General features: G+C 48.5%; 2 protein-coding genes and 2 long non-coding RNA genes across 9 annotated transcripts; 2 read left to right on the forward strand and 2 right to left on the reverse strand.

Moving 5' to 3' along the window:
• Positions 1-34,475: 34,475 nt before the first annotated feature.
• Positions 34,476-63,029, reverse strand: LOC123332688. The gene is made up of 3 exons (XR_006549648.2): positions 62,494-63,029; positions 38,269-38,397; positions 34,476-34,633 (listed from the first exon to the last, which is right to left on the reverse strand). It is a non-coding gene; the product is annotated as an uncharacterized LOC123332688 (long non-coding RNA).
• Positions 53,231-95,988, forward strand: NOS2 (nitric oxide synthase 2). Of its 3 annotated transcripts, XM_006046821.4 has the most exons (27): positions 53,233-53,412; positions 54,940-55,112; positions 64,216-64,300; positions 65,082-65,204; positions 66,692-66,840; positions 70,542-70,704; positions 71,660-71,751; positions 72,697-72,838; positions 72,930-73,069; positions 74,801-74,975; positions 75,068-75,169; positions 79,597-79,791; positions 80,820-80,902; positions 81,663-81,807; positions 82,648-82,752; positions 83,896-83,945; positions 84,301-84,475; positions 85,264-85,396; positions 86,546-86,624; positions 87,637-87,818; positions 89,594-89,757; positions 91,062-91,269; positions 92,113-92,200; positions 92,672-92,793; positions 93,109-93,257; positions 94,407-94,601; positions 95,398-95,988. In XM_006046821.4, the coding sequence occupies exons 2-27, from the start codon at positions 55,003-55,005 to the stop codon at positions 95,512-95,514; spliced, it is 3,471 nt and encodes a 1,156-aa protein (XP_006046883.2). In that variant the 5' UTR covers positions 53,233-53,412; positions 54,940-55,002; the 3' UTR covers positions 95,515-95,988. The 3 variants fall into 3 exon arrangements, with proteins under 3 accessions (XP_025136799.2, XP_006046883.2, XP_006046884.2); XM_006046822.4 differs by lacking the exons at positions 53,233-53,412; positions 54,940-55,112 and adding an exon at positions 60,358-60,568; XM_025281014.3 differs by lacking the exons at positions 92,113-92,200; positions 94,407-94,601; positions 95,398-95,988 and having other exon boundaries at positions 53,231-53,412; positions 93,109-93,256.
• Positions 95,989-98,032: 2,044 nt separating this feature from the next.
• On the reverse strand, positions 98,033-116,689 carry LGALS9 (galectin 9). Of its 4 annotated transcripts, none has more exons than XM_006046819.4 (11): positions 116,537-116,689; positions 110,659-110,750; positions 108,026-108,227; positions 107,047-107,157; positions 105,176-105,271; positions 103,272-103,307; positions 102,561-102,611; positions 101,735-101,776; positions 101,181-101,266; positions 100,920-101,082; positions 98,033-98,720 (listed from the first exon to the last, which is right to left on the reverse strand). In XM_006046819.4, the coding sequence occupies exons 1-11, from the start codon at positions 116,573-116,575 to the stop codon at positions 98,574-98,576; spliced, it is 1,065 nt and encodes a 354-aa protein (XP_006046881.1). In that variant the 5' UTR covers positions 116,576-116,689; the 3' UTR covers positions 98,033-98,573. The 4 variants fall into 4 exon arrangements, with proteins under 4 accessions (XP_006046881.1, XP_006046880.1, XP_006046882.1 ...); XM_006046818.4 differs by having other exon boundaries at positions 101,181-101,269; XM_006046820.4 differs by lacking the exon at positions 105,176-105,271 and having other exon boundaries at positions 101,181-101,269.
• Positions 115,986-120,089, forward strand: LOC123332689. Its single transcript, XR_006549649.2, has 2 exons — positions 115,986-116,119; positions 119,445-120,089. It is a non-coding gene; the product is annotated as an uncharacterized LOC123332689 (long non-coding RNA).
• Positions 120,090-125,788: the final 5,699 nt, after the last annotated feature.

Below are 125,788 nucleotides of genomic sequence, written 5' to 3' on the forward strand. Positions count from 1 at the left end.
GGAACAACAGACTGGTTCCAAATAGGAAAAGGAGTACATCAAGGCTGTATATTATCACCCTGCTTATTTAACTTATATGCAGAGTACATCATGAGAAACGCTGGACTGGAAGAAGCACAAGCTGGAATCAAGATTGCCGGGAGAAATATCAATAACCTCAGATATGCAGATGACACCACCCTTATGGCAGAAAGTGAAGAAGAACTAAAGAGCCTCTTGATGAAAGTGAAAGAGGAGAGTGAAAAAGTTGGCTTAAAGCTCAACATTCAGAAAACTAAGATCATGGCATCCGGTCCCATCACTTCATGGGAAATAGATGGGGAAACAGTGGAAACAGCGTCAGACTTTATTTTCTGGGGCTCCAAAGTCACTTCAGATGATGATTGCAGCCATGAAATTAAAAGACGCTTACTCCTTGAAAGGAAAGTTATGACCAACCTAAACAGCATATTAAAAAGCAGAGACATTACTTTGCCAACAAAGGTCTACTCAAGGCTATGGTTTTTCCAGCAGTCATGTATGGATGTGAGAGTTGGACTGTGAAGAAAGCTGAGCGCCAAAGAATTGATGCTTTTGAACTGTGGTGTTGGAAAAGACTCTTGAGAGTCCCTTGGACTGCAAGGAGATCAGTCCTGGGTGTTCATTGAAAGGACTGATGCTGAAGCTGAAACTCCAGTACTTTGGCCACCTCATGCGAAGAGCTGACTCATTGGAAAAGACCCTGATGCTAGGAAAGATTGAGGGCAGGAGGAGAAGGGATGACAGAGGATGAGATGGTTGGATGGCATCACCGACTCAATGGACATGGGTTTGGATGGACTCTGGGAGTTGGTGATGGATAGGAAGGCCTGGTGTGCTGCGGTTCATGGGGTTGTAGACAGTCGGACATGACTGAGCGACTGAACTGAACTGACCCTCCTTGATGAGTTTCTGTTGAAGGAAACAATTGTCTTCTCTTTCCAGTGGTGTCCAAAGTTGAAGTTTTCTACTGGGAACGAGGGCCAGTCCTCGTGCCTTCTGCACTCAACTGTGCTCAGTTTATAATCCTGTGAGATGGTTCTCCCCTTTCTTCAGAGAGAAACAAGCTTACAGAGGCTAACATTTGTCGAGGGTCACATCTCAAGAATTCACATTTCCCAGGTTGAGCCCTTTTAGAGACTGAAGGCTGCTCTTCCAGAGGCTCTGAGGTGATAACCTATCTACATTGTTATGTTAAAAAACTTTATAAAAAATTCTCATCCCCTCTTAGAAGTCTAAGAGATACAAAAAGACTTGAGGAAATGAAGTGACTTTGAATTACAAAAAGTTTAACTGAGTTTCCCAGCTGGAGTGCCCTAGGCTTGTCACCTCCACTTGAAGCAACCTCAACCCATTATCCCAGCGTGCCATACTTACAGTGTCCCTTTTTACATGTGCCAGGGAATGGAAAGGACCGGGGAGTGCTGAGGTCTTGTCCTTGGCACTTTCCGTGCCTGAAAGCACTGAACTGAGGTGTCTCTGTGATGTGTACATGGCTACTGCAGCCCAGAAGAAGACGTCTGATCTTGTTAAAAGATGGACTAATAGCTATGTGACTTTGGGAAAGTTACTCAGTGTTACTAAGCCACACTTTTCTCATTTGTATAATGGAGACAAAAATAATAGCTGTCTCCCAGTGTGTTCTGAGGATTCAGTGAGATACTGCGTGTAACATACTTAACCTGGAGCCTGGTACACGGCTAACACTAAATAAATGTAGCTGCTATGACTGTTAGTTGCATGGGGTCTCCTTGCTCTGGAGGTTGTCTGCAGCCAATTTGATTTCTCTCTGTACATTATTTCCTGGGCTTCCCAGGTGGCAATAGTGGTAAAGAACCTGCCCACCAATGCAGAAGATGTAAGAGACACGGGTTCGATTCCTGGGTGGAGAAGATCCCCTGGAGAAGGGCATGGCAACCCACTCCAGTATTCTTGCCTGGAGAATCCCATGGACAGAGGAGCCTGGTGAGCTCTAGTCCACAGGGTCGCACAGAGTCAGACCCGACTGAAGCAACTTAGCACACACATACATTATTTCACTGATTAGGGAAAGCAAACTCATTTTAACTTCCTAAAAACTTCTATCATAACAGAAAAGGAATGTGAGGAGAGAGAAGGAGTGATCTTTTCATGTCACATGTGGGGGCTGGCATGTCAGGGCACATTTCAGAAGTGACCAGGGCTTCTGTTTGCACAAAGATCTTCAAGCCCTTCTGGGAAGCATGAAGACAAGTTGAAACACCAGTCTGGCTGTGGGCTGAGATGCTGAAGCAAGGAAAAGGGCGAAAGCCACCTCTTGAAAACCTGAAGGATTATCTTTCCATGTTTTTCTTATCTATTGCTGGGTAACAAGTTACCTCAAAATTCAGTGGCTCAGAATGGCAGTGACTTCTTATTTCTCATTACTCTGTCTTTCAGGAATCCAGGCAGGGCTTGGTTGGGTGGTGGCAAGTAATGACAGCTGGGCCACTCTGTGCTGTGTTCAGATGGTGGCTGGGCTGAGCTGAGAGGTTTGGGAAGATTTCACTTACATGTGTGGCACCCTGGTCTTCCTCCGTGTGGCTTCTCTCCACATGGTCTGTCATTCAGAAGACCATGCATTTCTTTACTGTGTGGTGGCTGCCTTCCTCAAAGAACATGAGAGTTTCACCTTTTGCATGTCCTCAAAGTCTGGACTGGAGTGACACTTCTGCCTCATTCTGATGGTTAGAGCAAGTCACAGGGCTAGCCCTGATTCAAGGAAAGAGGAACTAGACGCTGTCTTTTTTTTTTTTTTTTGGCGGCACCATGTGCAGCATGTGGGATCTTATTCCCCAGCCAGGGATCTGCTGCAATGTCTGCTGCAATGGAGGTACTGAGACAGTGGAATCTTAAGCACTGGGCCACCAGTGTAGTTCTTAGACTTTACGTCTTGATGGGAGGAGTAGCATGCGCATACAAGAGAGAGAGACGTTGATGGTGGCCACCTTCGGAGACCATCCACCACACCCAGTGAGCTGAAAATTTACATTTTGGGAAGATATAGAAACAAAATGCTTTAGGGCAGACCCTGGTTGAAGGAAGGACAATTTTGGAAGCAACACTGAGGTGTAACACTATAAATGTTCCCCTGACTCAACTCAAGCTATTCTCATCAGTCTTAGAGACTGAGAGAGAGTAAAAATCAAAGACTTGATAATTAGAGTGCACTATGACATTGCAAGAGCCAGGCCATCTTGTTCAGGATTCTGATACAAGAATTACAACTCTGGTCAGAGGAGCTAAGTGTTAGCAAGGATTGATAGGAATGTAAACTGGTACAGCCACCATGGAGAACAGCGTGGAGATTCCTTTTAAAAAATTAAAAATAGAGCTAGCACGTGGCCCCGCAACCCCGCTTCTGGGTATGTATCCAAAGGAATTGAAATCAGGATATGGCAGAGGTACCTGTAGTCCCTTGTTCACTGCAGCACTATTCGCAATAGGCAAGATGTGGAATTGACTTAAGTGTCTTATCAATGGATGAATAGATAAAGAACATGTGACATATATAAATATACAATGGAATATTATTCAGCCATGGGAAAGAAAGAAATCCTGCCATTTGCAACAGCATGTGTGGACCCTGAGGGCATTATGCTAAGTGAAATAAGTCAGACAGAGAAGGACAAATAACTATATATGATATCAGAGTCCCTTGGACTGCAAGGAGATCCAACCAGTCCATTCTGAAGGAGATCGGCCCTGGGATTTCTTTGGAAGGAATGATGCTAAAGCTGAAACTCCAGTACTTTGGCCACCTCATGCGAAGAGTTGACTCATTGGAAAAGACTCTGATGCTGGGAGGGATTGGGGGCAGGAGGAGAAGGGGACGACAGAGGATGAGATGGCTGGATGACATCACTGACTCAATGGACGTGAGTCTGGGTGAACTCCGGGAGATGGTGATGCACAGGGAGGCCTGGCGTGCTGTGATTCATGGTGTCGCAACGAGTCGGACACGACTGAGTGAACTGAACTGAACTGAACTGAACTGAGAAATCTAAAAAAGCTGAATTCATAGAGATAGTAGAGTGGTGGTTACCAGGGGCTGGGGTGTGGGATGAAAGGGGGAATAAAGGGTACAAAGTTTCAATTATAAGATAAATATGTCCTGTGGGGTCTAGTGTACAGCATGGTGATTACAGCTAGTAATATTTTATTATAAACTTGATAGTTTCAAGGAGAATATATCTTAAATGTTCTCAAAATTTTAAAAATGGTAATTTTATGAGGTGATGGAGTTTTTAATCATTAATGGCGGTAATCATTTTGCAACATATAAGTGCATCAAGTCCACACATTGTACACCTATTACACACGGTCGTCACATGTCAGTTATATCTCAATAAAGCTGGGGAAAAAAACCCTCTGGTCAGGAGAGGGCCTTTGATGGGAGGAAGAAATGAGTGGCTGCAGATGTGAATGGGCTCACAGGAGTGAAGTGAAGGAGAGTGATGTGAGCATGGCAGCAAAAAACCCCAGAGACATGGCTGGTCCTCTTGTTGGGGAGCAGTGGTGGGGCATCAGACAGCTGAAACCGAGGCCACTTGAGGTAGGCATGGAGTGGCTTTGGAAGCTGTCACAGAAGATCCATGTTACGGTTGCCTGTGAGACCATGTGGGCAGCCTGGAACCTGGCTGGAGGCAGGAGGACCATGTGAGGTGGGATGCCAGTGATGCCTACGTATAGCCCTCTCTCAGTGATTATCTCCCAACAAGGGAAGCACATACATTAGGTTATATGGTGGTATTTTTCTGGAGGGCATCGCTTTCTCATAGGGAAAAATTAGTTAAGAACTGAGTGCATGGCTGAAGACATTAAAAATACATCATTTGTTACTTGGAATCAATTGCTTTGAATTTCACTAAGGCAACCTTCACAAAAGAAATAGCACCAAGGATGCTTGTGTATTCTCTTCAAAGGGTCCAAACATGGAATCGGATCAGATCAGATCAGATCAGATCAGTCGCTCAGTCGTGTCCGACTCTTTGCGACCCCATGAATCACAGCATGCCAGGCCTCCCTGTCCATCACGAACTCCCGGAGTTCACCCAGACTCACGTCCATTGAGTCAGTGATGCCATCCAGCCATCTCATCCTCTGTCATCCCCTTCTGCTTCTGCCCCCAATCCCTCCCAGCATCAGAGTCTTTTCCAATGAGTCAACTCTTCGCATGAGGTGGCCAAAGTACTGGAGTTTCAGCTTTAGCATCATTCCTTCCAAAGAAATCCCAGGGCCGATCTCCTTCAGAATGGACTGGTTGGATCTCCTTGCAGTCCAAGGGACTCTCAAGAGTCTTCTACAACACCACAGTTCAAAAGCATCAATTCTTCGGCGCTCAGCCTTCTTCACAGTCCAACTCTCACATCCATACATGACCACAGGAAAAACCATAGCCTTGACTAGACGAATCTTTGTTGGCAAAGTAATGTCTCTGCTTTTGAATATGCTATCTAGGTTGGTCATAACTTTCCTTCCAAGGAGTAAGCGTCTTTTAATTTCATGGCTGCAGTCACCATCTGCAGTGATTTTGGAGCCCAGAAAAATAAAGTCTGACACTGTTTCCACTGTTTCCCCATCTATTTCCCATGAAGTGGTGGGACCGGATGCCAACTCAGCAATCAAAAGGAACTAACTAGAGATACATAAACCAACTTGAATAAATCTCAATGGCATTATGACGATAAGAGAAGCATAGTTTACATGTAGCCAAGCTTACATAGCTTATGATTCCACTTATATGACAGTCTCAGACAAAACCACGATAACTGATGACCGATCAGTGGTTATCAGAGGTTGGGGTGGTGGGAGCATGTATCTATCAAGAGGTAGTGTGAGGAAGATGTGGGGGTGAAAAGGCGGTTCTGCATCCTATTGTAGTAGTGGTCACATGAATGTGTACATGTGTTGAAATTCATAGACCTGTACTTGCCCCCAGAAGTCAATTTCACTGCATGTTTTTTCTTTAAATGGCCCAACCATCATTAATAGGATTTGGAGTCCTTTATGTCATAGCTTCCTCCATGATCAAGGGAGGGTGACCTCCCAACTTATTCTCTGGCCTCAGGAACAAAACGAAGAAAGGCAAAACATTGCTGAAGACAGGGATTCTTGAAAATACCATCCTTTTAGGTTTTTCAAGGAAAACAAAAGAAGACAGCGGGCAAGATGGTAGAGGGGGAGAAAACAGAGGGAAAGAGGGTATTCTGGAATCACTTTTATGGATTATTATATCTTTAATACTTATTACCTGCTAGGCAGTCAAGTTATAAGTGCCTTGCTTCAATTTTCTCTGAGAGGTACGTACTATTATTAGCCTCACTTTGCAGATGAAAGAATAAGGCCCAGAGAAGTAAAACAATTTGCCCAGGGTCACACAGCCGGTGGACGGTAGGGCTGGGATTGAATTCAAAGCCAGTGCTCTCAATTCACATGTCTTTCATCCTACCTCCCAGGTCACATCATTTCAGCCCTGTATCTTTGAGTTCCTTGATCCCTGGGCTTAAAATTTATATTTTGTTTCCTCTTCTCTTGACCCTCAAGGATTTGGTCTTGGATGTTCTCTCCTTGTTCTCTTCCATCTCCCGCTTTTGCCGAGATATGCCTCCTGCACCAGCCTCTCAGTAGACCCTGGTGTGACTTGGAAGGGTTACAAAGGTTTCCATCAGCTCAGAGACCCTTATATTTTGGAGGGTTATAATATATGACATTCAATTCTCATTATCCAGTTGCTAGTGTAATTAATGTATTCTGACATGGCCATTGCTGCAAAAATCTTACTATATTGTGGGCCAAACCATGTGCCCTACAACTTAACAATGACCCTAAAAGGCCCTTCTGATCTAGCTTCTTCCTGGCTCTGGCCGCCTCTCCCAAGCCTCCCTCCCCACTCCTACTCTGCTGCAGCTGCATCCTGTTACCTGCCCTATTGGGCCCAGGGGTTTGGGCTCCAGTCCCAGCTTTGTTTCTGTTCCCCTGCCTGGTGTGCCCTCCCCTCAGTCCATCTGCCAGGCTCCTTACCCTTCTTGCAAAGCTCCTCTACAAAGTCTTGACCTCTGTCCACAGGCAACTCCTATCTCTCCCTAAGAATTCTACCATCTCTAGAACATTTCTCATAGTTACTCAATATCTACCCTTTCTGCATGTTTCGTGGGTACTTGATACGGAGGTAGGTGCTTGGTGTATGTTATCTTGAATTCTGGCAGGCACCACGAGAGGAAGCATCCGTGTTTCCATTGACAGACGAGGACACAAGCTCAGGGGAGAGAAGGACTGGCCCAGGCTCTCACAGACATTAATGGTAGAACCAGGATTGATGCTGGGTTTGTATGACTCCAACACTCAGTCAAGTTTTGCCGATTGAATGGGATTACTCAGCCAGGTGGTGGCTGCTACAGGGGGTGGTGGCTGTGTGTTCTCAACATTCGTCTGATGGAAGGAGCTTGGCATAGCAGTCTGATTGGAAGGGGAGCAGCTAAAAGATAGTCTGATGTTGCCCAAGGGCAGCAATCATACTGCTTTTTATGGGTTGTGTGTTTATGGAAGGTATCTTTAGAATGACTTAATAGAAATTAAGGGGGGACTGAAACCCCTTCATAAGCACGGTGGATGGAATCAAGGAAAAGTTGAGGGTAGAGGACTGGGTCAGAGAAACAGAAGGCAGAAATGCAGCTGTGGGGAGGCATGTGTTTGTATCAGGATGATCAACCCTCCTACTTCATCATTTACACTGAGTCAGACCCAAGGGGCATTTCACAGAAAGTGGATGGTGCCATCCATTCCCTGGAGGACTCTCCATTCCAAAAGAGATGTGTAAAAGAAGAAATTCGGTGGGTGTTAATAATAAACAGCCATTTAGAAAGCTCTCATTGAACAGCATTCCCATGCTCCTGAGAAGGCTGTAGCAATTATTACTTTCTTTTTTTTTTCTAAGAACAGGAAAAAAAAAAAATTCGCTGGGAAAAGCAAGAAACAATTGCTGTTGTTAACAATAAAATCATGGCATTTGAATATCAAATTTTCAACTTTTTCAAAGAGCTATATCATTATCTCATTTAGTTCTCACTTCCATTAAGTGAGATGACAGGAGAGCCTCTTACTCCTAATCCATAGGAAAAAACAAAAGCTCTCAATGCTGGATCAGAACCTGATGGGGCCCTCCATTGCTCATCATCGAATTAGAACTTACTCGGTGAGCTGTTGTGGGCACAGAGAGAGAGAAATTAGCCAGGTCCTTGCTATTTGGAAGTGAACTGAACCTTGGGTCCTGGTAGACAGAAACCATCACGGTGAAAAGGCAGGTAAGGTGTTGTGCCCTTTACTTTCCTTGTTGGTCATTTTGGATTTGTTCAGGTTGACGAAGACATACATTTTCAATGATCTTCAAATTACATCACCAATAGTACTAGGCAACGTCCTTGGGGCAAGGCAAGGCTCAGCATCTTCTGGACTGACCACTCGGAGACGAATAATTTGCTCGTTGATCTTTGATCCCTGATACCTGCCAATCCAGGAGACACAGGAGACTCTTGTTCGATCCCTACGTCGGGAAGATTCCCTGGAGGAAGAAATAGTAACCCACTCCAGTATTCTTGCCAGGATAATCCCATAGACAGAGGAGCCTGGCAGTCTACAGTCCCTGGGATCGCAGAGTCAGACACAACTGAGCGACTGAGCACACACACTCATGCACACCTGTCGCCTTCATCTCTCCCTTTCAGCTTGAATTAGTGTTCCTTTCAGGGTAGCAATAGTTATGGACGCACAAGAAGCATTGATTTTATTAATATTATGTTTCTTGCCTTCTTTTATCATACATTAAGAAGTTTTTCTTAGGTCTAACACAAGTCCACACTGCTAACATAAGATTGTATCTCCCAGTTTTGTCTTCAGAAAAGTCAAAAGACACAGTTTATGGAAAGTGAACACCCAAGTAACCGGAGCAGCCAGATCCTACCTCCAGTCAGGGGCTCTGGCTGTCCTGGGACCCCTGGGAATTTTCTCTTTGTCTTCTTACTGATAAAACAATTTGAGGATCCCTCATTCAGCTCATATGCATGAACCCAAGGTGAGAAGGAAAGAAAAAGGAAGAATTCATCTTCCTTGTGTTAGAAATAATGTACAGATGTCAAATAGCACATTGAGATGGAATATTAGAAAAATGGCACAAGTTCTTAGAAGCTAAATGATTGTTTCTGACTTAAAAAGTGAACAGGGACTTCCCTGGCAGTCCAGTGGTTAAGACGCCATGCTTCCACTGCAGGAGGCACAGATTCCATCCCTGGTTGGGGAGTTAAGATCCCTCACAGCACACACACACACACACACACACACAAGTAGCAAAAAATCTTGGCAAGGAACGCTGTCTGACTTAATCAGATAGAAGGTTAAAAAAAATTCTAGTCTTCCTTCCTAAAACAAATTCTGATAAAAATCCTAAAGTGAATGAACTCTGGCAGTCGAGAGCCCTGGGCTCTTTTCCTGAGCTGGACACGTGTTAGTTGTAAAGATTTTAGACAAGTTACTGCACTTTTCTGAGCCTGTTTCCTCATCTGTAGAGTGGGGTGGGCAGGGGGCAGTAATACTTTCTCCATAAGGTTGCTATAGAAATGATCACATTATAGTACAAAAGGAGATGGGGGGAGAGGGTGTTAAGGCCCCCACTCCTCCCTTTCTTTTCCCCTCCGTTTGTTATTGGCCTGCAGGCCTGTAGGATGGGACTCTCCTTCATTGGCACCTGGAGCACCTGGAGCCTCCTCCCAGGAAGTTGTCAGTCTCCTTTTCATTCTCCTTATCAAGCCCAAGTGATGACACCCGAGCTGCCCAAAACACATACCAGTGCGGTTCACTACCCTTTCCCCTGGAATTTAATCAGCACTCACAGACCAGCTCTTTGGGTTGTTGCAATTCTGGAAGCTTTGGTATTATTCACTTTGCTTTTCTCAACATTATAAATAATTTTTAGATGCTGGTTTGTATGCAGGAAGGCATTAACTATCAGACTTTTTTAAGAAGAGTTCCCTGTGGAGAAGTGATTGCATCTTTTGGGGCAGTTGCTACCTCAGAGACCAATGGCTCAATTTTTCAGCAAGGAGTCTAATTAAACAGGCTTGGCAAAGTCCTCCAACTGACTTCTCTGTGGGGCCACATGGAAGCATGGTTTCAGGATGAAAAAGGGAGGCCTTTCCAGGAAATTATGCCAGCTGACCGGAATAAATATTTTCTTCCCACATGCCTTTCTGAAGGCCCAGAGAGCACCTCTGTTGGTCATTCCCTGTGGGGACTCTGCCAGGAATTAGGGAAGGGGCAGAGGCTAGGAGTCTCTAAAACCTTTTCCTCTAAAGAGCAGAGAGGAGTACTGACTGGAAGCCCTTTATTTAATAAATCCGTTTTATAGTTCATTAGTTCCTTTAGCCAATGAGTACTTGCCACGTGAATTTTTTTAGTTTTAGAATTGGTAAGATGTTCGCATAGTTCAAAATTCAGAAGGGACACTGTAAAAGTCTCCCTTCAACCCACTCCCCAGCCTTCCCTGGTGGCTCAGAGGTAAAAGAATCCACCTGCAATCCAGGAGACGCAGGTTCGATCCCTAGGTGGGGAAGATCCCCTGGAGAAGGAAATGGCAACCCACTCTGGTATTCTTGCCTGGGAAATCCCATGGACAGAAGAGCCTGGAGGGTTGAAAAAGAGTCGGTCATCACTTAGTGACTAAACGACAACAACAATCCACCCCCCCAGCAGTCCGGTTTCCCTTTCCAGAGGCAGCAAAGTTACCAGTTTCTTGGGTCTCCTTTTCTAAGTACAGAAAAGCTGTACATATTTTTTTTTTTTAAAGCTGTACATATTTTCCCCTTTGCCTGTTTTTTTTTTGTTGTTGTTGTTATTTTTGATTTGGGTTTTTCTAACCCACACAAATGGTAGTCATTTACAAACTGCTCTGACCTTGATTTTCTTTAAGACTTAATAATATATCTTGGGATTCTTTTTTTTTTTTTTAATGCACAAGAGGCTTCATTTATCCTTTTTTATGGTTCATTTTTGGAGAAGGCAATGGCACCCCACTCCAGTACTCTTGCCTGGAAAATCCCATGGATGGAGGAGTCTGGTAGGTTGCGGTCCATGGGGTCCCTAAGAGTTGGACACGACTGAGCGACTACACTTTCACTTTTCACTTTCATGCATTGGAGAAGGAAATGGCAGCCCACTCCAGTGTTCTTGCCTGGAGAATCCCAGGGATGGGGGAGCCTGGTAGGCTGCCGTCTATGGGGTCGCACAGAGTTGGACACGACTGAAGTGACTTAGCATGGTTCATTTTAGTCCACTGTGATGCATGGAGGCATCACAACATTTTCAGTCATCTCCTATTGAGAGACACATTCTGCTGCTATTATAAACAACACTGCAGTGAATAATGCTGAGCAAATGTCATTTCATACAAGGCAAGTATACTGGTAGAGTAAGTTCCTAGAATGGAATTGCTGGGTGAAAAGGTACATATCGATATACTTGTAAGTTTGAATGAGGTGGTGAAGTTGGCATGCATAGAAGTTGAATCAATTTTCACTTCCACCAGTAACTGTTTTCAAGGGACTTCCCTGGTGGTCTAGTGGCTAAGACTGTGTTGCCAATGCAGGTGGCCTGGATTGGATTCCTGGTCAGGGAACTGGGTCCCACATGCTGCAACTAAAGACCCTGCAAGCCACAACAACTAAGACTTGGTGTAGCTAAATAAATACCTAAAAATAAATATTAAAAATTCCACCCTCTTAAAAAACAAAATACTCTGCTAGATATAAATTAAAAATAAATTTTATGAATAAATAGGTTTATATTTTTAAGATTAGAATTTACAAAATGTTGAAATGCACTTGATTTAGTCTACTGTCTTATGAGGTTACAAGAATCTTGGAATAATTTAAGAATGACTAGAAAAAAGAATTTGATAGTGAATTTAATCCTGAGACTACAGGCAAAAAATAAAACCATGATCTTCTTTCTAAAAATTTCCTATCCTTTGTGTAATTGAGGTCAACTACCTCACTTCAGAATACTATAATTCACTTCATTCTTCTCAGCAATACATAGAAATATTGGAACAAATAAAATTTCCTGAAAATCTAACCATGTAAAATTATGCCAAAGATTGTTTATTTAATACTTATAAAACTCTTCTATTAATATATAATATAAACATACACTTATGTATTATAATAATTTTTTCTGAAGAGAATTTTCAAGGAAGGAGCTTATCTCTACCTTCTAATCTATTTCATATTATTGTCAACATTCTATTTAGTTGAAAATAATAATTTTGGTCATCCTGCTTTCACAAGTGCCAGTCAAAATAGGTGTAAAGTCAAAATAATTGTTTCTACTGAAAGAATCCAACATATAAATTCGGTTTCCTGAGAATCAGGCAGGGTTCATCAAGTCACGTTCAGTGTGATTACTTCCTCAGAAGGCATACTGCAAAGCATTCTGAAGGTGCTTGCCAGTACAATAAGTAAAACACCGTGCCACCTGCCATGTCAAAATGGGGCCCACCGATAGGACATGTCACAGCGGTGTGCTGGGGCCAGCTCCACTGCCCACTGCTGATGGTTGAATATTCAGCAACTTTGTTAGCAGGATGTTCAACCGTGGTAGCTTGAAATCATCCGTAGTGAGAGTGTTTCACCATGAAAATCAGGACACCCCTAAGAGCCAGTTTACCAGCACGTGCTGTCCAGGACTACCGTACTTTGAAAATCTGTTCCCCTCCCACCCCCAGTGCTTTGGCTGGATACACGCCCAGCTATGATGCTGTGGCCATGACACTGAGCCTACTGCAGGGCCACAGGACAGAGAGGGCCAAACGTCCCTCTTCTTCTTAGAGCTGTGTTGTGCCAACTCCCCCTCCTAGAAGGACACCCTGAATTAATGTGCATGCCTGTTTACTTCGAGCCTGGTTATTTAACATGTATTTATACATGTTAGCATATTTTTCCTCACCATGAGTAACAGAAGATAGAGTACTTACCACCAGACATAGTTTTGAGTAGGGAAAAGAAACAGGAACAGAGAAACTGCCTTATAAGAAAGTTTAGTAAGGCTCACAAAGGCAGAGAGTCCCATATTTTCAATTGTAAAGTGAGAAAAGTCTATGTTCCATTGGTAATTATTGTTGGGAATAAGAGCACTCTTTTGCCTGAGATCCTTATTTGAATGGTGTCTTCAGTGAACAGCTTTGTGATCTTGCCAGGTTACTCAGCTACTCAAGTTTCCTCCATGGCTGTGTTGCAGACTGGGTCCATAATGAAACAGAGCTGTGATTCTCAAACCAGAGAGCACATGCAATCACAGATTACTGGGCCCCATCCGCAGAGGTTCTGAGACAGTAGGTGTTGGTGGGGCCCGAGAATTAGCATCTTAAAAGTTCCCAAGTGATGCTACGGGTTACAGTAGCACTCTGAGAACCATTGAAACAAAGCAGAGAAATAATAACAGTTACATAGTTCTGTCTCCCTGCTCCCTTGACTGTTAGGTTGAGGAAAGGAGGAATAGCATTTATTGTACATCTACAATTATGCAAGTTGTCTCATGTAATACAACATCCTCAAAGTAATTATTATTACCTCATTTTATGGATAAGGAAATCGAAGCTCAAAAAAGTTAAATGACTTGCCCAGAGCTTTATAATGAGCACCTGGGGACTCTGGGATTCAAATATAAGTTTGTCCAACTCCAAAACCTATATTCAGTTTGTTGCATGTTGCTGCTGTCCATTACCAACTCCTGGAGCTTGCTCAGACTCATGTTCATCGAGTCGGTGATGCCATCCAACTATCTCATCCTCTGTTATCCCGTTCTCCTCCTGCCTTCAATCTTTCCCAGCATCAGGGTCTTTTTCAAGGAGTCAGTTCTTTGCATCGGGTGGCCAAAGTGTTGGAGTTTCAGTTTCAGCATTAGTCCTTCCAATGAATATTCAGAACTGATTTCCTTTAGGATTGACTGGTTAGATCTCCTTGCTGTCCAAGGGACTCTCAAGAGTCTTCTCCAACACCACAGTTCAAAAGCATCAATTCTTTTTTTTTTTTTTTTACATAAATAGGTATTTTTATTGAGATCATCAAAACCCTCAGTGCCTAAATGATTCTGCTAATTAACTGGAAAACACATGAAGGCATGTCAACCTGTCAAGCAAAAGAAAATGCTCTCTGTCCCTAATGTAAATGGATTACATAAAGGCCTGATCTCCCATTGCAGCAAGTTCTGATGTTTCATGCCCTAAAGGTCAGATAGGTTTTATTCTCAAAAGCATCAATTCTTGAAGAGTATTGTGACTATATTGAAGAGTATTGTGAATATTAAATGAGATAACATGTAAGAGACATAGCAATCAGCCAATCAACAAGCAACCCTTGTTAAGTATCTACCCTGTTCCAGGCACGGTGTGTGACTGTGAAGCAGAGTCCCTGCCCTAAAGGAACTGAATGACTATTCTAATCACTTCTGTTTGGAGGTAGAAGGGTTTAGATCTCAGATAGTTTTATAATGCTACTGCTGCTGCCTTTTCAATACTGCTTTGCTTCTGAGTTGGTTAGTTGGTTGGTTTATCAGTATGTTACAGGAGCCAGTGGATTGGCTGGGAACTTGGAATCCTACTTTCGAACTCCCAGCAGCTCCCTGTCTGATTTCACACAAATGGACTTGCTTGTATCAATAATGCGGCTCTCTCTGGGCTTAGGGTCTGTGGTGTTGCAGGTCTAGGTGTGACTTGCTGCTATGACTGCCAAGACAGCTGCAGAATTTGGAGTTAAGAGCGCGTTTTTCTTCCAGCATCTTCCACATCACAGAACCTGAATTTCCATGCTTGGTGCGGTGCCTGAAAACTTCAGTGATTAGTGGTGCACTTGTCGAAGTCCCCTGGGCTTCCCTGTGGCTCAGCTGGTAAAGAATCTGCCTGCAATGCGGGAGACCTGAGTTCAATCTCTGGGTTGGGAAGATGCCCTGGAGAAGAGAAAAGCTATCCACTCCAGTATTCCGGCCTGGATAATTCCATGGACTATACAGTTCATGTCGCAAAGAGTCAGACACGACTGAGCGACTTTCTCTTACATGTAAAGGTCCCCAGTGGCTGTCAGCTTGCTAAATCCATCGCTCAGCTCTCAGTCCCCATCTCAGCGATCTCATCAGCAGCATTTGCAGAGTTATCCCTCCTCCCTTCTCCCTCAGGCACATTCTTCACTTGTCTTCAAGGACACCACACATTCCTGGTTTGTAGTTTCCTTCTCATCTCTAGGGAGGTGTCCAAATACGACTTCCATTCCTGCCTGCCATCTGCTTCTTCTCAGATAAAGTGCTTTTGCCCTTCCACTTGCTCAAGGAAAACCCTTGCAGTCACCATTTACTCTCCTTTTCTCCCACCACACTATCTAATCCATTAGCAAATCTTGTTAGCTCTATACCTATAATCTGACCGCTTCACCCCACCTCTCCTGCCACCATCCTTGTCCAAGTGACCATCATTTCTTGCCTGGCTTATTTTAATAGCCTCTGAACTAGTCTCCCCACTTTGATCCCTGTCCCCCTTAGTAAATTGTTCTTGACCATGATGGTCAGGTTCATTCTTCTTCTCTCTGTCTCTTTTTTTTATTTGGCTGCGAGGGATCTTCATTGCAACGCAAGGGGCTAGTTCACAGGCTTCTGCAGTTGTGGCAGATGGGCTCAGTAGTTGTGGCCCAGGGGCTTACTTAATTGCTCCCCTTGAAGAGGAAAAGTTAAAATTTTACATAACCTCCTTCTCCTTCTGCCTCTGTAACTCAGCTTGCCCCTTGCAAAATCTAGATCACGTAGGTCACGTAGTCTCAGAAAGTGGGGACTTGCAATACTAGGAACTGGAGTTTATCTCACTCACCCTTGTCCTGCTCTTTGCAATTGCCCAGCCCCTGCAAATCTGCTTAATCATGCCTGTCCAGGCCAGGCATCCTCCTCCCCATCCCCTTAGTTTAAACCAGCCTATTGACAGCTAGTGTTGCCCACTACAGTCTGTCTGTAAAAACTCTGTAATCCCTTTGTTCCGGGCTCAGAGCTTGGAGTGTTAACTCCTCTGGGCCCGCCAGCATAATAAACCTGTGTTCTCCAGCTCTCCGAGTGTGGTGCTTGGTTTCTCGAGTACTGGTTTCTGTAACACCCTTACTTCCTTAAGGAATTGACTCGAAGCTGTCAGGTCACACGGGGTGGGAGTGGGATTTTTTAATGTCTCAAGGAGAAGCATCTTGGCAAAACTTGCTTCTCTAGGGTGCTTATGGAAGAGACTGCTATGATATCTTGCTCTTCCTGATTTACTTGAACAGAAATTCACTCTATCTTGATTGATACACTTTTGTGTCCTTAATAAAAATTATAGGGATTTCCCTGGCGATCCAGTGGTTTAGACTTCACCTTCCAATGCAGCGAGTGTAGGTTCCATCCCTGGTTGGATAGCTAAGATCCCACATGCCTCAGGACCAAAAAACCAATACAACAGAATTAATATTATAACAAATTCAATAAAGACTCTGAAAAATGGTCCACATCAAAAAAATCTTAAAAAAATTATATTGAGAGACAATGCTTTTGCCTTCAGTAGCCAAGGATGATATAGTGTCTATGGGCTGAGTACAGCAAGGCTTCTTCCAATTTGGGTACATACAGCCAAAAACTTGAGCTAAATCAAGGTCATTTTTTGGATATTAGTACTTTTATTATCTCTCAGACATACACTTAACTTCTTATAACTTGGCCTTTTATGTTAAAAGCTGAGAATCTACATTTAGGAATGAGATGGATAGATAAAATTCCAGTTAACTGAGGGCTGTAATTAATGAATTGTGGTTGATTGATTTTGTAAATAAAGGAACCCTAAGGCAAATTTGAGTCCTGCGTTTACTCAACCTGTAAACCAGAAACAGTCACACCTCACTGTAGCCAACCTTGAGCTCAGTCCAAATGTAGCTGTTCTTGTAATATACTAGTTGACAATTGTTCTAACAAGTGGACCGCTTCTGTTTCCCAAGGCTTAGGAGTCTTTTGTTCTATTGAGAATGTTGCAGGGCGGCTCCTTGTTGTAGCAAGGTTTAGCTCAAAGATAAGAACATGGATGTGTGTAGTTGTGCAAAGCGTTTGGCGAGAGGAGAAAAAGCTGTTTTGCTTCACTGCACCTGTCTCCCTGGGCTGTGATGCAAAACACAATCCTTTCCAACAAAGGACTGTAGGAAGTGACAGTCCTTCAGCCTTACCAGTGAATTCAAATTGGCTCCAAGAAAACAGATTCAAATCAGTAACCCAAACCCCACCCAGAGCCAATTCTTTGTGAACAATAGCTGTAACTAATGCCTCACTGAACATTAGGTGATCAACTATTTTAAGGAGCGTGGGCACTTAACCCCAAAGTCAGATTTAATTGTGTGTGCTCAGTCGTGTCCCATTTATTGCGATGCTGTGGACTGTAGCCAGCCAGGCTCCTTTGTCCATGGGACTTTTCAGGCAAGAATACTGGAGCAGGTTGCCATTTCCTCCTTCAGGGGATCTTCCCAACTCAGGTTTAATTAGTTAATTAATTTTAGTCTGCCTCTTTATTTAAAAAAACAAAGGACAGAAAGGGTTTTTTTAAATTTTAAATACAGTGAAAATGGAAAATTTAAAAACGGACTGGAAGCTGGTTATGGAAAAATAGGAAGTACTTTCAGAAATGTGGATAAAATAGTTTGAGCATGAAATTTAACCCCAAGCTTCCTAACCCCAAGGCAAAAGTAGAAATGGTGGGCCATGTGAGTTTCATCGTCATTATCTGAAGGAGATGGAGAAAGGAGGGGAGGAGATGGAGAAGCAAAGCAGCTGGGCTGCATCTAGTTTTGTTTGAAGAATGCCAGCATTCACTGGCATTATATTATTGGAAAATTAAATTTTGTAGATCCTCATGTAAGGGACTTGAGATAACTTGCTCAGAGATGTCTTCAGCTGTAGTTTTGCAGGAGGAAAAGTGGCCCCCACCTTACCATGAAATCATGAAAGCATAAATCGGTGATGGTCCTTCCAAGGAAAGCCGTCTACTCATAATTATGCTCCGAATATAAGCCTAATTCCATGTCACATTTATTTTTAACTCTGGTTCAGGGATGTGAAGTGGTTGGTCATCATGAACTGACTTCGAGAAAGATGGATGCTAGAGACACAGCTGGTACAGGTACTACAAACAAATCAGCTTGAGCAAACCACCAGAAAAACCCCATTTCTTCTTTTTCCAATGGTTGCTCAATACAGTATTTACCCCTGTGTGATGCCGTCAAGAGAGAAAATGAAACAACCAGGACAGCCTTTGGCCAAAGGAGACGTGAAGAACGGCACTGACTTCATGGGCTGAGCAGGAGCCTCAACTGTAGGAAATTCCCAGTGGGCACATTTTGGCTTTTCCACCTGGAGCAGGGACTTCCTGGGATGGTAGAACAAAGCCCCGCCTGCTATCTATAGTAAGAGTGGGTCCCTGCCCAAGGGCAAATACTGGTTTTACCAAACTGGCCCAGTTCCAATGTTTGACTGTGTATATACAATAACAGCTTTTCTGATACACAGTTGCAGGAGATCAATTAACTTGTTTCCTTGGTCTCTCATCTGGTTCTTTGGAGCCATCTGCAAGCCTCCATGTTGCAAGTGCATTTGGGACCAAGGAGACCCTTATCATTCCTATGAGGCATTCTGGAGGGAAGCTCACAACTCTGGATCGAGAGAAATTGCCTCACGAGGAAGTAGATACAGAATTGAATGCGGCCATTCCGTCTCTTGATTAGAAGCCTCTAAATGAGACAGTTTCCACTTCGGGACAGCCTAGGGGTGGATTCTTTTTGGCTGTGCGCCCTTTGGAAGACACAAGATGCCAAGTGAATGGCAGGGGTGATGAGTAACAGTCTTCTTTCTGGAACACTGAGCTGTTTTATGGACAACAGAGGGGATGAGTTGGCATTGAGAAGCAAGGGGCTGTCCACTCATGGGAGGGACATTAAGCCAAAGTCAAATCAAAGGACAGGAAGAGAGCTCCCTAACTTCCCCATTTTATTAAGCTGGTGCATTCTGAGGCACCCAGTTTTTTTCTGAGCATAGCAACTGTGGGGTTTTCCCTGTCTGGGTGAGACATGTGATTCAGCTCTTTGGCTGATATCCCTTCTCGGCTCTTGGCTCTGTCTTGACTTTGCTTTGAAAAAAATACTTTAGAAACAGGCATCACTTAACTGAGCCACTTGCTAGGGAGACTGACATTCATGCAGAAATTCTGGCTTCCCAAGAGGAATAGAAAGTAAAAGTAGTAAAAAAATAATAATAGCCATTGCTTCTATTTGCTGTTGTTTAGTTGCTATGTTGTGTCTGACTCTTTTGCAACCCCATGGACTGTAGCCTGCCAGGCTGCTCTATCCATGGGATTTCCCAGGCAAGAATACTGGAGTGGGTTGCCATTTCTTCCTCCAGGGAATCTTCCCTAACCAGGAATCTAACTGGGGTCTCCTGCATTGCAGGCAGCTTCTTTACCACTGAACCACTGCGCTTTATATATATACACACATATATAAATATATAAGTGCAGCTTCCATTTTAAGCACTTCCCTTACATTTACTCATTTGATGCTCTTAACAGCCCTATGAAGTTGGTGGTGTTATTCTCATTTACAGGTGATGAACTTTGGGAACAGAGAGGGTTAGTAAATTGTCCATGGTCACACAGAGGTGAGACAATGTCTGCTGAACACAGTATACTAAGAAAGTGTCATCAGGTAATGGACTGGGTTGTCTGTAGGCCTGATGCTCTTGAATCTTCTTTGAATCCAGGAGCCCTTTGAGAATAGGTGAAAAGCATATACTGTCTTCCCAGAAAAATGTACCTATGCGTTATCATAGGAAAAAACCCCAATATAGCTGCTTTGCTTGAGGAATTGCACCTCACTGACTGTTTAACAAGGAATAATATCATTTTTCTGATATTGATCAATAGTATCATTTATCTGAGAGTGGTGCTCTCAGCCCTCGTTTCTGCAGGCAAGCTTCTGTTGATTAGCAACCAACAGGACTTCTCAGGCTGTCCCCATAACGCTAGTCATTTGCATTTATTAAAGTCTTTTGTATACTTCACACATGTATACAATTTTATTTGTCAGTTACAGCTCCATAAAGCTGGGGCAGTGGGAAGGGAACAGTCTCGTTTAAATTATTAAACCTTTATATTAACAATGTTATGTACATTCTTTCCATTTAAAAACTTCAATCCTGTTTCAATTCCAAACATGCCTCCTCTCCCAGGCCTCCCAGCACAGGAGGCTCCTTTCCTTCTGAGATGTGTGTGTGTGTGCTGGGCGAGGTATGTCTGCTGTCAGTCAACCCCTCTGTCCTCTGTGGTTACTTCCTGTTTCAGGTCAGACAAGGTACCTGCTAAGAGCCCACCTGCAAGAGACTCAGTGTCGACATCAATATCAAGTGGCATGTTGAGGGGCGTGTGTGTTGGGGGCACTGTCCATACAGAATTGAAAAGCGATCATAAAACTGACAAAACTCAGTCTGTGTTTGTCCCCATTATGCCCAGAAAATACCAAACAATGTCAGTGATGAAATACTCCTTCCCACTTACGCAGACCATACCCCCTTGGTACACTATGGTGTCAAGCAACTCTGCCAGGCCGTGGGAGTCCCTTGAGACTGGACATCTTCAGGCTGACTGCCAGCAGGAAGCCCCTGCCACTCCTTCCTCTGTGCCTGGTGGAGCTTGCTTCCTCATTTCCAGCAAACCAGCAGCCTCCCAGCTCATCTTGCTCTCCAGCACCCCAAGTCTGGCACCCGCAGGTCCTGGTTGCTGGCAGGGTTGAGGGGAGAGTTCTTGCCCTCTCTTGACACTGCCACTCCAGTAGCGTCAGGGCGGCTTGGTGGACATCAAATAGGCAATGAAGTGTCCATCTCCCCATCGTGCAGACACTGCCAGGTTTTTATTGAGTCTCATCCCCATTTGAACTAGTCGAAGGCCCACTCCTCCCTCTCCATCCCCAGGGGAGTAAGGATAGAAGAACTTCTTTTCACAAACACTGTCCTCCCCCAAGAAGCATCTCCCCACTCACCCAAAACCACCAGCTTTATATAGACCCAGGTGGTGGAGAGAAGGGGGTCTGTCTCTGACTCCTACGAGTGTTAATCTCTTGGCAGGCCTTTGCTTTTTTGTTTTTAGATTATTTATTTGGCTGTTCCAGGTCTTAGCTGCGGCATGTGGGATCTTTAGTTGTGGCATGTGAACTCTGAGTTGCAGCATATGAGTTCCTAGTTGTGGCATATGTGAGATCTAGTTCCCTGACCAGGGATCGAACCCAGGCCCCCAGCATTGGGAGCCAGAAGCCTTAGCCATTGGACCACCAGGGAAGTCCCTGGTGGCTCATGGACTTTGCTGCATGGTAGATCCCGTTCCTTTGGTTCTCAGTTCCTATCATAATTTTGGGAAGTCAGAAACAATTTTTCTTAGCATCTCAGGCCTCTAGACTGTAGTTGTATAACATTTCATGGGACTCTCAGACCAGTGCCAAGATGAAACAGATGCTAGACTTACCTGGCAAGGATTTTAAAGCAGGCATCATGAAAATATTTCAACAAGCAATGACAAACATCTTTGAAACAAATAAAAAATGGAAAAATCTCATCAGAGGAATAAAAGATACCAAAAAGAATCAAGCAGAAATTTTAGAACTGAAAAATGCAGTAACCAAACATCTAAAACTCAGTTGATGGGCTTAAGGGAATAACAGAGAGAGGACAGAAGAAAGAATTAATGAATTTGATGATAAAAAATAGAAATTCTCAAATCTGAACAGTAAAAAGAAATATATGGGAAAAAACAGAGCTGTAGGGACCTATGAGACTATAACAAAAGAATAGTTGTGTCATTGGAGCCCTAGGAAAAGAGAGTGAAGCTTAAAATGTATTTTAAGCAAAGATGGATGAAAACTTCCCAAACTTGGCAACAGACACAGATTAAAGAAGCTGGAAAAATCCTATATAGGATAATCCTAAAAAAAAAAAAAAAAATTCGTGCCAAGACACATAATCAAGCTTCTAAAAATTAAAGAAAAAATTCTTGAAAGTGGCAAGAGAAATGATCCATTATCTATCTAACTTCTTCCATTTAACATAGTATCTGTGAGATTCTTTTATCTCACTTTGTAAACTCAACTTTGTTCTTTTTTATGCTGAATAGTATTCCATTTTATGACTACCCCATAATTAATTAATTAATTTTTCTGTTGATGGGCATTTGACTTGTACCTAGTGTTTGACTATTATGGATAAAGTGCCCTATAAACATTCTCGTGTGTGTATTCTTGTTTGCACATGAACTCTCTTCTTTGGGTTAATATATAGAAATAGAATTGCTGGGTCGCAGTTTTGGCTTTTACATTCCCACCAGCTATGTATGGGAGTTTGTTGTTCCATGCTCTTGCTGACACTTGGTTCTTAGTCTTTTGTTTTAGCTATCCTGGTGGGTATGATCCTCCTTTTATGTATTCTCAACCATCACCCCAGTCCATCTACTGAACTTTTCATTTTTCCAAACTGAAGTTCTGTGCCCATTAAACAATTAATTAAACCGCTCTTCTCTCCCTCCCTTGAGACCCAGTGACCATTATTCCACTGTCTGATGGTGAATTTGACTACTTCTAGGTGCCTCGTATGGGCTTCCCAGCTGGCACTGTTGATAAAATCAAGACTCAGCCTGCCAGTGCAGGAGATGCAGTTTCTATCCCTGGGTCGGAAAGATCCCCTTGAGTATGAAATGGCAACCACTCTGGTATTCTGGAAAATTCCGTGGACAGAGGAGCCTGGCGGGCTACAGTCCATGGGGTCGCAGAGTTGGACACACAAAGAGTTGGAGTACACACACACATACAGGTGCCTCATACAAGTGAATCATATGATACTTGTCCTTTTGGACACGCTTATTTCACTTAGCATCATGTCTTCAAGATTCATCCATGTCAGAATTAATCTTAAAGGTTGAATAATATTCCATTGAAAGTATATACTACATTTGTTTATCCATTCAGCTGTCAGTGGATACTTGTGAATAATGATGCTATGAACATAAGGTACAATATCTGTTTAACAACTTGCTTTTAAAAAATATGTATTTATTTGGCTGCGTCAGATCCCCGTTGCGGCATGAAGCTTCCTCTGTCTTTGTTGCAGCACGTGGGATCTTTAGTTGCAGCATGAGAACTTCTTGGTTGCAGCATGTGGGCTCTAGTACCCTGACCAGGGATTGAATCCAGGCCCCCTGCATCAGGAGCACAGAGTCCTAGCCACTGGACCACCAGGGAAGTCCTGACACCCTGCTTTCAATTCTTTTAGGCATCTACTCAGAAGTAGAACTGCTATATCGTATGATAATTCTATGTTTAACTTTTTGAGGAACTGTCATACTTTTCCCCACAGTGACTGCACCATTTTACCTTTCCCCCAGCCATATACAAGTGTTCTGATTTTCTCACATCTTTACCAACCCTTGTTATTATCTGTTTATTATATTCTATTTTACTTTTTCAATAATAGCCATCATTTTAATGTGTGTGAAGTGGTGTTTCGTTGGGGTTTTGCTTTGCATTTCTCTGATAAGTATTGATATTGAGGATCCTTTCATGTATTTATTGGTACTGTAAATCATTTTTGGAGAAATGTATATAAAGTCCTTTGCCCATTTTTTAATTGGGCTGTGTGTTTTGGTTGTTAAGTTATTGGAGATTTATTAATCCTTATCATAAAAGATTAGAGTTGCAGGTAGAAATATATACACACACCGAGTCAGATGGTCTCCAAACTGTGTTGGTTTGACTTAACAATTTTTTGACCTGCGACAGTGTGAAATCGACAAACATTTAGTAGAAACTACACCTTGAATTTTGATTTTTCCCAGGCCAGCGATATGAGGGAAAATACTCTCTCCTGATGCTGGGCACCAGCAGCGAGCCACAGGTCCAGGTCAGCCAAGCAATCATGAAGGTAAACAGCTGATATGATTACAATCGTTCTGCACCCAGCCAACCATGCTGATCACTTTCCATACAGCATTCAATCAGTTATAAGAGATATTCAACATATTATTATAAAATAGGCTTAGTGTTAAATGATTTTGCTCAACTGTAGGCTAATGTAAGTGGCTTGGGCCCATTTAAGGAGGGCTAAGCTATGATGTTCAGTAGTTTGGGTGTATTAAATGCATTTTCAACTTGTGATATTTTCAACTTCCAGTGGGTGTATCAGGATATAAGTCGAGGACATAGATATCCCATAAGGGATCAGAAATAGGATTTGCTGCAATTATTTTCTCCCATTTGGGGGATTTCCTTTCACTCTGTTGATAGTGTCCTTTGACATAGAAACTTTTTTTTTTAATTTTTATCAGAGTATAGTTGCTTTACAATGCTGTTAGTTTCTACTGCACAGCAAAGTGAATCAGCTATATGTATGCATAGTGAAAGAGAAAGTGGTAGTCACTCAGTTGTATGTGACTCTTTGTGACTCCATGGACTGTAGCCTGCCAGGCTCCTCTGTCCAGAGCAGGTAGCCATTTCCTTCTCCAGGGGATCTTACCAACCCAGGGATCCAACCCAGTTCTCATGCATTGCGGGCAGATTCTTTACTATCTGACCCACCGGGGAAGCCCATATCTATATATACATATAGCCCCTCTTTTTTGGGTTTCCTTTCCATTTAAATTTTAATGAATTCCAATGTATTTACTTTTTCTTTCATTGCTTGTTCTTTAGCTATCTTATCTAAGAAATTATTGCTGATTGCAATGCCATGATGTTTTTGCCTAAGACTTTGGTAGATTTAGCTCTTACATTTAAGTCTTTGATCTATTTTGAGTTACTTTTAAAAATGAGGAGTAAGAGGAGGACCCAACTTTGTCCTTTGCATGGGGATATTCATCACACCAACACCATTTGATGAAGACTGTCCTTTAACCATTGAATGGTCTTGGCATCCTTGTAGAAAATTATTTGACCATGTATGCCTCCAGGCACTGTCTTGAAGCTTTATATGCCCCCGGTCCATTTGCCATATGATAGACCTTAAAATATTGTAGACAGCTATTGTGCCCCCAACTTATATGCATCAACCATCCTTTGATACAATTCTCCCATTTCACCTACAGTGCCTAAGAGGTACTTTTGAGGTTTGAATAGGTGAGTTCATTAATGAGTAAATATGACAGGGTATAAACTTTCCTAATGTCCTTTGTTTCCCTACTTTGGGCATGCCCCAGTGTCCCAATGTCCTTAAAAATGCGGTTTCCTGAACTGGACACAAAGTTTCATATGAGGATGAGCCATCTGTATGCCAAAGGTTGTCACCTCTTATTTTCAGAACACTCTGCTTCTCTTCACGGAGCTGAGAGTTGTTAGTATTTTTGGCAGATGTGTCTGTTCTCTGTTGACTCACGCTGGGCTTATGATCTGTAAAAATACCCAATGATATATTAAAAGAACATTTATTGCTATTTCCCCCACTTGGTTATGAAAGAGAAGGACTTTGGAAAAATATAGAAAGGTAAAAAAAAAAAAAGAAAGAAATCGATCATGCACATGTTTATCATTCATTCTACCTTCTTTTCCATTTCTGTGTGTTTAAACTTTTTTAAAACAAAATTCAGATGATATATTTCATGTCATTATGTGTTCTTCACAATCTTCCTTCATAATGAGGCTATGTGACATTATTTTGTTGTTTAGCTGCTAAGTCGTGTCCAACTCTTTTGCGACCCCATGGACTGTAGCTCACCGGGCTCCTCTGTCCATGGGATTTCCCAGGCAAGAATACTGGAGTGGGTTGCCCTTTCCTTCTCCAGGGGATCTTCCTGACCCAGGGATCGAACCTGTGTCTCCTGCATCGCAGACAGTTTCTTTACTGCTGAGCTGCCAGTGAATCCCAAGTAACATCATAATGACTATATAATAATCCCTTCATTTAGTCTGTGTTTTACCTTAATACTCTTTTGTATGATTTACGAACTGTTTTGCTATTGTTGGACTTTTCCGTTGTTTTCCCTATCTGCTATAAATAATGCTACAATGAGCATCTTGGTACACAACTCTTTTAATCTTCTGACTATAAGTTGGACTTCACAATTTATCCATCATAGAGCAGTATACATATAACCAATGCACATTTAATAAAAGATTTCAAGTTCTGCTTAAATAGAAAATTCAAGATTCTGTGTGTTTTGCACAAAACTATATAGTGTTTCCATCATTAGGAGCTGTTATTTTCTGCTGGCTCACATGCCCCCGGCGTATTTATCTATGAAGCCCTCGAGAGAGGTTTTATCAAATGCCCTTTCTGAGAACCAGTCATACTATGGCTGTGACAGTGTTTCTCAAACATTTTTTCGCCCATGCCCTGTGCAATGCTTATTTATTCCACTTTTAAAATAGATCTATCCGCCAAGGGAATTTGGTAGAAAAATCCCTCTGGAAATTCTGAGAGCTGTCTAGGGTGCCTGCCTACACAGCTTGAGAATCACTAGTCCCCTGATGGGATAATTTTTTTGAAAAAAATAAAAAGGACTATCTTCCAATGATTTGTTCTTAGTAAATTTGCATTGGTCCCTAGAGATCAAGGCACTAAAAGATCATCTATTCAATACTCAGTTTAGAATTTTTCCAGGGATGGGCATTAAGCTTCCTGACAGTGAGAATTATCACCTACTCTAATTACATCATAAGCCCTGGTAAAACCTTATCTGGACTTTTACTTACTTTGGTAAATTCCCTTTTTTGTTTAAGCCAATATAAGTTTTTCTGTCTGCTGTTTGCAACCGAAAACATTCCAACTGAAGAAAGGAAACTAACTCTGAGATATTACTCACTGAAATTTAAATCGTAAAACAGCCAAATGAAGTAGATATTATTCTGCCAACTTATAGATGAGGAAACTGAGGTTCTGAGATAGCAAATGACCTATCATTCCAGGGGATGATTCAGATTTGCCTTCAGGGGACTTCCTTGGTGGTGGTAAGGACTCCACCTTCCATTGCAGGGACCATGGGTTTGATCCCTGGTTGGGGAACTAAGATCCCATATGCTGAGGGGCAACTAAGTTTGTGTGCCACAACTAGAGAAGCCTGTGTGCTGTGATGAAGAGCCACACACTTCAGTGAAGACCTAGCACGCTCCCCCCACCAACAAAAGATCTTAATTTAGATCCCAGTCTTACCTCCGTGCTCATGTACTTTACGTGGCTCATCATCCCTGTCTTAACCACCATGCCCAAATGTGTTCTATACTTCGTGATTGGAAGACTTTCTCTTTGATGGAGACTGACATGAAAACAGATGTTAAATAGCCTTCTTCTAGTTGTGCTTGTTCTTTTCAAAATGTTTAGTTATTTATGGCTGCTCTGGGTCTTTGTTGTGGCACGTGGGCTCTTCGTTGCTGCCAGGGCTTTCTCAAGTTGTGGCGAGCAGAGGTTACTTTCTAGTTGCAGTGTGTGGGCTTCTCCTTGCGATGGCCTCTCTGATTGTGGAGCTGGGCTCTAGAGCTTGGGCTCAGTAGCTGTGGCTCACAGACTTAATTGGATCTGACGAGGTGTCTCCTGTGTCCCCTGCACTGGCAGGCAGATTCCTAACCACTGGACCACCAGGGAAGTGACGTGCTTGCCCTTTAATGTAGCAAAGCATGTCCAGAGCTATTTTTCATAGAACCCTAATGTTTCTCTCTGTGTTAATATGTATGCCACGGGAAACAAAGTGGTTCAGTGGTTGCATGACTTGGGAAATGCGACTCCATCGTGGAGTCGTGGGTGGATTAGCATTTTAAAGGCTCTGATGAATCTTACAGTAAATAACCTGGTTAATTTCACTTAATCAGTATTTCTCAAACTTATTGGTTACAAAACCTTGTGTTGGAGGAACATTCATTAAGATTTTGGTGATACATCAATTGTTCATTGGAACGGAGTTTGGGAAATGCTGATGTAATGGATGAAACCCTATGCTTGGTATCAGAGACTCCTTTGTCTAACCCTTAATGAAGTTTATTTATCTGAACTTTGATGTATCCGGGGAAAATAGACCAATAGTCACACCCTGTCTGACACAGTACTATGAGAATTCAGAGAAGAGGAGCCATAATAGCTAACATCTACTATGTGCTTGTTTTGTACTTAAACACTGCTGCTGCTGCTGCTAAGTCACTTCAGTTGTGTCTGACTCTGTGTGACCCCACAGACGGCAGCCCACCAGGCTCCCCCATCCCTGGGATTCTCCAGGCAAGAACACTGGAATGGGTTGCCATTTCCTTCTCCAACTTAAACACTAACACCTTAATTTATTTAATTCTCACTATTCCCGCATGGTAGATTTTGTCATTGTACATGGGGGAAATGATGTTCGGGAGGGTCTTGCAGTCTCTAAGTGGAAAAGCCAGAATTTGTCCCCAGATAACATGGGTCCAGACCTGTAACCACGGTCCTGTCCTGCCTCTCATCTCTTATGCTCTGACAATGACCAGGAGGCCGTTTGACAGCTCTTTGTGTGTTTTCTAACCCCTGTCCCTTCTGCACTTCTTGCTTCTGCCTTGGAGTTCATTCTCCAAACTCCTACCCTGGGCTGCAAGAGCTGCTGGAAATTCCACATTGGTACAGCATGGTGTTTCCACCCAGGGTGTGGGCACGACCTCAAGACAACACGTTCTTGCCTCAGGCTGTGGAACAAGTGATGGAGGACGGAGTGCCGGGCACGGCGACAGACCTGGCACGCAGCCTGTGGGCACCACGAACTGGCCAGCAGGAACACTCTGGAGTCTGTGCGTGCCTCTCATTCTGGAACAGCTCTGATCTGGCTTTTCAAGAACAAATGCCCACCAAATGCCCTGTTCCCTCCTCCCATCCCTCCCTCTCTTCCTTTCTTAATTTTTATTTTTTTTTAGTAGACAAAATTTATGCAGGGTAAAAAAGTCAAACTGTCTCAAAGAATGTAGGATAAGAAATTAAGTTTTCCTCCCAACCCTGCCTTGTGGCTCAACTGGTAAAGAATCTGCCTGCAATGCGGGAGACCTGGGTTTGATTCCTGGGTTGGGAAGATCCCCTGGAGAAGGGAAAGGCTACCCACCCCAGTATTCTGGCCTGGAAAATTCCATGGGCAGCATAGAGTCGGACACGACTGAGCGGCTTTCACTTTCACTTTCACCCAGCCCTGATTGTCTCCCACACCCGGTCTCCCCTCCCAGAGGCAACCACAGTGTCCATTCGTCTCCAAGACACCTAAAGTGGGAAAGCACTGGTGGAGGTATTGGTCCCCCACTGTTTTTTCACAAGTCGTGTGATGCTACCATGTCTTGTTTTGTTTGCTCTTTGTAACAGCCACTGAAGACTCCATCAGTTTACTTGCTGCTGCTGCTGCTAAGTCGCTTCAGTCGTGTCCGACTCTGTGTGACCCCACAGGCGGCAGCCCATCAAGCTCCACCATCCCTGGGATTCTCCAGGCAAGAACACTCAGTTTACTTAATGCAACCTATTTCCTGCAGACTCGTCTGGCCACATTGTCTGGCCTATTTGATCTTGCCCATGGTAGTCAGGCAGGGGTCCACACAGGTGTCTCTGTGCACACTTTTCCTATTCTCATTTTGTTTTTTAAAAACTCAAATCTAGTAAAAGTGTTTTGCTTTCCCATGATTCGCCACAGGCCCGAATACTGAGTGTCTGTTTTACTTTTTAACTGTCTGTTCCTTCCCTAGGTCCATAAAATTCCAGAGCTGTACACAGGCAACATGAAACGCATATGGTGGAAAATACCGTATTTTTTCTAATACACCTTGACCTAGTAGGACTGGGAAAGCTATACAATTCCAAATCATGTTCGGTAGGTGCAGGTAGTGTTAAATTTGTTAGTAAGGCTACCACTTACAACTTATTTTCTTTCAACTTTCCTTAAATAAAAGGTAAACCTCTCTCTCTTGCAGTGTCTTCATACCTTCCCTGAGGAGAAAATAACCCCATTAGTTGATTTTTGTTCATTCAGAAGCACAAACCACCAGTTCAAAAAGGGTATGGATTCTCTGTAAAACTTCAGTTTACCACAGAAAGAAAAAATCAAAGAACACCACTCAAGTGCTTTCTTCAAAAAAAAAAAAAAAAAAAATTCCTAAAAAAAAAAAACAAAAAAAAAACCACCTGCCTGAATATGATGGAAGGGGCAGCTTGAACCTGGACTTTATGAAGGGGAATGACTGGCCCCAGGTGCTGAAAAGAGGATGATATGCATTTTCCTGGGTGGTTATCAAATCTCTAAGGACAGGCTCTTTTCTCATCCTGAGCTCACCTCGGAGGTGGGCACGTCATAGTATAGTAATAAGAACTGGGATCTTTACGACACTTGGGTGGAGAGACAGAGAGTAGGTGCTCACCTAGACACCAGCTTAATAAAGACCCCCAACCCCATTTCTGATCAGTACTTATCTCCCTGCTCCCCTCAGTCTCAGCCACAGCCTCTTCCTCTCAGGTTCTTTCTTCCCTTTCTAGAGCAGTTTGTCTCTTTCCCTTGGCACCCTCACACCTCCTGCCTCAGCCTGCACAGCAACGCTTCTCAGAGTGTGGTCTCCAGATCTTCTGGGTCAGATTCACATGCCGGACTACTGACCATGCCACCCAGGACCTGGGGAGGAGGGGCCAGGAATAGGCGTCACTAGCAAACTCTCAGCTCATTTACAGTTGTCCTGAAGTCTGAAGGCTAGATGTGGAGAGTCGCCTTTGACACCATCAGTTGGATCTAGCTCTCTGGAGCCAGGTTGATGGACTCAAGTGGTACGAAGCATGGTGGCCTGTGGCTATAAATGCAAAGATCTTGGCATGCTCGAGTCAGCAAGGGTCCAGGGTCTGGCCACTCTAATACTGAGTTCAGTCTCTGGGATGAAAGAAGAAGCCACCTCCCCCCCCCCAAATGTGCTTTGCATATGGTAGACCTGAAGTGAGTGAAAGTTGCTCACTTGTGTCCGACTCTTTGCGACCCCATGGACAATATAGTCCACAGGATTCTCCAGGCAGAATACTGGAGTGGGTAGCCTTTCCCTTCACCAGGGGATCTTCCCAACCCAGTGATCAAACCCAGGTCTCTCACATTGTGGGAGGATTCTTTACCAGCTGAGCCACAAAGGAAGCCCAACAATACTGGAGTGGGTGGCCATTCCCTTCTCCAGCGGATCTTCTGGACTCAGGAATCGAACTGGGGCCTCCTGAATTGCAGACGAATTCTTTACCAACTGAGCTACCAGGGAAGCCCTGCCTGAAGACCAGCACTTTTTCCCTTTTAAAATTGAAGAGACGTTATATGCAGTAATGGAAAAGGCAATGGCACCCCACTCCAGTACTCTCGCTTGGAAAATCCCATGGATGGAGGAGCCTGTTAGGCTGCAGGCCATGGGGTCGCTAAGAGTCGGACACGACTGAGCGACTTCACTTTCACTTTTCACTTTCATGCATTGGAGAAGGAAATGGCAGCCCACTCCAGTGTTCTTGCCTGGAGAATCCCAGGGACGGGAAGCCTGGTGGGCTGCCGTCTATGGGGTCGCACAGAGTCGGACACGACTGAAGTGATTTAGCATAGCATATATGCAGTAAAATGCACTAAATTACACTAAGCAGCTTAATGACACACCAGTGGAACCTCCACACTGACCCCATCAAGAGACAGAGCACAGGCTCCCTCTTGCTTCCTTCCTCGCATCCACCCAGAGGTAATCACTGGCTTGACCTCCATCACCAGAGATTAATTTTGCGTGCTTCTGAACTGTATCTAAATAGAATCATACAGGGTGCACTTGGGTTTGGCATCTTTCACTCAACATTTTGTCTGTGAGACTCACTCAGGCTTTTGCATGTATTAGGGAGTCAGTCTTTGTGAAAAAGACGTGCTGTGTATCAGGGGTCAGCAAACTTTCTGTAAAGGATAAGATAATAAGCATTTTCAGCTACACAGACTATATAAGCCTCTGCTACAGGTACTCAACTCCACCATTTGGGTCAGTATGTTGTGGTATCTCCTTGTGGATTTTGTGTTTCCTCGCTGACTAAGGATATTGAGCACCTTTTAAAATGCTGTTTTGGGCCATGTGAATATTCTCTTTTGTGAAGTAAAAATTTTCTTCTTTTCCTAATAATTGAATCATTTGTCTTTTTCTTGTTGACTTTTAGAAGCTTGTTATATATTTGGGATGTGTGTGCGTGTGTGCTAAGTTGCTCAGTCACGTCCGACTCTTTGTGATCTTGTGGACTATGGCCCGCCAGGCACCTCTGTCCATGGGATGCTCCAGGCAAGAATACTGGAGTGGGTTGCCATGCCCTCCTCTAGGGGATCTTCCCGACTCAGGGATCGAACCTGCATCTCTTATGTCTCCTGCATAGGCAGGTGAATTCTTTATCCCTAGTGCCATCTGGGAAGCCCATATTCAGGATACAGAAATATATAAAATATGTTGTTACTTGTAAGTATGGCAAATATCTTTTAGTTTATGGCTAACTTTTTGCCTTCTTAATCATATCTTTTTGCAGAGAAGGCAATGGCACCCCACTCCAGTACTCTTGCCTGGAAAATCCCATAGGCTGCAGTCCATGGGGTCGCTAAGAGTCAGACATGACTGAGCAACTTCACTTTCACTTTTCACTTTCACGTATTGGAGAAGGAAATGGCAACCCATTCCAGTGTTCTTGCCTGGAGAATCCCAGGGACGGGGGAGCCTGGTGGGCTGCCGTCTATGGGGTCACACAGAATCGGACACGACTGAAGTGATTTAGCAGCAGCAATCATATCTTTTTGATGAACAGAAGTTTTTAATTTCAATGAGGTCTAATTTATTAACTTTCCTTTTACAGTTAGAGCTTTTTGCACTCTGCTTAAGAAATCTTTGCCTACCCCCAGTCAAGAAGATTTCATACTATGTTTTCTTCTAGAAGCTTTATTGTTGTACCTTTTCATTCCTAGGCCTGCAATTCATTTTGAATTAAATTTTGTGTTTAATGTGATGTAGGGCTCAAAATTCTTTATATTCATTCCCTATGGAAACCCAACTGTTCCAGTTCAAGTTAGTGAAAAGTCTATATTTTCCACCCAAGGTAGGAGGGGTGCACTTAATCTTAGGTCTAGTCTTGAAAAGGGATCTGGACCCGTAGAGTGTTAAAATCTGAGAGGGTCTCTGAACTAGGGAGAGGGTCTCTGAACTGTGCCTCAGAAGAAAGAGATGAAGGGACAGGGAGTCTAGATGCTCTGGGCTGGGATAGTATGGAGCCATCAGCTCTAAGATGGATGGGACATGTAAGGCAAAAAGTTTGGTTCTTTCCATTTCTAAAATTCTGTCTCCATAATGCTTAGAAGGATGTTGCACCAGGCCAGACTTTTTAGGTGTTGCTGGCAAAACAAGATTTCCAAGAAATTACCCTTGGAGAAAAGAACCTGGCTTTGCATTTTACAATGTTTTCATTACTCTTCACATTGCCCAGGCTAAATATTTGCTTCCGGAGAAGAACAGGCTCTAAACACTGAAAGACTAGACTAGTACTGGCAGCAGCAGTAACCAAGGAAAGTCCTGAGTATTTTGAGACCCAAAACTGTTTATTTCTGTAAGTGAAAGAGAAAGAGTGTCCGGGCTCAGGTTCTGCATACATCAGACTGAGGACTAATGTTTTCCAGACAGATGACTACTGTCCAGAGTGTTCCTGGCTTGCTCCCCAGGGCCTTCCCCCGGGCTACGTGAGCCCCAGCAGCCACCCTGCCATCTGCAAAAGGGACAAGAAAGCTGCTATTGTAGACTTCACTCTGACACTCCGAGGAAGGGGCCGGCAGGCCCTTGTTATTTCTCACCATTTCCGAAGTGCATGGGGTTTGGATTTGGCTGGTGGGCACAGAGCCGGGGAGCAGACCTGGGGGTGAGAGCTATGAGCCTTGAGTTGATGCTGGAAGAGTAGTTCTTCCCCGACTCGTGGTTTATACCTGAGAGTCTGCAGGTGCAGGCACAGCAGGGGATAAGTCACCTTTGGATCAGCGGGCTCCGCTAACCCAGGATTGTTCTTTTTTTTTTTAAACTTAAATTTTTCTTCTTTATTGACAAGAGGCCTTACCTGGCCCAGTTTTTCTGTAGTTTGGAGAAAGGGCTTATATTTTTCACCTCTTGGTTGGTATAGACTATGTACCCTTTAAAATCTGTGCAGTGTTTATGAAATATTCCTATTGCTCTAAGTCAGAGCTATACAAAAGGCATATGACTGGCAGGCCATCCTGGACTGGTTTCAGTGGAGACTGCAGGCTGGACCAGGAAGAACCAACATGAGATGGTCAGGAACTTACTGAGACACTGGGAAGAGTCAGGGTCATTCTTGAGACTCACTTTCCTTGGAAGGAGATAGTTAATAAATCATTAACAAATAATTTATTCTCTGCCAGATGAATCAATGCACTCATCCAACAAATATTTATCGAGGCAGGCATGATGCTAGGCACTGGGTATATATATATATATATATATCGATGAACAGAAGAGACAAAAATTCTTGCTCCCATGGGGCCTTCATTCTAGTGGGGAGAAACAGACAACGAACAAACAAATTAGTAAATTATATAGGATGTGAAGTTCAGTTCTGGGGAGATGGATAGAGCAGGGACAAGGGGATCAGGAAGGTCAGGGTTGGGGAAGGGATGTACTTTTAAACGGGTGGCAAAGTTGGCCTCAATGAAAAGGGACATATGAACAAAGAATTGAAGGTGGGGAGGAAGGGAGTCATGGGGTTATCTGGAGGAAAAGCTGTTATGCAAGGCTTTTACTCACCCTCAGATAATGTGACTTCTAAATCCAAAGCTCCCCCAACCCCTGCTCCCTTCCTTTCTCCTTCCCTCCTGCTGTATTCTAGAGTCTCTCACCCACTACAGCTCTCCTCTCACTGAGAAACAAAGGACAGATGAGCTCAGTTGCTAAAAGCTCCCCAGGCCTCTTCAAACAGAACTTGGACATCTGCAGAAATGCCCCCAGTATGGCAGGGTGGGGCTTCCCTGGTAGCTCAGACAGTACCTGAGTCTGAGTCTGCCTGCAATGCAGGGGATCTGGGTTCAATCCCTGGGTTGGGAAGATCCCCTGGAGAAGGGAATGGCAATCCACTCCAGTATTCTGGCCTGGAGAATTCCATGGACAGACCATGGGGTCACAGAGAGTCGGACACGACTGAGTGACGTTCACCCACCCACTCACTCACTCATGGCAGGACAGATGGGAATTTAGTGATGGATTCTCTCTTTAATATTGGAACCTCATAGATGCCCCCAGAATGAAATTAAATTGGTAATATGTTCACTCCAGCAATTTTTATTTCATTCCAACTAGCCCTTATCTTCTGAGGCCTTTGATGGGCATTTTAATTAAATCATGAAGAGCCCTTTGTCTTCTGAGAAGAGGGATGGAAGCGTTCCCCCATCCCACCACCTCCCTCCTGCCCTGACCGCTGAGGAATGTGCCTTGTTCCCAGCTGGGTGTCGGGATGGCAGGACCCAGCGGTGGACATGGTCTCCACCCGACCCCCAATCCCAGGTTCAGAGTAGAGATAGCAACTTGTAGATGGAGCGGTTGCCAGACCCTGGGTACTTGATAAACGCTGGTGAAAACAACTGCTCCCAAATCCTGTATGTCTGTGAGTCTCCCTGTTGTAAACAGCTGTGACCCTCTTCAACTAGACCCTGCAGCTTCCTGGCTTCCCTGCCCTGACTGATCAGAGGTTTTTGCTGCTCTGCTGTGAATGTCCTCACCTAGAGTGGGTCATTTCTCCATTCATCCACGCATTTCTTTTTTCCATTTTGCAGACATTCATTCATGTCTACCTTCCTGTTCCACAGGCATTTCAACCTCGAGTTCCTGACCTTCCCCTACCCCTAGATCAGCTCCTCCTCCATCTTCCTGGCTCAGTAAGTGGCATCTCTGCTCCTCAGTCACAGCAGCTTTCTAGGAGTCACCCCTGACCCCTGTGCCCCCTCATCCTCCATGGCCACCACCTGGTGTTTCCATAGCCAAAGGTTTCAGTCCTATCTCTGCCACTCACTATCTGTGTGGTCTTGGGGAAGCTGGTTTAACCTCTCTGTGCCTTTCCCCGTTGTCACACGGAGATAATGTCACTACCTCAGGGGGCTGTTTGGAGAGGACAGGAGTTCATACAGCATCTGGCGCATAGGAAGAACTAGACACGTGTTCACCACAGAGATGATGCATTGTTTGTGTTCTTATCCTTTAACCAGATGGTAATTCATAATATCATCATGTTTTTCATGTTGGGCATTTTAATTTAAATTCATGAAATCTTACATTAAAATATAGCAAAAGAAAAAAGGTTAATCTTCTAAAATTAATTTTATTTCTTTATGAGTGCAGTGGGTCTATGTTGCTGCTCGGGCTTTCTCTAGTTGCAATGAGTGGGAGATACTCTTGTTTGAGCTGTGCCGGTTTGCAGTAGCTCCTCTGGTTGTGGAGCCTGGGCTCCAGGGCACGCATCGTGGTGCGTGAGCTCAGCAGCTGTGGCTTATGGGCTCTAATAAAGGGGTTAACAGCTGTGGCCCACAGGCTTAGTCGCCCCATGGCATGTGGGATATTCCCAGATCAGAGTTCAAATCGGTGTCCTGCACTGATAGGCAGGTTCTCAACCGCTGAATCACCAGGGCTTCAGGGAAGCCCGAAAAAATAATAATCTTAACTGAAGACATGAGGAAGTAAAAGAATAATGATATGGAAAAGTGTTCACAGATATTATTGTTGAGCAAAAGCAAAAGACATGCTATAAAACAGTATGATGACATGGCCTCATTTTTGTAAAAAAAGAAAAAAATGTATGTGTATGTGTGTGTATGAAAAGAAGAACCAGCCCAAATGTTAATGAGTGTACCTCCCCTCTCGGTGGTAGGATCACGCAGGGTTTTAACTGTCTTTTTGTTGCTCTTTGTTTTCCTATGAGAAACTCATTTTTAAAAGTTAGTCAAAATAAAAGCAAGCAATTGCCATGTCCTTCAGTAGTTCCCTCACCTACAGGACAAGTTGTCCACACTCCTTGGTGTGGCATCCTGGAGACATGGGATCTGATCCTTCTATGATCCAGTCACTCCCTCCACCCCTTACCCCACATGCTCCTCTCCAGCAGTATTGAGCTGCTTTGCACATAGTGTGACCTTTGCCTAGAATCCTTTGGATGTGTTCTTCAAACTCTGCTTAATGATCCATAAAAAAGCAAAATCAATAACACTTGCTTTGTAAGAGAACTTTATAAAGAAATTGAAAAGACTGGGAGACTACGTATTTGTAAACTACGTATGTGGAAAATAATTTGTACGCAGAGTATATAAAGAATTTACAAAACTCAACAGGAAGAAAACAAACAGCAAGTTTTTAAAAAGACCAAAAGACTTGAACAGACACTTAACCAAAGAAGATATGCAAATGACAAATAGGCACGCAAAAAGATGCTCAGCACCATCAGTCACTGCTGCTGCTGCTGCTAAGTCGCTTCAGTCGTGTCCGACTCTGTGCGACCCCAGAGACGGCAGCCCAACAGGCTCCCCCATCCCTGGGATTCTCCAGGCAAGAACACTGGAGTGGGTTGCCATTTCCTTCTCCAATGAATGAAAAATGAGAAGTGAAAGTGAAGTCGCTCAGTCGTGTCCGACTCTATGCGACCCCATAGACAGCAGCCTACCAGGCTCCTCTGTCCATGGGATTTTCCAGGCAAGAGTACTGGAATGGGGTGCCATTGCCTTCTCCAATGCGTGAAAGTGAAAAGTAAAAGTGAAGTCATTCACTCCTACAACCTGTTAAACTAAACAAACAAAAGTCTGACGATAGTAAGTACTGGCTAGTGTGTGGAGCAACTGGAACTCTCATTATTGTTGGTAGAAATGTGATACGGTATAACCATTCTGGGTTGGTTTGTTTGTTTAGGAAGAGGTGACAAGCTGTTTACATTTATTTAGTTATTTATTTATGCCACATCGTAGCATGTGGTATCTTAATTCCCTGACTGGGGATTGAACCCATGTGCCTTGCTGTGGAAGTGCAGACACTGGACCAACAGAGAATTCTTAATATGGTCATTCTGGAAAACAGTTTGGCAGTTTCTCATACACTTACCACAAGACCCAGTAATTCCACTTCTAGGCATGTAACCTAAAGAAACAAAACTTACGTTCATGCAAGAAGCTACACACAAATGATTGCAGCAGCTCTCCCCATAACTGTCAAAAACTCAACCACCCAGTATCTTTCAGTGGATGAATTGTTAGACTGTCGTTTGTCCATACGGTGGCTTCCTCTTCTGCAACAGAACGGAACAGACTATGAATGGTGCTTAAAGGCATTATGCTGGGTGAAATAAATCAGTTTCAAATATTACACACTTTGTAATTCCATTTATACGACAATCTATAAAAGACAAAACTTTTCTCCATAGGGACGGAGAACATAACAGTTCCAGGGAGTTGGGGTTCGGAGTATGGTGTGTTTGGCGAGGTGATGGGACTGTTCTGTATCCTAAATATGGTGGTGATCACATGAATTTATACAAGTATTAACACTCATATGTCTTTGCATCAAAAGAAAGAAAAACCAGTGCTAATTCAAACACAAAGCTCTGTTCAGGAATTACTTGCCCTGGAGATCCTCCCTCGTTCTTCCTGGCTCTTGGATTCATCGCTCTGAGCTACAATAGGGAAGACAGGCAGACTGCAGGTCTTCAGGCAGACTGCAGACCTAGTGTATGGGAAGTGGAGTGGAAGCTGAGAAGCACACTGAAGGTCTGGTTGACATGAAATCAATAGATTGCCAGATATTTCTCCAGCAGAGATGGGTTTGTTTGTTTTTTAATTTTTTAAAGATGGGTTTATTTGGGATCAGCAGAGAATTGCAATTTGGGGTTTGAGAGCCATGTGCAAGTCTCTGCAAGGCAAGGGAAGAAGACTGCTTTTATAGAGAGCAAAGGAAGCTGGGAAGTCTGTGCAAACAAAGTGTCTGTGGCTTTCCTTGGCTGAGTGCTTGCCAGGAAAGATGAGGAGTCTTTCTTCTTCCTGCTGGGCTCTGCTAGATGCACAGGTCAGAGGAACTCTGCTGTGTGATCTCCCAAGTCTGTTTAATTGAGGTTTCTGTTCATTTTTAACTGTTGAACAAGTCAGGTGGTAGATGCTATGTAATTTCGAGCAAGCATTGGACTTCTCCAGCTTCATGGTGAGAAAGTCCGTGCCTCCATATTACCCCGGGAGGACAGGTGGGTGCAAAGGCAATCATAAAATTGGCCTTCATTAAAGTCGCTTAGTTGGAGAAGGCAATGGCACCCCACTCCAGTACTCTTGCCTGGAAAATCCCATGGATGGGGGAGCCTGGTGGGCTGCTATCTATGTCGCACAGAGTCGGACACGACTGAAGCGACTTAGCAGCAGCAGCAACAGCAGCAAAGTTGCTTAGTAGGCCATGAAAGGTTGATTGCTTTCCAACAGGAAGTTCGGCAAAGCCATCTGTTCCAGAGCCCCGGAAGATGCGGAATCAGGGTACTTTCCAGCATCAAGCCTTATCACCGTCTAGCTCCTCTCCTTCCTCAGTCCCTGATAAACAATTTGCTTCCATTTTTACTGTGAAATAGGAAACTTTCTCAATAAAGCAATAATACCCATGTTAGGCTTTGTTAGGGAGCTGTAAAAACACAAGCCTCTCATATAGGCTTCTTTGGGGAATAAAGAGTTTATTGGAGAATATTCTGGGCAATAAGAAAGCTGGGTCACATGGCCAGAGTCACAAAGCCTGGGGGAGAGTTCGGGACCCAGAGGTAGTCATGTCCAGAGCCTGGGCTTCCCCTACCCTGCCCATCTGGGGTGTCCTGCAATCTGGCCTCTGCTCCCCACCCCAAGACTTCTGTTCACTGGTGGCTTCCTCTGCCCTCTGCCTCCCACCCTCTCTCCTTTCTGGGGTCTTTTGGAGGTCTACACTGCTGTCAACTGCTGCTCCTCTGTCTCCAGTTCAAATACTCAAAGGCAGTGGGTCCACATCCGAGGCCACTGGCTGCCCCAGGGTGGGGTGCCCACCCTTGTCCAATGGACCGGGAGGGGTCATGTGGTACACAGCAGGGAAATAGGCCCAGGAAATTCCTCAGAAGTGTCGGCCAGAGCAGATGTCCCAATGCTTCTAGTAGTCTTTCCAGCTGGGAATTAGGTATTAATGAGAAAACAATTAACACAGAATTACAGGCAAAACTGGCTTCCCTGGTGGCTCAGACAGTAAAGGATCCGCCTGCAATGTGGAAGACCCAGGTTCGATCCAAGGGTCAGGAAGATCCCCTGGAGAAGGGAATGGCTGCTGCTGCTACTGCTGCTAAGTCACTTCAGTCGTGTCCGACTCTGTGCAACCCCATAGATGGCAGCCCACCAGGCTCCCCCGTCCCTGGGCTTCTCCAGGCAAGAACACTGGAGTGGGCTGCCATTTCCTTCTCCAATGCATGAAAGTGAAAAGTGAAAAATGAAAGTGAAGCCGCTCAGTCGTGCCTGACTCTTAGCAACCCCATGGACTGCAGCCTACCAGGCTCCTCCGTCCATGGGATTTTCCAGGCAAGAGTACTAGAGTGGGTTGCCATTGCCTTCTCTGAGGGAATGGCTACCCACTCCAATATTCTTGCCTAGAGAATCCCATGGACAGAGGAGCCTGGTGGGCTAAAGTCCATGGGGTCACAAAGAGTCAAACATGACTGAGTGACTGTTTTTTTTTTTTTTCACAGACAAAACAGGGATCAATCCAAGCTGCAGTCACAAAGCTGTTCCTCTCTGAGTGTACTTTCTCCATCTCTCTCCACCCAGTACAGGCTGCAGTTTTCTCTTCTGGTCAAACTAAGAGCATACATTTCCTCCACATGCACCTTTACTTTCTTGATCAGGGTCTATCAGATCACCTGGACCAGAAGCCCCATGAGGCTTGTGGCCTCATGTTACACAGAACCAGGGAACTGGCTCACTGGAAGCCATTCAGATGAGCCAAGAATTTCCCCCAACCGGGTCAGGCTCTAACGGCACTCCATGGCCTTTGTGCGTGAGTGATACCCTCTGCCTGGGGTTTCCTGTAAACCTCTGCCCAGGTTTCCCATAAACCAGACACAACATTCTGGCACGTGCTAGAGCCTCTGGAAGACAGCTAGAGTGGGAAGCCATGGGCGCCACCACCCTCAGTCACTTCAGCAAATTCTCTGAATCTCTCTTGACCTTTAAACTGCCCCAACCAACAAATTGCTTAGGCGACATAGAAACTACCCAACAGAGAGCTCACCTTATATTGGTCTAGAACAGTAAATGTGGGTCATTGCTCTGACCACACCCTACTCCTGAGCTGGGACAGGTACAGCTACTTTTTCCTGCTGAGCCTTAAAGTACAGAACCTTAAACTCATTCCTGCTGAGAGGCTCCAAATCGTTATTATTTATCTGTTAAGTTGGGCACAACAGATAACCCATATGTCATCCTAGATCTTGGCATCTGATCACCCTTCCATGAGGTTGGCCTGTAGACCTGCAGTTGAGTTTGAATCAGCATCGCTCAGGTGCACCGCCCCCTCCCCCCCCCACCCCCCCCGCGCTCCCAACCAATGCCCTTCGAGGGCCTACATAGAAGACTCAGGGATCTGAAAATCCGGAGAGCTTGAAGACAGAAATGACTGGGAGGAAGTGCCCTGTGGAGGCCTGTGATAATCCTCCCAGGACTGTCTGCACTGCCCACCTACTCCACAACCGCCAGCTGTCCCCGCTGCTGTTCCCTGCTATCTGTAAACCTCCAGTCTTTCACCCACCCTTTCCACCACCCCCCTCTTCTCAAACTCTTGTCCAGCAGTAAACCAGTGAAGTGACATTTATGCACGGATGGGGCAGACTTCTGAGAAAACAGTCTGGAAAAAGGCACCGCCCACTCTGTGCCCTTTGTGGACAATTTACGTGTGTCGCTTCATCCTACAGTCATTCCACACGCTGAGCTTTATTTTCATTACCCAGAAGAGGAAACCAAGGCCCAGAGGGGTTACAGAGCTAGCCCCACCCAGAAACAGGTCCCATTCAGAGCCATGCTGTAAGCCACCCAAGACTGAGGCAGCTTAGGGGTGTCTGGAGCCACAGGTGGGGGCAGGCTGCAGATTGCTGTGTCCCCACTTAGTGCAGGCCCCCAGCGAGCCGGAGAAGCAGGCTCTTCCACCAAAATCAGATCTCGGAGCTCAGGGACTGACACCTACTTTTACATGTCCATCCATCCATCCATTGGCCAGCCACTCATTCATTCATCAGAAGTCCATTGACTACTGCACACCCACTAGGAAGTGATTGTATAATAAAAAAGACAGGCAATAGTTGACAGGCAAGGGTTGACTAGGGAAATAGGAACCCTCATACACTGCTGGTGGGAACATAAAATGGAGCAGCCCCTTTGGAAAATATTAGGGCAGTTCCTCCACAAGTTTAACAATAAAAAAAAGTTAAATGTGAAGTTCTCCTGTGACCCAGCGATTCCACTCCTGTATATATACCCAACAGAACTGAAAATATTTTTTCATATGAAACTGTGCTCACATATTCATAGCAGCATTATTCAAAATATCTAAACAATGAAGTCAAGTTAAATGCCCATCAACTGATGAATGGATAAGCAAAATGTGCTATGTCCATACAATGGACTATTATTCAGTCATAAAAAGGAATGAAGTACAGATACATGCTACAACATGAAAAAACCCTGAAAACATTATGCTAAGTGAAAGTAATGCTCAAAATTCTCCAAGCTAGTCTTCAACAGTATGTGAACCGAGAATTTCCAGATGTTCAAGTACATTTAGAAAAGGCAGAGGAACCAGAGATCAAATTGCCAACATCCATTGGATCATAGAAAAAGCCAGAGAATTCCAGAGAAACATCTACTTCTGTTTCATTGACTATGCAAAAGCCTTTGACTGTGTGGATCACAACAAACTGGAAAATTCTTCAAGAGATGGGAATACCAGACCACCTGACCTGTCTCCTGAGAAATCTGTTTGCAAGTCAAGAAGCAACACTTAGAACCAGACATGGAACAACAGACTGGTTCCAAATTGGGAAAGGAGTACGTCAAGGCTGTATATTGTCACCTTGCTTATTTAAATTATATGCAGAGTACATTATGCGAAACGCTGGACTGGCTGAAACACAAGCAGGAATCCAGATTGCAGGGAGAAATATCAGTAACCTCAGATATGCAGATGACACCACCCTTATAGCAGAAAGCAAAGAGGAGCTAAAGAGCCTCTTGATGAAAGTGAAAGAGGAAAGTGAAAAAGCTGGCTTAAAATTCAACATTCAGAAAACTAAGATCATGGCATCTGGTCCCATCACTTCATGGCAAATAGATGGGGAAACAATGGAAACAGTGACAGATTTTGTTTTCTTGGGCTCCAAAATCACTGCAGATGGTGACTGCAGCCATGAAATTAAAAGACGCTTGCTCCTTGGAAGGAAAGCTAGGACAAACATAGCATATTAAAAAGCAGAGACATTACTTTACCAACAAAGGCCTGTATAGTCAAACCTATTGTTTTTCCAGTGGTCATGTATGGATGTGAGAGTTGGACTGTGAAGAAGGCTGAGCGCCAAAGAATTGATGCTTTTGAACTGTGGTGCTGGAGAAGACTCTTAAGAGTCCCTTGGACAGCAAGGAGATCTAACCAGTCAATGGAAATCAGTCCTGAATATTCATTGGAAGGACCGATGTTAAACTGAAGCTCAAATACTTTGGCCACCTGATGTGAAGAACTGACTCATTGCAAAAGACCCTGATACTGGGAAAGATTGAAGACAGGAGGAGAAGGGGACGACAGAGGATGAGATGGTTGTATATTGCCGACTCAATGGACATGAGTTTGAGCAAGCTCTGGGAGCTGGTGATGGACAGGGGAGCCTGGTGTGCTGCAGTCCATGGGGTTGCAAAGAGTCAGACACGACTGAGTGACTGAACTGAACTGAAGTGAAAGAAGCCAGACACAAAGGTCACATATTCCATATATATAAAATATCCAGAATAGGCAAGTCCATAGAGATAAAGGGCAGACTAGCAGTTGCCTTGGGCTGGGAGGGAGGAGGAAAGGGGCATGACGCTAATGGATATGGAATTTCTTTTGGGGGTGATGGAAATGTTCTGGAATTAGGTTCTGCTGATGGTTACACAGCCTTGTGAATATAAAGCCCACTGAACTGTACAATTTTAAAGGGTGGATTTTATGATGTGTGAATCATGTCTCAATTAGAAATTTTATTGACACATCTTGACACTGTGCGTCTGGCACTGTGCTGGTACCACAGAGATGTGTGAGATGTTGCCTTGGCCTTCAGGAACTTGCAGTTCATAGAGGAGACAAATGAGTGAGTCCACAACTAAAAGAGTGGGATTAATGTTGAGGTGGAGGGGAACCCAGGGAAGCCTGGGGATGAAAGGTCAGGAGTACTTTTTAGAGATGACAGCATCATAAAGTAGAGCAGAGTCTGAGAAGGGTGGGGATGGGGAGCTGCCAGGAAGGATATTCCAAGCAGAGAGAATAACTAATGCAAAGGTGTGGCTGGCTGGGGAGCTCCCAGGAGAAGGGGAGAACGTTGAAATAGGGACCAGGATGAGGCAGGACAAATCCAAGTGTCAGATGCCAAAGGCCAAAGTTCCCTCCTACAGTAACATGAGAGGAACGTTCCCTGGGCAGGAGGAAATAAAGCATCAACTCTGGGATTTCCCCAGTTGTCTAGTGGCTAAGAATCTACATTCCCAATGCAGGGGACCCAGGTTTGACCCTTGGTCAGGGAACTAGATCCTACGTGCTGCGATTAGAGATCCTGAATGCCACAATGAAGACCCACCCAGTGAAGCCCAATAAAAAATAAATATTAAAAAACCAAAGCTTCGACCTACTCTGAGAGAACCTCTCCAGGTGCCTGTGCCCCCTTCCCCACCCTCGTTCTTGTAGGGAAAATAGAAAGAAGAGTAAACAAGAAAGCAACCAGCGCCCTTATTTCTACCACTTTTAATATTTTTTCTCATGTCTTTTTATGCCTTTATTTTACTTGGAGGGGTGATTCTGCACTATAATCTGATGTTTTTACTGACACCATAAACATTATTCCTTGTCATAAGATATTCTTAAAATACTTCATTTCTTCGTGTAATGGTCCACCATAACCCTGGCCCCTAAAGTTGGACCAGGGTGCCTTTCTTGAATGATGATCATTTAGGTTGTTTCTGAGCCTTGTGTGCAATGATGCCCTGAACATCTTTGTGGCCTGGGTCTGGAGTCACTGGCGCTGGTAACTGCTGTGCTCTGCTTTCTTGGAGGGCACTCCAGTTGACAAGGGAACTCTCCCAAGAGCACCCAAGACAAGATGTGCTTGAGTTGGGGAGACTCAGAAAAACCCAGATATCAGAGCTGGAAAGGCTGCAGAGAACCTTAATTGAGAAAACAGAGACCCAGCAGGCTCACGGGGCCCGACAAAAGATACACAGCTGCTTAGGGGAGGACCCAAGACAATGTGCTTACCCAAGCTAGTGAGAAGGTATTTAGACCTTCTCTTTAGATCAGCATCCAACATCCTCAGAGGCTGAAGTGGGGGAGAAAGTGACCAGACACTTGTCTTCCGTTTGACCTAACCCTAGCCCATTCGCAGCAGCATGGCTGCTGCTCTGCCCGCATCCTTCATGGCAGTGCATCCAGCCTTGGCATTTCTGTGCCTGTGGGCTTTTCCAGAGCCAAGGAAGGCTACCTGCCCATAACAGGCCTTGGGGAGTTAACGCCCCTACCCTGTTCCTGGAAGTGATGCTCTAGAATTGTCGGGCAAACAGTCAGAATTCTTGTACCTTGGGTGAGGTCTGGGTTTCACCTAGGTTTCTCTGTGGGGTTGAACTCCAGTTGCCTGTTGCGGTTACTAGCTTAGCATTGCACATTTGATGGCTATCTGTCCTTCCTTGCTCCCCTACTGATGTCCTCTGCACAGAATCAGGTACTAATTGCACCTTAATCTTTGATCTTTGAAGTACCACACCTCAGGACTTGCCCTGATGCCATGCCAAGTATTAATCCTTAACCCGAGAAGCAGCGAAGAAGGGCAGAAAAGGGACGATGTTCTGGGAAGCATCAATAAGAAATTGGGCCCTTAAAGAAAATTCCTGGCTGACCCGCCCCCGAGAGCTGGTCAGGTCATCGCCTACTGTGCCCAGCCTGCCAGTGAAGTGCCAGGCTTGTGCCTGCCAGCGTGAGTCATACTCCAGGGATTCGGCGATCAAAGCCATCCAAATCCTGGTCCATCCTAGGTCTGTCCACCTTAGGTAACAACCGGGTCATTTCCAGCAAAAATCCCTCTGTTTCCAACCCCAAGTTATTCAAGGTGGTACACACTCAGGAGACCTTGTGTGACTCATGCCCTCCAGTGGTTAGCCAACAAATGACAAGGGAGGGGCTCAGGGCCAGGGGTCTTGCATGAGCCCTAGGGTATCAGAACTGGAGGATCCTTAGAGAGCTTCTTCCCTTTGCCTTCCTTGGTCAGGTGAGGGGCATGAAGCCTAAACAGGACAAGCGACATCACAGGTCACACACAGGCACACGTGTAGAGAAAGAACCAAAGTCACACATCTCGTGGGTGCTCCTTGCGGTTTTCTAGCATCTCACCTTGATAATTTTTGTCACACCTGCATACTACCTACATTATTATTTGCTCCGATACTTTCCCCTTAAACCGACTCCTCTTTGAACTTAAATAAATGTAATTCTCAAATCCATTTTTATCATTTCCCACACATGAAATGTCAGTAAATGGTCATAGACAGTAAACACACTGATAAATACTTCAACTATTAAAATTAAAAAAGGTTACTCCAGGTACGTGCTAAGTCGTTCAGTCGTGTCTGACTCTTTGCGACCTCGTGGACTGTAGCCCACCAGGCTCCTCTGTCCATGGGATTCCCCAATACTGAAGTGGGTTGCCATGCCCTCCTCCAAGGGATCTTCCTGACCCAGGGATCGAACCTGCATCTCTTAAGTCTCCTGAATTTGCAGGCCGGTTCTTTAACACTAGCACCACCTACCACCGCAAATCTCCTCTGGATTGGTCACGTTTAGGGAAACTTGTCATTTGACTGAAAAAGAGATCCTAGGTCATGCAGATATGGACCTTTAGCATCACCAGCAAGGGCATCTACTGAACATCTGAGAGTGCAGAGTGCTGAGGTTATTAGTGGGGACAGGGATTCCATGTCACCATCTCAAAGGGTAGGGGAGGTGGTACCAGACAGCCTGGGGAAGGAGGAGGAGAAGGGCCTAATGTAGCTACCAGGAAGGTCAGGGGCCTGCTGGCCTAGAAGAGGAAGTGGGCCAGAACGAACTGCTGTGAGACCCGGGAATGAGCTACTCTTGGCCTCAACTTCCCCATCTGCCAGGATGGGAGCCCCTAGGATTTATTGAGTGTCTGGCACTTTGAAGACAGGGCCTCATACTTCCCTGGTGGTACTGTGGATAGGAATCTGCCTGCCAATGCAGGTTACATGGGTTCGATCACTGGTCTGGGAAGATTCCACATGCCGTGGAGCAACTAAGCCCGTGTGCCACAACTACTGAGCCCGCGTGCTGCAATTACTGAAGCCCAAGTGCCCTGCAGCCCATGCCCTGGAACAAGAGAAGCCACCACAAAGAGAAGCCTGGGCTCCGCAGCTACAGGCAGCCCCTGCTCACCGCAACTAGAGAGAGCCTGCATGCAGCAATGAAGACACAGTGCAACCAAAAATAATAAATAAAATAAAGAAAACCTCTTAAAAAAAAGAGAGGATCTCATTTTATCCTCAGGAAAATCCTACAGAGAAGCGCTTCCTGGTCTCTCTTGGCAGCTAAAGAAAGTGAGGTTAGGGGTGGGATGAAGGGATTTGGCCAAGGTCACCTGGCTGAGCTGGGCCTGGGACACCATTCAGGACCCCAGGATGACCTCATGGTCCCATGTGTACCGGGGGTGAAGATAAGCCCGACTGTCTCAAGCCTTGCCGAAATGACATCACTTGACAAATCAGCTGTTGCAGTGCCTGCCTGAGGCTGCCTGGCCGCCCCGCCCGGCTGAAGCTGGGAGGCTGCTCCTAAGTCCTCCAGACCACCCTGAGAGCAGCCAGTTCCAGGAATGGGAGTTCCCTGGATCCAGAGAGAGAAGGCTCTCCCTATGGAGACAGAGCACTTAGCATCAGGGGAGGTTTAGGCTTTTCCCCTGGTCTGAGATGCCCTTTCTGTCTCTTCCCCCCATCTAAGTCCTTCTGTCCTTCTGTCCTCCCCCCACGGCCTAAAGCCCTCGAGCCCCCATCCCTGAAGATCTGGTGCCCTCAGGATCTAGGCAACACAGCCCAGCATTTGGCAGAGTGCTGGAGTCAGCACGGAGACCCTCAGGGCAGAGGCCCCCTGGCTTCAGAGCTGGGAGCATGCAGAACCGCAGTTGTGACTGTCCCGTGTTGATCCCAGGTCCTCGAGCCAGTGTGGGCCGCCTCTCCGAGCTTCGGTGCCCTGCTACAAAATGAGAACAGTGAGAGTTCCATTGCAGGGTTGTCTAGAGGTTACTAGGCGTGTAGTAAGTGCACAGATCCTCCAGGTAATCACTGCTTGAGCACCCACTGTGTACCGAGGTAATATAGTGATAAATGTGATAGAGCCCTCCTGTTCTCATGGAACTTGGGATATGCTGAAGGGTCACCCTCTTTCCCTTATTCTGGAGTGAGGAGGACAAAGGCCATGTCTTGAGGATCACCCCTCTGCTCACTAGCATGCTGAATCCTGCCTAACAGCCCCCTCGCCCCACTTTATAAACACATGGAGAACTGATCTCTGGGGTCTGACAGTTCTGGGTTCAAATCCCAGCTCTGCCCCTTCCTCCCTGGGTGACGAAGTGTCACCTTCCCTCTCGAACTGCAGATTCCTCTTCTGCAAATTACTGATTAGAGCATGTGTGCGCGTGCTAAAATTTTAGTCGTGTCCAACTCTTTGTGACCCTGTGGACTGTAGCCCGCCAGGTTCCTCTGTGCATGGGATTCTCCAAGAAAGAATACTGGAGTGGGTTGGCACGCCCTCCTCCAGGGGATCTTCCCGATCCAGGGATTGAACGTTTGTCTCTTATGCCTCCTGCATTGGCAGGTGGTTTTTTTTTTTTACTTCTAGAGCCACCTGGGAAGCCCCAACTCTATCTGATGGCAAGTCAATCCCAGGATGAGGAAGCCAAGAAATTCCAGCATCAGCTGCTATCGGCATGGTGCCCTGATGCACTGGTTGGGTAGGGTAGAGGCTTTCTTCACAGCAGCCTTGGAACTTGCATCCTCACCCTCCTGGGGGCCCACGCGCCCTCTGCCTGCTCTTCAAACTGCGCTTTGATTTCCCCTCAGCAGCATTCACCTGCTGCATCTATCAACAACAGATGGGCAGGAATGCAGCCTGTCGGGTTAGCAGGGCCAAGGGTGGAGTGGACCCAGAACGCACAGAACAGCAGATATAGAAATCCATGACAACCTCCAGGATGGGAACCGGCCCTGGACCCTGCAAACTAGAGCTCTGAGGTGAGCGGCCCTGTTTGTCCCAGCCCAGGGACTGTCTGCGGTGTGACTGTGGGTAGTCTCTTAGCTTCTCTGTGTGTACCGTCCTTAGTGCTGTTTTTACTCCCCTCTTTGCCATTTGCTAATTAAGAGAGATTGGGAGAGTGGTGATGGTTGTACACCACCTCGTGTAACGCTTAAAAATAGCTAAAATGGTGAATTGTATGTTATATGAATTTTATCCTAATAAGAAGATGAATACATAAATGTAATGTTATACAGAGAAAGAGAATTGGGAATTTAAAAGCTAATGGTGGAACTTCCCTGGTGGTCCAGTGGCTAAGACTCTGTGCTCCTGGTGCAGAGTGACAGGGTTCGATCCCTGGTCAGGGAACTAGATTCCGCATACCGCAACGAAGATCAAAGAGCCCGCATGTCTCAGCTATGACCCGGTGCAGCCAAAGTAATTAATTAATTAAAAAAACACAAATTTTTGCGGAAGAGTGCTGACCCTTGTGAAGAAGGAAACTTTCAAAAGCAGGTCATGTCACCTGCGTGTGAGTGTGTGTGCACTCAAGTCATGTCTGACTCTTTGCAGCCCCATGGACTGTAGCCCACCAGGCTCCTCCCTCCACGGAATTCTCCAGGCAAGAATACTGGACGGGGTTGCCATTTCCTACTCCAGGGGATCTTCACCTGCTTGCTCTTTATCAAAAAGTAAATTGTTCCTCTCTGACCCACAGTGGGAACCAGAAATTCTTGTGTGATTACCTTTTTGCTCCATAGTTCAAAGCATTTTCTTGTATCTTATTTACTCACTTTATCTTGGCCAGTCTTTCTAATGTGAAAAGTCAGGCCCAGAGACTAGAGGGCCTGAGGTCAGTCCTAAGGCCTGATCTTTTCTGAGACCACATAGCAGCTCAGTATCAGAACTGTCACCAGAACCCAGAAACTCTCAGGCTAAATGCAGCGTGTCAGGTGCTGAGCCTGGTGCTCAGGTCAGTCACTGCTGACCCAAATGCCGCCGGAGGCCAAGAACATCATGATTGGCAGATGCTGAATCAGAGCAAGACCCAAGGTGAGATGACAGCCTCGGAGCTCAGGCTGGTAACCTGAACAGCATGCAAAGGAACAGGAAAAGGAAACAAGTAGTTATAGAGCCTTAACTCTGGGCCAGCTACTCCAGGGCCCCTACAGGGGCACCACTCATCATTCACTCATCCACCATTCATTCATCTAGTGCTTCCGCAGTGCCCACTCCATGCTGGTCAGCAGATGTTGGTTGATGGGGATAGCATGGTCCCTTACTCCCCAGGGCTCACGATTTAGCGGGGAGACAGTCACCAGATCTGGGTTCCCACCTGACTCTGCCACAGATTCACCTGAGACTCTAGGTGCTTCGGTTTCCACACCTATCCCCAGGGAGGAGAATCAAAGAAGGCCGTGGACACACAGGCAGCTGGCCGATTATAGGCCTCACGTATTTCAGGGGGTCATGTAAAGGGAGGCCCCTTGTGGAGGTACCCTGACAAGATCATGAGGACACAGAGACACTCTCTGGGGACTGCGTTTGGGAGTGATGTTCTTCATCAGGGTGGGAGCATCTGCGGGAGTGAGCCAGGGGCCAGCCTCAAGTGACGGGCAACATATACACAGCCTGGGATCTCACTGCCCGTGCATCCAAAGCCCAGCTATCACATGTCTGATCGATTAAACAACTGAATAACTGCATATTCTGAAGCAAAAACAGCCAGGTGTTTTGAGGTCAAGTACATAAGATTCTAGAGGAGTCCATGAGTGGCAAGGAGCAGTACCCTTTCAGGGTTGTTGGAGGAGTTAAAGGATTAATACATGTATTTGCTGCAGATATAGCCAGAATATGTGGAAGCAATTATAGGGAACATGAGTAGAGTAAGACAAACTCCTAATTATCCCCCAAAACCCTGTCCTGGTACCCTCTCCCCTGTCAACCTTCCCTGAGCAATGCAGTTTCAGCTTCTCCAGCTATAGCACCCTTGCCTCACTGCACGGATCACTCCATATGCTAAGTCACTTCAGTCGTGTCCGACTCTGTGTGACCCTATAGACGGCAGCCCACCAGGCTCCCCTGTCCCTGGGATTCTCCAGGCAAGAACACTGGAGTGGGTTGCCATTTCCTTCTCCAATGCATGAAAGTGAAAAGTGAAAGTGAAGTTGCTCAGTCGTGTTCAACGTTTAGCGACCCCATGGACTGCAGCCTTCCAGGCTCCTCCATCCATGGGATTTTCCACGTAAGAGTACTGGAGTGGGGTGCCATATCCATAATTATCTATTCTTTAAGCTTTGTACTCCCTGAATCCGGGGACTCTGTATCTCCCCTCAAGCAGCATTAGTTTCCCTGAACTGAACTGGCTAAAGCCAGCTAAAAACAAGAATGGTCTTGATACATTGAAACTCCTTGAGGGCTACTCCTATTTTTCATTCAGTCACTCATTCAACCACTCACTCTACAAAGATCTTTGGAGCTCCTATTCATGTCTTTATTCAGTAGTCGCTCAGTCATGTCTGACTCTGCAATCCCATGGACTGTAGCTTGCCTGGCTCCTCTGTCCATGGAATTCTCCAGGCAAGAATACAGGAGTGCGTAGCCATTCCCCTCTCCAGTTTTTTCCTATCTTAGCCATATCTAATTGATTAGAATCCTGAATTTAATTTGGAAAATGCAGGAAGGAAATGAATGGAGTGTGACAGCAATACATTAGGATGGTGAAAACAAGGGTGGGTTTTTTCCCTCCATTTTTTACTTTTTCCTAACAGAGTTATTATTTTTCTTTTATAATGGAACAATTCATACCATATAAGAACACTGTGTTTGAGGCACTACAATAAAATGGAATTTTAAGAAAGTATAATGAAGTTAAGATATACTTTCTGTTATAAGAAAGGTTTTTTTTCCCCTGTAGAAAACCACTATACCTGCCACCCTCCCTTACTCAGAGCTGAAGTGAGAGACATTAGCAATACCAGCATCTGACAGGTCTGTCTGTGCCAAGGGCTTTCCTTCCCTTCCAGAAACCTCAAGCTGAATGATTCAGAGATCCGTTGGGAACACTGGCAGGACCCAGCATCACTGGCCTTCTGTAACCTGGGCATTTTCCAGTGTGTTCCATATTGTCAATATTCCTTGGCTTCCTGGACTTCTGCCATGAACTGGAAAACCAAGAGGCTGGACAGAAATGAACTGGAGTGCTCCCTGCTGAGGTGTTAAAAAAAAAAAAAAATCCCCCAGAATCTGAAAGTGAGGCAACATGGTTTAGCTAAATAAAACTTGGCTTCATAATGACTCCTTTATGAACCCAGCGCCCTGCTGATGAACCACTACCTTGGACCTGGGACCAGGAAGAGTTGGGTTTACTGAGGATGTCCCACACAGAGTGATGTAACAGCAACATCAAGTCACTCAAAGGCCAGTCATAAATTAGCTAACTGTATACCCAGCCAGGGACACTCCCTAGGGAAAGAAAAAAAAAACTCTTATGCAAAACGGCTCCCTGGATGCCACAGGTTGGGTATAAATTCCTCTTAGCTGCCGATGTAATCACAACTTTGCAGTGAGTTGAAGACTGAGGCTCTCTAGCCCTAGAGAACTCAGTGTCACTGGTCTGAAACCTCTCAGCCACCCTTGGTGAGGGAATTGGGCAGCTATAGACGGTTCCAGAGTTCTCAGCGTGAAGATCTCCCGAGTTCTCTTGTCCAGACCCTGCATAGGCAGTGTGGCCAGCCCCAAGGTGAGTTGTCTTCATTTCTGGGGAAGCTACTGTTTTGAGAGGATTCTGTTTCTTCTTGTTTGGGAAGGCTCAGAAAACTGTGGGACTTTTCTGCCTATAGAGATAAACTGGTGGGAAAAACAAATCTAAGAAATGCCAACATGAGGTTTGGCATCTTGTTCATATTTTGTTTTCTGCCAAATTTGCTGTAGTTGCTACATTTCAAGGGAAAACATTTGGAGAATGGGGAGTAATCTACTGAGAATTCTTTTTTACATTGGTGATACTGTCCAGTCCTTGTAACATGCAGCTTTAGGGGAAAGGTAAACTAAATATTATTAAGCCTATTTTATGGGAGAAAAAAAATGAGTCTTTTAAATAACTTGAGCCAGGTCACATAACTAGTAAGGCTAGGATTTGAACCCACATTTGGGAGCTCTAAGAGTCTTTTTTTTTTTTTTTTTTTAACTTATTTATTTGGCTGCAGTGGGTCTTAGTTGCAGGATTCAGGATCTATGGACTCTCTAGTTGTGGTACATGGGCTTAGTTGCTCCATGGCATGTAGGATCTTAGTTCCCTGACCAGGGATTGAACCCACATCCCCAGCATTGTAAGGTGCATTATTAACCACTGGACCACCAGAGAAGTCCCAGGCTCTACAATTCTAAATCCCAGGTCCCATGGACCACATCTCACCACACTGGCTCCCAATGCTTTTTCCATGGAGGAGATATGCAGGGGTGGGTGTGGGGGATAGGAAGGTGTAGGGGGTGGGGCAAGCCCAGACCAGAACTGGGCCTCCACTTAGGTCTTCTTCTCTGATCCTTTTTTAAAAGAAGATGATCTCAAATGTTAAGAATTGAGTGCATTTTTCCCCCACAAATAATTATCCCCCCCCCCATAATAACAAAGGAGCAGGGATGTCCCTGGTGGTCCAGTGACTGGGACTCTGTGCTCCCAACTCAGGGGATCCAAGTTAGGGAACTAGATACCACATGCCAGAACTAAGAGTTCACATGCCACAGAATAAAATATCCCATGTTCCAAAACTAACACCCGGTGCAGCCAAATAAACAAATAAAATTTTAAAAAGGAGCAGATGGCAGCATTGATAATAACTGCAAAATCAGAAGAGTTAGCACAGCTATGACTTGAAAGCTTTCCCCAGTGATAGGTGCTCTGCCTGCAGGGCCAGGCAGATGGTATTCCAATGACTAGTGGGTTCCTCACCACCTTGCCTCAGGTCAACCGTGAAGCTCGCCAGGTCCCATTCAAGAGGCTCACAGGGTTTGTGCTTTGTCCTTATTGAGTTATGTGTTCTTCCTTTAGATAGTTACGTTGTTTTGTAGAATTAAATCCATAGGATCCCCGCATGCAACTCCAAAAGAGGAACAGAGGTCGCAAAACCCCGATGAAGTGGCAGTTCATGACTTATGAGCGTTATCCCCTGAACTGACGCCTCGGTGTGGTAAACCAACCACACTGAGAAGGCCCAGGCCTGTCACCTCTTCCCCAACCTCCCGTCACGCTCTCCCTCTCCTTCCTCAGCCTGCAGAGAAGAACCTCCAAGCTTAAATCCAGACAAACGACGTGCTTTGCCAGACCGCAGAGATGGCCTGTCCCTGGCAGTTTCTGTTCAAAATCAAATCCCAAAAGGTGGACTTGGCTACGGAACTGGACATCAACAACAACGTGGGAAAAGGCCACCAGCCCCCGGCCAGGTAAGCTCTCCCCTGCTGCCTGCCGCCTCCTGCTGGGCGCCTCTGGGTTTCCATCTTGGAATTTCTCTCTGCTCCTGGCTTCTCCCTGGAGGTCTGCTCTCACCAGAGGCTTCTCTGATGTCTCTGTCGGGGTTTGATGTGGCCACTGTTGCACCTGACATTATGTGAAGGAGGAAGGGCCATGGCACGGTCCTGGAGGGAGCGTGTGATATGCAATACCTGACTTGAGAATGGGGGCGGGGGCAGTAGAGGCCAGCGGTTAGAACCAGGCAGCATCGTGGCCAACATCCCTTCTGAATTGCCAGTGCGCATGCCTCACTGGTGATTAGCTATCTTGACTACAACCTGGGGAAGGTTACCAGGATGTTCCCAGGTGGCTCTCATGGTAAAGAACCAGCCTGCCAATGCTGGAGACATAAGAGATGCAGGTTTGGTCCCTGGGTCAAGACAATCCCCTGAAGGAGGGCATGGCAACCCACTCTAGTATTCTTGGCTGGAGAATTCCATGGACAGAGGGGCATGGCGGGCTACAGTCCATGGGGTCACAAACAGCTGAACATGGACATGTTAGATAAACTATATCCAAACCCTGTGCTGGGCCTCACTCACTGGCTCTGAGATATCTCTCACCAGCTGTGTGACTTGGGGCAGGTGAACTTCTCTGAGCCTCAGATGTTCTCATCTGCGGTCCAGGGAACCAATGCGACCCATTTTGTAGCATTTTGAGGATGAAATGGGAGTGGGAAAGTGAAAGTGTAAGTCGCTCAGTCGTGTCTGACTCTTTGCAACCCCATGGACTGTACAGCCCATCAGGGAAGCCCCATGAGAGTGGGCATGTAGATCTATCAGCAGCGTGCCCATAAAGAGCAGGCGCTCAATAAACGCAAGCGTTTATTATAACTTACCGAGCACTCACTTTGGGCCAGGGCCGTCTAGGGCCCATCACAGGGGTTGCCACTCAACTGCTGTCCTCCAGGGCTCTGTGAGCTCTGTGAAGTACAACTTATTGTCTCATTTTACAGTTAAGGCAACAGAAACTTTCCATACGCATGGTGTGACTTCCTTCAAAGTCCCTTGCACCTTGTACAAGAAGCAAGCCAGAGATAGAACAAGAGAGAATTAGAGTGCCAGCCTGCCAATCAGTGGAAAGGCTTCCAAAGCTAGGAGAACTCATGGCCTCGCACTCCACATTGAGGCTTACTCCCTCGGAAAGACAAGTCCACCTGTGATAACACCACAATCCGAGTCAAACCAAAGCCCCAGGCTTCACAGGGCTCCCGGGGAGCCTTCCTCCTGGACCTCAGTGGGCAGGACGCCCCCTGCAGGCAGGCAGTAGGGCAACCCAGAAAAGCAGCACCAGTTAGAGCCTGGGCTTGCATATAAGTAGGTGTGTGTGTTCGTTGCTCAGTTGTGTCCGACTCTTTGCAGCTCCATGGACTGGAGCCTGCCAGGCTCCTCTGGCCATGGAATTCTCCAGGCAAGAATACTGGAGTGGGTTGCCATTTCCTTCTCCAGATAAGCAGGTGGCTTTACTACTTAGTGGCAACCTTAAGCCTGTGGCCTTTGGCAAGTCCCCTGGCCTTAAGCCTCAACTGCCTCATCTGTAAGAAGGGGTAGGAATGCCTGTGTCCCAGGGTTGTGGTAGGAGGTTATGTGAGTTTTCACATGTAAACAACTGAGCTGCATGCCTGGCAGAGTCCGTGCTTCATAAACAGCATCTCTCTCAGCTGAAAGCATTGTAATTGCTGTAGTCAGTAGGACAAAGTTGAGCAACATCAAACAAAGTCCCCTCTAGCCACCGCACAGGAGTGGGAAGCTCAGTGTGGACGTGGAAGGGTGGATAGACTGGGAGGAGGTGAAGAGACATAGTAAAGACATTCCAGGAAGGGGGCAGGGTGGCCAAAGACTCTGAGACACAAGCCAGCGTGACTGTGTTGGAGCCCAGGGTGGGGGTGGGGGTGGGCTGGGATAGGAGAGGCCATGCCGGAGCTTGGGAGCTTGAATGTAGAGCAGGGGGGTTGGATTTTTCTCTGCTTGGAAACGGGAGCCATTGTGGATTCTTGAGCAAGATCGTCCAGATAGAGAGTGTGGGTTTAACTGGAGGAGAGAATGCTGGAGACCAGGCGGTCTGGGCTGTGGTGGCCAACGTGGCCAGGAGGCCCAGGATGGGAATGCAGGGTTGGGTTGCCTCTAGATGTCTTCCTGGCCCTCCAGACTCAGATGCTGCAGTCTGAGAGCAGTTCCATCCTCCTTCTGGGGTCTGTGAACCCCAGGGGTCTGCCTTGATTCTTCTTGTCATTTCTGCCTTTCTTCACGTCTTGATTGCAGCCCTGGCCTCTTGACCTCCCCTAACTGCAGCCCCCACATGGGCTCTGACCTCTCTCACTCCAACTTGCCTTCTAGCAAGCCACACTCTGGCTCTAGAGTCTTTAGTGGCTCCTTATTGCCGGTCGCCACATGGAGGCTTGACTGCTGGGTCCTGGCTGATCACCCTCCCAGACCACGGGTCCATCCCACCTGCTCAGCCAGGCCTTCCTCACTTTCCTGTACATGGCACATTCCTCCCTTGATCCATGCAGACCCAATCCATCCCCTAATCTTTGAGATCATCTCGAATCCCCCTCCTCCCCTAATCCTTACAGTGTGGCCTACAGGCTGTGGCCTTGAATTTCAGGCCCTCTAATAGCATTGACTTGTGTTTTGGGACCATTCAGGAGACCTGAGCTGTAGGTTGACCTGAGGCAAACCAGCTGACTTATCGCATCTTTTAAAGCTGGGCTGGGCTGGACAGAAGTACTCAAATCAGATATTAGAGATGATTGGGAGAAAACACCACACATTAATTCATATAACTCTCCCAACAATCGAGGAGGAAGGAATTTTTGTTGTCCTCACATTGCATCAATGAGGACACTGAAGGCTAGAAAGTTTACGTACTTGTTGAGATCTTGTCTAGATCTTTAGGTACTTGTCATTAGCAAACGACAGAGGCAGGAGGTGAACCCAGGCAGGTTGGCTGATGACCACTACACCGGCTGCCCTGCTCTGGGTTCTGGGCATCCATCCATTAATGCCAATTTGCTGAGGGCTACTCCCCTCACACCTTGCTGGGGAGTCACAGGGCTGTCGGTGAAGCTCTTCTGTTTATCAATTAAGTAAATAATATATTGATATATATTAAGTAAATAATATATTGCATAGCATGTCTGTGTCCGACTCTTTGTGACCCCGCGGACTGTAGCCCACCAGATTCCTCTGTCCATGGAATTTTCCTGGCAAGAATACTGGAGTGGGTTGTCATTTTCTTCTCCAGGGGATCTTCCTGACCCAGGGATCCAACCCACATCTGTTGAGTCTCCTGCATTGGCGGGCGGATTCTTTACCACTAGCACTACCCGGGAAGCCCATTCATTGCATACACAGCAGCTAAACAGAACAGATACTGTTTAGAAAGTCCTTATTACTGTGTTGTCTTCTCTGATGGCTCAGACAGTAAATAATCTGCCCACAATGAGGGAGCGCTGGGTTCAATCACTGGGTCAGGAAGATCCCCTGGAGAAGGGAATGGCAACCCACTCCAGTATTCTTGCTTGGAGAATCCCACAGATTCCCACAGTTGGACAGAGGAACTTGGTGGGCTACAGTCCATGGGCTCACAAAGAGTTGGACATGACTGAGTGATTAACACTATTACTGTGACAGTAATGAGGTAGGAGTTATTATTAGCCTTATATTACAAGGTTGAGTGACTTCCTTGGACAACATCTGGAAAGGGGAAGAGCTGAGGTTTGAACCAAGTCCAAACTCCTAACTTGGACACTATACGGGCTCTCCCCGATGGCCTGGTGGGTGCTGGGCTGAGAAAGGCACAGAGGAAAGAGACCCAGTTCCCACTGCTGGGGAGAGGATGGGGGAAAGGATGTCTTTCTCACTGGTTTGGGGAAGAATACACACAAACTGGAACGTTAAAGAGTGTTATAAATTAGGGTGGGGTGGACAGAGAGGTAGACAGGGGGTTACAGGAGAACTGGGGGATGCTGGGATCCATTCTGGGAATACTGTAGGGGGCCTGGCCTGGCTGGAGTGTGTGTGGGGGTGGGGTAGGGGATGGGAATGGGGAGAGGGCTTTAGAGAGGAGGCAGGCCCAGCTGGACTTCACCTACCGGTAGGGTGGGGGTGGGGAGAATGTTACTGGAAAAGGAAGCTGCAGTACAAAGGGGATTTTATCCTGAAAGCAGTGGGAGCCAATTAATGTGTTTTGATTTGGAAAAGTAATTTTAAAATCCATTCAGGTGTAATAAGACCCAGGACTTTGTATGTGAGTAATGGTTCTATATTTTATGAAAACAAATGATTAGGAAGTGAACATGGGGCGTTTGTGGGCCTGTGTTTTAGAGACAAAGGCAAATGTTGAGAACATCTAGGTGAAGTTGAATGGGATCTGGGACAAAATCAAGGTGGGTTGCAGTAGGCTCAGAATAAATATGTATCCTCTTTCCACGTTAATTTGGGTTTTGGATTAAACACACTGGAGGACGCATAGGAAGGCTCCCCATACTCTGGGGTCGAAGGCTGCTGCCCTGCCTCTGTCTGGACCCTAGGAATTATCCGGCTCCCGGTATAAGGAGCTACACACAGAGGGAGCAAGGTCCGTGGCCCCGTTGCGCCTTCCAGGTAATAAGGACCAGGAGCTTGGAAGGGACCTGAGGAAGCCCCTGGCCAGCCACGCTGACTCCCACTAAAGCTCCAGGTCTGCACTTCTTTAAGGCTTCTTTCCTGGAATCGAAATGAACATGCAGGAAAGAAATAGTACTTCCTGGGCTAGCCCCGGAAGGTGGGAGAACTTCAGCTGTGGCCCTGGGGCTCCTGTGAGGCCTTGGGCAAGCTCCTTCACTTTTCATGGCCCTGAGCTTCCTATCAAGTGAGGATAACAATACAGAATTGCCTTCTTGAGTGGAGTTAGTAAGGGGAAGATGAAATAACGGACAGGAAAGTTTGCTTTGTAAACTATGACGCACCGTACAATGAGAGTTATTATTATGGTCATTAATGTTCCTTCATGGGGAATAACAAACCCAAGGCCGGAGTCTCAGCCCAGAGACAGTCCAGTGGCATCCATAAGGCACACCTTCCCGAGGACGCCCGCTGGAGCGGAGGCGCAGGGCGAGGGGCGACTGGCCCGGACCAGGCAGCCGCAGGCCGAGCGGACACTCTGGCCCGGATCCAGGCTCGGGATGAAACCGAGTCTCTCGCTCCGCCCCGGGGCGGGGGCTGCGGGATCCGGCGGTGATAAAGGGGCCAGCGCGGCGGGGCGCGGGGCGCCCTCCCAGCTGCGCCCACCGCCGGGCCATGCGCGAGGGGCTGGGCGCCGCGTGCGAGGCCGCCCGGCCCCGGCTCTGCCGGCTCCTCCGCAGGATCCTACGTCCGCAGCCCGCCTGCCGCCTCCGCCGAGCCAGGTACTGCGCGGGCCGGGGTCCACCCTGGGAGGGAGGCTAACTCTGGTGCGCACTGAGCCTCTCTGAGCCTCGGCTTTCCGGGGAAAACAGGAGGGTTGGGATATTCGCTCTGTAGCATTCTGATGGGGATTTACTTAAAAGTTTTTCCTGGTGTAGAACGCATCAGATCAGATCAGTCGCTCAGTCGTGTCCGACTCTTTGTGACCCCATGAATCGCAGCACGCCAGGCCTCCCTGTCCATCACCAACTCCCGGAGTTCACTGAGACTCACGTCCATCGAGTCAGTGATGCCATCCGGGGTTGCAACTCAGTAGCCACCAAAAACCCAGAGAAACCCCACATGCACCCCTGAGAGGTGTCTGCAGGCTGTGTGGGTGTTTCAGCACTTGGGAGCTTTCTAGATTTCAACACTGGGGCTGCAACACCCGTTAGGATAGATAGGGTTAGAGAGCAAGGAGGTTCTTGTTTTACAAGTAAGATCCATTTCCCAGAACGCCTCCTGGCCCCCCACCGCCCGTATATAGAGAAGGGGACCTGTGGCGAAGTTGGGACCACAAGGGAATCAGCTCCAGAAGGAGCCACCGACTGCAGCTCAGACCTCAGCACCCTGTCGCTCGAGCACCTGTGGACAGAGCTGGGTCTGAACAAGAGCTGCACTTCAGCTTTCCTTTTGATGCCAGATCCTTAGGGTCCTCTGTTCCCGTGAAGGATCAAGCGGGACCCAGCACAGCTGTGGATTTAGCCAAATTGCAGTGTCTGGGTGGGCACTGCAATAATTTGGCAATAAGTATCCAGAACCAAAGAGTCAGACACAGCCTAGCGACTGAGAACGCCTGCATTCCAGAACCTTGATATGTTCACCCTCTGGGTGAACCCTTATCTTCCAGCAACTAACCCAAAGAAATCCGCTTACTAGGGGAGAAAGGAGACTGTGCATAGCTTCGTATATTCATGCTTCAGGTTAAAAAGAAATTTCCCAATTACGGAAGGAATTCAGAGTCACTGAAGAAAGTTGGAAAAACAGACGCGGATAAAGAAAAATTCAAATCATCTGTGATCTTATCAGTGCTAATCACTGTTACTAGCATTCTCCCCCACCACCCCCAGGTGTTTTTCTATGCCTTTGTACACATACACACTCACACGCACACAGAGCCAGCATCAGGTCACATATAGCGTTTGAGGCATTATATATAATAGTGAAGAAATCGGATGCTTCCTAAAATCCAGCCATAGACGCTGGGGTCAGACTCACTATAGTCCATTGGTAGAGAGGATTTTTAGGTAACTTTTTACTGTGTGTGTGAGTGTGTGTTAGTTGCTCAGTCATGTCCGACTCTTTGCAACCCCACGGACTGTAGCCCGCCAGGCTCCTTTGTCCATGGGATTCTCTAGACAAGAATACTAGAGTGGATAGCTGTGCCCTTCTCCAGAGGATCTTCCCAACCCAGAAATTGAACCTGGGTGTCCTGCATTGCTGGTGGATTCTTTACCATCTGAGTCACCAGGGAAATCCCAACATTTTAAATTGGAGGCAATACTTTTGCTAAGTGAACAAGGTCATTGTTTCTCAATCTAAAAGTTACTATAGACCAGTAAGTGTTGCAGATTCTCCAGTTCTGTCAGTTCAGTTCAGCCACTCAGTTGTGTCTGACTCTTCACAACCCCATGGACTGCAGCACGCCAGACTTCCCTGTCCATCACCAACTCACAGAGCTTGCTCAAACTCATGTTTGTTGAGTCAGTGATGACATACAACCAGGCAGAAGTAAAGGAGAGGAAACAAGAATAAAATGGTGGAATGGGGCGGGGGGTGATGGTAAAAGCTTGAGAAGAGCAGTAAGGCATTGCCTCCCTGAGGACCCCAGCCTCAAAACATCTTCCCGTGTAAGCAGCCCCATGATGACAACTCAGTCATGGCTTACCTGTTCTGAGTGTCCAGATTACCCTGTATTGGCTTTTTTTCTGGTGGGGCACACCAGACCAGACCAGTGGGGTGACGATAGCCAGTCACAGGGAGGGCGTGGTATAGGCCCACTGAATCACTTGAATCAGAATGAAGATGCTTTCTGATACATACTCATTTTCTCTTAAAGGGACACTGTCTCTTTATAGTTATAAATCATGCCATGCAACCATATAGTATATGTAGTTAATTACATAATGCTAATGTAAATGGTTGTCCCTGGTGGCTCAGAGGGTAAAGAATCTGCCTGCAATGTGGGAGACCTGGATTTGATCCCTGGGTCAGGAAGATCTCCTGGAGGAGGGCATGGCAGCCCACTCTAGTATTCTTGCCTGGAGAATCCCCACGGACAGAGGAGCCTGGTGGGCTACAGTCCATGGGATTGCAAAGAGTCCAACGCAACTGAGTGACTGAGCACAGCACAGCACGATGTAAATGGTCATTACTTTTTCTAATAACAAAGCGGCACACGCTCATTTGTCATTTTCCGACATCACAAACATGTATAAGGTGGAAAATGAGCGACCTTTATAGTACTCGCTAATCACCTTTCCCCTGGGATGTGTGCACACCCTAGAAAATACTGTAGGGAACGCGGGACACAATAAGCTTTCTTACTGAGATGCCCCAGGAGGAGGCATGTGTGGGGTGTGACTATTAGAGAGGTGCTCACACCATCTGTTCTCTGTAGTATATGTAGGGAGAGCAATCCTAAAATCCCAAACCGGAACCAATGGTTTCTGAATGATTTCAGATTCTTAGGGCTTTTTCTTCTTCAAACGATAGGCTAAATTCTTCTTCTTTTTTAAAATATTTATTTGGCTTCGCTGGGTCTTAGTTTCGACATGTGGGATCTAGTTCCCTGACCAGGGGATTGAACTCCAGGGCCCCTGCATTGGAAGCTCAGAGTCCCAGCCACTGGACCACCAGGGAAGTCCCAAGTTAAATTCTTTTAAATCTGTTGTTTCCAAGCAAATATAACAAATATATTTTGAAAGTATCCTTATCTTCCAGAAATACTGAGATGTTTATGGATGGCATGATGTCTCAGACTTGCTTTAAAATGAGAGCGAGGGCTGGGAGAGTAATGTTGAAACAGAATTGGCCATGGGTTGATACTTGTTGAATTGGGCTGAATCTGGGTGACAGGCTTACAGGGGGTTATTACACTCTTCTCTCTAATTGTGTCTGTTTAACATTTTCCATAATAAAATTTTAGAATAAATAAATAAACCAGGATGAACCAAGTGCTATAAAGAAAAAAAGCTTAAGTCCCAAAGAGGGAGTGGGTGGGGTGGCGGGCAATGCTGCTGGCCTGGGAGGGCAGGGTTGAAGGAGCTGTCCTCTGCCAGCTCCGCTCTGTATCATCTTTGTACCTGCCTTCTGAGGGAGTCATCTTCACAGAGCTTCTGTGGGTCACCCTTTGGCCTGTTAGCTCTGGCTCAGCTCCCCTCTGGACTCTTTGGCTTTGTTGGGGAGGGCAGGTGAGGGGAGAAGAGGAAGCAGGGCGGTGATGGTGCAGAGGCTGCCTCCTCTACCACGTTGGCCGGAAACCATGATGTCCACTCTCACCCTCTAGACCTCACTCCCCTCTTCATCAAATGAGGGCGGGCTGAGGCGACCCTGAGTCCCCTCTCTGCCCTCGGACGCTCCATCTCATGAGAGCTGTTTCCTCTTGCAGTCCAGTGACACAGGATGACCCCAAACGTCACAGCCCGGGCAAGCACGGGAATGAGTCTCCCCAGCCCCTAACGGGGACAGTAAAGGTCAGTGAGTTACTCGTGTGTGGGAAGCCCCTTCCTCCCTTGCCCAGACAGATGTGGTGGGCAGCCTGGTGGACGCTGGGGACTGGGCAGTGAGTAGAGACCCAGGGACACAGATGGGGGCGAGGAAGAGCTTTGGGAGAGAGGGGGTGAACCATGGTGATCAGGAGTGGTGGACCCCCAGGGGGGTGGGCATGTGGGTGACTTGCCTGTGTGGGCAGGCAGACCTGGGAGCAGACCACTCGTGGAGTCAGAGTGAGACCCTCAGAAGTGATCCCAGACTTGGCAGCTGAGCCTCCAGCCCCAGCCCCAGCCTCTGGTCCACCGGTTCTGTCCTGCCTGCATGCTTTGGCCCTTAGTGTTCCACAGAGGTGGGCAGAGGACTGGTTTGCATATTCTTCAGTGCCTCCCTGAAGGCCATGATCCCTTCTTCCTTGTCCCGTTTCTATTCTTAGGATTAGCGGCTGTGATGGTAATCTGTGTTGTGTAGACCCCTTAATCCCTCCTGTTGCAATTCCCCTGAGAGAGCATTTGGCAGACTCTTGGATGAGGACAGGAGCCTGGCCAGTGGCCCAGGCACCTGGAGCTCCCAGCAGACTCTGGCCCAGGTGGCCTGGCTACCGGAAAGGGAGGAGGGCCGTGGGCTGACACCTCGACCCGTGTACCGCCCTCAGCTCCCCGCCCAACTGAGGCCCAAGCAGGGCCTCGGGGCTGGGAGAGACCCCGGCGGTCCTGGGTTGGAAGCACTTGGAAACCCCTGTTTTTTTTTTTCCCTTCCTCTTAGACATCTCCAGAATCCCTGAGCAAGCTGGACGCACCCCCGTCAGCCTGTCCACGGCATGTGAGGATCAAAAACTGGGGCAGCGGAGTGACTTTCCAAGACACGCTTCACCAGAAGGCCAAAGGGGTGAGCAGTCTGAGGAACTACTTTTCTTTTTTTTTTTTTTTTTTGGCTTCCTTGGGTCTTAGTTGAGGTATGTGAGACCTTTGTTATGTCATGCAGTCTCCAGTGTGGGCTCAGTAGTTGTGGCATGCAGGCTTAGCTGCCCTCTGACGTGGGATCTTAGTTCCCTGAACAGGGATTGAAGCTGCGTCCCCTGCATTGCAAGGCAGATTCTTAACCACTAGACTACCAGGGAAGTCCCTTGAGAACCACTTTTGTCCCAAACTGGCAAAGCCATCAAGGCTGTTAATGAATCAAACAGATGTCCCCTTCAGCAAACCAGACAGACATCTGCTTGGTCAAAGGGTACTGGGAACAGAGACTCTTGTTTCTCATGAAACAGTAGGACTAAATGATGCTAACTCTCTGTTAGCTCCACACCACCCTCCCATCCACCATCCCTCCTCCTACCCCAGGGATGATGGATAATCCAGAAGGTGAGATAAAGAATTATAGGAACACATGAATTCTTTCTCAGAGAGACAGATTTAATCATTATATCAGGGAGAATCTTCTAACAGAATTGCCCAAAGCTGGACTGAACGACATCATAAGGTAGTGAGCTCCCTGTCATGAAAAGGATTCAAGTGCTATTGGATAGGGAGATTGGAGAGGGGTTCCAAGCATCCAGTGAGTAGTTGGACTAAGTGCCCTTTAAGGCTTCTTAACTTCTAGGTTTCTTATTCTAAGTTTATATGCATTCTGTGATTGTAAAGTAGGAAAGGATTGAAAATTTCAAGGCCATGAAAGCAGAATCATTTCCCACGCCTTCCAGGAATGACCGCTGTTCACCTATGGGTGTGCTTTCTTTCAGTATTTTTTCTGTGCCATCCCCTACTTCGGGATTTGCACCTTCTCAGTTCATTTTGGCTGAAAAGCAATAGTTTGTCCCCAGGAGTCATAAATGAGAAGATAGTCGAGATGTTCCCAGCATTCGAACTGTTGACTTTGCTCTGGGTCTGGGGCTGGCTGGGGACTTTCCTGATGGCTCAGGTGTAAAAGAATCTGCCTGCCAATGCAAGAGACCCAGGAACCTCGGGTTCGATCCCTGGCTCAGAAGACCCTCCTGGAGAAGGAGATGGCAACCCACTCCAGTATTGTTGCCTGGAAAATCCCATGGACAGAGGATCCTGGAGGGTTCCAGTCTTTGGGGCTGCAAAAGAGTCGGACACAACTGAGCGACTAAAGAACAATGTCTAGGGCTGGCTGGGGGGCGGCCCAGCCCACAGTCCATGGTGTTCAGCCAGTCAGAGGAGAGGAGATATGGATCGGGGAAAAGCCTGGTCGACCCCAAGGAGGAGGTGCCACAGAGGTAGAGAAGGGTGGTGGGGAGCTGGAACAGCCAGAGTGGAAGGAGGTGGCCAGGAGAGCTGGCCCTGGAAGAGGATGGCCATCAGTGCCTGTGCTGAGGAACCAAGCAATCAGCCTCACCACCTCTTCTTTCTTTCCAGGATCTCTCTTGCAAGTCCAAGTCTTGCCTGGCATCCATCATGAACCCCAAAAGTTTGACCATAGGACCCCGGGACAAGCCAACCCCCCCAGACGAGCTTCTACCTCAAGCTATCGAATTTGTCAACCAGTATTACGGCTCCTTCAAAGAGTAAGGCTCGCTTCCTTCAGCATCACTCCCTCTCCCCTGAGCTCTCTAGTCTCCTGCCATCTCCCTCTGACCCCAAACCTCTTTCCTTTCCAGATTTGCAGTGAATCCAAGGCTAAGACACAGCTTTTCGGGGAAAAGACCTTGGATAGGTTCTCAAAACCATTAGAGAAAGGAGCATGGCCGTAGTGGTTGAAAATGTGGGTTGGGTGTCTAAACGTTTGAGTTTGGATTCTGCTCAACCAGTAGCTGGTTCTGTATTTTTGGGAAATCTATTTCCCAAATAGATCCTCTCTGCATCTCCACTTCCTCACAAGTCCAAAGCAGGGTCATGATAAAACTGTTCCTATGATTGTTTCAAGGATTAAATATGTTTGAAGCAGCATCCTGGCGCAAAGCGATGAGTCGATATGCAAAACCTTTTATTATAAGATGTTTGAGATAGAAGAGACCTCGGAGACTACTGAGCCAAGCCCTCCACCTCCAGGTGTGAGCCAGGAAGCCCAGTAGCAGCTAGAGTTCAGTCCCAGCTGGAATTCAGGCTGCTTGACTTGGAGAGAGCTCTTTGCACTGTTTTCTGTGGGGATCTGTATCTCTGAGTTGCGTAAAATATATGGCTCTTAATTTAAGTCCATTAATATCTTTAAATTAAAAACGTGCAAAGGGATTGTAAGATAGAAAGGCCGAGGGAATGCATTTGCTGTTTTATGGGCTGGGAGAGGAGTGTAGTTTTTACGATGCAGCCCCACAGGGCACTTTACTGTAGGAAGCGAGCCACAGAAGTGCCTTGGGACCCAGTGTGGCAGAAAGATTGGCTCCTGGTGATGCCACACCCCCTTGGCTCTGACCTGCATTGTGTGAGCTGGAAGGGACCTTGAGTCTATGAAAGAGGTCCTTATCTTCTGGGGCCAGTGATCCTCCAGCCTGGTTGCACAGTAGTTGCTGTTAAGGACCTTGTAAAATACTGATGCCAGGGTCCCCTGGGCAAGGGCATCAGCTTCTCAGGAAGTGGGGAGGGGGCGGACATCCTTGCTCTCTAAAAGCTCCGGAGGCAATTCTAAGTAGACTGAGAACTCCGTCAGGGGTTTGCTACTGCCTGTGTTGTGTAAATAGAACCTCTGCAGAAATGCTCTGTCACTGGGAGGTCCAAGGTCCTTAGGTTTTCCGCTCGGCTGTTGACTAAGAAGACTTTCAGGGTCCAGGAATTTTCTTTTAAGATTTATTTATTTTATTTTTGGCTGTGCTGGATCTTTGTTGCTGCACATGGGCTTTTTCTAGTTGAGGTGAATGGGGGCTACTCTTCATTGGGGTGCGTGGGCTTCTCACTTTTGTGGCGCACAGGCTCCAGGCGCTCAGACTTCAGTAGTTGTGGCGTGTGGGCTCAGTAGTTGTGGCGTGTGGGCTCAGTAGTTGTGGCGTGTGGGCTCAGTAGTTGTGGCGTGTGGGCTCAGTAGTTGTGGCGTGTGGGCTCAGTAGATGTGGCACACAAGCTTAGTTGCCCTGCAGCATGTGGGATCTTTCCAGACCAGGGCAGGAACCCATGTCCCCCACATTGGCAGGTGGATTCTTAACCGCTAGACCACCAGGGAAGCCCCCAGGAATTTTCTCAATGGGCTTCACTGGGCCAGTGTTTTGATGTGCTAGGTATATTCTGGACTCTGCCTTGTACGTAAGGCTCACCACAGCTCTATGGGACTGGTACTGTTATTATCCTACCTGCTCTACAGACAAGAAAGCCAGAGCCCATGGAGATGTAACTTGTTCGAAGTCACACGTTCTGAAGTCCCAGAGCTGGAATTTGAACTCAGGCATTTTAAACCAGAGCCCTTGCTTTAAAACTCAATGATCTAGCATCCAGCTCTTTGATTTTGAAGGCTCTGACTTCATGCTGGACCTAAGGGATTCCTGCTGGTGTTTGGAAGGCAGTTGAGGGGTGGTTAGCTGGGGAAGCTACAGGGCTGCTGATGATAGCTATTCAAATCCATTTGCTTTTCACAGAGGGAAGAAGTTTTCACAGTCACAAGTCCGTGCCTTGGTTTCCCCCAAGAGGTCTCGGGGGTGTGAGTGACAGATGGCAGCCCATTCCCACACCTGGGCCAGTTCAGTCTTTCGTAGGTGAAGGATTATATAGTCAGAAATGATAACTTTCTGAATGTTCTGTCCAAAGCCAGTTTACAGATGCCAAAAGCCACTCCCTTTTTTTCAGAACTAATAGGCGTCATCCTCAGAAATGTGACTATTTGAAAACAAAGGTATAATGTAAAACTCTAAAGGAATTGAGTGAAAACGTAATCTTTTCTTAAAAAGTCACATATTAACACTGCCAAGTGTGTTGGCAGCATCGATGTTCTGGTAGGTGCTGCTGTTTTCATGCTTGGATGCAGAATGAAAAACATTGCTAGAAGCTTTGTTTGCGGGTTGTGGGGGGAGGGCTGCCATTGGTGGGGCAGCCTCAACCTCGCCCAGCAGGTCCTTATGCGAAGAGTGTCCTTGAAGATAAATAGCGCTGAGTGTTTAGTCTTTGAGCTTTTTTCTTTAATCAAGGAAGAGTTGTCGAGACACTCTTCATCCAGTGAAAAGGCCATTTTGTCCTGAGCTGTCCACTCTCCTTAATCAAGAGTTCATTCCTTAAATAGTTTTGTTTGTGGCACTTTCAGATGTCTTTGATGCTGATTGGAAATCTCAAGGCTGCTCTGTGTGCATGTGATTCAAAACCTTCCTGGCTGTGGGATGTTTTTACAAGCCTGGGAGGGGAGGGCAGAAGCCAGCTTGGAAATCTCACACGGGAGAGCTGGCCAAGTGGCACCGGGTTTGAGAAAGCTTGCTGTGGGGACCCTGCGATGCTGGATGACACTGTGGAGGACACCTCCTTGAACCGCCCTGGGGCCCTGACGGCTGAGTCCTGAGAGCCGATCCCTGTCCAGACCTGACGAGCAAAATGTGGGCAGACCCTCCACATCTCTGGGCTTGCGGTCCACCCCCTAGGGTGGAAGGTAGAAGGTTAAGAGCCTGGGCTTGGCATTGGGGCAACCCGAGTCTGAATCTTGGGCTTGCTTTTTGTCACACTTCTGTTTCCAGGCCAGTACTTAACCTTCCAGATACATCAACTATAACAAGGACACAAAAACGCCTCTGTCACAGACTCAATGGGACCCTGACTATGGGTGGCGTTGCCCAGTACTTGGCTCATTAGTGACTGTTCAGTGCAGAGGAGCTGCTGGGGAGGAGCTGACGCATCTCTTAACCAAGAGAAAGTGGATTGGTGCTCCCCTGGCCAAGAGGCAGGATGTGGCTGCAGCCTGATGGATGCTGGTCTGGGTCTTGCAAGACCATTGAAAAACATTGCACTCCTCGCTGAGATGAGTATGACTAGAGAAAAGGTGCCTGGAAACAATAAGGGTGCCGGTGGGATCAGGACCAGCTATGTAACTTGCAAGACCCAGTGTAAAAATAAAAAGGTGGCTTCCTGTTCATGAATGATTAAGAATTCAAGACAATCAGAGCAGGGCATTAAGCCCAGCGGGGCCCTGCTGAGCTCGGTGCCCTGGACACATGCCCATGAAGCTGCCCTGGAGGGGACGGTTTCTCTGAGCGACATCTTGCCCTCCTGGTGTCCTCGTTCAGTTCCTGCTTCTGTGGATTGAATCAGTCTCCATTTAAAGCCATCTCATTGTTGATCTTCCTGATGTCTTCCTGTCCCGCAGGGCAAAAATAGAGGAACATCTGGCCAGGGTGGAAGCGGTAACAAAGGAGATAGAAACAACAGGAACCTACCAGCTGACGGGAGATGAGCTCATCTTTGCCACCAAGCAGGCCTGGCGCAATGCCCCCCGCTGCATCGGGAGGATCCAGTGGTCGAACCTGCAGGTCGATGCCCTTAGATGGAGGAGGGGGGAACGGGAGAGGAAGCTGGGGGGCGGGCAGGCGGGCCCTGAGCTGCCTGCAGGGTCTCTCTCCATCCCTGCACTTGAGATGAGGGCTCACAGACACCCCCCCAACCCCCCAGAGTCTAGACTCCAACCTCTGCACCAGGATTTCTAGCCCATCTTTCTCCCTTGTGTTAAATCTGAGACTAAATGCCAGCATGAAACCAAATGGCCTTGCTATTGTTATTGCTGTGGACCCAGTTCTTCACCTTGATTGAATTGTTGTCTTTTAGAAAACATTTTCTTTATCCTAGCCTCCTAGGTCATCTTTACATTTATTGCTGGGTAATTGAGGGCTTCCTGGGTGGCTCAGTGCTAAAGAATCCGCCTGCCAATGCAGGAGACGCAGGTTCGATCCCTGGGTAGGGAAGATCCCTTGGAGGAGGAAATGGCAACCCACTCCAGTATTCTTGCCTGGGAAATCCCATGGACAGAGGATCCCGGCAGGCTACAATCCATGGGGTCACAAAAGAGTCGGACGCAACTTAGCGACTAAACAACAACAACAGTAGTGAAAATACTTGGACAGAAAAACAGATGAGAAATGCCAACAGAACGGGCTCTGGCTGTAAAGAAATGTGCTGGAGGCCATGTGTGAAATGTTTAAAGCAACTAGGCTGTGGAAATCATGGTGCTTGAGAATCCAGTTTTCTTGAGGGTTAGGTTTAGATAGGGTCTTCCAAGTGGGCAGGGGGGCCTGGGCTCCCCTAGGAAAGCAGAAGAAGGAAGAAGGTGGCGGGGGGTTGGGGGGGCAGGTGCACGCCTCTGCAGGATGTTCAGGTGGTGGGGGTTTGGGCCGCTCCTTCAGTCCCTCCCGACTCAGCTTCTGATCAGCCCCGCCGAGGCCTCTGTCCTCCTGGTCCTTGACGGGCGTGGTCTGGGTGGGCTGTGCGCAGGTCTTTGATGCCCGGAGCTGTTCCACGGCCCAGGAAATGTTCGAACACATCTGCAGACACGTGCGTTATTCCACCAACAACGGCAACATCAGGTGCGTGGGCCTGTCCTAAGGCTACGGCTGGGGCCCCGCAGAGCCCCCCGAGGCTTAGCTGAGAGATGCAGGCGGGTTTAAGCTCCCGGAGAGGCCAGAGAGGAAGGAAGTAGAAAGACCTTGGCTTCATCAGAGAGTCTTCACAGTGAGCCCGCCTCCGTGAGCCTGGTGCCTCATCAGTGGCCCATTTCCTTGGTTTCTTTCTGACTTGAAACCATTTGGAGGAGACAGGGGGGATCTTTAAGAGGTAACTTCAGTCTTCAAGGTTAGGGTCCCCACTTTGTAGAGGGGATGAGAAGTTGGTTTTGCAGCTGATGGGTCCAGTGTGGTGTTTCCCTTGGAGGTGGGGGACTCGCTGCTCATCCGTACCCACCCCAAACCGTCTCCCTTACCATCTCCCTCCCCCAACCAAGGAGGTCAAGGCCAACTCATTTGGTCATTCATTTATTTTTCTGTTCGGCAAACACTCAGTGTCTGCCTGATGGGGACCTGACACAGGGCTAGGCTTGGGGGTGGGAAGTGAGCAGGACCCTAAGACGAGGCTCCAGCCGGCTGTGAACCTACATCTTGCACTAGACAAGCACCCAGCTAACTTGATGCCAAAAAGCGAAATACGGTCCATCTGCAGAAAGGGCTGGGACAGCCTGAAGGGTGGGAAGGGCTCCCTGGAGGGGTGGTGGTGGTCCCTGCGCTGGTCTGGAGGAAAGGGTAGGAGCGGTGGGGGGGAGAAGGAAGGAGCAGCTATGTCAGGAAGTGGACAGGCTACACAGAGGCTGGCGAGAGCTTGGCGTGTCTCAGGGCTGCAGGGGTTTGGTTCAGTTAGCTTGGCTGCAGAGCGCTGGGGAGTGGGAAGATGGGAGGGGAGGGGGATCTGTTAGCTGGGTGGTGGCTGGAAGCCCCCACCAAAGCCGGGTGGCAAACAGTACCATCCTCGTCTTGGGAAAGGTCGGCCATCACTGTGTTCCCCCAGCGGAGCGATGGGAAGCATGACTTCCGGGTCTGGAACGCCCAGCTCATCCGCTATGCCGGCTACCAGATGCCAGATGGCAGCATCAGAGGGGACCCCGCCAGCGTGGAGTTCACACAGGTACCAGACCCAGCTTTGGCGGGTGAGAGCGGAGCCCAGAGAGGCCCAGGGACCTGGGTCTCCAGGCTCACTGGGCCTGTCTTGCCCCCAGCTGTGCATCGACCTGGGCTGGAAGCCCAAGTACGGCCGCTTCGACGTGTTGCCTCTAGTCCTGCAGGCTGACGGCCGTGACCCAGAGCTCTTCGAAATTCCCCCTGACCTTGTACTCGAGGTGCCCATGGAACATCCCAGGTGAGCAAGCTGTGGGTGCTGGGAGTGTGAGTTCACATGCATGCCCCCTCCTTTCCAAAGAGAGATCGCAGTCCTCAGGACCCTCCCTGCTCCTCCCCCAAAGCCCAGCTAGCAGCAGCTTGATGCCCAGCAGGGCTGGCTTTCCCAGTCCACCACATCACCCTTGTACAGCATCTTTGTCAGGCCTCAGACTTATGAGAAGATGCTGAAGGGGACAGGAAAGCAATGGCTTGGGTAGACTGGGCCCTTGGAGCTTGGGAAGCGGTGACCCTGGGAAGGGAAGCCTTGAAAGGCCCTGAGATTCTCACACTGGACAGCCCAGGTCTCTTTGACCTTCCTGCCAACTCTCTTAGCCATTCATCTCCTCACTGTGGTGACGGGATAGGGTGACAGTATTTCAAGAGCTCATCGGATTCAGCCCCTGCTGTGGGGCTGAATTACAAAAATACCTCCATACATTGACACTATGTAGCAGGCGTTAGGCTGGGCTATTATTTTTATCCTCTGGATATACTGAACTTAGTCCTAGCTCAGGGCCTTTGCACTTGCTGTTCCCTCTGCCTGACAGGCCCTTTCTTCAGAATTTTGCAGAGTTCATTTCTTGTTAACGAGGTATTTCCATTACCTGTTCTGAGAAGCCTCTTCTGAACACCCAATCTAGAGTAGGAACCCTTACTCTTCATCTAACATATCACTTTGTGCTTTTTTTTAAAAAAATATATTGATTTATTTGCATGCATGGGGTCTTAGTTGTGGTATACAGACTCTGTGCGTGTGCTAAGTCGCTTCAGTCATGTCTGACTCTTTGTGACCCTATGGATGGGAGCCTGCCAGTCCATGGGATTCTCCAGGCAGGAATACTGGAGTGAGTTGCCATTTCCTCCTTCAGGGATCTTCCCAACTCAAGGACCAAACCCGCATCTCTTATGTCTCATGCATTGGCAGACAGGTTCTTTACATTAGCGTCACTTGGGAAGCACAGTGGACCCTCTCTGGTTGTGGCCCTTGGGCTTAGCAGCTCCTCAGCACATGAGATCATAGTTATCTTAGTTCCCCGACCAGGGATCCAACCTGAGTCCCTACATTGCAAGACAGATTCTTAACCAGTGGACCACAAGGGCAGTCCCATCACCTTGTCTTTATTTTCTTATTTATTTATTTGTTTACCTATTTATAGTCTGTAAGGTCTTTGAGAATCAGGGATCTTGTCTTTCTTGTTCAGCAATATATCCCCAACACCTAGAAAGATGTCTGGCTCATAGTAGTTACTCAACTATTAGTATTTCTGGAGTGAATAAATGTACAAGTAAAGGGTACTATTACCTTCACAGTAATCCCATGGTTTATCTCTACTTTGCTGGTGGGGATGCTGAGGCTCAGAGAGGCTGAATAATATCTGAAGGTCACACAGCTGGTAATCAGTCAGGCAGAACTTGAACCTAGGCTTTCTGACACTGGGATCCTTAATTGCTATGTTCTGTTGAGTCCTCAGCAATTAGCCCAGAGCCTGCCACTTACTTGATGCTTAATACGTTTGCTTGAATAATCTCATGAATGGATGCATAATTAGCCACATGTTATGTCCAATTCATCTCTCCAGGTGGGATGAACTTAGAGATGTGCACTTGAAAAGGAGTTTTCTTGGTTGACTTTCTTTCTGAAGCTTTTATTAGGGCGTGAGTGTGGGCCGAAATGAAGGCTCCATTGCCACCAGCCCTGCCTCCCTACCAGGTACGAGTGGTTCCGGGAGTTGGAGCTCAAGTGGTATGCCCTGCCAGCCGTGGCCAACATGCTGCTTGAGGTGGGCGGCCTCGAGTTCCCAGGGTGCCCCTTCAATGGGTGGTACATGGGCACAGAAGTTGGAGTCCGGGACTTCTGTGACGTCCAGCGATACAACATCCTGGAGGTAATGAGGACCATCCAGCTGGGCCAGCTGGAGTGTGGGCCTGAGGGTGGGGCCCCAGGGACCGACTCACCCCCATTTCTCTGCCTCTACAGGAAGTGGGCAGAAGGATGGGCCTGGAAACGCACAAGCTGGCCTCACTCTGGAAGGACCGGGCTGTTGTTGAGATCAACGTCGCTGTGCTCCACAGTTTCCAGGCACGTCTACTGTCTGTGGGTCTGAAGGCGCTCTGGTTAGGTTATCTGGTCCAGCCGCTCATGTCATTCTTGATTTTCCCCTTACAGCTTTACTCATTTATTCGTGCATCCAGGTGTTGAATACCCCTTTATGTCAGGTGCCGGGGGACACAGAGACAAGCCTCTCAGGTCTTCTAGTGTAAACTTAAATGCTTCTAGCAACAGGCAACTCCTTACCTCTCAAGACTGGTCAATCCTGGCATTTGAGTACTGAATCCTATCCTTTCAAGGACTTTTATTCCTGAAAATCCTCCCCCTCTCATAGCAGCTGTCTCCTTATCCACTGGATCATTTCCAGTGATGACCAATAAGGTGTAGTGATTCCCATCTCAAAGAGATAAATGACTAGCCAGCCAAATACTCCCCCTAAGCAGCTACTACCTTGTTTTTTCACTTCCATTTACAGCAAAACCAGTGATGTGCTAAGTTGCTTCAATCGTGTCCGACTCTTCATGACCCATGGACTGTAGCCCTCCAGGCTCCTCTGTCCATGGGATTTCCCAGACAAGAATACTGGAGTGGGTTGCCATGCCCTCCTCCAGGGGATCTTCCCAACCCAGGGATGGAACCCAGTTCTCCCACATTGCAGTTGGATTCTTTACCATCTGAGCCACCAGGGAAGCCCCCAAACCATTGAAAGACCTCATAATACATTCTCACCTCCCATCTCCTCCAGTCAGGCTTTTATCCTCCACAGCTCTGCCAGCCACCCTGGAATTCTGGCTTTTATTCAAACTCACCAGGATGGTCCCCACCCGAGGGCCTTTGCACTTGCTTTTCCCTCTGCCTAAAACTCTTGCCACAAATCATCCTGTGATCAGCTCCTTCCCTTCAGCCAGGTCTCAATTATCACCTCTTCAGAGCAGCCCTCTCTGACACCATAAAAATGGCACGCTCACCCCACCTTCATCCTCTTATTCCTTTAACCCTTTCTTCTCCTTCACAATCCTTATTAGATCCTGACATAGTCCATCTCTTTCTTTCTGTTTTTCTTTATGTGTTTATTTTTGGCTGCACTGGGTCTCCGTTGCTGTGCACAGGCTTTCCCTAGTTGCTGCGAGTGGAGGCTGCTCCCTAGTTGTGGTGCGTGAGTTTCTCATCGCAGTGGCTTCTCTTACTGTGGAGCGTGGGCTCTACAGCACGTGGGCTTCAGTACTTGCAGCACAGGGGCTCAGTAGTTGTGGTGTGTGGGCTTAGTTGCCCTGTGGCATGAGGGATCTTCCCGGATCAAGGATCGAACCCGTGTCTCCTGCATTGGTAGGTGGATTCTTAACCACTGGACCACCAGAGAAGTCCATCTTCTTCTTTCTTTGTTTGCCCCATTAGAACATAGGCTCCATGGGGCAGGGGCCTTGTCTCTCTCGTTCACTGCTCTACCCCTGGAGCCTAGAAAAGTGTCTGGCACGTGGAGATGCTAAAAATGTATTCATTGGATGAAAGAACCAGAGCCCATGTCCACACAAGCAGTGGTTACTCTTGCTTCCCTATCTGGGCAGCAGCATCTACCACACACAGCAGGCTGTTTTCTGTGTGGGACTGAGCCCTCTGGCCCATCTGCTGCTCTCTCTCATATAAACACTCCCCTTGTGGGAAGGAGCCATGGGACGTGTGAAGCTATGATTGCTTTAGAAGCTGGGATCATCTCCACAAAGCTGGCAGATGTCCTGGAAGCCCGGCCACTGGGCTGAGAGTCATTCATTCATTTAGCAAAGTTTTACTGTACATTCTTCATGTGTCAGGCACGAGGCCAGGCCAAGAATATGAGCAGTGAACAAAACAGACAGAAACCCTGACCTTGTGGAAAGTAGTGGGAGCTGACTTTAAACACCCAGTAAATACATATGATCACGCACTGTTCCCTAGGGCTGGTCACCCTATAGACAGGTCAAGCTCATGCCTGATTGTGGGGAGTAGGGGGCATGGGGAAGCTCTGAGATAAGACAGGAAGAGCCTCCTGAGGCTGGCCCAGCTTGGGAAGGCCCCAAGGCTGTGGACCACACATCCTGACCCTGGGATCAGCTCTGACATTGGCAGGATGTGGGTACGTCCCAGAAAATCTGCTGACCCTCAGCAGTCTGCTGACCCTCAGCAATCTCCTGACCACTGCTGACCACGTCCCTCCACTGCTTGAGAATCTCCAGGCAGGACTTCCCCGTGACCCTCCTTCAGGGTCAACTTCAAAAGACTTGGGCTCATTTCCTCATCTGTAAAACAGAGATAATAATGGTACCTCCCTCACTAGGTTACAGTAAGAATGAAATGAAACCAATGCAAATTGTTTAGCTGCACTCCCTGACCCACAGTAAACACTCAAAAAGCATTAGTGTTTTTTTTTTTTTTCTGTTTTATTTATGTATTTGGCGACACCTGGTCTTAGTTGCCCCACACGGGATTTTCAGTCTTCATCACAGCATGCAGGATCCTTTAACATTGCAGCTTGAGGAATCTTTTAGTTGCAGCATGTAGAATCTGTTAAATATTAATAGCTCCTCAACTAGGGATCAAACCTAGTCCCCTCTGCCTCCCACACTGAGAGCTCAGAGTTTTAGCCACTGGACCACCAGGGAAGTCCAGCATCAGTTTTGTTGTTATTATTATTTATTACTGTTGCAACCATCCTCACCACTATCACCATCAGCTCCTGAGCCTAAAACTGGTCTGGCATCCAGCAGCTGCTGTGTGAAAAGTGAATTGTTAGTCGCTCAGTCATGTCTGACTCTTCACCACCCCGTGGACTGTATGTAGCGCACCAGGCTCCTCTGTCCATGGGATTCTCCAGGCAAGGATACTGGAGTGGGTTGCCATGCCCTTCTCCAGGGGATCTTCCCGACCCAGGGATCGAACCTGGTTTCCTGCTCTGCAGGCAGATCCTTTACCGTCTGAGCCACCAGGGAAGCCCCCAGTTGCTGTATATTTAAAAGTTTACAAGGCGTGGCTGGTCCTGCTAGTCCCTCCACCAGCGGGCTCCTCTCTTGCCTCCTGGCCTGGTCTCAAGCAATGCCCGTCTGCTGCCTAACTTGTACCCGTCTCTCAAAACTCACCTCCTCTTAGAAGCTTGTCTCTAAAGAACTCACCTCCTCTTAGAAGCTGTCTCTAAAGTCCCTCATCTCTCCTCCGGGACCCTGTCTGAGCGTGGCCCTCCCTCAGCCCTCTGTCAGCACCTGCTCCGACCCTCGTCGTGGCTTCTATCAGACCATGTGAAACGGCCGAGGTCCTTCTGCCTCCCCCCAGTTGGAACATGATCTAAGGCAGAAACGGGGCTGCGTCTTCCACCTCCATATGCAGTGGCTGGTAGATAGAAATAATAATAGCAGCTAACATTTACTGAGCATGTTTTATGCTTCACTTGTTAACTATTTTAAGATTTTTAAAAATTATTTTTGGCTGTGGTGGGTCTTCGTTGTTGTGCACAGGCTTTCATCCAGTTGCAGCGAGTAGAGGCTACTCCCTGCTTGTGCGTGGGCTTCTCATTACAGTAGCATCTCTTGTTTCCGAGCACGGGCTCTAGGGCACATGGGCTCCGTAGTTGCGGTGCATGGGCTTAGCTGCCCCGTGGCAGGTGGGATCTTACTTCCCAGACTAGGGACTGAACCCGTGTTCCCTCTTGCAGGCAGATTCTTAGCGATTGGACCCCCAGGCATGTCCCTTATTTATTGCATCCTTTCAACAACATGATGATGTACCAACTGTTACCATCCCCATTTTACAGACGAGGAAACTGAGGTTAAGGAACTAATAGCTCAAGGTCACAGAGCTAATGAGAGCCCAAGGTCTGAACTACTCCATGAAACAAACGTCTCTTGACTGCATGAGTTGCTCCAGACAACGTGGCTGCTCTTACTGGATCATTCCAGGAAGGCTCAGGCCCCTTGGATTCTAATTTTAAGACATGGGACATGGTGGTAATTTGTCTCCCATACTCTGTAGTTCCCCCAGGGCTTCAGCCCTCTTCAGAGATGTCTAGTTCCTTCTTAGCTGAGACAGCCACTCCTTTGGGAGGTGATTCCTGGAACTCTCTGCCAACAAGTGACAAAAAAGGCACTGTGGTTTGATTCAACAGCATCCAGAGAGCCATTTGCTGGGAGTTTGGGGAGAGTGTGAGCAAGGCCTGAGAAGCTGGACACTGCCCCCAGAGGGCCAAGGGCGGCAGCCTGTGGTCTGAGGGCTGACCACGGACGGCTATTGTGCCTGCTTGGGCTCCTCAGAGGCTCTGGCTGTACCTTGCATTTGGGTATTTATTTTCATCAGTGAGAATGGGCCCAGGGGATTGCACTCCCTTTTTTACAGATTGCCAGGCCCTCCCATAGTCCATCCGGGAGCCCTATAGCTCACTGGCCACTCTCCTTACTCCTCTCATCAACTCGCCTTCTTGCCGCCTTCCGATTTAGAAGCAGAACGTGACCATCATGGACCACCACTCTGCTGCAGAGTCCTTCATGAAGTACATGCAGAATGAGTACCGCTCCCGAGGGGGCTGCCCAGCTGACTGGATTTGGCTGGTCCCCCCGATCTCTGGAAGCATCACCCCGGTGTTCCACCAGGAGATGTTAAATTACGTCCTCTCCCCTTTCTACTACTACCAGGTAAAAGAGGGGGCTTCCTCCACTCTCTCTTGGGAGCTCAGGGGTGGAGACAGACTGTGTATCTGCACATGCGTGTGTGTGTGTGTGTGTGTGTGTTTGCGTGTGCATGTGTATGCTCACTAGTGCAGGACATACAGGGAAGAATCAGGGACACAGAGGCATATATTTAATGCTTTCTGGGCTTCACTCAAGGATGCTTTTGTCCATTTCCACAGAGGTGAGACTGAAGGAAACACCTTTCACTGTCCCTTTAGTAGCCCAGTGCTCTGCACGCCCCTTGTGCCCGCCTGCTTGGGAGGGGTGTAGACAGTCACAGAGCACCGTGGTGAGGAGCCTGGCTCCCTTTCACATGCATCTGGGGCGATTCTCCCACTTCCTAGCTGTGTGATCTCGGGTGGGTCATCGCACCCAACTAAGCCCTGATTTTCTCATCTCTGAAAAGAAGGCTATCAGCTCCATGATGGCAGAGGTGGTCAAGAATCCTGTGAGCCGGTGCACGGAAGCTCACCCCAGTGCCCTACCTAGAGTGCACTCAGGAACTGCCACCCAGTGAAACAGGCTCTTTTTTTCCTTTTTTTTTTTTTTTTTTTTTAATCAAAAAGGACCTTGGTTAGATTTAGGGAGGAGCTTCCTTGCTCTAAAGGTGAGAAGGAGGGTGACTCCTGCCCAGGACACTGTGGGCCTGTTGTCACAGCGCCTCCTTCTACTCCCAACAGCATCCCAGGTCCGACTATGCATTATATACAGTCTATATAGGCTTCCTAGAGATGAGACATCAAAAGGAAAGAGACATGTGGTCCCTCCTTCCAGGGGGACAGTTGAATGAAAATCAGCTGATCTGTGCCAGACAGGAGCTTCAAGTTTGAGGGAGACAGATGCAGCCCTTCCCTCTGTGGCTTTCAGTGAGGGGGTGGTTGCCTCCCCACTGCCCACCTCAACTTACGAGGGGTACAAAGGGCTCTCTGTCTCTCCAAGCCGGAGCCAAGCCAGGGCCTGTCTTGCCCACATAACTGCCCTCTTTTCTGAAGGTGGAGGCCTGGAAAACCCACGTCTGGCAGGACGAGAGGCGGAGACCCCAGAGAAGAGAGATTCGATTTAAAGTCTTGGTCAAGTAAGTGGGAGCGGTCGATGTTGACACCTGAATGGCAGCCCCTCCTTCTAGGCCTTGAAGGACAGGGAACAACGAGAAATGATTTGGAGGGTCTTCTCTGGCAGGCCAGTGGTTAGGACTCAGCGCTTCCACCGTGGGGTGTGTGGGTTTGATCCCTGCTGGGGGCGCTAAGATCTCACATGCCTCATGGCCCAAACACTAAAGGGTAAAACAGAAGCAGCATTGTGACAAATCCAATAAAGACTTTAAAAATCTTTTTTTTTAAAGCATATTAAAACTATTTAAAAAAAGAGAGAGAGAGGGTTTCATTTCCAGATGTGCGTGCATGATAAGTCACTTCAGTCGCATCTGACTCTTTGCGACCCTATGAACTGTAGCCCGTCAGGCTCCTCTGTCCATGGAATTCTCCAGGCGGGAATACTGGAGTGGATTGTCATGCCCTCCTCCAGGGGATCTTCCTGATCCAGGGATCGAACTTGTGTCTCATTATGTCTCCTGCATTAGCAGATGGGTTCTTTACCACAGGCACCACCAGACCCCAATTCCATGGGTCACCTGCCACCTCTGCCCCAGAATTCTCTCTCCTCTATTTTCCCAAAGGACCTGAGTGGCGGGTTGAGCAGGGGAGGGGAGTGAGACAAGGTCCATAGCTGGTAAGAAGCCTGGATTCTTTTCCCTCCACATGCCCTGCTTTAAGCGCAGGGCCCCCGTCTTCCTTTTTGGAAGCCTGACTTGGCACCTACTCTGTCTGTCCCCACAGAGCTGTGTTCTTCGCCTCGGTGCTGATGCATAAGGCCATGGCATCCCGGGTCAGAGCCACGATCCTCTTTGCAACAGAGACGGGGAGGTCGGAAACGCTGGCCCAGGACCTCGGGGCTTTGTTCAGCTGTGCCTTCAACCCCAAGGTAGCCGCCTCAGCCTGTGTGTGGGGAAGCCTGGGGCCAGTTACAGTGATTGCTGGTCCTAGATAGCCCTGAGCCTCAGGACGTACTTTGCAACTCTGTAATAGAAAGAGAGATATGTGTCCCGGGATTCCCAACTTACCCAGTAGATAAGCTTTTCATAGTGTTCCAGGAAACACAATTTGAGAAACATGTTCCTAATGATGCCAAGTCTCCATATACATGAGCTGTCCCAGAGGAATTTTATTCACATTTGCGGAGCACCTCCTATACGGGGTGTGGGGCTAAAGGCGAAGGACGCAGAGAATGGATAAGAGGCAGAGAAATAAAACGAAACCCCGAAGGGTGACTCATTCCCTCTAGCGGTGTTGGATTTGAGCCTCCGTCACTGAAGTCACTGAAGGCATCCTGGGTCAGGCTGGCCTGGGTAGAAACCTGAGGCCCTGACGTATTTCACCTGAGATTAGCTTCAGGCAAAGCATTTGTGTTTCCAAGATGCTAAAGGAGTTGAGCAATTTTGTAACCCACTCATCCTGTTTTTGTGAAAAATACGTCCGCATTCTTGGAATCTGAAATAGTGGTGGAAGGGGTAAGACGTGATGTGGGACACGAAGTGTTTTGGAGGCAGATCCCACAGGGCTGGCTGATGCGCTAGCCATGGGAGAATCAAAGAAGTGAAGATGCTGTGTGCAAATAGGTTCGGTTGGCAGGGACTTGTTAAGTACTTACCTCCTCCAGGGGACAGAGCTGATGACAGGGACCCAAGCACTGGATGCCTGGGGAGGGCGTGGAGGGAGTCAGCCTGGGAAGCGAGGGCTGACACCCACCCTGGGTGCTCTGCAGGTTCTCTGCATGGATCAGTACCGGCTGAGCCATCTGGAGGAGGAACAGCTGCTGCTGATGGTGACCAGCACTTTTGGCAACGGAGACTCCCCTGGCAACGGAGAGGTGGGTGGCCCAGGGGTCTGGAGGCTGGTAAGGGCTCGAAAGGACCAAGGAAAGGACATGGGGACTCAGCATGTCCTAAGGAGGGCATTTGGAAGTGAGAGCTCCGATCAATCTGGGTTGCCCTAACGTTAGCCATGAGCCTTCCTCCTTGGTAATTACTGGTGTATACTCGAGCCACCAAGCCTATGACGTGCTTAATATATTTCAGTAAATTGACCTGCCTTTTTAAATTCAAAAATTCATTTTTAGAGGAAACTTTATATCAGTCTCACAAATAGAAAGCCAGCAAAGAGTGGTCCCACACAAATCCAATGAAAGTCAGTTATTGAATTTTAGCCAGATACTGTTGCCTAATCATGGCTTGCTTTGTTCTTCAAAAAGAGTAATAAGCAAGTATTAAGAGAAGTGTTAAGTCTCCACTGACAGTGTGATCTGAGATTTTTCCCTAGTGTTCAGGACAAGAAAATAAAATAATTGAAACAGGAGTAACTATTTAAAAATTATAGAAAAAAGAATATTTTCCTACCATGTGATTTGATACTATTTTCCATCTGAAGTTATCTTGGAAAAAAACAAAAGAAAGTGAAAATGTTAGTTGCTCAGTCATGTCTGAGTGTTTGCAACCCCTATGGACTGTAGCCTGCCAGGCTTCTTGTCCATGGGATTCTCCAGGCAGGAATACTGGAGTGGGTAACCATTCCCTTCCTGGCCCAGGGGTCAAACCCAGGTCTCCCGCATTGCAGGCAGGTTCTTTACTACTGCGCCACCTGGGAAGTTATCTTAAGTTTCTGGGAAATCAGGGTTATTTCTGAGAATATGGAACCAATCGTCAATCTGACAAGAAGAAAGGCTCAAGTCCCATCAGGAGACCCTTTAGAGATACCCTGCTATTAGACAGCACCCCCTACTCAGCCAGGGCTGGGCTCTCCTGGATCCCCTATCAAAGGTCAGGCCCCCATGAGTTGCTGAAGCTGAAATTGTCCCCGAGTCCCAGCCAGGTGGTCCACATAAACCAATTTCCACGTGAGGATCTTGGACTTTGTTCTGCCAGATCTGGCCAGTTTTCAAATGAGCCACTGGATGACTAGGAAAAGCAGTGCTCTCATTAATCGTGTCCTGAGACTTCTATGATTCTCTTTCTAGAAACTGAAGAAGTCCCTCTTGATGCTGAAAGAACTCACCAACAAGTTCCGGTAATGCCCTTCCCCTCTCCCAGACTCTGGGTTCCATCTGACGATGGAGCTGGGGATGTACAAGAGGGGGATTTCTCTGGGACGTCCAGGCCCAAAGAGAGCCTGTCCTCAGGGATGTCGTGGGTCAAAGCAGGAAAACCAAGTACCTTTCTCGGGTCTGCAGGCCAAGGGTGGGGTTGGTCTTGGGAGTTGATGACAAGGTTCGGCAGTCAGGGAAGACAGGAAGGGGACATGTGCCCTGGTGATCCTTGCCCAGCTGGCATGAACATGTCCGGGGGCTGGCCTATGGCTTGCTGGCTCTGGGGCAGGTGGCAGGTCGGCTCACCCAGGCTCCATGCGTGTCCTCCTCCGGCAGGTACGCCGTGTTTGGCCTTGGCTCCAGCATGTACCCTCAGTTCTGCGCTTTTGCTCATGACATCGACCAGAAGTTGTCCCAGCTGGGGGCTTCTCAGCTTGCCCCAACCGGGGAAGGGGACGAGCTCAGCGGGCAGGAGGAGGCCTTCCGCAGCTGGGCCGTGCAAACCTTCAAGGTCAGTTCACAGCTGGGAGGTGCCCCATCACATGGGCAGGGAGGCTGTGGTGTGCTTGTGCCCCAGACACCTGTGCCAGGCATCCTGGGGGTCACCACCCCTACTGGGCCCTGTAGGCATGGTCCCAGTGTGGGCAGGGTTGCAGGTTGGAGGACTCAGGTCACTGCTGCACCCCAACAGCCCCCAGAAGAGCTCCACTGAGATATGTGTCCCCCAGGTGGGAGAAGGTGGATAAGATGCTTCCCTGCCCTCGGGGAGCTATGGTTTAAGATCTTCCCCCTCTGATTATCCAGGTCACTTCCTGACATCCTTGTCCTGTTTCAGTGTCCCAGCTACAGAGAACTTGGAGACAGGGCTATCTCAGCAGGTCTTTAGGGCCTCCGGCTTGACCCCACTGACTGAGAAAACTCACTGAAGCAAAGTCTTTCACCCCGCAGCAGGGCTTATGAGCACCAGCTTGAGAGGGGCCAGCATGATTCCCAAGCCCAGGTCTCCTCCACACGATTCCATATCAGGAAAATGGGAGCAAACAAACCTGTCTCATGGTGTGGGCATGCAGATAAAATGAGATGCTGCCGTTACTATTAATATTCATAATAGCAGCAACACCTACTCCATGCTAGGACCAGCCACTTTATGCAGTCTTCATAATAGCCCTACCAGATAAGTGTCCTTAGTAATTAAAGCACTTAGCTCAGTTGTAAGGAACATGGTAGCCCCAGGGGTGGTGATGCTGCTGCTGATGACAGGAATGGTTATTAACACTCGTCTGTTCCATCTTCGTCCAGGCAGCCTGTGAGACATTCGATGTCAGTGGCAAGCACCACATTGAGATCCCCAAGCTCTACACTTCCAATGTGACCTGGGACCCGCAACACTACAGGCTCGTGCAGGACTCAGAGCCTCTGGACCTCAACAAAGGTACTGCTTCCCTGCACCACGCGGAGCTTGTTTGCCCTTCCTGCTGGGGTGGGCGTGTCTGAGTCCTGAGCCTATGGTCAAGGAGAACACTGTGTGTGTGTGTGTGTGTGTGTGTGTGTGTGTGTGTGTGTGTATCTGCAGGTGTGTGTTAGTTGCTCAGTCATGTCTGACTTTGCAACACCCTGGACTATAGCCTGCCCAGCCCTTCTTTCCATGGGATTCTCCAGGCAAGAATACTGAAATGGGTTACCATGCCCTCCTCTGGGGGATCTTTCCGACCCAGGGATTGAACCCAGGTCTCTTGTGTCTCCTGCATTGGTAGATGGATTCTTTACCACTGTGCTGCCTAGGAAGCCCAAGGAGACCACTAGGACCCTCTGAACGGAGGCAGTTAGTCTAGGGCTACCAGGCGTCTCTCTCTTATTGGGTCCAAGAGTCTGTAGGGATGTAAGACCCAGGGCTTGTCTGGTCTCTGAGGAAGGGTATTCAGAAGGAAACCTTGGGAGGGTGATGGAAAGAGAAGGGTGCTCCCGTGTGCCAGACACTGTGCTGGGCTCTTTGTCCACCTGCTCTAAGCGATCTCTGACACTCAGCCCAAGTGGAAAGCTCAGACAGAGAAACTGAAGTTCAGGGAGGTACGACAAGTTGCTAGCATGAGGCCAAGCTGGGATTTGGGCCCCAGCCTTCCAACTCCAGTGGCATCCGGGTATTAGTGAAGGACATCTTGCAGAGGCAATTCCAGGCTGTGGCCTGGGAGCTCTGGATGCCCTATCAATGCTGTGCGCCCATGATTTCTCTTGCCTTGTACCGCAGCTGCAGTGGTCCTCCAGGTTTCTGCATGTTTATCCTCAGCTTCAACTATGCTCTCCTATGGATCCCAAGCCATGGGATGCTCTAGAAATCCCCATACTGGGGGCATCTAAATTGCATTTCCCAGCACCTGGCAGCACCACAGGCACCTTCTGTCAGAACAAGGGTCTTTATTTGTGATTGAGAAACATAGTGGAAAAAAAAGGCAGGGAAGGAAACCCCAGCACCGTCACTGTGAGACACCCGGGGAATGTCGGGTGTAGTTGACTCAGCGCGTGGAGGCTGCCCCGCCAGCACTTACGAGCCACGTCGCCACTTCACCGTCTCTCTGTTCCACAGCCCTGAGCAGTATGCACGCCAAGCATGTGTTCACCATGAGGCTCAAATCGCAGCAGAATCTGCAGAGTCCGAAATCCAGGTAGAGCCGAAGACAGGACTTCCGGGGTGAAATTCCACAGATTTGACTTATTCATGTATTTTTGGCAGCTCTAGCTTTCTCTAGTTGCGGTCTGCGGGGGCTACTCTCTAGTTTCGGAGCCAAGGTGGCGCACAGGCTCTAGGGTGCACAGGCTTTGATAGTTGCAGCGCACGGGCTTAGATGCTCCGAGGCATATAGGATCTCCCAGGGATCGAATCCACGCCCTCTGCGTTGGCAGGCATATTCTTTACCGCTGGACCACCAGGGAGGTCCCCACAGATTTTATTTTAATCAAGGGAAGACCAAAGTAAGTCAGTCTTTGAAAGAAGAAAACAAAAGTGTCTGCTGGCCTTAGCTACGGTGCTGTTGGTAGGACCAGCTAAACTGCTCACCCCTGTGGCCACCAGCATCTTCACATCAGGTCTCCACTAACCACGGGCCAGTTCTCCAGCTTGGGAATCGGGCACCTGCTTCACTTCCTGTCCTTTGTGATTTAACTATTTCACCAAAAAAACGAGGGCAAGAGAAATTCAAACCCTTTCGCTCTTTCTTAAGAACTTTCAGAAGTTTTGACAGGGCAGGACTTTTCCCTGCTGGGCAGCCAGTGTTATGGATTCTCCAGAGGTTTATCTGTGCTGCCCTTACATTGATTAGCAAAACTGGGCTGTGTTCTAATAAGAACCAGATTTGTGCTGGCACTAGTAAGGTTTGTGCCAATGCCCACGTATCTCCCAGTGACATGCTTTCTTTAGGCAGAGTCTGTGGCCAAGCTCTCGTGGAGGGTGGCATGGGAGGGGTACTGCCCACCCTCTCCCCACGGAGAAGCCATGGTCCCCATCAGCCCCCAGCCCTCTTGAGCACCCCAGCCCTGGGATGCCGGCAACCTGTGTTCATGGAACCAGGCAGGAACACGAAAGGAGGGCATGTTTCCTGGGGAAGCTGGCCCCACCCATCGGGGAGCATGGGAGGAAATCCTGGTGGCGTCATCAGAGGCTTCTTTTTCCTTCTCCAGCCGCACCACCCTCTTGGTGGAACTCTCCTGTGAGGGCAGCCAAGCTCCAAGCTACCTGCCGGGAGAGCACCTCGGAGTTTTCCCATGCAACCAGCCAGCCCTGGTTCAAGGCATCCTTGAGCGAGTGGTGGATGGCCCTGCCCCGCACCAGCCTGTGCGCCTGGAGACCCTCTGTGAGAATGGTGAGCCTTCTGCAGGGGAGCTTGGGTGAGGCGACCTCAGCATCCTCCCACCACCACCACCCCCAGTCCCACTGATGGGTTGGGGTGCAAACACTCATCTAGTCTTGTCCTTCTGGCTGAGTAGGGGGCTCCTGAAGCCTGCCCCAAAGTAGCCTTGCAAATAGTTCTGGACTATTTATTCTGGGCTATATATTCTGGACTATAATAGTTCCAGCAAGAAGGGATTCTTCCTTGAACTATTTGCCCAACACCATAGGCTGGGCTGTCTTTCCCCTTCATTCATTTCCTTAACTGGCCATTTCTGTTGATTGATTCATTTTTCCATCGAAACTGTAACTGCTCATACCTACGTACCAGGGGCTTCCCAGGTGGCTCAGCAGTAAAGAATCTGCCTGCAATGCAGGAGACGCAGGTTCAACCCCTCGGTCAGGAAGATCCCCTGGAGAAGGAAGTGGCAATCCACTCCAGTATTCTTGCCTGCGAAATCCCATGGAACAGAGGAACCTGGTGGGGTGCAGTCCATCAGGTTGCAAGAGTCGGACGCAACTTAGCAACTAAACTATCACCACCACCATCTGTATAGAAAGAAAGAAAGAAAAAAAATGAAGTTGCTCATCAGTTGTGTTTGACTCTTTGCAACCCCATGGACTGTAGCCTACCAGGCTCCTCTGTCCAGGCTCCTCTGTTCATTGGATTTTCCAGGCAAAAATACTGGAGTGGGTTGCCATTCCATTCTCCAGGGGATCTTCCTGACCCAGGGGTTGAACTCAGGTCTCCCACATTGCAGGCAGATGCTTTACCCTCTGAGCTACCAGGGAAGCCCAATACTATCTGTATGCTAACTGCTGCTAAGTCGCTTCAGTCGTGTCCGACTCTGTGCAACCCCATAGAGGGCAGCCCACCAGGCTCCCCCATCCCTGGGATTCTCCAGGCAAGAACACTGGAGTGGGTTGCCATTTTGTATACCAGGCTACAAAACATCTATATCCTGGGCTTGTGTGTATGTGTGCTAAGTCACTTCAGTCATGTCTGACTTTTTGTGACCCTAGGGACTGTAGCCCACCAGGCTCCTTTGTCCATGGGATTTTCCAGGCAAGAATACTGGAGTGGGTTGCCATATCTTCCTCCAGAGGATTTTCCCGACCCAGGGATCGAGCCCATGTCTCCTGCATTGCAGGTGGATTCCTTATTATTTGAGCCACCAGGGAAGCCCCCACCTGGGCTCTATACCTGTGCTAAAATGAATGAGACTTCATGTCTGCCCTCAGAAAACCTATTACTTAGTACAGGGGGCAGATATGCAAGAATAGTCATAATAATTACTATTATAATAATAACAGAAGCAGCCACCACAGGTTAGAAAAAGGCTTTTCTCTAAATGAACAACTCATCTACCTCTAGGGTGTACACCAGTCTTTGGTGAATTTAGTCACTGTGAGTCTGTGGTTCACCTGTGTGTGTACTGCTGAAGTTCAAGTCCGTGCCAGAGAGGGACTGGACTCTGGTTCATGGTTAGTTTTGCAGGATTGTGTCCACTTGGATGCCCTTCAGGGGACTATTGATCAGCCTTTCCTAGCAGTCCTATCTCTGAGCACGATCCTCCTGCACTTGAGTTGGGCACATGAGCCCTTTTGCTGTTCCTGGAACCAGAATTTCAGTGTCTTCTCTCCCCTGGAGCTGGAGGGTGGAGGATGTCTGTCCCAGATGCCTTATCACTCTTTGGGAAACCTAAACGGGGCCTCTTTCCTATCCTGTCTCCTTTCTTCCCCCTTCAGGCAGCTACTGGGTCAAGGACAAGCGGCTGCCACCTTGCTCACTCAGCCAGGCTCTCACCTATTTCCTGGATATCACCACCCCGCCAACCCAGCTGCTGCTCCGAAAGCTGGCCCAGCTGGCCACAGAAGAGGCTGAGAAGCAGAGGCTGGAGACCCTATGCCAGGTGAAGGTCGGGGCTGGTGGGCGAGGCTGGGGCAGGGTCCCAGAGTCAGGGGGAGCCTGAGCCTAGAGCTGGTTTTTAAGCTTCAAGAGGAATCCACCCCAACTTCCCAAAGCATGACTTGTCAAAGGCTGGTAGGAAGTCAGGCATCCTCTTCCATCCCATTTCTAGGACATAGTTAGTTGCATTGAGTGAACTGAGATTTTTGAATGTCTGCAGGATGCAACCTAAGTGCCCTTCCTCAGAAATTAGCTAGAAAAGGAGAAACATTCTCTCTTGTATTCCCCACACCTGGAAGAAGCCTGGAACTCAGGAAGTGTTGGAGGGTAGATGGTGTGGATGAATGGACATAGTGACAGATGTGTAGTAGTTGAATTAATAAATGAATGAAAGAATGCATTAACTCACAGGAAACTTTCTAGGCCCAAGTCTTTGCAAAGGCACTTCCAACCCAGGGATCGAACCCAGGTCTCCCGCATTGCAGGCGGATTCTTTACCAGCTAAGCCACAAGGGAAGCCCAAAGAATACTGGAGTGGGTAGCCTATCCCTTCTCCAGTGGATCTTCCTGACCCAGGAATCAAACTGGGGTCTCCTGCATTGCAGATGGATTCTTTACCGTCTGAGCTGCCAGGGAAGCCCTTTGCAAAGGCACTGGATATCATTACCATCACCATTATCTCTAATTATCTTGATTCCAGTCACCTCCACTGCCATTCTCCTGTGGCTGCACTACACTAACTCGGCGCACATTTTCTCACTTAATTCTCACATCCCCACGAGGCAGTGATGCTGCCCTCACTCCACAAAGGTTAAGTAATGGGGACAAGATCCCACAAATAGTAAGAGCCTTCAGGCAAGGTTTGAACCCAGGTCTGTATGTTTCCAAGTGTGTTAGTCACTCAGTTGTGTCCTACTCTTTGTGACCCAATGGACTGTAGCCCACCAGGCTCCTCTGTCCATGGAGTTCTCCAGGCAAGAATACTGGAGCTCTCCCCTAAATTAGGTTATGATAAAAATTTGACTGCTGCCCATGTATGATTCCAAAACACTCCCCCAAATTAGGTTATGATAAATATTTGACTGCTGCCCACCAATGGTTGACAGTAAGGTTCTAAGCACACAGGTTAGAGAAATGCTACTCCTCTCCAGCTTAGTGTTTTCAGCACCATGGACAGCGCCTAGTTCTTTGAAATCTTTGCTGTGGGAATGAATGAGTGAGTGAATGAATGAATACTGAATTGTGACAGCCTCTTTCCTCCGTGTGGAGCAAGCTCCCGGAGACACTCACATTGCCCTTGGCTTTCAGCCCTCAGATTACAACAAGTGGAAGTTCACCAACAGCCCCACATTCCTGGAGGTGCTGGAGGAGTTCCCGTCCCTGCGGGTGTCTGCCAGCTTCCTGCTCTCCCAGCTCCCTATTCTGAAGCCCCGGTACTACTCCATCAGCTCCTCCAGGGACCTCACACCCACGGAGATCCACCTCACTGTGGCCGTGCTCACGTACCGCACCCGAGGTGAGGCTGGGGCAGTGACTGTGGAGCAGCCCAAGTCTGCTACTTACTGGACAGCCATTCAACACCTCTGAGCTTTGATCTCCTCATCATTAAACACCCATCTTCCAGCCCTGTTAACAGCAGTGGGAGGAGTATGGGAGAGATCACTATGAACCAGGCACCGAGCTAACTTCTTTGTAGATGTGATCTGAGAAGCGCATTCACATGGTTTCTGAAAACCAGGCAGAGACCCTCTTTGCTCTGCTAAAGAACATTTGCAGGAGACCTGGGTTCCATCCCTGGGTTGGGAAGATCCTCTGGAAAAGGCAATGGCTACCCACTCCAGTATTCTTGCCTGGAGAATTCCATGGACAAAGGAGCCTTGCAGGTTACAATTACAGTCCATGGGGTTGCAAAGAGTCAAACGTGACTGAGCGACTTTCACTCAAAGAACATCTGCAGAGGCCAGCGCTCAGTCCTTGGGGAGGGGAGGCAGGTGCACATCCTGTGAAAAGGATTCCACCCTGAGGGAAACCAACAGGACTTCTTGGTAGGAGCACTGGAGTAGGAGTTAGGGAAGCTGAGTTGTGACCTGATTCTACCGTTACCTGAGGGGCCTTGTACAAGTCACCTTCCCTCTCTGAGACTCAGCTTCTGCAGTGAGATAGCCTTGCCCGCTCTGAGTCCCTTTCAGCTTTTGCCGACTCTGAGCACATAGAGAGTAGAGCTCAGAACCAGGAGGAAAAGCAGCCCTCTGATTAAACCCTGTTGAGCACCTGAGCGGGCAGTTCAGGGAGGAGCCACTGAAAGCATTCATGCACGGGTGGCAGGGACCACATTGGTCAGTGTGTGCTGTCCTTGCAGATGGCCAAGGTCCCCTGCACCATGGCGTCTGCAGCACGTGGCTCAGCAGCTTGAAGCCCCAAGACCCGGTGCCCTGCTTTGTGCGAAGGTAGGCACTCCTCCACTGTGTCTACTGCGGGACCACTGGCCCCAGGGAATACTGGGTTGAAAGGGAGGCTTCCGGGATTTAGATGCCACTCGGGGTCTATTGGCCTGTAAAGAAGGCACTGGGGTCATCACACCGGGAGTCTCCTCACACTGGGTCTCCCCTAGCGATAGAGCACAGCCAGGTCTCTAGCAGGGAGGTTGACAGCGGTGGTGGGCTCAGAAAATGAGGCTCAGCCTTTTCCCCAAAGGACCCCAGGGTGAGGTGATGGTGAATGTAGTTCACCTGGATGGGGGATATGAAATATCCTACTGGACTTGGGAAATCAAATTTGAGCTCGTTGTCTCCACTGCAACCCCCTGCCCCTTAACACTGCTGTCTCCACCACACCCCAGTTCCCGTGCCCCTGTCCTGTGTGCGTGCATTGGACCCAGAGTCTCTGAGAACAGGACCTCTTTCCTTCTGTCCCCTCAGTGCCAGCGGCTTCCAGCTTCCCGAGGACCGCTCCCGTCCTTGCATCCTCATCGGACCCGGCACAGGCATCGCCCCCTTCCGCAGTTTCTGGCAGCAGCGGCTCCATGAGGCTGAGCACAAAGGTATAACGGGAGGGCTCCCGGGGATGGGGAGGGCTGGTGCCCAGCGCCTGCCTGGGAGTAAAACTGTAACTGTAACCATCCCACAGACATTTCCTGGCCCCTCTCCCAAGTTTACCTCAGCCTGTGTGGAAAAATGATATGAATGCCCTGGTCCTCAGTTTCCTCATCTGTAAAATAGGGACAGTACTATTTTAGATAGGATGTGGTGGTGAAATGGGATTCCAGTTGGGTGCCCAGCTCAGCCAGCCTTGCAGCACGATCCGCCTGCCCTCTGCTGGCCACCCTGGTAACTGCAACCTGCTCTGGGTCTTGCAGGGCTCCAGGGCGGCCGCATGACCCTGGTTTTCGGGTGCCGCCGCCCGGAAGAGGACCACCTCTACTGGGAGGAGATGCTGGAGATGGCCCGCAAGGGGGTGCTGCACGAGGTGCACACCGCCTATTCCCGCCTGCCTGACCAGCCCAAGGTAAATGCCACAACTGCGCGTGTAGAAAGGGCGGAGCATTTAAAGAACAGACTATGGTGGGTGTCTGGCTCCCCACAAGCTCCTTACCTCTGTGAGCCTTCACCTCCTCAGCTCCAAAATAGAGGCAAGGGACTTGCCTGGTGTTCTAGGGGCTGAGACTCCATGCTCCCAAGGCAGGGGACCGAGTTCAATCCCTGGTCAGGCATCATGCAACTAAAGATCCTGCATGCCGAAACAAAGACCCAGTGCAGCCAAATAAATATTTAAAAATAAAATGGAAGCCATGATGCAGTCACCAGAGCGGTACTGTGAAGCTACTGATGTATGTTCACTCTTCCAGGAGAAGAGACAGGTCCTGAGATGGTCAGGGCTAAGTCAGGGTCATGTATGGGTTCATCCCCAGTGCCCAGCCTGCTGAAGGCTCCCCACTCTGGATGTACAACTGTTGGGTGGGTGGTGGTCCAGGCACCGCAAGGCTGGAGGGTGGCTGCTGTTCCCTGAATGGCCTGCTGACTCACTCTGCTACCCCAGTGGGCACTTTGCCCCAAGAGCCTGGGCAGTCAGAACAGTCTCTTGACTCAGCCTTTGTGAATTTGTCCCATTGGGCCCCTCCCATGCTGGTACTCCGTGCCTGGTGGCATCTCCATGCCTGGTGGCATCACTTGTGTGAAGCAAGAGCAGGGAGTCCCCGATTGACTCCAGGACTTCTGAATATCTGGGGAACCCTGCTCTGAATTACAAAGAGGGTCCCCTGGACAGTCTGTGCTGAGAGGCTCCCTCTTCTGGGGTGTAAGCAGATGGGCCTCAGAGCCCTGGGCAGGGCAAGTGGCTTGATTGATGCCTCTTTGAAGTGTGCTAAATTCAGAGCAAGTGTGCTAAATCTGGGAGCGCCACTGAAGGTCAGCTCCTCAAGGGCAGGGCTGTGGCCGGTGTTCACCTCTCCAGCCCCAACTCAGGCCTGGGCTAGGCAGGGCGCCAGTGCACCTCCTCATCTTGACCTTGATTGTCCCCATGCAAGGCCCTGGCTGGGAGGGTGCTCACCCCATGGCCCCTTGTGCCCCCTCCCCACCTCCCAGTGGCCAGGAGGCCTGACTGCAGCCTTTGCCCTCAATGGCAGGGGCCTGGACCCACCATCTCCTCTGGTTTCAGGTCTATGTTCAAGACATCCTGCGGCAGCGGCTAGCGGGCGAGGTGCTTCGCGTGCTCCATGAGGAGCAAGGCCACCTCTATGTCTGTGGGGACGTGCGCATGGCCCGGGACGTGGCCTGCACCCTGAAGCAGCTGATGGCTACTGCGCTGAGCCTGAACGAGGAGCAGGTGGAGGACTATTTCTTCCAGCTCAAGGTAGGGCCGCTGGTGGTGTGTGGGCTCGGGATGCAGGTCACAGGCATGGGCCTGGGAGCTGGAACCAGGGAACTCAGGCTCAGACTGAACTCAAAGGAATCCTAGAGAGGGTGGGAGGTCAGAGCTGGTGAGCTGTTAGAAGGCCTGACTGTCCATCCTGATCTGGTTGCTTAGTTGGACAAAGGCAAACATGTTGATTTTCTGCAAGACACTCAGAGTGCCTAACACGCTGCTGTGCATCAAAGAGCTTGAAGACTGGGAGAAAGTGCACAGCATTTCCCAGCCATATTTATCTCAGAGCCCACAGTACCTGGAGCCCTGTGGGACAAGCACAGGGCAGGCTTTGTTATTGTTCAGTCGCTCAGTCGTGTCCGACTCTTTGCGACCTGGTGGACTGCAGCACGCCAGGCTTTTCTGTCCTTCACCATCTCATGTTCATTGAGTCAACGATGCCATGCAATCATCTCGTCCTCCGTCATCCCCTTCTCCTCCTGCCTTCTATCTTTACCAGCATCAGGGTCTTTTCCAATGGACAGCCTTTAATGGCCATCATAAAGCTTGGGGAGATGTTTTGTGGCTCACACCAGAGTGGGTACTCATGGGAGCTAAAGAGTCTTAAGTGAGATTCAAATCTAATCTAAGCATGGCAATTGGGAAGGCAAATAGTTCATGAGTGTCCGTGTGATGGGGAAACCAGGGAACCCTGGGGACTGGTCCCAGCCTGGACCTGCTGAGTGAGAGGGGGCTGCACCAGCAGAGCTGATATTAATACCTTGGTCTCTGTTTTCCCTTAAAGAACCAGAAGCGCTATCATGAAGACATCTTTGGTGCTGTATTTCCCTATGAGGTGAAAAAGGATGGGGCAGCAGGGCTGCCCAGTGATCCCAGAGCTCCAGGCGCCCACAGAAGTTAAAGCTGCTGCCATTGAACTTAATGATGGCACCCACTCTCGATTATCTGAGGTCACAGCACTGGGGAGATTGGAGGGAGATTATATCCCCAAGCTTCTCATTTTATTTCCCCATCTCCTTCCCTCTCAAACCCTTTACTTGACCTGCTACCAAGTAGCAGCCTTGGAGACAGAGTGGGACCTTTTGTCTCTCTTGAGCCCCTGCTCCGGGGTGGTGGAGAGACTGGCCTCCCTGGTCCCTTGGAGACTAAATCTGCAGTGTCTGGCCAGGAGGTGAGAAAGATGGAACTTCCTTGAGTGCACCACTTGGAGTGACCACTAGGAGGCGCTGTCACGCCACTCTGTATTTAACTGCCCATGTACAGTTATTTATGCCTCTGTATTTAAAACAAGCAAACCCCAGTCTGCCTCTTGGGCCTTCCTTGTATGATTCTTTGATGGAGATATTTATACTAAATACATTTTATTTTAACCACACTGTATATGTATGTGTGTGTTTTGTAAGGAAAGCAGCCTTAAGCTGTACAGAGTTAGGGTTGGTGGGGTGGTGGTGGGGTTCCCACAGCTTGTACAAAAATCCCCCACAAAGGGACATACCAGCTTGGCTACGTTGCTTCTCTGAAATGCCCACTGGGCCTGGGAGCAGCACATGAAGTTTTGTGCACATCTGAAAACCTGTGACGGAGGCGAGGAAGCACAACTGGCCTGAGGGCGCCAGCTGAGCCGCGAGCTGCCAGTCCTTTAGTGAAGGCCTGCCCTGCAGCCCTGTTGCCGGAGTCACCGCCTTCTGCTCTGGGGCTGCCTGTTTCATGACAGTTTGGCCAATAATGATTTGGCTCCTGGGTGACAAAGCAGGTGAGGCTGGGCTATGTGTCAAGGACTTGATGGTGAGTGAAGGACACACATCTTCCATGGGGAAGGCTTCCTCAGGGACTGAGCCCAGTGGGAACAAGGAAGGAACTCAGCCAGAGGCTAAGTGGAGGGTTGGCTAAATCTGGCTCCCAGCCTGGGTTTGGACTCTTGTTTCCTTGGCTCCTTGGCCCCCTTTCCCCCTCCCCCACTCCTGCTCAGGTGGGGTGGCCGGGGGGTGGGGTAGGAGGAGGAGGGACACACCACCCCAGTGTCCTAGCGATGTATCTGTACAACGTGGTCAAGGACAGTCCCCTGGACCAGGGCCTCTGCCACTCCAGCGAGCAGGGGACCACTTGGGCTCTTGTTACATCACAGACTGACGAGATCTGCAGCAGAGCCTGGATTCTCTATTTCTTTTTTTTTTTTTTTTTAAACTTAACATAATTGTATTAGTTTTGCCAAATATCAAAATGAATCCGCCACAGGTATACATGTGTTCCCCATCCTGAACCCTCCTCCCTCCTCCCTCCCCATTCCATCCCTCTGGGTCGTCCCAGTGCACCAGCCCCAAGCATCCAGTATCGTGCATCAAACCTGGACTGGCAACTCGTTTCATACATGATATTTTACATGTTTCAATGCCATTCTCCCAAATCTTCCCACCCTCTCCCTCTCCCACAGAGTCCATAAGACTGTTCTATACATCAGTGTCTCTTTTGCTGTCTCGTACACAGGGTTATTGTTACCATCTTTCTAAATTCCATATATATGCGTTAGTATACTGTATTGGTGTTTTTCTTTCTGGCTTACTTCACTCTGTATAATAGGCTCCAGTTTCATCCACCTCATTAGAACTGATTCAAATGTATTCTTTTTAATGGCTGAGTAATACTCCATTGTGTATATGTACCATAGCTTTCTTATCCATTCATCTGCTGATGGACATCTAGGTTGCTTCCATGTCCTGGCTATTATAAACAGTGCTGCGATGAACATTGGGGTACACGTGTCTCTTTCCCTTCTGGTTTCCTCAGTGTGTATGCCCAGCAGTGGGATTGCTGCTGGATTCTCTATTTCTAAGGAGCCCCCAGGTGCTGCTGGTCCAAGCCTACCCTGGTTCCCAAGGACTGGATTCTTGGAGTTAGCAGGATGTGCTGGCATCATGGGAACACAGAGCTGGGTCCCCCGGCACTGGCTCTGTGACCGGCGGAACCCCCACACTGAGTCTTTTCCCATTCCCCACATACACTGACCCCTGATGCCGGGGGAACCACAGCGGAACCACACACACAGGCCTCTCTTCTGAGCCAGCTTCTCTGGAGCTCACCGGCCCCCTCCTCCCACTGGAACCCAGGGTTCTGCTGAACCGGCCCTGCCATGTGGCCGCCTGGCCCAGCCCTTGGCCCATTTCAGAAGCATGGAGCCATTGGTTTTCCGGGGTTCACCTCTGTCACCAAGGTTCCAGCAAAGATTCCCGTCCAGAGGGGGTCTGAGCTTTCTCCCACACCCTTGTGTGGTTGGTGGGGGACCTGCTGGGAGCAGGCTGCGATGTCAGGAAGCCCCCTGATCAAAGTGAGCCAATGATCTCTCCTTCCCCTTCCCTCAGCCAGGATCTTCTCAATTTCGGAGACAACAAAACGTCTCAAGATTCATTTAATAAACCAACAAGTCCTTTTCTTTCTTTCTTTATTTGAAGGACACTGGGAAAAGGGACAGCCCCCTGCCGAGACGGTTCTGGTCCATTAGTGGGGGCCAGAGGGGTGTCAGCAGGGTAGATTTAACAGAGCGGGGAGAGGGTCAAGGTTGGAGAAAGGGGAGGGGTCGAGGACGCCACTTCCCACGCGGAGTGACAGCTGGCACTCGGACTAGGTGAACTTGAATGGGGGATGGGAATGTGGTTTTGAGGCAGGTGGGGCTGCAGGCCTGGAGTCTGGGAAGGCCAGGACCCTCTCTTTCTGCCACAGGAACTGAACAGGGCCTTCTGCCTGTGGACCACCCGTCTTCTGTAGGATCTGGGTGCTGCCCGGTCCTGGCCAGCTGCCCTCTCCGCTCTGCGCTGGCTGCAGCCAGGAGCAGAGCCAGCCAAGGTCGTGGTCTCTCCAGCAAAGCCCCCAGATGCTGGGCGGCCTGGGAAGGGCTGGGGCTGGGGCCGAGGCAGGGAAGATGTGGGTGGTGAGCAGATCCAGACAGCAGCACAGGGCAGGGCCCGTCTATGTCTGCACGTGGGTCAGCTGGATGTCGCCTCCCACCTCCAGGTTGTTGATGGCGGGCAGGTTCTTCAGGCGGTGGTGGTATTCAAACAGGTGCTGACCGTCCACGGCCACCTTGAAGCAGTGGCCTTCACACATGATCCACACCTGGACAGACAGGCCCCCGACATTCGCACCCCACCTGGGCTGTCCTCAAGCGGAAGGCACGCTCGTCTCCCTCCCTCCTTCCCAACTTCCCTAAACTTCAGTCAAGCAAGACCCACACCTGCACTTGAGCCACACCGAAGGATTCCCTCGTGCCCAAACCCGCCTCGTGCTCTCCTTCCCAGCACCTTTTCTGTATTCTGTTCCCCGCCTCGCACCCCCACCCAGAACATCATCGCTCCCCATCCTGCACACCTTGTCTACATGGATCACTGCTAACCCCTCTTCAGGATTCACCCTCCTTCCTCCAACCAGCCTTCCCACACCTCCTGTGCATTCACAGTCGCTCAGTTGTGTCCCATTCTTTACGACCCTTTGGACTTTAGCCCGCCGGGCTCCTCAGTCCATGGGATTCTCCAGGCAAGACTACAGGAGTGGGTTGCCATTTCCTTCTCCAGGGGAATCTTTCCAACCCAGGGATGGAACCCATGTCTCTTATGTCTCCTGCATTGGCAGGCGGATGCTTTACTTGCTGAGCTATTGGGGAAACTCCCAACCTCCTGACCGCCATCGAGTCAAGTCAGATGCCCCCTTAGGCCTGGCCTATGTCATCCATACCCCTAGGACCCGGCACACAGGCGTGGTCAGTGCTTATGTTCCTGCGGCAGCCCCTTAACTTGTCTTTTCCTTCCCGACATCCTCCAGAGGCACCGGGAGCACTTCTGTTAGACTATCATCGTGCCCGCCGCACACTGACACCAGCAGAATGGTCCCTGCAAGCCAGGCACTGTCCTAAGCATGTCACGGACACGATCTCATTTCCTTCTTGCTTCTCTATGAGATTGGTATTACTTGTAGCCCCATATTTTGGATAAGGAAATGGAAGCACAGAGCAGTTAAGTCACTCGCTTAAGGTCACACAGCCATCAAAGTGTACCGATCTCTGGCTTGAAACACACCAACACCTGGTACTAAAATCCAAATCCCTTCGCTGGCCCCCAAGGCCCTCTATTGGTCATTTTCAACTCTGGGAGAGGAGTATTAGGGGCATATTTCAAAGCACAGATGGGGCTTCCCTGGTGGTCCAGAGGTTAAGAATCCGCCTGCCAATGCAGGGGACACCAGTCTGGTCCCTGGTCTGGGAAGATTCCACACGTTACTGAGCAACTAAGCCCAGGTGCCACAACTACTGAGCCCATGAGCTGCAACAAGAGAAGCCACTGCCAACGAGAAGCCCATGCATCGCAACTGGAGAGCAGACCCGACTTGCTGCAACTAGAGAAAGCCTATGCACGGCAATGAAGACCCAGTGCACCCCCCCCAAAAAAAATACAGGTGCCCAGGCTCACCCCCTCATGGGCCTGGGGTGGGGCCAGGCATTGATTTTTCTTTTTCAAGCTCTCAGGTGGTCTGAGTGTGTAGTCAGGGTTAAGAATCTAGCTCTGTGTCATCCCAGCCTCCAGAATTCCCACCCCCCACCCCTCACCTCCCTGTCCTCCCTGCTTCCTAGACAGGCCGTGTCCATGACCCTTCCCTCTGCTGCTCCTAAATCTTTGCAAGCTGGGCTCCTCCCACCACCCAGGTCCCACATGCACTCTGGCCTCCTCTGAGATCTGCCCCCTCCTAAGGCCGCAGGACCCTGGGGCTCACTTGTTCCTTATCCTACTTTGCTCTCCGCGTGGTACCCATTGCTATTCCACGGTGATCTGTCCATCGTTTCCTTCTTCCTCCTCCCACCTCGGTTGTAAACTCCATGGGGTCAGGACCTAGACTGCTGGCGTCATAACTGTCCCCCCAGCCCCTGGGGTACTTCCTGCTCAAAGTGTGCCTGGATGAAATAGCTGATAAATGACTGTTGAATGAGTGAGTGAGTGAGTGAATGAATGACACCTCATTCTCAAGTCCCATCCCACACTGATTGGCTGTGTGACCTTAGCAAGTGTGACCTTAGCAAGTAACCTACACGTGTGAATTAGTTTCCTTATCTGTAACAGCCGATAGTACCTGCCCCCTGCCTTATGCAGGACATAACAGTAAAAGATAATAGCAGTCATTTGGTGAACAGTTTCTCTTCTTCTGAGGCCAGGCCTCACACTAGAGGCGTCAACTCGTGTCTCGATCAATGTGCCCCCAGATGCCTTCCACCCGCTCCTCCATTTGCCCCTTGAGAGCCCCTTCAAGCTCCAGGTGGCAACATCTCACCGAGAAGCTCTGGCCTCGGAAGAAGGGCATCCCTCGTGGCAGGCTTCGCTCCTCAGACCCCCAAGAGCCGTTGATCTGTGTGTTGCGGACCACCGCATTCTCGTTGAAGCGGGGGTTCAGGTGGAAGGCGATGTTACTCCCTGAACGCAGGTTGATGTAGAACCTGGGGGGCAGACCACTCCCATGGACTCTCTGCCCCGAGGCAGAGGGGTGGCCAGAATGACCTTGGGGTGTCTCTTCTCTCCGGGAGGCCTGGCTTACCTCTGAGCGCTGGGCAGGATGGTGCCCGACACCAGGATGCTCTTGGAGGGGTACAGCCCACCCAGGATGGAGGTGAAGTAAGGTAGCTGCTGTGGGGAGGGGATGGGGCAGGTCAGCCAGCAGCAGCCAGAGCAGCCGCCACCCTAGGGGGACCTTTGTGCCAATTTCTATACATCTGGACTGTCAGCCCACAATTTGCTGTGTCTGTATCTTCAAGAAAAAACTCCATGGTATCTTTACTTGGCTCAGTAAACGACAAAGAAAACCTTTCCAGCATTCCTCAAATTAATGGACATTTACCTTCAGGAAAAGAGCTTTGGTTGGACGCAAAGGATGCTTAGGCTGAGAAGGGGAGGCTGTATGATATGCTAAGGGTGAAGGGATGATTTTAAAGGTGAAAGCTCCTTTTGTTAAGTCTTCTAAGTTACTTGGAAGTTTCCAGAACTTCAGTTTACTAAGGCACTGCTTTTAATTTTGAAAGCTGCCCTCTCCCCCTCCCCCCAACGCTGCACAGCACAAACCAAACCTCCCCTCCTCCCCAAGAAACCACTTACGTAAACCGGGTTGGGATACACCACGGGTGGGATCACGGGATTCTGTTGAAATGAGATTGAGAACGTCAGGGCGGGAGTGCGCACGCACGCATATGCGCAAACTCTGGTGAGACCGCACGTTCTAGAGAGGATGCTCCAATAGAAGACTGAAGTAGTAAAGGTTTCAGCTCTTGGGTTTTCCCAGCCACCCTCCTCCGCATATCAACCTTGGTGGGCCTTCCTGTCGTACTCCTGGATCCCATCATGGTCACCTGCCTCTCAGCCCCTCCAAGGACAGCCCCACTGACTCCAGGCTCCTGTGTGCTTTGTCTCGGCAGGAGGCGGAGGCGGAGAAGCAGCCTACGCCCTTGATCAGCAGTGACAGACATCCCAGGGTCTCGTCTTCTGGATGCAAGGTCTCATATCCAGATACTGGGAGCACTGCGCGCCACTCCCACCCCCACCCCAGGGACAGAAGGACCTGTTTTCCTGCCGGTCCCTGCTGCTGCTACTGCTAAGTCGCTTCAGTCGTATCCGACTCTGTGCGACCCCATAGACGGCAGCCTACCAGGCTCCTCCGTCCCTGGGATTCTCCAGGCAAGAACACTGCAGTGACCACTAAGGGATCAATTTCTTGCGCCGGTGGGTAAATCCAGCCTGATTCAGAACCTCTACTGACTCTAAGGAGAGTTTTGTGTGCATGTCCCCTGAGCGAAAGACCTCAGCCCCAAATGTCCCCACCTTCCTTGCTAAATTGTTTTCTTCCTGACCCTGGACCTAGAGAATTCAGCCTCTGGTAAAGGGGCACGTAGTGGGGCTGTGAGCTGATCAGAGTGTTCAGACTTACAGGGAACATCTGTCCAGGGGTGCTGTGTATGGTGTGGACGAAGGTCTGAGTCTGGAAGGAAGAAACCATGTTTTTAACCAGCTCTCACCTGTGCAAAGACCACCACCTGCCCCCAGAGGTGGCACTTAACACTTAACTCTCTCCTCATAGGAGAGTTTCATCTTGGGCTTGTAACCAGCCAGAAGGTACCTCCAAATTGGTGGGTAGAGATATTTCTTCTCTTAAGGGCATGAGATAGGGGCAAAGGTTTCTTCTGAGAACAAATATGCATTTGTGGTGTGTGGCCTGTCTTTCTTAGGGGAATCACTCCAGCATAGCTTCACTTTGCAGAAGGAAGAAGTGGAAGCGGGGTCTTGGCGTCCCATGGCTGCCCACAGACTGACAGGGGCCTGAGCAAACCAGTGGGCCTCGGGGCTGTTTCCCAATTCATCAGGGCTAGCCACCCTTCCCCCAACCCCAAACCCTCCCACTGTTACCACCACAGCCAGGCAGACGGTCCAGGGGTCTGGCCTGGGTGGCCCCACCTTCCAATGGGAGAAGCCCAGTGTTTGGCTTGCTTCCTCCTTTTAACCTACCACCCAGGGACTGAACCCAGGCCTCCTGCCTTGCAGGCAGATTCTTTACCTTCTGAGCCACCGGGAAAGTTGTTCTCTTCTAACCCACAGGAAGAAACAAAGCGAAAAGCTTCTAAAGAGAGAGCAAGAAACTTACAATGGGAGCTGAGTTGGCTGGCCAGATCCCTGGAGGCTGAAGGGGATGAGAAGCGAAAATAGTGGTTAACATTTGTGCCGCGTGAGGGTGAGATGGCGGCAAGACCTGTGGTAAGAAATGCCTCCTTCCTGCTGCCGAGCAAGCCTTCCTGAGCCTTCTGGGCGCCCAGATTCTCACCCATCCCCCCCTCAGGATACACTGTGGTTATGCAACAGTGTCGGGGAGGGGTTGGAAGTGGAGGAGGGGGAGCTTTCCCACTGGCTCCTTCAGAAGGGGAAAGTGAAAGTGTTAGTCACTCAGTAGTGTCTGATTCTTTGTGACCCCATGGACAGTAGCTCGCCAGGTTCTTCTTTCCATGGGATTCTCCAGGCAAGAATACTGGAGCGGGTTGCCATTGCCTTCTCCAGGAGATCCTCCTGACCCAGGGATCGAACCCGAGTCTCCTGCATTGAAGGCAGATTCTTTATCATCTGAGCCACTGGCAAAGCCCTCAAAAGGAGAGGAGGCCATATCTGATGCAGACCATTTCACTTCCTTTAGCTCCCTGAGACAAAACCATTATTCCCAGTGCCCTAATTCACCCATAAGGTGAACACTAACATTGGCTGGAGATTTGTTGTGTGCCAGGCTCTGGCTTCAAGGCTTTACAAATGAGAGAGGCATCCTTACCTTCTGTTTTGCTGGTGAAGCAACCAGTTCTCAGAAAAATTAGGCAACTTGCCCAAGCTCACCCAGATAACAAGAGATAAAATCCAAAATGGTACCCAGTTCTTCTGATAGTATCCATCATGCCCCATCCTCCCCAGGCCAGGGCCAGAGTCGGGCTGCCCTGCAAAGGCTCCCTGGAGCTCTACCAATCCTGGGTCCACACGGCAGGAGGCAGGTGTCCTGGCTGCACCATGATGGGCATAGGAAGGGCTGGGTAGAGAGACCCCCCTCCCCTCAGTCCTCACTGCTTAAGTGGCTGAGGAAAGGGCAGGTCCTGCTCCCCTTCCTGTCCAAGACCTTGCCTTCACCCAGCAGACTGTTCCTCTTGCAAACCTATTCCACATTCATTAACTGAGTCCCTACTGCATGCGAGGCGCTGTGGAAAATGCTGGGATACATGAATGAACCAGCTACAGTCCGAGCCCACAGAGGGCCTGGTGGGTGTAGGGAAGCAGGGGAGAGGAGTGATGGAGAGACATACATAAGCACAGTTACATCAGGACATGATGACTGACGTAGCACAGAGATATCGAGAGTCTGTAGGGATGCAGGGGCATCCAGTGAGCCGCCGATCAGGGATGGAGCTCCACAGGAGCCACACTTAAGGAGAGCTTCGAAGGGCCATTCAGGGTTGGCTGGGGGTGAGTGGCAGAGCAAGCCTTCAGCACAGGGGCAGCACGTGCCAAAAGCATGGTGGCCCGAGACTGCTCGTGAGTAGTGAAAGCTACGTAAGCTTCATGGGTGAGGCCGGGAGGGAGACTGGGGCAAGCCTGGGGAGGATTCTGCAGATTCTGCTGGGGAGTCTGGGCTTTCTCTAGAAGGACTTGGGGGCCTTTAGGACTTTAAAACATGGGGAAGATGAAATTGGATTTGTGCGTGGGAACAAACAGTGGTGGTGGGTGGGTGGGTGTGTGGGGGTGGAGAGCCAGGCCATGGGTGGGGTGGTGAGGGGGCGGATGGCCTGGACCAAGCCAGTGGCTTTGGGAGGAGAGGCACTGGTGCCCTGGAGAGATAATGAGGGAAGGAAGAGCTGAGGACAACTCCCAGGTCCCCAGCTCTGGGCTTGGGGGTGTGGATGAACCTTTGGGCATAACGGGGCCTGGAGACCCTGGTTAGCCTGCTGACTAGACCAGTGTCTCAGACACTGTGTCCTTCGTGCTGATGGTTCAGCCTCCCCAGGCCTCTGTTAAACTCACATTTGATTTGCGCCCCCTGGGCCTGGGTGGGAGACAGGCAGCCTGGGAGAACTGCACCTTGGAGCAGGCGGGCTGCTTGGGAGCTGCGCGGATGTTCTGTTAAAACAAAAGGCGCCATGGGGTGAACAGAAGTGTTAATGGAGCCAAGGAAGAGTGGGAAAGCAGGGGCCAGGCAGGGAGGAGCCAACCAGACAGGTGGGGGAGTGAGGGATGCGCAGGACCCGCAGAGGGAAGGCTGGGCTGCAGGGATGACAGCAGGCTAGCCAGCGCTCTCTCCACCTCCATCTCGCTCTCCATCTCTCTCCACCTCCATCTCTCGCTCTGCCTCAATCTCTCTCCACCTCCATCTCTCCACCTCCATCTCTCTCTCTCTCCACTTCCATCTCGCTCTCCATCTCTCTCCACCTCCATCCATCTCTCTCTCTGCCTCGGTCTCTCTCCACCTCCATCCATCTCTCTCCACCTCCATCTCTCTCTACCTCGATCTCTCTCCACCTCCATCTCTCTCTACCTCGATCTCTCTCCACCTCCATCTCTCTCTCTGCCTCGATCTCTCTCCATCTCCATCCATCTCTCTCCACCTCCATCTCTCCACCTCCATCCATCTCTCTCCACCTCCATCTCTCTCTCTGCCTCGGTCTCTCTCCACCTCCATCCATCTCTCTCCACCTCCATGTCTCTCTCTGCCTCGATCTCTCTCCACCTCCATCTCTCTTTCCATCTCTCTCCACCTTATCTCTCTTTCCATCCCTCTCCATCTCTCTCCACCTCCCTCTCTCTCCTTCTCCATCTCTCCATCTCCACCTCCATCTCTCTTTCTATCACTGTCTCTCTCTCCATCTCTCTTTCCACTTCCTCTCTCCACCTGCACCTCGATCTCTCTGTCTCTCTCTCCACCTCCATCTCTCTCTCCATCTCTACTTTTCTCTCCTCCTCCACCCCCATGGGAGAGAGTTAAGGAGGGAAGGAATATGAAAGATGGAGACCAAAGAAGAGGACCCTGTATTTATTAAGGGCGTGATGCGTGCCTTTCCCATCTCAAGGCGCATGCACAGGTATCAGAGTGGTGGCAATAGCTCCCAATCAGTGGCCTGAGGCCCTGCAGAATGTGGGCCCACCATACCCCAGTCTTCCCAGTTTTCACACCAAAAAACCGAAATCCAGATTTCCATGTGCTATCACCTGACCTTTTTCCTGCTACACTGTGGCAGAATGCACGTCCCATAGAAAAGACCATCTTAACTACTTTTTAAGTGTGTGGGTCAGTGGTGTCAGGTTGATTTCCATAGTTGTGCAACCATCCCCACCATCCAACTCCAAAACTCTTTCATCTTGTAAAACTGCCCCTGACCTTTTAGATGTTGGTTACATGTTAAAAATTTCAGAACGCAGAGAAGATCAAATAGACCTGGGAGTGGCCCAGCAGGCTGTGCTGTGCCCTCGATGGCTGTGACCTCACTGAGCTGACACAGTGACCCGTGGGGCAGCAGACCCTGCTCCTCGCACAGCTGAGGAAACTGGGGCTGGGAGAGGTGAAGTCACCTGTCTCAGATCCCCCAACCGATGAGAATGGCAGAGCTGGGGATTTGAGTTGGATCCAGTTTGATTCCCAAGCCCAGGTTCTTTCTACCACCACACGACCTCCTAAGCAGAGTGGGGATAGAGAGAAACAGAGACGAGTGGCATCTGAGTCCAGAAGACTGAGCGGGTGTCCCAGACAGAGACAGCGACAGAAGGAGGAGGGGAAGAGGGAGCTGGGGGCGTGGAAAGGAGGCTGGCTGGCACTTTGAGTCCATGCAGCAGGGCCCAGGCCCAGGGAACTGGGCCCCGCTCCCAGCCCCGGGGGACGAGTGCTGGGTGGACAGTCTGACCTGGAAGCTGATGGAGGACAGCTGCACGATGCCCGTGATGCTGATGGCGTCGACGCGGTGGAAGGGCACGCGGTGGGCATACTGCGTGAAGAGGTTCCCGTTCACCATCACCTGCCGAGAGACGTGCACATGCCAGGGAGGGGGACCCCAGCCAGGTGGGAGCACACCTGGGCCTCTGGGACCCCTGCTTCTAGAAGTTTAGACCTGCATCTAGTTTTCACATTTATTCCCTGTAGATCCGGGCATCAGCCTTCAGAGGTGTGCCAGTCACAGGAACATGCTTGGGACCCAAAGGGCATCCAGACACTATCTCTGTCTGGCTCTAGTCGTTGCTTTTTCATTCTTTTGGTTGTTTGTTTATTGCAGTAGTTTGTCTTTCTAAGCATAGCTCACCTGGGGTATTACTGAAACATGCATATTGAAATATACATACAAATGTTGGTGGGGAGCAGAGGAGAGGTGACGTCAGGTTATATGACAAGGGTGTGACGACATTCATGTTCACAAAGAGAAGCACAGACACAGATGGACTCACCCCGCCCCCTCCTTCTTCCCAAGCCCAGAGACACTGCTCTGCTTGCCAAAGCAATGTGCAATGTCCTGCTGCTGCTGCTAAGTAAAACCAAGTCATTAATTACACCTGGATAAAGGCACCAACAAGGTAACAGGAAAAAGAAATGTTCCCAGGGACCTGGAGTGGAAGAAGGGGTACAACAGAGAAATGGAAATAACTTGGACTGTAAAGACACCAGGAGGCCAAAAAGCCCCATGGTGACTTCTAGTGCTTATTTCTGGAGTAAAAGAAGCAACTACACTTGTAAATGCAGGGGAAGGTGTAAGGGGACTGCAGCCTTACAAGGAAATGATCCTCTTCTCTGTACAAAGGTGTTGTTCACGTGACTATTTTAAGACCATACATGGCGCCTGATCGAGACAGGGGACAGGCAGCTGAAGGGACAAGAGGAGAGTTCCAACTCACCCTGAACTCTGAGCTCTGTACCTGGAAGCAGAGCTCAAACGAATACCCCCTCTGGAAGGGCATATGCATCTTCCTCTCCTCCGTCCCCCAGCTTCCTCTCTGCTTCGTGTTGCAGACCACATACCCACCCTCTTCAAACCGAGGATTGAAGTGGAAGGCAATGTCACTGTCGTTATGGCCGGTCTGAAGGTTCACAGCAAACCTAGATGGGGGGAAATCAGGCGGTGCTTGGTGTCCTGGTTTACTCTCAGGGGTGGGAGCAGGAAGTCCTCACACTTTTGACTGACATCTGTCTGGGAACCTGCACACAGCCTGCATGGCTGGTTGGTGCCCATCCCTAGTCTGCTGCTGTCTGTTTTGTTCACCTAATTTGCACTAATGTGTTTATGTTCAGTTACCACATTTTGCCCCTTACAGTGTGAATTTCTCTGGGTAAAGAAATTTGTATCCAAGTTGGAACTCGAAAAATGTGCCTGGAAGTGACAGCCTTTTGGACCAAGTGGTCGCCGAGGCCTGCCCACGTCCACTAAGTTGGGACAGAAGAGGACAAGTGGAAAGAACTGGTGGGACCCCTACAGAGACGGTGTCTAAAGGGGAGACGTAGAATAAACCCCAGCTCTCCGGGCATAGAGGCAGTTGTATGTCCACCTGCCCCCAGTGAGGTCAGCAGGCCTGGACCCCGAGCCCAGCTCTGCTCTGTTTGTCGTTTGCAATGACCAAGACCACGCTATTCAAGCTGCCCCACCCAGGAAAGGGGGTGATTGCCTTCCTTCAGGGATGATGATCGAGGCGGCCAGAAGATGCCAAGTAAGTGATTCTTTGTTCCCATCTCTCCTCACCTTCCCAACCTCCTCTGGGTACAGCCATGACTCTAAGGTGAGGGCTAAAAAAAAAAGGAGCTTCCAAGGGGCCTGGCTTATGAAGGGGGTGCAATCAATGTTTGTTCTGACTTTTCCCAGATGGAACTCCTGCATATCCCCAGACCAAGTTCTGATCTGAGGTTCTCCAGCAAGAATTCTGTCCCACCACCTTGCCTGAACTCAGAACCAGTGCGGTTCACAGCCTGCTTCTTCAAGTCACTCTGGTCTCCCCAACCAACACACAGCAGTCCGAGAGCACGCCTCGTTCCCGTGCCAGCCCCACAGAGCCAGGCGCTGCAGCACACCCATGGGCGGCCCTCAGCGGACATTCTATCTGCAGGGCCCAGTTTTGGTTTTTTCTTTGTTTGGACTGTGCAGCATGGCCTGCAGGATCTTAGCTCCTCAACTAAGGATGGCACCCTTGCCCGCTGTAGCAGAAGCGTGGAGGGGTGCCCACGCGCCTTCCAGGAAAGCCTGAGAACCCATTGCTTTATCAGTTGCGAGGGTGAGTTTGGGGTGTTGTCCTCAACACTAAGGTGCTTGATGAGCTCTCAGCCAGCAAGACCAACAGAACTGGCCGGGACCTGAGCCCTAGATGCTCCCTCTGGGAACACCAAAAGGAAAGGATGTTCCAAGTGATTCTAGAGTGAGAAAATCGAAGTCCCTGTTCCTCTTAAAGTGAAGAATAGTGTTTCTGAAATATCGCGGTGTAATTTTCCCTTTGCCATCCTCCAGCTTCATGGCTGTGTTCCTTTGAAAATTCTGCCCCAGGGAAGGAGAGAACAGCAGCTCCCATCAGAAGGGGGACCATCGGAGGTAGAGACAGGTCTGTTAGACAGAGTGGAGTAGAAAGCCCTCCTGTGCTGGGAGGAAGGGTCGGCACAGGGAGGGAGAGAGAGGAGGGATGGGAGTTCAGAGACAAGGGTCCCGATTCCCCTGCTGGGACGGTTTCTGGGAAACCAGGTGCCTCACCTCCCTCTGAGTCCCCTGGGGGCACTCAGGGCTCTCAGAGTCCCATGGTCAGTGTGGCTGTGTCACCTGGCAGGGGAGGCAGTGGCAGAGGAAGTCATCTAGAGGCTTCTGAGAGAAGTCATGTGTCCAGAGGGGCCTCGGTGTACACTGTGGACCTCAGGGTGCAGCCCACCTGGACCCCACCCACACAGGCACATGTTGCAGGCCTCTGGGTCACCCGGCCCTCAGCAGGGGTCAGTCAGGGCTGCTTGAGCCACTGATGACCCTCCCACCTCTGAGAATATGTGCAAGCTCTTCTGTGTTCCCAGACAGTGCACCTCGGGAAGGAGGGGGATGGGAAACAGAGCCGAGATATTTATTCTTTGAATTGACTTTAGTAGCCAAGACCTTGAAACTGAAAGACACCAAACCGCAACCTCGAGGGCAAGTTTAGATATTTCCACGTCAGCCCACATGAGGTTTCTGAAGCAGATGCAGGTGCCTGCAGGAAATGGAGGGAGTTGACGTGTCTGCAGCTCTGGGTCATCGTGTATGAGGTTCAGTCCCAGAACTCTGCTCTGGGCTGGCCTGCTTCCCTCCTTAGACTGTGAGCCTCCATTCCCCCTGTCTCTGGGGAGTCTGCTTAATGGTGCCCTGGATGCTACAAGCAGGTGGCCGGGGTCTCATGCATTGTTGGCAGGGCCGGGCCCTTCCCATCCCCAGAGCCAGGTGTGGACACTTGGAGGATGCTGGGTGGACCCTCCTGAGCTGACAGCACCATGGTTCACTCAGGGCGAGGCTGAGAGAGACAATTCCCGGTACCTGTTCCCGCCTGAGGGAAGAACGGTCCCAATGATGGTGATCTTGTGTCCATCCTGGAGACCCCCTTGGATCATCCCAGTGAAGGGGACAACCTGTGGGGAGGAGATGGTGGTCAGTGTCTCCTGCTTCCTTCTCTCCACACTAGAGAAAGCCTGCATACAACCTAGTGCAGACATAAAAAGATTTTAATAAAACAAATAAATAGATAAAGGATCCATGGTTCTGGTGAAGAGCCTTCATTTTAGAGCCAGGCATCCTCCAGGTTTGAATCCTGATTCTGCTGCTCGTTACCTGAATGGCCTCGGGAAGCTTACGTAACTTCTCTTTGCCTCAGTTTCCTCATTTGTGAAATAGGGATAAACCCTACTTTTGGGGTGAGATTCATGATTGAATGAGAAAGTCTGTGGAAGATTCCATCGTGTAGTAGGCTGTCTCTCTATCACCCCCCACCCCCACCACTGCTTCCACCTTGGTCTCTGAGCAAAATTCCTAAATTAGTTACATCTCAACTTTCGAAGCTTCCTTCCAAATGCCTGATGGGGTTCTACAAACTGCCTTACACACTGTACTATCTCCTAGTCAATTTTCACATTTTTCAAGCTGTTGAAGTCTTGTCTACCTTCTCCTTTAAGTCAATTCCCTATGAAAATTAAATGCTTATATAAAATGGATAATCAACAAAGACCTACAGTATGGCACAGGTAACTCTGGTCAATGATATGGAGCAACCTACACGGGAAAAGAATTTGGAAAAGAATAGATACATATATATGTATAACGAATCACTTTGCTGTACACCTGAAACTATCATGACATTGTTAAGCAACTATACTCCAATAGAAAATAAAAATATAGAAACTTTTTTTTTTAAAAAAAGAAGGAAAAAACTCTCTCTCACACACACACACCCACACACACACACACATGCAGTGCTACCAGAAATGAGGTAAGTGATTTACATATTTGAGCTGGCCAAGGAGGGGACAGTAGGGAGTGCTGGGGACTGCAGCAAAGTAGGCATCATCTTCCTTATCTAAAGAGCAGTGTCCACTCAGCTGTAACTGGTAATTACCTTCCAGTCCAGTGTGGACAGAGCTTCCAGCTTACTAGGAGAAGACAGAAATCTGGATTTTTTTTTTCTCTGTAAAGCTTTCTACTTTCTGGGGCAAAAATCCTTTTCAAAAGGATTGTAGAAGAGTTTCTTTGTGATAGAGACACATAATGAATGTTTGCAATGAGCTGATATATCTAGATTTGCTGCAAAATAATCCAGGGGTGGAAAGGGAAGGAGGGTTGGATAGAAGTGAAGCAGATAGGTCAAGAGCTGAAACTGAGGGATGGGTGTGTGTTGTTTATGATACTGTTCTCTCCACATTATATATTTTCTTTGGCAGCAAATTAAAGTAAACACTGTGAAGACCAAACAAAAAGCACCCACAAGCCCAGTTCAGTCCTACCCTGTGTCCTTGAGCCGTGCAACCCACTCAGAGTCCAGGGAAGCCCCTCCGAGCCCGGTGTGCACAGCTGGCCCTGGGAGATAACCAGTGACACCAGGATCCCATTCAGACAGACTGTGCTCTCCATGCACCTTGGGCAGAGGTGTCTTTTGTGCCCCCCAGGTCAGGTCTGAACTCTGCCAGTAAATACTTTGGTGACCTTAAGCAAATCACAACGTCTCTGCACCTCTGAGTTCTTTCTGTTGTCTGTCCATGTCAGTGATTTTGGAGTTGAATCAGCCTGACACAGTGAGGCTGACCAGCATGGTGGACTTTCCTGAAGAAGAATCCCCTTATTTGTTCGTTGAAGCCTCGTAAGAGCCTTTCATACCATCATGAAAGACAAGGTTTAAAATATATCCTTTTGGCCGCATGGGCGCCTCCCTCAAGCATATTCACATGAAGGTATAAAGAACTGAAAGCACAGTGTGATGGGATGAGGTCCTCAGGGCACAGAAGGAAGGCGGGATGGAGGAAGCCCTATGTGGGCAGTACAGTTAATCTTAGGAAATGTGTGTGTGTGTGTATGTGTGTGTGTGTGTGTGTGTGTGTGTGTGTGTATGTGTGTTAGTTGCTCAGTCATGTCCAACTTTTTGCAACCCCATGGACTATAGTGCCAGGCTCCTCTGTCCGTAGGATTTTCCAGGCAAGAGTACTGGAGTGGGTTGCCATTCCCTTCTCCAGGGGATCTTTCTGACACAGGGATTGAACCTAAGTCTCCTGCATGGCAGGGAGATTCTAACGTCTGAGCCACCAAGGAGCCGTGGCTCAGACAGTAAAGAATCTTAGGAAATGATTCCCCCTAAAAGCTTTGTGAGATTTTAATGTCTTATATGACATCCTCAAATTCTGAAACACAAGATTATTTCAAATTGAGTATAGTCCTAAAGACAAGATTATTATAGCTGCATTATAATTGTAAAGAATCAGAAGCATGTCCAAAAGTCCACCAGGAAGAAAATAGTGAAATTAATTTGGTATTTCCACACAATGGACTTTATGGAGACTCGATAAAAGAAGAGGAAGAAGGGAACTCTGAGAATTGATATGCAATGATGCCACATGGATTATTTAAAAAATGGGTGGGGGAGGCTATATACATATATTTACTAATTATAAATAAAGCATTATGTAAAAACATTTCTGGAATGATTCAAACAAACCATTAATATTGGTTGACTCCAAGGAGGGTAGGGTGGACTGAATAATTACCACTCTCCACTCTGCCCTACCAAAAATGTCTACATGATAATTTCTGGAAGTTGTGAATACACTACTTTATACAGCAAAGGGGGTTCGCAGATGTGATTAGGTTAAGGACCTTGAGATAGGTTATTGCAGACTATCTGCATGGGCCCAGTGTAGTCACAGGGTCCTCAAAGAGGGAGGCCGAAGAGGAGGGTCAGTAGTAGATGTGACAACAGAAGCGAGAAACTGCTATTAGCTTTAAAGAAGGAGGAAGGGGCCACAAGCCAACGCAAGCGGGCAGCCTCGGGAAACTGGGAAAGTCAAGGAAGCATTCTCCCCTGTAGCCTCCAGAAGAGAACCGCCTTGCTGACACTTTGATTTTAGATTTTGACCTCAGAACTGTAACAGAATAAACTTGTATTGCTTTCAGCCTGGCTGGCCAAGGACCCCTCCATGCATGTGTGTGTTGTGTGTCTGTGATCTTAGCAAGAAACAGCAGCACCTAGAGGACTTGGAGGAAGGTTTTTTAAGTTGGATTTATGGTTCCACAGCATGGACTCGCCTCCCAACTCCCCAGGCTGGCAGCTCTGATGTTGCCCAAGTCACATGACCTGTCTGCACCCCAGTTCCCTCCTCAGAACGGTGAGACACGAGTGAGGCCAGCCTGGCAGTGTCCTTGACAGAATTAGGTGAAAGGCTAAGTGCAAAGCCCTTGGCTGGAAAGACTTGACAAGGGTAGCTGTCTGCAGCAGGATGACTAAATCCTTCTGCTGGGATCGAACTAGGTCTCAGCTCTTGGCCATGCCTGGAGACTGAGGATATTTCCCTCCTCTTCATATCCTTCCAGAAAGAAGAACCAGGCCCTGCAGGCCAGGAGTGGGCAGTCCCCTTCTGGAGACCCAGTGTCACAGAGGCCACCCAGCCATACCTGGCTAGGGGGCTCACCCACAGAGGGCAGCACCGCTACCCTTTGGTGGCCTCCCTTCCGTGTCTTTATTATCTCATTATCCCATTTCCTCTAAACCACACAGCTCATTATTGGTGACATGTTTACAGATGAGGAAACAGGAACAAGAAGGTTGGCCAACTTTCCCAAAGTCACACAGCTGGGCAGTGATAGAGACAGGTTTGAATCCCAACACCCATGCTTTTATCCCCCACCCAGGCCGCTTCTCACAGTGAAACCCTGATCCTGTTGGACCGAACAGTGAGTCGTGTCCTGACTCTGATGGCTGCTGCCCTCTGGCCCTCTGGGGGCTGGGCCAGATGAGACCAGAGCGGGGCATTGGCGAGCAATAGGGGTGCTCCTGAGGCATTTCCTAGAGGCACTGACTCAGCCGATTGGCCAGGCGGGTGACCCTCATGTTGCACTTGGGAGGAAGTGGGGTCCTGGATACTAAAGGTCACTGGGTGGCCTGGGGGCGGGTGGCCACGTGGGGTGGACAGTGCTGCTGGTCCCTGGGGGGCTGCACCAGCCTCTTTCTCGTCCAGACTCTGAGGCCTTGCTGTCAGTAGAAGGAATTTCCTTCTAATTTCAAATCTTTGGCTTTTGAATCCAAGGATTAGAAAGGAAAAATGTGTCTTCAGAATAATAAAACGTCAGGGCCCGGAAGGGGCTCCGGGTCCCCCCTCTGAGGGAGAAGGAAACCTAGGTGTCACATCCTGACCCTGAGGTCACTGTGGAAGCACCCACTGCGGGGGCCCAGCTTCCTCCAACCCCAACAGGAGCCCCCCAAAGTGGGCTGAGGGCCACTGGACACTGCCTGGAGCAAGCAGGCCCAGCGGGACCCCCAGGGAGGTGGGCTTGAGTGTGGAGTCGAGCAGTCCCCAGTACCTGCTGTCCCCCCACCCTTCCCCAGGAAGGACTCCATCAGCCCACCTGCCCAGCCTGTCAGGAAGCTGAGGTCGGGAGAGGCTCCTACTGAAGGACCAGGCCCAGGACACAGGGAGCATGGAGATCTCCTGAGACCCGGCCTGCCACCTGCCTGCTTCCTGCTCACCCAGGGCTCTCTCTACATGGGCACTTGCTTCCTTGGTCACTTACCATCTGGGGACTTTTGACAAGTGACTTCCACCTGTCTGAACCTGTTTTCCATTTATGACCTGGGGATGATAAGGTTCACAGGGTTTAAACACCACCTGCAATAGGCCTCTACACAAGAGGCAAAGGGCACAAGACGCAGCCCTTGCACCCCACAGGGCCCCTCTCCCCCATAACTCCCCAGAGGGTCCTTCTCAGATAGCCTTGACCTGCCCTGCCTTACTCTCTCCCCCGTCAGGGAGCAGACACCTCCTCAGGAGGCCTTCCCTGCCACCCCCAGACTCCTATTAATTCTAAACACTTCCACAGTGAGCCAGACACCTTTCACCTTTCACCTTTTTCAGTGGACTACCTAACTTAATTCTTCCCCCAGCCCTAGGCGGTGACTTGAGGATTATCTCCATTGTACAGATGCAAAAATTGAGGCCCAGAGACGTAAAGCAACTTGCTGGAGGTTGTGTGTGCATGCCTGCTCAGTGGTTTAGTCGTGTACAGCTGTTTAGTCATGTCCCTTTGGCATGTAGCCCGCCAGGCTCCTCTGTCCATGGGACTTTCCAGGCAAGAATGCTGGAATGCATTGCGTTTCCTGCATTTCCTCCTCCAAGAGATCCTCCTCACCCAGGGATGGGGTCCGCATCTCCTGCACTGGCAGGCGGATTCTTTACCACTGAGCCACCTGGCATGCTTGTGGTCACCCAGCTAGTACATGGCTGAACCCAGGGAGGCCATCTTCAAGGTAAGTGCATTTCGCTTCCACGCTGGGTTGTTAGCCTCCCCAGAAGCCCTGTGTACCTCTCCCTTCGTGCAAAGGAAAATGATTAATAATCTCTTTTCTGGTTATGATGTGGGCCCTTCTTCCCCCACTGAGCATCTAGAGCAGGAGTGGCAGCCAGAGAAAGTTCAGTAAACCTTTGCTTACGGAATCCTCGTGACGCTCATCCGCTGCAGCCCTGCGTGGTGCTAGGGGGACGAGACGAGCTTGGAGCAGAAATTCTGTCAGGAGCACGCCGGCTGGTGTGTCTGCCTTTCTTGTGTTCTCATTTGGATGCCCCCCGCCCCCCATTCCCTGCAAGAGCTCCTGTCACCTGCAGGAGCTGTGACACCTGTCCCTCCCCTCCCCCAGCTGAGGCCACCCCTAGCCCTGGGAACTCACTGGGTTTATGTAGGAAGCCTGGGCACCACCAAAGGCCATGTCTCCACCGCCTCTGTAGCCACTGCCACTTCGCCCGCTGGCTTAATGAAGAAATAGAAACCTAAGCAATCTGGCAGTTATTCAATGGGGAGGAGCCCAGGGCAAGAGGAAATGGGTGGAGACGAACAGCAGGGGATAGAAGCGGATGCTCCTCCAGTGCTCTCTCTCCTCTCTCCTGTGCTCCGCCCCGAGTCAGAACAGGTCCCAGAAGTTCCTGTAGGCTCTGAGATCCTCACCGCATGCACACCACAGCGAGCTTCTCGGAGACACGCCCCGATGTTGTGGTTGTGTCATGAATGTCCAGACAACAGTGGGACTGCTTGGCACGGCCCATGCAGATGGGGGCTGCCTGTGCATGGGGTGGCAGTGGTACTGGGAAGGCCTGACTATAACCTTTTTTCCAGGCAGAGTAACAGAGGCTCAGAGAGTCTAAGGGTCATGCCTAAGGTCACACAGCTCATCAGTGGCAGCTGAGCCATCTGAGGCCACTCGCTGGTGGTGGTGTTCAGTTGCTCAGTCGTATCTGACTCTTTGTGACTCCATGGACTGCAGCACGCCAGCTTTCCCTGTCCTTCACCATCTCCTGGAGCTTGCTCAAGCCCATGTTCATTGAGTCCATGATGCCACCCAACCATCTCATCCTCTGTCGCCCCACTTTTCCTCCTGCCCTCAATCTTTCCCAGCATCACGGTCTTTTCCAATGAATTGGCCCTTTGCATCAGGTAGCCAAAGTATTGGAGCTTCATCTTCAACATCAGTGCTTCCAATGTATATTCAGGGTTCATTTCCTTTGGGATTGACTGGTTTGATTTCCTTGCAGTCCAAGGTACTTTCAAGAGTCTTCTCTAGCACCACAGTTCAAAAGCATCAGTAGGGTCTGGAAAAGGTATCCTCCCCTTTAAAATTCTATTCCTAATATAAAAACATTATCATGTTGGGACTTCCCTGGTGGTCCAATGGTTAGGACTCTGCACTTCCACTGCAGGGAGCATGGGTTCGATCCCTGGTAAGGGAACTAAGAGTCTATATGCTGCCTGGCATGGAAAAAAGAAAAGAAAAACATAATCACGTAGAAAGAAATGTCTTGCAAATATAAAACCTCACATTGAAGTTTACCTTGAAGCGAAGTGAAGTGAAAGTTGCTCAGTCGTGTCCAACTCTTTGCAGCATCATGGACTGTAGCCTGCCGGGAGCCGGTGAGGCATTCCACTCGTGACAAAGGTAATGAGGAAGGAGGCTCGGCATACGCAAAGGCGGGATCTAGCCTCAGGAGTCCCCCTGGATATTCTCGAGCATCTAGCCCCCAAAAAACCAGAGTCTGCCTACTTTATTGCTTTGTGCTCTCACCTCTGACTTTACTGGGGGCTGTCCCCCACCACCATCTCGCTCTCTCTGTCAAAGAGTTAACTTACAGCTCCAATTAATAAAGTTCTTGGGCAATTAGGATTGTTTAAATCCAAACCCCACAGATAGCTCTCTAACTCGCCTGACAAGTTTACCCGGTCTCCTACGGCTATGCATACGGTTGTTTACAGTCTCCCAGCCTCAAGAGGCACGGGAAGCTTAAGATATTCAAATAGCTTAGAGCCTCTCAGAGAGTTAGAAACTGTCAGAATAAACTAGTAAAGGATTTCATTGATGAGCCAATGCTTGCTGCCAAGTTTCCACATCCCCTGAATTGTATCCTTGAATGTGTATTAATTAATATAGTTGGTATGTAGAAAAAATAAGTAGTGGCTTTAGTATTAGCAACTTTAGACCCTTAAGGTAATAAATTCTTTCCTTTGTTGTAAACCCATTAAGCCTCTGCCCTATAGGAATGCAATTTTATCTAACACCTTGGGAAGATGGCACCAAACCTTAGAATAATTACTCTTAGAGAAAATAAGTCTTACGGTTGATAAACCTTTGTCAAGAGTCATAAAATGTTAATAGGCCTTCTGGCCAGAAGATGATGTAAATCACCTAAACCATTTGTATACGATAAATTTGCAGGAAAGAAACTCTAGTTTTTGATAAGGATCAAAGACTGCTGACTTTGCATCCCCTATTATCCTCTATGTGTAACTTAGGGTATTAAAGCCCCTGTTGAAAATAAAGCTACGGGCCTTGCTCACCAAAGCTTGGTCTCCCCATGTCATTTTTCTCCTTAACTTCCAGCTGAGTCTCCATCTGGAGCGCAGAGGTCCTCTGCGACCATTTATTTGCCTGGGCTTCTAAGACCCACTCGAGAAGGTGTCTAAGGTGGGGCACCTTCCGCTATTCGAGAGGGCACCTGCGGCCTCCGTGGTCAGAGCTAACCTGGTGTCACAGGTTATATTGATTTTCCGCGTAAACCAAGCTACTCAGCCTCTTTTCTCCACTGAATTTTCCTACTGAGCTATCCTCATTCTATTATTCTTTATATCTTTAATGAATAAATAAATAAATAGGTCGCCGACGCCATCTCCCCTTCGAATACTCTGGATCAGCAGGGGCTGGACCTTGGCAGTCGCCTGCCAGGCTCCTCTGTCTATGGAATTCTTCAGGCCAGAATACTGGAGTTGGTAACCTTTCCCTTATCCAGGGGATCTTCCAAACCCAGGGATCAAACCCAGGTCTTCAGCAATGCAGGCAGAATTGTTACCATCTGAGCCACCAGGGAAGCCCAAGAATACTGGAGGGGTAGCCTATCCCTTCTCGAGGGGATCTTCCCAACTCAGGACTTGAACCGGAGTCTCCTGCTTTGCAGGCGGATTCTTTACCACCTGAGCTACCAGGAAAGCCCAAGGTTACCTTAGCATTGTGTATAATGATGCCCCAGGAGCTTCTGATCCTTTTCTTTACCAATTTCTCTCTCTCTTCTCTCTCCCTTGATTTTGGACTTTAGAATGGGGAGCAGATAAGTCCCAGATATTCCAACTGATGTGGATACCAGGGCAGTATATTGAATAAGCTGTCTTTAATTGGCTCCACCACCTTGTTAAAGGAAATGATTGACTGAAACAGAGACTCAGGATCAACTGGATCGCAGATGGAGATGCAGAGGAAAGACATAGCAACACTAGTCCTACCTGAGGTCAAGAGGGTCCCCCACACCATGTGGCAGAGACAGGGCCCAAGGGTCCAGGCTGGACGAACAATTGAGGGTCCTACAGGAACCGAGTGGAGAGCAGGTGCTCCAGGGCTGCTCCCTTCTTGTGCTTCAGAATTTGCAAAGAAGAACTTCTTTGAGATGTTCCCATAGACTGAGGCTGTATGCCTTCCCTCTCCCCTCTCCATCCTCACTAGATTCCTGGATCAACTGAAACTTGACCGAATTTAAGGGGCAGGGGCAGGTGGCACAGTTGGAACAGAAAGGAGAAAAAAAAGGGAAAATTCTTTGTAATTTCTTCAACACCAGGGGGCAAGGGGACTGTTTTCTCATTGACTGGGATATGGAGCAACTGGAACTCTCATTCACTGCAGGTTGGGGTAAAATACAGCCGCATTGGAAACCTGTTGGTGGATCATAATAAAGTCAACCTTCTACCGCTCCCGTGTCCTGGCTCTCCTGCTCCTAGATATTTACTTGAGATAGATGAGAACATACACACGTGCATAACAGCTTCACTTATCATAACCCCTTGCTGGAAACAACACAACTGTTCACCAGCAGGAGAAAGGAAAATTGAATGGCGACATGCCTTCAGTGAACTGAAAGCAGAAGTGTTGCCCACTGCATTTGCAACCCCATGGTCTGTAGCCCACCAGGCCCCTCTGTCCATGGAATTCTCCAGGCAAGAATACCAAAGTGGGTTGCCATTCCCTTCTCCAGGGGATCTTCCCAACCCAGGGATCGAACCCAGGTCTCCTGCATTGCAGACAGATTCTTAATGGTCTGAGGCACAGGGAGGCCCTACAGTGGGCTGCCCTCAGCAACAAAAAGGGACTGAAGATGCAAGCAAGTTCATCAGTGAAACTCACAGATAAGCACAGGAGCCAGAAACAAATGAGCACTGGCTAGGAGCATTCTGATTACATAACACCCAACGTGATGACCTGTGGAGGGCACCAACTGAGAAGGACCCAAAAGAGTCATCTGGGTGCTGGAAGTGTCCTAGAGCTTGTCCTCAGTGGTGGCCACACAGCTGTTTACAACATAAAAACTCATCCAGCAGCCTAGGGTCTGTGGATTTACCTGAATCATATCTCAATAAAGTTCTGTTTTCATTTTTATATATATTAAAAAAAAAACAACAAACCTCCCAGGGCCCAGGCAGACACAAGGACAGCTAGAGTTCCAGGAAGTATTCACTTTGGCATTGCTAGGTGGCTTGGAGGTGAGTCCCAGGGAGTCCAGCCCCAAAGGAGAGCCCAGGGTCCTCTGCTCCTGCCCTGCAGGGAGGGGCAACAGCCAACATGAAGGCCAATGGATTTTCAGGTGATGCAGACAGTAGGGAGGCGTCTCCAAGACCCAGTGCCTGGCACGGTTGACCTCAGCAGCCTGGCATCACTGTGCAGTCACTGAGACTTGTTCCCAGGGCCTGGCTTTGGTCTTAAGGAGGTGAGAGGCAGCCCTCAGAGCTCTGTTATTGAAAGTCCAGACACTTGTCTGAGGCTCTCTGTTCTCTGCATCGTAGATGGTAAATCTATTCTAAATGTGTCGGCCACCTCACACTCTTGAAAAACCAGAAACTGACAAGTATTGATGAGGATGTGGAGGAAGGAGGCCTTTTGTGCTGTGGGTGAGAATATTTAATGGGGAGGTGGTGATGGGAAATGTAGTGTATGTGCTTGATCCTAAGGGCCTGGCATTAAGCCTCTGATTGTCAAAGCTGACAAAGATTGTCAAATCTTGTGTAAACACATCACCAGCTGTATGATAACTTCTAAGTAAGCACCCAGTCTGGCCTCACCCATGACATTCTCCTTCCTGGGAAGCTTCTGGGTACCTAGATAACCATGTGTGGGACCCCACATGTCTCTTCCTGCTCCTTGGTCCCTGCTTAACCACCCCACCCTTGGACCCTAGTAAGAGCCCCCACTCCCACCTCCCATTTGGACGATCTCCTTGTGTAGCCCTCAGGACTTGAGAGTAATAACCCTTGTTTTTTTCAAAGCTCCCAGACGGTTGTTGCTGAGCTGCACCCCGTAATAGTTGTAAGAACCACAAGGGCCAGTCCAGCCACGGCACTGGCTCCAGCTGGGCTAACGACCTGGGGGCTCCCACAGGTTCTAAAGACCCACGTGAGTGCCCCCAGACGTTCCTAAACTGACAGCATCAGCATGCGTAGGCTGAGACAGATGTCACAAAACAGTATGGAGGTTCCTCTAAAAACTCAACGTAGAATTACCATATGATCCAGCAATTCCACTTCTGGGTGTAAACCCTAAAGAACTGAAGGCAGGGACTTGAGGAGATGTTGGTACACCCATGTTCATGGTATTATTTACAACAGCCAAGAGACAGAACCAGCCCAAGTATCTATTATGGATGACAAGGCAATGGCACCCCACTCCAGTATTTTGCCTGGAAAATCATATGGATGGAGGAGCCTGGTAGGCTGCAGTCCATGGGGTGGCTAAGAGCCAGACATGACTGAGTGACTTCACTTTCACTTTTCACTTTCCTGCATTGGAGAAGGAAACGGCAACCCACTCCAGTGTTCTTGCATGGAGAATCCCAGGGACGGGAGAGCCTGGTGGCTGCCGTCTATGGGGTCACACAGAGTTGGACACGACTGAAGTGACTTAGCAGCAGCAGCAGAAGCAGATAAGCAAAATGTGGTCTATACATGCAATGCAATGTCATTCAGCCTTGAAAAGGAGGGGAGTTCTGACCCAGGTTTCAGATTGTGTGAACTTTGATGATGTTGAGGAAGGAAGAAATTTTCCTCTACCCCTCTAGGTTCTTCTGGCCAGTCTAAGAATTAAATTGAAAGAAGACAGATTAACAGGAGAAAATCTAACAAAAGTTTAGTAACACATATACATGGGAGAGACCCAGAAGCACTAACTCACCAAAATGGTCGAAGCCCTCACCTTAAATACCACCTTGAGCTAAGACAGAAGAGGATGTTGGGATTTCAATGAGGAAGAAGCCAGATAAGCAAATGCTTGGTAAATAAGAGCTTGCTGGGTGCAGAGTGGACTCTGATCTCTACAGGGTGCTGGGTTTCACCCAGCACACCTCGCCCATGTTCTGTAGATATCGTAGGTCACGGCTCTATTATTGGAACAGGTCCTTTATCTACATTCTTTGCAGCAGTTGAGGGGGAGTAACAAGAAAAACTTCAGGTCTTCAGGTTCTTAAAAAGATTCAGCCTAAATGAATCCTCACGTCCAAGTGACGCATTTTGGGGTGGCAAATTTTGCTCCCCTACACTGTTTTAGTCTTTCATCATTTGCAAGAGGTAGCATATTGCAGGCCTTATTTGATATGATTGTCATGAGCATTGATTGAGCTGAGGCTGGAAAGCACTTAGTTTGGCTATGACTCACCAAACTGAGTCCCAGTTGTCTTCCATCAGGAGATTTGACACCTCTAGGAGCAAAGACTCCCCTTTAACCTCCTTGGAAGGGATTGTACCAGGTCGTCCCAACTACCCAGATGGCAGTCAAACTCCAGGGACTTGAACCTTGGATACACATCTCACAACTGAAGAAGATCCCACCTGATACCTGGTGCTGTACGAATGTTGGAGACCTTGAACCAAACTGAGAGGAAGAGTAGCTGACATTCAGGTAAACTGCTTCAGCCCAAGATGATGGATGATTTTATACTTTAATTAAGCATGAAACCCTTTCTCCTTTTCCCTTTCCTTTCCTCCAGCATTGACCTGGAAAGATAATACCCTCATCTAAATCCCACAAGCCATTGCTAAGGAAGGTAATCTTACAACTGAATTTATCATCTAAGTTTCCAATCCATCTGAAACTAAATCAGACTTACCTCCACTCACTAAGAGCTCATCCACCTGCAGTAAAGCCAATCTACTGACACTGGGTGGCAGGAAAGGAAAGCGCAGCATTTATTGCAGGCACCAAGCAAGGAGTCCAGACAGCTAATGCTTGAAAGGCCTGAACTCTCCTATGGCTTTCAGGAACAGGTTTTAAAGACAGGGTGAGGTAGAGGGTTGAGTGGGGCATGATCAGCTCATGGATATCTTCTGCTTGGTTGGTGGTGTTGACTAAAAAAAGATGTACAACTTGAGAGTTGTGAGTGAAGTTTTATTTGGGGCAAAATGAGGATTGTAGCCCGGGAGGCAGCCTCTCAGATAGCTGTGAGTTCAGTTCAGTTCAGTTCAGTCGCTCAGTCGTGTCTGACTCTTTGCAACCCCATAAATCACAGCATGCCAGGCCTCCCTGTCTATCACCAACTCCCAGAGCTCACCCAAACTCATGTCCATCGAGTCGGTGATGCCATCCAGCCATCTCATCCTCTGTCATCCCCTTCTCCTCCTGCCCCCAATCCCTCCCAGCATCAGAGTCTTTTCCAATGAGTCAACTCTTCACATGAGGTGGCCAAAGTACTGGAGTTTCAGCTTTAGCATCATTCCTTCCAAAGAAATCCCAGGGCTGATCTCCTTCAGAAAGGACTGGCTGGATCTCCTTGCAGTCCAAGGGACTCTCAAGAGTCTTCTCCAAGACCACAGCTCAAAAGCATCAATTCTTCGGTGCTCAGCTTTCTTCACAATTCAACTTTCACATCCATACATGACCACTGGAAAAACCATAGCCTTGACTAGATGGACCTTTGTTGGCAAAGTAATGTCTCTGCTTTTGAATATGCCATCTAGGTTGGTTATAACTTTTCTTCCAAGGAGTAAGCGTCTTTTAATTTCATGGCTGCAATCACCATCTGCAGTGATTTTGGAGCCCAAAAAAATAAAGTCTGACACTGTTTCCCCATTTATTTCCCATGAAGTGATGGGACCAGATGCCATGATCTTCGTTTTCTGAATGTTGAGCTTTAAGCCAACTTTTTCACTCTCCTCTTTCACTTTCATCAAGAGGCTTTTTAGTTCCTCTTCACTTTCTGCCATAAGGGTGGTGTCATATGCATATCTGAGGTTATTGATATTTCTCCTGGCAATCTTGATTCCAGCTTGTGCTTCTTCCAGCCCAGCGTTTCTCATGATGTCCTCTGCATAAAAGTTAAATAAGCGGGGTGACAATATACAGCCTTGACGTACTCCTTTTCCTATTTGGAACCAGTCTGTTGTTCCATGTCCAGTTCTAACTGTTGCTTCCTGACCTGCACATAGGTTTCTCAAGAGGCAGGTCAGGTGGTCTGGTATTCCCTTCTCTTTCAGAATTTTCCACAGTTTATTGTGATCCACACAGTCAAAGGCTTTGGCATAGTCAATAAAGCAGAAATAGATGTTTTTCTGGAGCTCTCTTGCTTTTTTGATGATCCAGGGGATGTTAGCAATTTGATCTCTGGTTCCTCTGCCTTTTCTAAAACCAGCTTGAACATCTGGAAGTTCACGGTTCACGTACTGTTGAAGCCTGACTTGGAGAATTTTGAGCATTACTTTACTAGCATGTGAGATGAGTGCAATTGTGCAGTAGTTTGAGAATTCTTTGGCATCGCCTTTCTTTGGGATTGGAATGAAAACTGACCTTTTCCAGTCCTGTGGCCACTGCTGAGTTTTCCAAATATGCTGGCATATTGAGTACAGCACTTTCACAGCATCATCTTTCAGGATTTGAAATAGCTCAACTGGAATTCCATCACCTCCACTAGCTTTGTTTGTAGTGATGCTTTCTAAGTCCCACGTGACTTCACATTCCTGGATGTCTGGCTGTAGGTCAGTGATCACACCATCGTCATTATCTGTGTCGTGAAGATCTTTTTTGTACAGTTCTTCTGTGTATTTTTGCCACCTCTTCTTAATATCTTCTGCTTCTGTTAGGTCCATACCATTTCTGTCTTTTATTGAGCCCATCTTTGCATGAAATGTTCCCTTGGTATCTCTAATTTTCTTGAAGAGATCTCTAGTCTTTCTCATTCTGCCGTTTTCCTCTATTTCTTTGCATTGATCACTGAAGAAGGCTTTCTTATCTCTCCTTGCTATTCTTTGGAACTCTGCATTCAGACGCTTATATCTTTCCTTTTCTCCTTTCGCTTCCCTTCTTTTCACAGCTATTTGTAAGGCCTCCCCAGACAGCCATTTTGCTTTTTTGCATTTCTTTTCCATGGGGATGGTCTTGATCCTTGTCTCCTTGATCTCTTGAACCTCCGTCCAT

The sequence above is a fragment of the Bubalus bubalis genome, chromosome 3 (assembly GCF_019923935.1).
Source record: "Bubalus bubalis isolate 160015118507 breed Murrah chromosome 3, NDDB_SH_1, whole genome shotgun sequence".
In the NCBI taxonomy this organism is placed as follows: domain Eukaryota; kingdom Metazoa; phylum Chordata; class Mammalia; order Artiodactyla; family Bovidae; genus Bubalus; species Bubalus bubalis.

What these genes read in the sequence shown, in the direction of transcription:
- NOS2 (XM_006046821.4), top strand. Translation starts at nt 55,003, where the DNA reads ATGGCCTGTCCCTGGCAGTTTCTGTTCAAAATCAAATCCCAAAAGGTG. An exon ending in GTGCCCATGGAACATCCCAG is followed by an intron (nt 73,070 to 74,800) that starts GTGAGCAAGCTG and finishes CCTCCCTACCAG; the next exon opens with GTACGAGTGGTTCCGGGAGT. An exon ending in GCTGTGCCTTCAACCCCAAG is followed by an intron (nt 81,808 to 82,647) that starts GTAGCCGCCTCA and finishes GGTGCTCTGCAG; the next exon opens with GTTCTCTGCATGGATCAGTA.
- LGALS9 (XM_006046818.4), bottom strand. Translation starts at nt 116,575, where the DNA reads ATGGCCTTTGGTGGTGCCCAGGCTTCCTACATAAACCCA. An exon ending in CAGCCAACTCAGCTCCCATT is followed by an intron (nt 102,612 to 103,271) that starts GTAAGTTTCTTG and finishes TCTTCCTTCCAG; the next exon opens with ACTCAGACCTTCGTCCACAC. An exon ending in TCCGAGGCCAGAGCTTCTCG is followed by an intron (nt 98,721 to 100,919) that starts GTGAGATGTTGC and finishes CTGTCTGTCCAG; the next exon opens with GTGTGGATCATGTGTGAAGG.